This window comes from Amblyomma maculatum, chromosome 1 (assembly GCF_055883805.1).
Source record: "Amblyomma maculatum isolate TAMU_Amacu chromosome 1, ASM5588380v1, whole genome shotgun sequence".
In the NCBI taxonomy this organism is placed as follows: domain Eukaryota; kingdom Metazoa; phylum Arthropoda; class Arachnida; order Ixodida; family Ixodidae; genus Amblyomma; species Amblyomma maculatum.
Window position 1 is genome coordinate 98,001,764 of NC_139344.1, and position 144,179 is coordinate 98,145,942.

General features: G+C 46.6%; 4 protein-coding genes and 1 pseudogene across 4 annotated transcripts; 2 read left to right on the forward strand and 3 right to left on the reverse strand.

The window, feature by feature from the left end:
* Nucleotides 1-894: 894 nt before the first annotated feature.
* LOC146203280 (cathepsin D-like) lies at nt 895-29,590 on the reverse strand (annotated as a pseudogene).
* A 1-nt stretch (nt 29,591) lies between these two features.
* Nucleotides 29,592-62,304, forward strand: LOC146203281 (cathepsin D-like). Its single transcript, XM_084602990.1, has 7 exons — nt 29,592-29,659; nt 32,376-32,511; nt 39,613-39,736; nt 45,527-45,968; nt 51,667-51,811; nt 59,099-59,197; nt 62,152-62,304. Exons 1-7 carry the CDS (start codon nt 29,592-29,594, stop codon nt 62,302-62,304), a joined length of 1,167 nt encoding a protein of 388 aa, XP_084459116.1.
* Nucleotides 62,305-79,002: 16,698 nt separating this feature from the next.
* On the reverse strand, nt 79,003-83,691 carry LOC146203282 (neprilysin-1-like). Its single transcript, XM_084602991.1, has 2 exons — nt 83,555-83,691; nt 79,003-79,210 (listed from the first exon to the last, which is right to left on the reverse strand). Exons 1-2 carry the CDS (start codon nt 83,659-83,661, stop codon nt 79,003-79,005), a joined length of 315 nt encoding a protein of 104 aa, XP_084459117.1. The 5' UTR covers nt 83,662-83,691.
* Nucleotides 83,692-117,507: 33,816 nt separating this feature from the next.
* LOC146203283 (endochitinase-like) lies at nt 117,508-125,107 on the reverse strand. Its single transcript, XM_084585489.1, has 4 exons — nt 124,940-125,107; nt 122,568-123,188; nt 121,746-122,017; nt 117,508-117,973 (listed from the first exon to the last, which is right to left on the reverse strand). The coding sequence occupies exons 1-4, from the start codon at nt 125,105-125,107 to the stop codon at nt 117,730-117,732; spliced, it is 1,305 nt and encodes a 434-aa protein (XP_084441615.1). The 3' UTR covers nt 117,508-117,729.
* Nucleotides 125,108-125,620: 513 nt separating this feature from the next.
* On the forward strand, nt 125,621-126,892 carry LOC146203284 (chitotriosidase-1-like). Its single transcript, XM_084602992.1, has one exon. It carries the CDS (start codon nt 125,621-125,623, stop codon nt 126,890-126,892), a length of 1,272 nt encoding a protein of 423 aa, XP_084459118.1.
* The last annotated feature ends 17,287 nt before the right edge of the window (nt 126,893-144,179 follow it).

Below are 144,179 nucleotides of genomic sequence, written 5' to 3' on the forward strand. Positions count from 1 at the left end.
CCCATTCGCATTCTTGGTCTAAAGTCGATATTTTATAAATTAGAAAAATTAGCATAATTAGCCAACTAAGTAATTGCAAAACAAGATATTGCCTGTAGTGCGCAAGGAGGCTGGCAGTTTTATGCAACTGGTTTCATTCACCTACCTCAAATATATTATATTGTAACCCTTGGTTCAAGTTAGCTGGCACACCCGGTATATCCGCAGAACCCGGTATATCCGCAAAGCAATTATTGCAGGTTGTTTTTTTATGGCAGCCTTAACGCGTCGGCAGGAGCTCAGGTCAAACGTTAGGTACAAGATTTGGTAAAACATCGGAAGGCTAGACCATCCCTATCATTATGGTCATAGCAATAGCTTACAATATCCCCCAGGGGCGTCACAATTAAAACTAATGTCTAAAAAAGCTCGACTTGAGCTTAAGGCGAAGAAGAACAGTGTCGTCCTTGTGTCCTCGCAAAGTTTAGGAGAACTTCTTGTCGGGCTAGTTGGTATCTCTTCATTTTAAATTTAAAGGCGCCAAAACCACACACACCGTGTGTCCTCGCAAAATGTAGGACACTGATTCCGCTGCACTGTGTCGGGAAGGTCCAGTCTGCGCGTTTCGCTGAGAACATGTACCCGGATTAGAGGGAAAAGTTGTGTTCAAGCTGCGACTTCAATGATTGAGAATAGAACGCTGAACCACTGTAGAGTTTAGCTGCAACTTGCATTCGCACATGCGCGGTGCACATAAAGTGTACGCGTGCGAGCTGCGACAATAGGAAAAAAGGGGAGCATCAGGGGCAGACGCTTTTATTTTTGCAGAATCGCCTCATTTACATTGAAGGGCCCAGCTCTAAATGCGCTGTATAGGGTACCGTGACCTTATTAGCAGGTAACTACGGCGTACGACTACGCTGCAGGGGCGAATCCTACGCAGTTCTGGCCCCTGTCGAACACGATGTAGTACTTCTGCGTGAACAATGCTCCCAAGACCCATAGGCGCTGGCTAGATCTGTCCTCCTCGAAGATGCGTGTGTAGCAGTGCACCTCTCCGGGATGGACAGGGATCTGGTGGAGGCGAGGCAAATCAGTATGATATTGGTATAGGAACGAGACAGGTTTCCATCTGTAGCTTACAAGGTTGAAAGAAAATGAAACTTTTTTACTACAAAATCAGTTTAAGTCAGAATAAGACGCAACTGTTATAAAGCGGCTCACCTTAATGGTGTATTCGTCGCCCTTACGAGGATAGGCCTTCCCGTTCAGGTTTGCTGGCAGCTCGTGGATTTTCTTGCAGTCGACCTCATACTGCAAGGGGAACAGCAGTGTTAAATGCCAGAGGCTTTAATCTTGAAAAATGAACCTATGACGGCATGTAACCGAATCAGACCGTTCTGAGAAGCTATGAATTTCTAGGTTTCACCTCGTAAGTGCTAAAGACGCGATAACGTTTTACTGTACTTTGTACGAACGACTTTGTAATGCACTTACATATCCAGAACCAGTCCTCTTAGCGCCGATCGCTTTGTGCAGAGTTTCCACTTCTTCTTTAGGGCCAATTAGGAAAGATGATCCAGAATCAACCGCGGCTTCACAGCCGCCGGCGCACACCTTCGTGCCGTTCACATCTATGCTGCAAAAAAAAAAAAAGAAAAGAAAAAAGGATAAGAAAGCAGTGGAATTGCAGCGAATAACATGACTGAAAAAATGAAATGAACTGCAAAAACGGGATCTGCTGAGGGATTGCTGGGTAAGGTTGAATTTCTCGTGACTGTCACGGGTAGAGGCATATTATTTTATATTATTTTTGGGTAGCCTCACCATAATATATGTCCTTAAACTGGCTTTTTTGGGCAGTTCTGGGAAGGCACGGATAACTTTTGGAAAACAAATGTTTTTAGTCGTGCAAAGTTGAAAAAACAATATGGGCAGAGGCTAGTGGCCCTTAACAAATATAATAATTATTTATTTATTGGTACCTCAAATGCTCACTTGGGGCTTTAGATGAGGGGGAATAATAAATAATTATTCTGGTGCGCATTAAAAACTACATATCTGGATATGTAAAAGGTAAAGTCAAAAATTGCGCCTAAATATAATTATCTGAATGGCATTATGTTTTAAGGAAGAGGGAAACGAACGTTTCTTTTTTACCGAAATTCTAAAGGCATGCAAGTTCGGAGACAGTAATCCTGCACTTTATATTCTCGGTCAGATTTCTTAGGGTCGGCTCCTTTAAAGTAACCTTCTTATTCTGCTCATAACCTAGTCAGTCAGAAATTCCTTACCTGACAGCGTTCCTCTGACGTTCTGTTTTCGACGGCCACTTATATAAGAAGACATGATTGCACTCGAGTACAGTGAATGCAGTGACTTTTTCTAGCTCGCTTCTTTAGCCCCTTCATGTTTTGGCTTTCTCACCATGCGGTTTAGGCACCCACCCTGAGTAGGACAGCGACATTTTTACTTGAAACTAGTTGTAGGAATTACTGTGAATGCAGACAGAACGACTTCACAGCTCGCAGGCTTCCTATAAATTATTCTATGCTTGTTTGACGACTCCCGTCAACATTTCTCCACCATTTTATTTCGTAGACATGGCAGGCGAGAAGCTTTAATTTCAAGGTTATTATTGTTATTTGCATGTGCAATAAAGTGGATGTCTGCATTATACAGGGCGTTGTTTTGACCGTGCATGGTCCGCGCTTGCGCGCTTTATTGTGCGCCTGTGGGCATGGTATTGATATGTGCTGTTTGTGCAAGGGCTCTAAGTGAGCGTGTTCACATGAATCTTTTTGTGTGAGCACGCTTTGCTTTGTCGTGACCCTACAACTGCCAAGTTGGCCCTGTCAAGGGAACGTCAAGAAAAATACAAAGAAACGTCGCCTTGTGAGAAATAGCCGGAAGTGCTTTTGTTCAACTGTTCACCCTTCCCGTCGAGAGGCGCTATTGTCAAGTGAGGAATGCCTATTGTCCAAAGGAGATGATTGGAGTGACACGTCCACTGACGTACAGGAGAAGGAAGGAGCATGAGGATTACGGCCATTAGAGGATTTCCCGCGAATGCAGGAAAGAGTTGCAATTGCCGGAAAGGGACAATGCTGGGAGCAGTATTCGTGGCGCGCATGTACACTTAGGTTTCTGAGAAGGAAATCCACTTGCCGGAACCAACACAGCGGATCTTTGCAGAAGAATCGAAATTTACCTCCTCGCCGTTCCCAAGCTCTACCCGACAACCAGTGACCACGCCCGACGAAACAATACTGGACCAGTCAGTGCATCAGACCATCAGTGCAGTGATGTGTTCGATTGGTTGTCGATATCTGAGGGGTGTGCCCTGGAACTGATTGGTCAGCATCTTCAGAGAGGGGCTGGGCATAGGGGATTTAAGGACGTTGCAGAGCACGAAATGATGCTCTGAGCCCTGGGTAAACGGCTCATCCAGACGCTTCTCGCTATGAACTCTTAACGCTTGCCATTTTGCTGATATGCCCTTCTTTCATGTACATAAGTTTTCTCAAAGTGCCATTAAACCTGCTTGTATATATTTTACCAACTTCGAAGATTCAATCCTTCATTAACCCGAAATCTCTGCACGCTACTAAGTGAAGGCTGGGTCGACTTAGTCCCAGCGTCACGACAACTGGTGACCAGCGGTGGGGTCTGAATCTACAAGCCACAACATCTGGTGATTGGAGCTGGATCAGAATCTACAAGCCACAACATCTGGTGATCGGAGGTGGCATCTGAAGCTACAAGCCACATCTTGCGATCGGAGGTGGCATCTCAAGCAACAAGCAGGAGCAACAATCGGCCAACATGAGAGCAGCTCGGAACGTCGATCGCATGTGTGGGTGAGTGCTTGGCTTTTCTTCTGATGTGGACCAGGTTCTAGAACAGGGTTAGATTTTATAACTGGTAAAGAGTGTTGAAACGCCTTTAGGTCTGGTAGTTTGCACAGTTGTTTTGGAAGTTACCGACACTCGGAGCGATCATGGACCTACAAAAGCTGCAGAAACCGGAACTGTTGCTATTATGTGAGGAATTGGGAATTGATACAAGTGGTTTGGCACGAAAACCCTTGATTTTAAAGGCAATCACTGATTTGGGAACCGATAATGAGGAGCTCAGTGAAGCATGGAACCTCATCGGACAAAAAAAGGAGGAGCAGCTCAGACAGCAGAAAGAGCGGGAAAAAGAGGAAAAAAGGCGCGAGCGTGAAATTGAGAGAGAAGCAAAAAGTCTGGAGCAAGAAATTGAGCTCCGGAAATTAGAAGTAGAGTTGAGCAAGAAATCGGACAATTGTCCCAAGCTAGCGGTACCTCTTCTCAACAAGGAGGCAGATTTCAAGATGTCAAAGTACATGCAGCCATATGTGATACCAGGGGATATCGGTCTGTATCTGGCTAATTTTGAGCGAACCTGCGAAAAACTGTCCTTCCAGCGAGACACTTGGTCTCAGAGAGTATTGACGGTTCTGCCCTGCGAGGCAGCGGAGGTTGTCGCGCGGCTAAGCAAGGAGGACGCGGACAAATACGAGAAGGTCAAGGCTTGCCTTCTGAGAAAGTATAGGCTTAGCGCTGTTACGTTTCTCCACCGAGAAGTGGGACAGCTGACGCGGCCACGGCATAGCAACAGACAGAACCGCGAGCGGATCGGCCATTTCGACGCCGTTCATCGGCCGCGCAACGCTTCCTCCCGCCGACAAGTCTCAACGTGATCCTGCCACGCGCCAAAAGTGTGTGCGTGCGTGTGTGTGCAAACGCCGGCCAAGCCTGGAGCTCGAGGGAGAGAGCGTCGCCCTCGCCCGTCTGCAGGAGGTGGAGGAGATGCGTTCGGACCAGCTGCGATTGAGTCATCCCATCTTGCCCAGACACGTTGGGCGCTCCATTTCCTGAGAGGGTTTACCCTTTCCCTGTGAACTGGCATGCCTATATAAAGCAGCGGCAGACTCCGCTGAGAGTGAGACTACTTTGACGCGCCGTTGGCACGACGCTAGGCACCAGCTGTGTGAGAGTGTCTGTAATCTCTCCGGGTTAGCTTCACTGCCCGTTTCTTCATGATGTTGCAGTAAAGGTTGTTTTGTTAAAAGACGCCTCGTCTTTGCTGGCACCTTTGATGCCGTCCGCCGTCCACGGAGCCGCCAGGCCAACGCTACCGAGGGGCCGCGCGCCGCACGTAATAACAGCTGGCAGCGGTACGAAACCCAGGCACTCGCGACCCAAATGTAACAATTGGTGAACAGCGGTGGGACGACGACGACCAGGCCGTAACCGTGGTTGGAGGGACGAGCCAGGCGATACCGTCGTCCAACAACTGGTGAACAGCGGAGAGACGAGGACGACCAAGCAGTGACCGTGGTCGGTGAAACGAGCCAGGCCTGACCGAGGTGCAACATCTGGTGGGAAGAGCGGAGATGTCCCAGGCGTGACCCGTGAATCAAAGCAGCTCAGCGGAAAGGCGGGAGCAGTGCATCGAGCCCTGTGTGATGACTGGTTGCCTGCAGCGGAACGACTGCGTTGGATTCTTGGCTGCGAGGTTTGGTAAGTGCGGGACTTTCTTCTACTGAGTTTTGCCAGGCTTTTTGTTTAGTAGAGAACAGAGCTGGTAATTGTGTTGTCGTTGTTGCTGGGTTAATTGCAGCAAGGCAATAGTGGGCAGTAGAGAAGGCAGCACTCTGAACAGCCATGAATTTGGATTTGAAGTCGTTGCGCAAACCGAAATTGCTGGAGCTTGCGGAGGAGTTGGGTCTGAATTTGTCAGACAAACTCAGAAAACCAGAAGTGCTAAAGGCTATTCTTGCGTTGGAAGCTGAAGATGACAAGCTTTTGGAATGCCTTGAGATCATTGACGAACGTCACGAGAAAGAGGAACGTGAACGTAGAGAACGTCACGAGAAAGAGAAACGTGAACGTAGAGAACGTCACGAGAAAGAGGACGCCCGCGTAAGGAAACTGATGCAGCTGGAGATATCAGCACATAGAATGAGCGCGGAAAGGATTAAAGCTCGCAATGCCATTCAGTGTAACGGTTCAATACCGCGAGATGGTCCGCCACCGTTCCTCATTGCCGAGGATATGGCCGAGTACTTGGCAGACTTTGAGAATGTCTGTAGAAGTAAACGCTTCGAGCGAGATAGTTGGGCGCAGAAGTTGGTAGCTCTTCTCTCCGCTGAAGCGTCGGAAGAAATCAAGCGATTGGTTGGCGACCGCTTGAAAAATTACGATGCACTAAAAGAGTCATTACTGATACGATATCGGATAACGCCTCAAGATCTTCGGAAAAGATATGAGAGCGAGAAACATTGTATCACGGCGTACTTTGATTTGGCGTATCAGTTGAAAACCGCTGTAAGCGAATGGCTAGACAGTGCAGAAGTTCCGGAGCAAATCGAACTTGCACCGGAGTGTGAGAAACAGCTTGGGGAAGCGGCCGAGCAACGTGACCGCAGTAGCGAGCCGACCGAGCCTCTAACAGAAGAGCGTCGTGTTACCTTGGTCGAGCCGCCAGCTGAGACGGTTAGCACAGGCTTAATCGGCGAGAAGTCCGAAGGGACGCCGTTAAACGAGGTGAACTGCATGCCGACCCAAGTGGCTGTAGGAGATACAGTTCCATCAAATGAGTGTGGGGAACTGGTAGTAACTGAACCGTCTCTCGAGTCGAAAGCAGAAGCTTGTGTAGAGCGCGACGGAGATGGAAATGAGCTAGAAAAGGAGAAACTTTCAGTTTCCAAAATCAGCTGTGTCGTAGAGCAGGGCACGCAGAAAAACGAAGTGCCGATCAAGGAAGCTGCGCAGCCCGCGAGTTGTGATCAGGCAGGGCAGACCGACGAGGAGTGCGCGTCCGCTGTAGAGAGCGAGACTTGCGAAGGCGACAGCGAACGACCAGAGCAGAGTCAGAATCGTTCGAGCCCCGATACCACGCTAGGTTGTATTCGCGAAAGCAACCCCAGTGCGAACGCGGACGTAGCACCTATGGCCCTAACACAATCCGAAGCGCCCCAGCTGTCGCAGGAGCTTGATCCTGCTGCGGTTAGCGCTGAACAATGCGGCTCATCGGAGGACCCGTGTAACGTGAGTGGCGAGCCGCCAGAGGAAATGCCTAGCTTGAGGGCTGGCATGAGCGGTTGTTCGGATTTGAATGAAAGTGAGTCAAGCGATGCAGCCGCGGCGCTGCCAGAGGAAATGCCTAGCTTGAGGGCTGGCGTGAGCAGTTGTTGTTCGGACATGTCTGGAGGTGAGTCATGCGCTGCTGGCCGCGATGCAGACGCGGCACCACACTTTGACCTCTCAGACGACACCGGTGTCCTACTAGCTCCGGTTACCGCTAGAACGTTAACCGCTAGCTTGTCAGAGATTGCTCAGAAAGAAAGCAGAAGGCTAGTATTCCAGTGCTGCCGACGAAAAACGCGGAAGGGCAGGCGCGAGAAAGAATGCTGCCATCTTAAGGAGACCAAACGCATACGGTTGCGAAAAGAAAGCAGAAAGCTAGTATTCCAGTGCTGCCGACGAAAAACGCGGAAAGGCAGGTGCGAGAAAGAATGCTGCCATCGTAAGGAGAGCAAACTCAAACGATTGCAAAAAGAAAGCAGAAAGCATGTGTTCCAGTACTGCCGCAGAAGAAAACGGAAAGGCAGGCGCGAGAAAGAATGGAACAAGTTGAAGCTATCGCGAAAGAGAAAGCGACTATCCCAGCGGCACAAATGCGCCCGTGAAAAGCAAATGCATGACTGGTGCGCAACCCGTAAGGAGAGGGATAGGTTATTTAGAAAAGCGAGTGACTCGTGCTCGTCTGTTTCTTGGTACAGAAACAGGAAGGTACGGTTGTTCCGGGAAACGGACAGCCGAAGCTTTAGTGAAAAGGGTGATCTCAACAGTAATGCCGAGGGCTTAAGTCGAAGCCCATAACGTGAGAAGAAGCCTGTTTTCGCTTGTTGGTGTTTTTCTTCCTGGCCTAGGATTTTAAACATATTGTTTTGCATTATTTTTGTTTGAAGTGACGCGTTCCAAGTGCTGCTAAGCTGCCCTTTAATATAGAAGGGGGCATAAGAGGGAAATAGTCTGGCAAAACTTTGTGAAGTTTGTGCCGTGCTTGCTGGCTGACCGGTTGAGTTTTTAGCGTGGTTGTGACGTTGTGGGTTGTCAGAAATCTCTCCTGAAGACAAGTTGCAGAGTGCCTTGGAAACCTGGACTTACCAAGGAATTCTTCAGGCTCACTGGCTCAAGAGAAACAGAGTCGGATGAACCCGGCTAGCAGCAACATCCCGATCCCTCCGGACAGCGGATGCAGTCCCCTGCCCTTCGGGATCTCCCTTCCCCGGCGGGGCAGTCTGTTACGTTTCTCCACCGAGAAGTGGGACGGCTGACGCGGCCACCGCATAGCAACAGGCAGAACCGCGAGCGGATCGGCCATTTCGACGCCGTTCATCGGCCGCGCAACGCTTCCTCCCGCCGACAAGCCTCAACGTGATCCTGCCACGCGCCAAATGTGTGTGCGTGCGTGTGTGTGCAAACGCCGGCCAAGCCTGGAGCTCGAGGGAGAGAGCGTTGCCCTCGCCCGTCTGCAGGAGGTGGAGGAGATGCGTTCGGACCAGATGCGATTGAGTCATCCCATCTTGCCCAGACACGTTGGGCGCTCCATTTCCTGAGAGGGTTTACCCTTTCCCTGTGAACTGGCATGCCTATATAAAGCAGCGGCAGACTCCGCTGAGAGTGAGACTACTTTGACGCGCCGTTGGCACGACGCTAGACACCAGCTGTGTGAGAGTGTCTGTAATCTCTCCGGGTTAGCTTCACTGCCCGTTTCTTCATGATGTTGCAGTAAAGGTTGTTTTGTTAAAAGACGCCTCGTCTTTGCTGGCACCTTTGATGCCGTCCGCCGTCCACGGAGCCGCCAGGCCAACGCTACCGAGGGGCCGCGCGCCGCACGTAATAACAGCTGGCAGCGGTACGAAACCCAGGCACTCGCCACCCAAATGTAACAGCGCCGAGGCATTCAGACAACGTTTTCGGAACGCTACTAAGTCCAGGGACGAGAGTTACCCCGAATTCCTGTACAATTTAAGAGTCAATTTGGGCGAGTGGCTAAAGAGCACTGATTCCTACAGCGATAGGGACGCTGTAGTCGAGCAAATTCTTTTGGAGCAGTTGTATAACTGCCTCCCAGAAAAAGAAGGAAATTGGTTACAGGACCGAGGCGACATTAGGTCGGCAACTGAAGCTGCCGAACTCACTGAGGAGTACACTTCGCGCCGACAATTCAGCAACCCAGCAGTGGATAGGCACCGCAATCCCAAGTTGAGTGTGAATAACCGTCAGGAAAGGCACTTTGCTAGTGTTGCAAACGAAGAAAGGAATGCTTCTTCAGGCAAACTCTCTAGAAAGGACGGCAGTGAGAAAAGTGGGGAATAAGTGACCAACGCGCAGAACACAAAGAACAAGCATGAGGCTAGGAAGCCGCTCACATGCTTTATGTGTAATGAGCAGGGTCACATTGCCGTCAACTGCCGGAAAGAAAAGATTGCTTTCTCGTATGTCAGTGACTGCGATGAAAACATGAAGCTTTTGGAACTCTACATGCATGACCTAGTAGTCAACGGGAAGCCTTGCAAGGTACTGCGCGATTCGGTCGCAACGATGGATGTTGTCCATCCGGCGTGTGTGTCGCCTTCCGACTATACAGGGCAGTGTGCATGGGTCCCCCAGGTAGTGGAGGAACAGAGTGTGTGCTTGCGAATCGCGAACGTGGTCATCGAGGGCCCTTTCGGCGAGTTAACAACCGAGGCTGCCGTTTCAGGAAAGCTTCCTAAGTGCTATCCGTATTTGTTTTCCAACAAATCGAACATGCTGCTGCGAAAGAGGGGCATCCTTTTCGGAGACAGAGTTGTGCAAGCCTTAACACGTTCAAAGGCTCGAGAACTAGCTACACTGCTAATTCCAGAAAATTCCACAGCGGAGGAAACCGCAGTTAAAACAGTGGTCGATGCGGAAGATAGCGGGTCAGAAAACTTTGAGAGCGAGGCATCTCAGATAAGTCAACCTGAAAGTGAGCTTGATGAGACGCGGTATGAGGACGTTCTTGAGAGTAACCTCTTGCCGCCAGTGTCTAGTAATCTCACGAGACTTTTAAGTGGAACTCGAGAGGACTTAGCTATGGAGCAAGCCAATGATTCCAAGATACAGGAGATAAGGGAGCGCCACCGCGCCACTAAGGCAGCAAAGCATATTTCTTTCGAGATGAGAAAGGGAGTGCTGTATCGCTTATTCAATGATAAGTGCGGAGTAGAGCGGGACAAATTAGTCGTTCCCCAAAAGTGCTGCGAAGACTTACTACGACTTTCCCATGGCAGCACGTGGTCATATCACCTTGGAATAAGGAAAACGAAGCAGAGGCTGTTGCAAGAATACTATTGACCTGGATGTTTTAAGGACACGGAAAATTTTGTACGGTAATGCGACACGTGCCAGCGGGTTGGAAAGGCGCAAGATAAGTGGAAAGCTCCGATGGTGTTAGTACCAATCATTACCGAGCCGTTTCACCGGTTAGTAATAGATGTAGTTGGGCCACTTCCTGTGACAGAGTCAGGGTACCGTTATATCCTCACTATGTTATGCCCAGCCACAAAGTTTCCAGAGGCTGTTCCGCTGCGCGAGGTGACGTCCGAGAGTGTAGTGGATTCGCTGCTGTCAGTGTTTGCACGAGTTGGATTCCCTTCCGAGGTCCAAAGTGATCAGGGTAGCGTTTTCACAAGTGGCCTCACCACCTCATTTCAGCGATGCGGCATTAAGGTAGTGCACAGCTCGATCCACCATCCACAGAGCAACAGCGTAGAAAAATGGCATTCTGTTCTCAAACGCGTCCTGAGGGGACTGTGCTATGAAAACAAGCGCGAATGGGATACCTGCCTGCCTGCAGCACTTTTCGCTTTGCGGTCAGTGCCGCACGAATCCACTGGATTTAGCCCAGCCGAGTTGGTGTACGGAAGGTCACTGCGCTCACCTTTGCGAATGGTGCGCGAAGCCTGGAAGGGGCGCGGAGAAGACCCAACAGTAGTAGAATTCATTCTGAACCTCCTGAATCGCTTACATAACACTAAGAAACTCGTTGAGGCCAGCATGAAGTCAGCGCAGGCTTGTTCCAAAGTGTACTATGATAAGTCAGCCCGTCAAAGGACGTTTCGTATCGGGGACTAGGTGATGTCGCTGAGAGGTTCAAGGCAGAGTAAGCTCGAAATACAGTGGGAAGGACCTGCTGAAGTCGTTGCAAAGCTTTCTAACACTAACTACGCAGTGAAAATCTCCGGTTGGCGTAAAGAGTGCGCTTGCATTGTATGGGCCATTCAAAAATTGCAGTGCTATCTTGGAGGGGCCAAATTCACCGTAGAGACGCACCATTGTCCCCTGACTTGGCTGCAAACTGCGACATCGAAGAACAGTCACCTTCTGAGGTGGAGCTTGATTTTACAGCAGTACAATTTTGAAATAAGATACAAAAAGGGGAAATTAAATGGGAATGCGGACGCGCTTAGCCACTGTTTCTTAGCGGCCCGAGGTGTTCCTCGCCATGTATTCAAATTGATACTCAGGTTCTTTTTTTTTTTCGTGCGCTTGTATATATGTGACTATGTAAAGCAGCAGGTTTGGTTTTCTAGGCATACGTGGGTCCTGAGCGTCTTGAGTGTGGGCTTTTCTCGGACAACGATGGCAGTTTTCTTTGACCTGGTCTCTTCAGACGGGAGCCGAGTGCTTGCTTAGACATGTGGTTGAGTTTCAGACAGCTCGAGCAATTTGGCCTACGACAATCAAGACAACGCGACAAGCAACAGCGAGCTTCAAGCGTTCATGTGCAGGCGATTAAGTCGTCTCTTCATGCAGCAGCTGCGACTGCTGCCCTCCGAGACTCTTCTGGCGGGGGAGGAGGCTGTTACGACCGTGCATGGTCCGCGCTTGCGCGCTTTATTGTGCGCCTGTGGGCATGGTATTGATATGTGCTGTTTGTGCAAGGGCTCTAAGTGAGCGTGTTCACATGAATCTTTTTGTGTGAGCATGCTTTGCTTTGTCGTGATCCTACAACTGCCAAGTTGGCCCTGTCAAGGGAACGTCAAGAAAAATATAAAGAAACGTCGGCCTGTGAGAAATAGCCGGAAGTGCTTTTGTTCAACTGTTCACCCTTTCCGTCGAGAGGCGCTATTGTCAAGTGAGGAATGCCTATTGTCCAAAGGAGATGATCGGAGTGACACGTCCGCTGACGTACAGGAGAAGGAAGGAGCATGAGGATTACGGCCGTTAGAGGATTTCCTGTGAATGCAGGAAAGAGTTGCAATTGCCGGAAAGGGACAATGCTGGGAGCAGTATTCGTGGCGCGCACGTACACTTGGGTTTCTGAGAAGGAAATCCACTTGCCGGAACCAACACAGCGGATATTTGCAGAAGAATCGAAATTTACCTCCTCGCCGTTCCCAAGCTCTACCTGACAACAAATGACCACTCCCGACGAAACAATACTGGACCAGTCAGTGCATCAGACCATCAGTGCAGTGATGTGTTCGATTGGTTGCCGATATTTGAGGGGTTTGCCCTGGAACTTATTGGTCGGCATCTTCAGAGAGGGGCTGGACATAGGGGATTTAAGGACGTTGCAGAGCACGAAATGACGCTCTGAGCCCTGGGTAAACGGCTCATCCAGACGCTTCTCGCTATGAACTCTTAACGCTTGCCATTTTGCTGATATGCCCTTTTTTCATGTACATAAGTTTTCTCAAAGTGCCATTAAACCTGCTTGTATATATTTTACCAACTTCGAAGATACAATCTTTCATCAACCCGGAGTCTTTGCACGCTACCAAGTGAAGGCCGGGTCGACTTAGTCCCAGCGTCACGACAGCGTCAGTTACCCGGCTCAGTCATTATGCTTCCACTGCGGGACTTGCTAGAGTCAGTCAAGAATGGTTCAAGTGAAAATATTCGTCAAACCATACTTGTCTATCCCGATCTGCCAGTGACCGATCTTGGTGATAGGGACGTAGCTGGCGTCGCCCGTGTGGCGACGTGCGTTGACACCGCCGAAATAAATCTCTCCCCCGTTGTGCTCGCTGGGTTGCCTGGACAGGTAGAGCGAGAATACGGCCTGGGGAAGGAGGCCCTGCTTCACCATGGCGTCGAAGAGCGGCAGCTGGGCATTCTGCGAAATGCTAGGGTAGGCCGGACCGAAAATGCCGTCATATTTGGCGCTCCTGAGCAACTTGCCGTCGGCGTGCGTCATCTGGGCAAACTTGTACTACTTCACTGTTCCGGATCCAATCGCCACGTTGTCGATGCTCATGATGCCTCGCACCACACCACCTCTGTAGCGGATCCTGATGGATCGCCCGTTGGCGGTGTAAGTGCTCGACTAGCTGCTGTCGTACTTTGAGTGATGATCTGCGACCAGTAGAGTTGTTGACGAAGAGGACAAATCTAAGAATTAGGAATAAGGAAAAAATCGTTTTCGTGCGGCTCTGTTGCGAAGCCGAATTTGAAACTGTTGCGGATATGAATTTCCAGTGAATGTCCAAAAGCGACCTTCTTTTTATAAACGTTTTTGTAGCAGGAGCTACACTGGGCTACCACTAGAGCATTTCGCGGTGGCCGAGAGAGGTCAGTTGTACGCATGCGCCGTTACCATGGCAACCGAGGAAGAGCAGTAGGTGCGGCTTGCGATTCGCCGTCGCCGCGGCAGTGCGGTCGCTCCAACATCGGAACCGGGCGTGACATCGCGAGGATAAGCGATGCACGCTTTCTCGCTAGTGTTAGCACGGCCTTACGCCGACACAGGTGAACAAAAAAGTCACCAGAGAATGTGTTCGTAGGTTCATTTGCGAGAATTAGTACCATAAATGGGCTGTCAGTCACGAGGACTACACGCACTGGGTCACGTGACCTTGTCGGATGACGTCTTTATGAGGACGACAGAAACATGTCCTCAACGGTTCTGTGGCTCGCATAGTTAATGTTGTAACATAATAAATCACCAATAAAAGAGACACTCACCGCATTCCATGCTAGAATCGCATTTTGCCGACGGCACCCAGAAGTTACTCGAGCCCGTGTCGATGAATAGCTTGAAAGACTGTGGTGGGGTGCCAATAGACACTGTTGCGTAGTATTGCATCTGTATAGGACAGTCAATGAAAAGTAAATGCACAAGGATTCCTAAATGTGATGCGTAAGATGAAAATCACTAATAATTACTCACAAGAGCTATCGCACAGTTGCATGCTCATCTCTCCTTATCATCGCAACGAGGGTGAAAATCAAGAATAAAATAAAATATTTGGAGCTCGATAAGCGCACTAAATATACCTACATGGCTGCTCAATGGGTGAAACAGCTAGAGTTTCCTACGGTCGACAACTTCCAGCGGGTTAGTAATATGCTGCTCTGAGCGGCAAAGATGTGCTGACCTAGCTTAAAGCATTGCGGTACCACCTTTTTAATAGGGCGAGAGGGCAGGTCTAGGGAATAGAGTGCACCGATGGCCTCTTCTCGGTCAGGTACCACGGTACCACGCTAATCGCAGGTGTATGGATACGCGCAAAGTGAGAACAGAGGTCTTTGCTTTTTTTCTTTCTTATAACTGCCTGCTTTGCCACCAAAATGAAGCTTGCAGGAGCTGAATTAGGGCACCACTGAGAGCCGCCACTAATATAGCAGCGAAGCCTTAGAACTATGAACCCATAGCAAGAAAGCGATATGTGAACACCCCCATTTACTCCCTTCATATTATTGACAAATATGGTAATAGCCGTTATGACAACGCCTCTCGGCAGCCAGCCATTACTCTACGGGCAAAATGTAGAACGCACTTTTTTGTTTTCTTTTCTTTTATGACGCAATTCCTGCTGACCCCATGCTGCCCAATATCACAAGCATACAACAGACAGACTGCATTTTTGCAACGTCTTAACGTTGGTACGCATTATAGTAATATTTGAGCCGGATTGAACATTTACTAAAACGTTAACATTATCGTGTATATTTTCGCCCAAACGCTTCTGGCAGTACACATACGGCTCAGCAGCGGGTCAGCACAACGTCCTTTCGGTTTTTATCTCCCTCGTTTTTTCTGCATAGCAGCGCCGCTGCAAAGGCTGCCGCTTGTAGCTAAGTGCAGGCTGCCAGGTCGCGGTCGACAGGCGCACTGTCGACAGAACGTGGCATGGCGGTTGGGGCTAACTTCTGGTATACAGGCAGAGTAAGATCAATTTCTACTGGTTGAGAAGGACTAAAACTAGCCCTTACACGGTTACTTCTTGTTCTCAGGCTGCCATTCGAAAAACCAGACGGTATGATACCACTGGTAATGGGCCCGAAGTTCTTCAAGGTGTTTCTCGTCATCGACCAGAACAGGTGATTCAGGACACCTTCAAGACTTGTGACTGGGAAGCAGCTAGTACTAATCGTATCGCTACTGTCGGACAGTGAACTTGTAGCCTACAGAATAAGGGTGGTATAGTGTCGCATTTTCCTTACATTCTCGAAGTTGTTGAGGTCCACGGGAATGGGTCCACTATTATAGGCCGGTGTGAAAGCCAACGTCTCGTTTGGAGCAGTCCATCCAAGTTGCAAACTGAAAGGGTGTGAGATGGAATGACCAATATTTTATTGCATGTGTGCTAAAATCGCTAACTTTATTTAGCACGTTTTCTCGAAAACGAATGAATACGTTTGTAGACCGAAAGCGTCGGTGATAGTTTGTTGCTTTACATGAAGTGTTTCATTAAAGAAAGCAGTGTTAACTTGCCTGCCAGCGAGCCAAAAACTGCGATGATGCGACATGTTTGGAGAGCCCATTTAAAGGTCGAGCGAGTCATTTTGCACTCCCAATCTGCTCTTAAATGTACGGTGCCTCCAAACACTGCATTTACGTTCCAAAATGTTTTGCTAATGGTCCGGCGAGATGTTTAACGTCTCGTTCAAGAAGTAGTTGGAAAGTGTAGTACTCAATTTACAGCCTTGTAATATCATTCACCCTTTCAACCACCTTTTGTTCTGCAATTTCGTAATCCTCGTTAAATGGCGTAGTGAAATGTAAATAAAAAGAAGCCATCTTGCCACGGCTGTCATATAGTAAAATGGGAAAAGAAAGCTCTTTCAATCCCGAACAATGCATATAAAGGCCTTTGATATACAGGAGCTTAGGAATAAAGGTCATGGCACATATGGACCGTTAAGATAAAGGAAATCGGAGATACATCGAGGATCTAATCAAGGTGAATTAATTAATTAATTAACATACTGTGTTAGAAAACGAATACGGCTGTCTAATGAAAGTGCGCTGCCGTCTGGGCTAATGGAACCAGAGTCATGCAATGCTTTCGCGTCCATATGTACCCGTGAAATGCCTGCACATACGCAGTTTCTCTGCAAAAATGCTTAAGCTCTTCGTTATTCCACTCTGACATCCAATTTGTTTTCTGCTTGATTTGGCTCCACTCCTGCTAAGTTTATGCTAGGAACGTTGGACTCTTGAATATAAATCGGTCTCGCTATAGCTGCTTGCATCTGCGTTCATGCTGTGAATAAGTGAAAGCCTGGCTGGGAATAACAGCGGGAAATTCAAGCATGGAATGCTTCCCATACTTACAACTGACCAACTGCCTTTTAGTATATTAACTATGAAGATATGCCTTTATATAATTTCCCATCCTTGAAATATAATAGCCTATTTGACCGAGATCAAAGCGACAACCATAGCCCTCTGCGTTGTCCTCAGCTTAAGTAGAACCCTCTTGGTTAGCCTCCATGTTTCAGCCCCATAGGTGAGTACAGGCAAGATGCAACTGCTGGACTATGGAGCGAAAAATGGTAGGGTTAACATTAAGAGATAGGAAACGTGCAGAGTGGGTCAGACAAATAATTCAAGTTACTGACAGTCTAGTGGAGATCAAGAAGAAGAAATGGGTATGGGCAGGACATGTAGTGCGAAGAGAGGATAACCGATGGTCGCTTAGGGTAACAAACTGGATTCCAAGAGAAGGAAAGCGTAGCAGGGTGCGGCAGAAAGTTAAGTGGGCAGACGAGGTTATGTGCGCAGGGGTCAAGTGGATGCAGCTAGCACATGACCGGGTTAATTGGAGGAATATTGGAGAGGCCTTCGAACTGAAATGGGCATAGTCAGGCTGATGATGATGCTGATGATGGTGGTGGTGATGATGATGATGATGATAACATTTTGTTATCTGTTTAGAGGGAAAGAGAACGTATTATAGAATACCACCTGAGGCGCCCAGCAGATCTTTCCAAGGCCACCCTGCCATGGTGGCTCAGTGGTTAGGGAGCTCGACTGAAGAACCAATGGCGCAGGATCAAATGCCGGTCGCGTCGGTTATTTTGGATGGAGACGAAAAGCAAGAGGCCCCTGTGCTGTGCGATGTCAGTGCCCGTTAAAGAACCCCTGGTGGGCGAATTTCTGGAGCCCTGCACAACGGCGTCTCTCATAGCCTGAGTCGCTTTGGGGTGTTAAACCCCAACACCTATAAAACCTTTCAAAGGCCACTTCATCCGCAAGCTGATCAGAGGTATAAGGCAAGTGACAACGTCTTGAAAAGAAAGCATGGAGATAATTTAAAAAGTTACCTCACGTGCCATAGGTCTTTTAATTTAGAAGCACACTGCAAACAACCTCAGTTGGTGATGGTTAGTTCTCCATATTGGAAGTTATTTGCTACCACTAGGAAATATCCACTGTGATTCTAGAATCTTAGGTTACAGAAAAATCTGAGAGATAATCTGCTTTTTATTTTTCCTGGATTTAAAATTGGATATTAGTATATGCCTACATAATATTTATTAGATTATGGCACGTTAAGCTCATGGTTGGGAAAGCAAACTCGGACTTCGTTCATCCGCACAAAGTGTGTACACCGGTGCACCGGTAGTGCAGACCTTCACGAGAGAAGGAGGGGTTTAAGAACTGTGTCTTCACACTACGCCTAGTCTGTCGCTGTAGCACACGCTCAGACCATCTTGCGTGGTCATAACAATATCATAAAATGTAGCCTTCAATAAAGCATACATCCAAAGACCAATCAATATTCAGAGAGACCATTGGTTACTGGCAGTGCGGTAATGACAGCTGACATCACACGCACTGCAATGCTGATATGGTTTTAGTTACATCCTGTGCTGTATGGCAGTGACGATATCAACCATAAAACCAATGATGTTCTCGTCGAAGAAGCCTGTACGCCGTGATTTGTGGCGGAGAGCACAGTTTCAGATCTTGTAAACGAGGTTAAGGATTTTCAGTGACGCGGAGATCTCTTTCCTTACACCGTGGCGTCCCGGGCGTGGTCCCTTGCCTCCTTTAGCTAGGTGTTCTGTAGTAGGGTGCCTTCTATAGGCCGAGGCGTCCCCTTGGGTCCTTGATCGGCATCCTCTTTCATCGACCAGTTCCAGCAATGCATCATCGGAGCTTGGTTGGTTTGCGGAGAACTGAGCTGCAGAGGAGGCTCGCCGTGCCACTCAGCAGCCTTTGCCCTCAGGACAAGCTGGGGGCATCCTTGCTGTTGCACTAAGGAGGCAAGTACTTCTTACCTCCAGGGATCTACGGGGAGGTTCCATCGGCAATTCCGCCGTTCCCAGTCGACCTCCCTACCTCTTGGCCCCTGGTAGCACCCGCAAGGAATGCGCCTGATTTTAACCACATTTTCTAAACCTCTAAACCTCAGATGGCGACTCAAGTCATCTCGCAATTGTTTCGAGAGTCATCGTCGAGAGGAGCCTCGCGACGTGGGAGTGCTTTGAGATGCTGGGGGCCTTTCCTCGGTCGGACGCTGCCGCTGCAGCTGTGCTATCTGCAGATCTTCAAGTCTTTAATAAACGAGGCTCGCAACACGCGCTGGCGTCGCCTGCTGAAGCTGCGCTTCGAAGAGAATAAAGAACAGTTGACACGAGAACGTCGGCCTATTCACCGTGTCTGCTTTGCGCGCTGTTAATGCCCATGTAGCACGCTTACTTATTGTTGACAAGGTCGCTACTTTTCCGCCTTTGGGGTAGAATGATATAACGATTCTATCGCATCAAAATGATTCCATGACATCGCCCTCTCTGCGATTGGTCGGCCAAAATTAGAATATGTGCATAATGAGGTTGCGTTGACCGAAGTCACGTGACGTCTCAAGAAAGTAAAACAAAAGACGTAGAATTGACGTTTACGCACTAATGATGATCATGTGAAGGGCAATCGTTTCAAGTAGCCCCGTCTCTGTGAAAAAAAAAATGGCGGCACTGTTCTTCGAAGTGGCTCTTGTAAGACGGCAACGACTGTAATCGCCGAGACGTGATCGATATGTTCACGAACAGTTCAGACGCCGCATTTGATTGAGGAAGGAAACTGTTCAGCGACTGCGTGGCGAACTAGCTGAACAACTCAGTGACGCTCGCGAAACTACTCTTCTATGGAGCGGTAGGTGTGCGCGTAGCACTTTTTTACGTCGAAGCTTATCGCTTTGCAGCGAGGGAGCAATAGGGGCAGACGCAACCTTCCGTGAGTGCCTGCATTTGACGCATCGCATAAGCAATCGTCCATGCCGCTGCGCAGAAGGGGACCCACCTCCCAAGGAAGCCAGATGAAGAAAAATATTATCTTTGAAGGAAGGTTATCTCCGACACTGTAGCATTATTGGCGTCATGGGCCTCAAAGAACAATTTCTATCTCGCGAAAGGCTACTATGCCATTAAAGCCATGGTTGAAACGATACCTTTTCGTGTCGCCTGTAGACATGTGTACAACTTTGGTTATCGTTTCTAGGCAATACATGACGCAGTTATTCGATGCTGACATGCGAACTTGTGCTGTCGATATTCCGCGGTCGAGCATTGCGCACGACGCCTTCGCCAGGCGATATTTAACTCGAACACAGACCGATAGCAGTTTGAAATGTTAATTGCCGACGAGGGAACCTCGAATAACGTCGATCGCAACAAATCGCAGTCAACAACGGCCACAGAAGAGCGAAATAAAAAGCATTGGAGCTCCAGCTGATTCTACACCAGCAGTCCTATTCTCGACACACGTGGCCGCCGTTCGGCGCCATTTTGTTTCTATGACTGGTTCTCAGAACAGTCACGTGTTTCAAATTTGTGGCGCGAAATTTCGGTGTGTCGAAATGGCTTTTTGCGGGGAGGTAAAAATGACGTGAGCGTGGAAACGAATTTTTAGCAGCGGTATTCATGATGTCTGAATGGTATGTGTAAGTAATTGTGCAGGGAAAACAGAGGTATATATGATAGAAAGGGAAGTACTTACGCTTGCATTGCTAATGGGGTGAAATGAACTGCCCACTGTCAATAGCCGACTCCTGAAATCTGATTGACTGACGTTGTGGGGCGGGAAATACGTCATCCATAAACATTTAACGATGACGTCAAAATGACGTTTCATTACGTAAAGGATGTTCTGCCATTGCTGTAAATGACCAAAGTTCGGCGCCGCATTTCTAACCACGAGGCGGCTGCGAAAAAAACATGGCAAATTCGACGTGCAGTGCCGGCGGCTGTTAGCTCACCGCAGTTTGGTAGACAGTTTGGTGGGTGGTAAAATAAGCTGACACATCTTGTTGTAATTGCATAAAGCACTGAAACGACGTTATAAGGAAACTTTTCAGCTGCGTCATCTTTTAGAGGATTGATAATGAAGACGCGGATTTACAGCCGCACGAGGGTCGTACCTACCCCCCCGTTGCAAATGCTTTGCTGTCATAGAGAAACCATCGATCCGCGCCGTCGTTGCCAAGCGCAGCATTGCGGCCCGCTAACTCAAGCGATTGATCTGCGCGAGACGAGGCATTTCAGAGAGCAACAGAAGGGGAAGTTGAGCGAGTTGTAGGTTGTTCATGATGGTTTCGTGGGTGCTCTTTAACACAGAGACAAAGAAAAGAAGAGAAATAAAAGCGCCAGTACAGTGTTTTCTTCTCTTTGTCTTTTTGTTAAACAGCGCCCACCAAACCACCATGAATTTCAGAGAGCACCGCGATGGTTTCTAATTATCTGTCTGGTCGGTTCGTGAGCACAACTTGAGGGGTCATATGGTTCGATTGCTGAACCGGGATTTCTCAAGACAGGCAGCGAGGGATCGCCCAAGACTGTCTTAAACGTCGGCCCTAAACACTGCCTTTTTTGCCTTGCACTATGCACTCACAGCAATGTTAATGAATTGAGCAGCCTTTGCACGGTGAAAAAAGAAAGCGAAAATACTCAAAGTTAATATTTTAATAAAGGTATGTATGTTCCATGTACATGACACATGTTTGCTTGCCACATGTGATGGGTTTTATATATTAAGTTTTGTTTTATTATGCATGCGGGCTCACCATTTGCTTATTCTTATAGAAAAAACGAACTGCGGAGCAGGTTATGACGGTACGCTGTAATCATATGATGTAGTTGAGTGACATTTTCGGTTGATTGTCTTGTGTTAATACAGCCGGAAAATAGTCTCCCTTTATTGATTTGAATTTTACCATTTCGACAGTAAGGAATACGCGCTCGCGGCACCGTTCTAGCTTCATACCATGATTTCCACAGTCATCTTTCGCTTTCTTTTCTTATTCTCAGTTTATCCCGGTCTGCACGTGTACGGTAGCCTGGGCGTCGCCTAAGTAACCTTCCTGCTATTCCGATCTTCTGTTTCGTTCTCTTTCTCGGACGTCTTTTGCGTTTTCTAAGTGCCTTTCGCACGCCAGCGCATGAAAATTTAACCAACTAGATGTAAGGTCCAGCGTATGCCTTCCACTTCGTGTGTGTGTAAAAGACTTTCTTTCTCTCTCTATGTCTCCCTCCATCTCTCCCTCTGCGTTACATTCCACGCTCTAAACGACTCATGGCGACACAATATGTTAGGACCTTAAGCAGACTTGGTGACCTGACGGTAGGTGGTCATAACGCGGCTTTTCAAAAAAGGTGGGTAGCACAGCCAGTACCTAACAGTAATTGATACTTTGAGACTGCGACACGGACAATGCCGGCTGCGCCGGCGCCTCTTCGTCAGCGCTGGAGCTACTCTGGAAATCTCTCGATTCCTTCTGTTTACGACCAAGTCCTTAAACGTTTTAGTTCCTCCATCCAAATGCCACTGATAAGTGAACGTGAGAGAGGTCATCGGCGTTTATGAACAGCAATGCTGCTTTCTGCTCCCATTTTGCACCACTGCGAATATTCAGTTGCCGTTCTTGCTCTTCAGCAGAAAGTCGCGCAGCGTTTCCGTGCGTAGCTGATGCCGAATGTTCGACCGCAAGTATGTCATGACACACTAATAGTGCAACCCCACAACATACTTCACTCGCCTCACTGCAACCCGAGGCTTCCGAATCACGGAATGCACCGCAGCGTATCGGTTTCTGCAGGAGCACCGTCGTTTTTTAGGCTTGGCGCCAATATATAGTAGCAGACGACAACGCGCTTTTTTCTGCCACTTTATTTATCTTTTTGTTCAGAATGCGTAACCCGATTGTGTGCTTACGTAACCTGGCACCGTCCTACTGCACACGTCGAGAATAGTGCCCCAGCATTGGGTGTTATGCCTTGAAACGGAGGCCCTATGCTCGACAATTCGCCATTTTGTTCAAATTGTGACGTACGTGTGACGTGTGCAGTAGGACTGGTTCGCTTGGCAACGACGGCGTGGATCGATGGTTTTTCTATGAGAGCAAAGCATTTGCAACGGGAGGGTAGCTACGACCCCTCGTGCGGCTGTAAGTCTGCGTCTTCATTATTATTCCTCTAAAAGATGACGCAGCTGAAAAGTTCCCTTATGACGTAGTTTCAGTGCTTTCTGCAATTACAACAAGATGTGCCAGCTTACTTCACCACCCACCAAACTCTCTACCAAACTGCGGTGAGCCAATAGTCGCCTGCACTGCACGTCGAATTCGCATGACTGTTCGCGGCCGCCTCAAGTGGTTCAAAATGCGGCGCCCAACTTCTGGTCATTTAAAGCAATGGCAGAACATCCTTTGCGTAATGAAACGTCATTTTGACGTCATCAATAAATGTATATGGGTGAAGTATTTCCCGCCAGTCAACGTCAGCCAATCAGGTTTCAGGAGTCGGCTCCTGACGCAGTGGGCGGTTCATTTCAGCTCATTTGTAATACAAGCGTAAGTGCTTTCCTTTCTATCATATATACCTCTGTTTTCCCTCCAAAATTACTTACAAATACCCTACATGCATCCTGAATACCACTGCTAAAAATCCGTTTTCAACCTCACGTCATTTTTACGTCACCGCAAAAAGCCATTTCGACACATTAAAATTTCGCGCCACAAATTTGAAACACGTGACTGTTCTGAGAACCAAACAGAGAAAAAAAAAAACATGGCACCGAACGGCGGCCATGTGTGTCGAGAATAGGGCCCCCAGGATTTGATCCGCTACGCACTTCTGTCGGCTGTGAATGAGGCTACGTCTATTTAAAAAAGTTTTTTTTTTTTTTTTTTTGCGTACATTGTGAGTTCTTTACACTTTTCTGTAATTAAATAAAAATCAACATATATTAGAATGCATCTTAGTGCTAATAACTCCATACAAAATTATTTTTCTTAAAAAATAAACCTGCGTTGCGAGCCTTTGTTAAGAAAACTTTTGTTATCTCATTGTCTACTCTGTAAAACGTTACACCTTAGCGTCGTGGTGACGCTCAGGTTGTCGCCCCTTCATACGCAATTTTGACGTTACGCCGGTGGAATGGAATCAATTTTGGCATCGTTATAATTCCACCCCTGGTGTCGGTTCAAGAAAGAATGGCTCAAAATATGAATTTATATAAAGGTTCACGATGTATCTGTGACCATGCACCAAACACAAGACTTCGTGGTCTGTTGTTTTAAGTGTGTATTATCTATAGCTGGTTTAAACATTACTTTATTCAGAAACATAACACCATGTAAAAGATCAACGATTGCTTGTTCCCCTTAAGTTCAACATTGCATGAAATATAATGGTTGATTGTAAAATAACGTAAAATAACAATTGTAAATATTGCCACGTATTAATATGTTTACCTCAGTTATTCGAGTTTTTCGCATGAGATTAAAATGTGATTTCATGTGATCTCATCTCCACGCATTCCAAATAAAGGTTCTGTTCCTGAGTAAAACGCTGCGTGTAACATGCATCTGTCCTTGTGAGGGGGTTCTTTGAAACCCACCAGTCGAAGGGCTGATTTGATGGGATCAAACACACGACTAGACCGGTCAAACTAGGAACATATCTTTTAACACAGAAACCTAGGACAAGACAAATAACAACAAATAAGAAATAGCGAGCTTAACAAACAAGACAAAGACGAACACAAACTAGTAAAAGTCACCGGACGCTTGAAGAAGGAAGTCCATGCGGACGTTGCCGGATGCATGGGATCGGAGTGCAAGGAACGCCCGATGTCCACATGCGCTTGGGCCATGCCAGCAGGTGGCTTGGCGGCGGGAGACGCTCGGCCGAGGCAAGAAGCCTTAGGTTACCGTCACGCCGCAGAGACGCCCGATTTTCAGGTGCGTCTATCCAGCGCACCCAGTACGACGCCGAACGTGCGTGCTGTCTACGTGCTCCAGGAGCACAACAGGAGTCGGCCACTCCGAGGTCTGGTCACCCGGGCCATATGACAGGTGGGACGCGATCAGCAGGAGCTCTTTGGCTACTTCCAGGTCTGGTATCTCAGATCTGGTCAAAAGTGTAAGAGCCGTAGCTTATTTACCACCCGTCCTCCAGCAACGCTGCTCCGTCGATCTACTTCTCACTTCCCCGCACGCGCCACATACTTGCGTCGTCGTCTTCCTCGGTTCTTCCCCGTGCCGAGAGTTGCTGACACCGTGTTAAGCTAGGTCCTTACAGTCATATGACTAGGGACCCAACCTACACAACCCCCTTCCTTATCTCTACTCAATAAAGTTTTCACTCACTCACTCGTGGACGACGTAAAATTACTTCGATGAAACGCTCGCGACGTCGACATGATTTTCCTCCTCCTATAAGAGGCTGTCCCCTTTATGGATCACTGCCTTGTCGTGGCGGAGGGGCTTGCGAAACTCGATGAAGTCGTCAGCTCTGCTGTGTAGGGCCACTCAAGATAGACAGGTCACGGCAGAGAGTTCTGACAAAATGTGATTCACTGGAGAAGGTAATGGCAACCCACTCCAGTATTTCCTGCCAAGAAAACCCTATGGCCAGTCACACTACCATTAATGATATGGCGCCGGAAGATGAGCCCCCCAGGTTGGAAGGCGTCCCACATGTTACTGGGGATGAACAAAGGGCGATTCCTAGTAGCTCCAGGACGAATGAAGCGGCTGGGCTAAAGCCAAAAGGACGCTCAGTTGTGGATGTGTCGGGAAGCGACCGGAAAGTCCGATGTTGCAAGGAGATATATCACGTAGCAACATGGAATGTACGATCTATGACGCAAGGTAAACTGGATGTCGTCAAGCGAGAAATGGACAGATTGAACATTGATATCTTGGGTATCAGCGAGCTCAAGTGGACCGGAATCGGAGAATTTAACTCTGGCGACCATTATGTCTTTTATTGTGGGCCCGAATCCAAGAGAAGGAATGGGGTCGCTCTCATAGTAAACAGAAGAATGGGCAAAGCAGTGCTAGGGTACAACCCCAAAAACGACCGAATGATTTCACTTCGGATCCAAGGTCACCCTTTCAACATAACAGTTATCCAAGTCTATGCACCGACCACTACTGCTGAAGAAGCTGAGGTTGAGAGATTTAATGCGGACCTACAATGCCTTTTAGACCGCACCCCATCATCAGACGTCGTTTTTCTCATAGGAGACTGGAATGCAAAGGTCGGGAATGAAGAAATATCCGGAATTATAGGCAAGTTCGGTCTTGACGAGCCAAATGAAGCTGGGCAGAGGCTAGTAGAGTTTTGTCAAGAAAACAACCTGACCATAGCGAATACTCATTTTCAACAGCACAAGAGGTGCCTGTGCACATGGACTTCACCGGACGGTCTGTACAGGAATCAGATCGATTATATTATTTGCCGGCAGAGATGGAGAAGCGCTATACAAGCAGTAAAAACAAGGCCTGGGGCCGATTGTGGCACCGATCATCAGCATCTTGTTGCCAAAATTAAGCTTCGATTGAGGAAAACGCAGAAAACTAGAAGGCCTTTCAGGTATGATCTGGATCAAATTCCATTAGAATATGCTGTGGAAGTGAGGAATCGATTTCAAGAATTAGATCTAGAAGACAGAGAGCCCGAAGAGATGTGGACTGATGTTCGTGATATAATACAAGAAGTTGCTACTAAGGTAGTTCTAAAGCAAAAGAAATGCAAGAAAGCAACCTGGTTATCTGAAGAGGCTTTGCAAATAGCTGAGGAAAGGAGGATGGCAAAAGTTATGGGGGAAACAGAAAGATACAAGGTTCTCAATGCGGATTTTCAGAAAATAGCAAGGAGAGATAAGAATGCCTTCTTGAACATTCAGTGCCAAGCAGTTGAGGACAACAGCCAATTAAGAAACACAAGAACTCTCTATAAGACAATCAAAGATATCAAAGGAAGCTTCTGTGCTAAGCTGGGCGTGATAAAGGACAAACGAGGCAAGGACCTCACTGAAGCCTCAGAGATAAAGAAGACGTGGCAGGAATACACAGAAGAACTGTACAAGAAGGACCCGAATGTGCAAACCCAACATAAGACGGTTGTGATTACTGATCTCGAGCCGGGCATCCTGAAGAGTGAAGTTGAATGTGCCTTATCCAGCCTTGCTAAGAACAAAGCTAGCGGAATTGATGGCATTCCAGCTGAGTTGCTTCAAAATCTCAACCATGACGCTGTTGACATTCTGCATACATTATGTCAGAAGATTTGGACAACCCTGCAGTGGCCACAGGATTGGAGGAGGGCAGTTTAGATCCCCATTCCAAAGAAAGGCAGTGCCAAAGATTGTTCCAACTACCGCACGATCGCGCTTATTTCTCATGCTAGCAAGGTGATGTTGAAAATCCTCCAAGGTAGGCTGCAGCAGTATGCGGATCGGGAGCTTCCGGACGTGCAAGCTGGGTTTCGCAAGGGCAGAGGAACTAGAGACCAAATTTCTAACCTTCGCTGGATCATGGAAAAAGCAAGAGAGTTCCAGAAACCCATCTACTTCTGCTTTATTGATTATGCGAAAGCGTTTGACTGCGTAGATCACAGCAGATTGTGGCAAGCTCTCCAAGAGATGGGAGTTCCAATTCACCTCATCTGTCTCCTCAGGAACCTGTATGAAGGGCAAGAGGCCACAGTCAGAACTGGGCATGGTCTTACTGCTTGGTTTCCGATCGAGAAAGGAGTGAGGCAAGGCTGCATACTGTCGCCCTGCCTATTTAACCTATATGCATAGTGCATCATGAGGAAGGCCGGTCTGGACGAGTCTTCAGCTGGAGTGAAGATTGCTGGAAAACGTATCAACAACCTTAGATATGCGGATGATACCACTTTAATGGCAGAAAGTGAAGTGGAACTCAAGAGACTTCTGACGCGCGTACAAGAAGAGAGTGAGAAGTTTGGGTTTAAACTGAACATTAAAAAGACAAAGATCACGGCGTCTTGCCCTATCAAGTCCTGGAGCATCAATGGACAAGATGTGGAAGCCGTGACAGATTTTCTGTTCTTGGGCTCCAAGATTACCTCGGAAGGAGACTGCAGCCATGAAATTAGGAGACGCCTGCTTCTGGGAAAGAGAGCAATGGTTAGCCTTGACCGCCTAGTAAAGAGCAGAGACATTAGTCTGCCAACCAAGATCCGTATAACTCGTGCTATGGTCTTTCCAGTTGTGATGTATGGATGCGAGAGTTGGACTGTGAAAAAGGCCGACCGCCGAAGAATTGACGCTTTTGAACTGTGGTGCTGGCGAAGACTCTTGAGAGTTCCTTGGACTGCCAGAAGATCAAATCAGTCGATATTGTCGACCATAAACCCTGACTGCTCATTGGAGGGTCAAATTCTAAAGTTAAAGCTCAGCTACTTTGGTCATCTGATGAGAAGAGAGGAGTCGCTGGAGAAAGATTTGATGTTGGGAAAGGTTGAGGGTCGCCGGAGAAGGGGTAGGCAGCGAACGCGATGGTTAGATGGCATCCTCGAGGCACTGCAGATGAAGTTATGTGATGTTAGGAAGTTAGTGAGAGACCGGAAAGCGTGGCGTGACATGGTCCATAGGGTCACGAAGAGTCGGACACGACTGAACGAGTGAACTGAACTGAACTGATAAGAGGCTGTACAGAATGGAGCTTGTTGATGGCGCCATTTCTTTAGCAGCCTGCCATGTAGCTTAAGGTTTGCTGTGACAAAACTTCACACAGCCCCTGCGCGGCACATTCAGTTGTTTTATTTCGTGTTTATTGGTTCGTGCCGCGCATCCTTCTGCTCTCTCGTTTCTATTGATTCTACGTGAAATGAGACCTAGCAGTATTTTATAGTTTGGTTTTGCGATTTTACTATGTTTACTAAGTTGTGTATGATACTTCCTGTCAAGGGTCTGTCAGCATCTCCCCACGGAGCCTGAACAGATGGTGTACTTCGTGAACAGGCTCCGCGAGGACACTCACGGAGCCGGTACAGATGATACTTTGTCTAATGTTTACATTGGTTATTTTCTCTACCGCAATACAGATACCATAACATATTGCTGTAAAAACTGATACCTACTGAGGCAGTTTTATTGTTTTGCCTGTTTTATTTTTTGCTATTGTACTTCCAATAAGGCATTCAGTTTTTGAGCCATCCGTATTAAATTCTGGGTAATTCGCATATTTTTCTTTCAATAGAAGGCATTCTTGTAGTATGTGTTCATGCGGTGTATATATTTTCTGAAAGTGTGTTAACCTAAGGTCATCAACAGCGGAGAGAGCGTATCACTGGGGTAGTGGGTGATATGTCCGAGCAATATTTCGCATTTCATTCATTATGCCTAAGTCTTGGCATCTGCCTTAAAAAACTCAAGAGCAGTGGCTTAATCGCCTAGGGCGTGATGCTGAAGAGCATTTTGGATGGACATTTTTCATCGCAGGATAGCAGAGATGCTTTAACTGATAACGCATCTCAAGGGCCTACACAAATGTCAGTGCAGTTCTTCAATCTTCTAAGACAGGTTCATTGGTTTAAAAGCGCAATTATCACAGTTATGACTAATATTGTGGATTGAGCCTAGTCTTTTTAAATAGGGTGCTCTTTCTGAGCCATATATAATGCTTCCATAATCTAAGCTGCTGGGAAGTACTAGATGACAATATATGTATAGTCATCATGACACTCGCTCAAAATACTTGCCAAGAACACATCAGCAACTCTAGCGCCCATATCATAGTAATCTTTTTTTAACGCACACTCAGCCGTGCAAGTTCTTAGTTCAAGGTGTTTTTGACTACCTGCAGTCCTCAACGTTAGTTTCGATTACGATTAGCGCCAAGCTCAGCCAAGAGGAAGCAAGAGGAGACGACGTATCTCTTTTTCCATCGCTGACTCCTGTCTCTGATACGGCCGAAGAGTGGAGGATGCTGCTATGCAGCGGTGTACCGTCCTGCCCGGTTACAGTACGTTGGCCGGAACTGTTTCTCAAGTACGGCCATTATGGAGATTGTGAAGCTTCCCCCTGTCTTGCTGGTTTTCTTGCTTGGAACGGCGCTAGGACAAGTAAAGTGAGTGAGAATCAGGATCATAATATGCGTTGTGTATTCTCAGTGTATAAATTTACGATGGCGTTGATGATAGTCTGCCTTTACTGCGGGGTAACTACCAAATGCTAGCTCGTATCATGTACAACGTTAAAAACAAACTCCCTGGAGGAGTGCTTCATAAGGACGTCTTCAACAAGCTATTGAACACTCTTCGCCATGAAGATCGACGCCTTCGCTGAGCTTAACAAAAAACTTGTGCTAAACGAGGAAGAATGAAAAAAAAAAAAACAAGTAACAAGAACAAAGCACGATTTTGTTCCTCATCGTTAGAAGCAGCAATTCTGCTAAATTGTTTTTTTTTTTTTTTGTAAAGTTGAAGTCTCGTTTACTGTACGTATCAGCAAATATGGTACAAAACACAGCACAGCAGGAGGTCTCAAACTCGAGGACTGTTGACAGAACTTTCTGTAAACACTATTGAAAATAATATACAGTGAGCAGTTGCAAAAGCTGTGCAGTATTTAGCTGTGGAGAGTGAAACATGTGAAATTAAAGCAATGACTTTTGTTTCAATGAAAACGATATCACACTAAATCACACACAGAAAACACAAAAATAAGTAATAAATTGACAAATAACAGAGTGATAACGTACTTTGCAAAATGAGTTCAGGGTGATAGTAAAACTGACGAAGAGCGGATTTGAAGTTATAAATATTTTATTAGTGTTTAATAGCAAGTGGCGATAAATCCCAACGAGTGGTACCAGATAATCTAGCAATTTGTTTTTCGCAATTAGTGGTTGGCTTAGGCAGTAAGAAACTATTGCTGCAGGCAAAACGTGTGTCGCTGCGATGTGGTATTTGGTCATTAGTTATTACTGAAAATGGAAGTAACCCTTCAACAGATTTATACATTACTATACTGACATTGTAGTTGAATATTTTGGGTACAGAAAGGGTACTGTGGGATTGGGGGAGACAGAGGGCATTTTCAATGCGGTGACTATAAGTAATAATGCGTATAGCTTTATTTTGGATAATTTGAAGGGAATGCGAAATGTATGTGTTTCTTCAAGATGAAGTGAAATACTGAATGTGGGTGTGGAAGAACAAGTAACAAAGAAATGAGTGTGGGAATATCAAAATACGAGTGAAATTTAATTAGTATACTCTAATGCATAAGCCATTTTGCACGAAATGAATGTGATGTGATTCCGAAATTTAAGGTGTTTATCAAGTTCCGCCAAAGAAAAGGGACATGGCTGATTGATGATTGAGTTTGAGCCAATGCTAAAAGACGGAGTTTCGCAAATAATTTTATGATACTACCTGAAAACTATTAAACTTGGTGTAGATGCAATAATACTCATCAAATTATTTCGGCACCAGTTCAATACATTCTCTGCATCCGCATTCAGTGTTTCTACCAGCTTGTTTGCATATGAACTCGATGTTAAGACGGTCGTGTCGTCGGCATAAAGGAAACAGTTGTAATTATTAAGGCACATAGAGGGTCGTTATATATAATGAAAACAAGAGACGACCAAGAAGTGAATCTTACGAAGCTCTGATGTTTGCAGTCTTGAATTTCAAATACGTCCCTGATATGAATACAGCTTGTTTTCTATCCAATAAATAGCTTTAGTTTAGTGCAAGTGCAGGTACAGATATTCCGATGGCGTCAAGCTTGTCGAATAAAATAACATGACTGAGGGTATCAAATGCTTTGGAGAGGTCGATGATTAGTGCACCAGCATAGTTACTGAAATCAATGAAGGATTTAATTTGATCAGCGAGAAAGTTCGCAGGGAATTCAGTCGAGAATCTCATTCTAAAGCCCAACTGGTTAGGTGAGAGAATGTTAAATTGTGATAAATAGCTGTTTAGTCCAACAACAATAGCCTTTTTTCAATAATTTTGTTGAAAAATCACAGAATGGCAATGTGGTGGTAATTAGAAATGTTATGCTTAATTCCCCTTTTGAAGATCGGAATAAGCTTAGCCTTCTTCAACGCAGTGCGAAAAATGCCAGATCTGAACACCAGGTTGACAAAATGAGCGAAGACATAGCAAAAAAAGATGGGAAATCAACTTTATTTGCGACGATTGCATGTTATCCAGACCTAGACTGACGTCATTTAAATTGCGTGTTATCTTGCAGATCTCATCTGGAGACACAGGAAAAAGAAAAATGCTATAGGGAGATCATCGTAATGTTTGACTAGTGGCGATATTCATATTACCTGGAAGTAAATCAAATGATGGTTTGGTTTGGTTTGTGGGGTTTAACGTCCCAAAGCGACTCAGGCTATGAGAGACGCGTAAATCAAATGATTCCCTAAATACGTCAGCAATGTCTTCAGGGCTGCTGTATGTTTTCGTGCCTGGAATAAATGTAGCAATGGTAGCTTTTGAGTAACTTTGGTTTAGGAAGACACTTTGGACTGGTGGCAGGTTTACCAAAAGTTTTAATTACTTAACAGTTCGACCACAAAAATGATGGGGTCAAACTTTATCGTGAAATAGGAATATGCAATGCAGAAAAACGTAATCGAAACCTTGGTACTGTGCGCAGTTTTTCCGTTTAGAAGAGGTGTAGGCTCCACACTAAGGAAAAAAGAAAAAAAAAGAGAAAAAGCTTTAGTTAAGAGTTCCATGATGCCGTTTGTGCATGGATTTAACGATATTTCGGCCTGCAGTATTGCAGTGCACGCCGCTTTTTATTTATGGTTGCAGGATACGACTCGGTCGAATGCAGTCGGCTAGAGAGCGTATTGGCAACAGCTCTCCACTTGGGCGCGTTTGGCCCTCGCGGCTTGGAACGCCTCATGGGGAAGGCATCATAAGTGAACACTTGAAGAACTTCCTAGACGTAAGTGAATTCTAACTTGACTTTAGTACACGTGCCCGCGTACGAAAGCCAATAATGATCATTAGGGAGGAAAGAAAAATTAGTTGTGGTTTAGCTCTGGTTAACCCTAGTTGAACTGCGAAAGCAACGGCGGAAGCTTCTTTTGCCTGTGTTACGACCATGCATCCGCAATTGCGCGCTCTATTGTTCGCCTGTGGGCATGGATAAGTTTTGTGAATATGTGGTGATGGTCCAATGGCTCTAAGTGAGCCTGTTTCCAGGAATCCTGTTTTGTAAGCATGTTTTGCTTTGTGGACAACCTGCAAATGCCAAATTGACCCTGTCAAGAGAACGTCTGGAAAAACACAAAGAAACGTCCCCCTGCGGGAAATAGCAGGAAGTGCTTTCTTTCTTTTGTTCACCCTTCCAGTCGAGAAGTGCTATCCTCCAGTGATGAATGCCTCCTATCCAAAGGAGACGACAGAGTGACATGTCCGCTGACGTGCAGGACAAGAAAGGAGCATGACTCATACGGCCATTAAGTGATTTCCCGGGAATGCAGGAAAGATTTGCAATTGTCGAAAAGGGACCATGTTGGGAGCCCTATGCGGCGCCACGTGCACTCGGGTTTCTGAGAAGTAAAACCCCTTTTCAGAACCAGCCTGTGGTTTCTTTGCTGAAGAATAGAAATGTACCTCCTCTCCTCGCCGTTCCCAAGCTTTTCCCGCCAACAAGTGATCACGCCCAACGAATGAAGGCCGGACCAGTCAGTGCTTCAGACCATCAGTGCAGTGATGTGTTCGATTGGATGCCGATACCTGAGGGGCGTGCCCTGGATTTGGTTGGTCAACATCTTCAGAGAGGGGCTGGACATAGGGGGTTTTTAAGGACGCTGCAGAGCACGAAATGTCGCTCTGAGCCCTGGGTAAACGGCTCATCCAGACGCTTCTCGCTATGAACTTTTAACGCTTGCCATTTTGCTGATGTACCCTTCTTTTTCGTGTAAATAATCTTGTAAATAAGTTTCTCAAAGTGTCATTAAACCTGCTTGTACATATTTCACCAACTTCGAAGATTCAATCCTACTTCAACCCCGAGTCTCTGCACGCTACCAAGTGAAGGCCGGGTCGACGTAGTCCCAGCGTCACGACAACTGGTGACCAGCGTTGGGATCTGAATCTACAAGCCACAACATCTGATGACTGGAGGTGGGATCTGGATCTACAAGCTACAACATCTGGTGATTCGAGGTGGGATCTGAATCTACAAGCACAACATCTGGTGATTGGAGGTGGATCTGAAGCTACAAGCCACAACACCTTGTGATCGGAGGTGGCATCTCAAGCAACAAGCAGGAGCAACAATCGGCCAAGAGGGCAGCTCGGAACATCGATCGCATGTGTGGGTGAGTGCTTGGCTTTTCTTCTGATGTGGACCAGGTTCTAGAACAGGGTTAGATTTTAAGAACTGGTAAAAAGTGTTGAAACGCCTTTAGGTTTGGTAGTTTGCACTGTTGTTTTGGAAGTAGCCGACACTCGGAGCGATCATGGACCTACAAAAGCTGCAGAAACCGGAACTGTTGCTATTGTGTGAGGAATTGGGAATTAATACAAGTGGTTTGGCACGAAAACCCTTGATTATAAAGGCAATCACTGATCTGGGAACCGATGATGAGGAGCTCAGTGAAGCATGGAACCTCATCGGGCAAAAAAAGGAACAGCTCAGACAGCAGAAAGAGGAAAGGGAGCGCGAACGTCAGAGGGAAAAAGAGGAAAGGGAGCGCGAACGTCAGAGGGAAAAAGAGGAAAGAGAGCGTGAACTTGAGAGGGAAAAAGAGGAAAGGGAGCACGAACGTGAGAAGCTTGAAAGAGAAGCAAAAAAGCTGGACCAAGAAATTGAGCTCCGGAAATTAGAAGTAGAGTTGAGCAAGAGGTCGGGCAATTGTCCCCAGCTAGCGGTACCTCTTCTCAACAAGGAGGCAGATTTCAAGATGTCAAAGTACATGCAGCCATATGTGATATCAGGGGATATCGGTCTGTATCTGGGTAACTTTGAGCGAACTTGCGAAGAACTGTCCTTCCAGCGAGACACGTGGTCTCAGAGATTATTGACGGTTCTGCCCTGCGAGGCAGCGGAGGTTGTCGCGCGGCTAAACAAGGAGGACGCGGACAACTACGAGAAGGTCAAAGCTTGCCTTCTGATTTTCGGAGACAGAGTTGTGCAAGCCTTAACACGTTCAAAGGCGCGAGAACTAGCTACACTGCTCATTTCAGAAAAATCAACAGCGGAGGAAACGGCAGTTACAACAGTGGTAAATGCGGAAAATAGCGGGCCAGAAAACTTTGAGAGCGAGGCATCTCAGATAAGTCAACATGAAAGTGAGCTTGATAAGACACGGAATGAGGACGTTCTTGAAAGTAACCTCTTGCCGCCAGTGTCTAGTAATCTCACGAGACTTTTAAGTGGAACCCGAGAGGACTTAGCTATGGAGCAAGCCAATGATCCCAAGAATAAGCTCGAAGTACAGTGGGAAGGACCTGCTAAAGTCGTTGCAGAGCTTTCTGACACTAACTACGCAGTGAAAATCCCCGATAGGCGTAAAGCAGTGCGCATTTATCATTGCAATCTTATGAAGCCTTATGTGCAGAAGGAAGCCGTGGTAAATCTAACGTTAAACCTTCCCGAGGAGATGGAGGACAACTTGATTTGCATCAGCGGAAAAGGAAGCAACGCTCAGGAGCTTCTCAAAAAGACGGAGCAGAGAGGAGAACTAAAGAAATCCCAGCTGTCCGATATGGGCGAAATAATAACTGAGTTTGAGGCCTGCTTCGTGGACAGGCCAGGCAGGACTGATTTGACTGAGCACGATATTGAGCTGACTTCAGACGTGCCAGTGCGATCAAGGTGCTACCGATTTTCTCCAAGGCAAAGAGAAATTCTGGATAGGGAAGTAACTCGCGTGCTGGAATTGGGAGTAATAAAACCCTCGGAAAGCGATTATGCTTCGCCTATGATCTTAGTAGAAGCTCCAGGTAAAGACCCTAGGCCTGTGGTAGACTACCGAAAGCTAAATTCTCTCACCAGGGATCAAGTGTATCCTATTCCGAATATTGAGGAGAGAGTAGAACAGGTCAGTAGAGCGGCATATGTGACTACGCTGGACCTTACTCGAGGATACTGGCAAGTACCGCTCACTGAACGCGCCAGCAGATACGCGGCTTTCGTCACTCCGACGGGCAGCTACCAGCCAACAATGATGAGTTTCGGGCTCAAAAATGCTCCATTTTGTTTTTCCCGACTCATGGATAGGGTTTTAAAGGGGTGTGAAACATTCGCGGTGCCTTATTTAGACGACATTGCGGTTTTTTCCGACTCATGGGCGGACCATATGGTACATCTAAGAGCTGTACTGAGCCTTTTGCGTCAAGCTGGACTAACCGTAAAGGCCGAGAAATGTTGCCTGGCAAGGGCGACCGTGGACTACTTGGGTCACAATGTAGGTCAAGGTTTCAGGAAACCCAGCGAGATTAAGATTTCTGCGGTAGCAGACTATCCGCGGCCGAGCACGAAGACGGAAATTCGAGCATTCTTAGGTCTGACTGGGTACTACAATCACTACATCCCTAACTATTCAGCTTTGGCTAGCCCTCTGACCGACGCTCTCCGCAAGACAGAACCGACAAATGTAGTCTGGGACGAACAAAAGGAAGCCTCCTTCGTAAACCTGAAGGCTGTGCTGATTAGCCGTCCGGTATTGCGAGCTCCAGACTATGGCCGAGAATTCACGGTCCAGTGTGATGCCAGTGATCGAGGGTTAGGTGCTGTTCTCTGCCAGAGAGATGACGACGGTAATGAGCACCCCGTGCTCTACTTGAGCAGAAAACTGAGTACTAGAGAGAGGGCTTATTGCGCGTCAGAGAAAGAATGCGCTTGCATTGTATGGGCCATTCAAAAATTGCAGTGCTATCTTGGAGGGGCCAAATTCACCGTAGAGACGGACCATTGTCCCCTGGCTTGGCTGCAAACTGCGACATCGAAGAACAGTCGCCTTCTTAGGTGGAGCTTGATTTTACAGCAGTACAATTTTGAAATAAGATACAAAAAGGGGAAGTTAAATGGGAATGCGGACGCGCTTAGCCGCTCTTTCTAAGCGGTCCGAGATGTTCCTCACCATGTATCGAAATTGATAATCAAGTTTTTTTTTTTCCGTGCGCTTGTATATGTGTGACTATGTAAAGCAGCACGTTTGGTTTTCTAGGCATACGTGGGTCCTGAACGTCTTGAGAGTGGGCTTTTCTCGAACAACAATGGCAGTTTTCTTTTGACCTGGTCTCTTCAGACGGGAGCCGAGTGCTTGTTTAGACATGTGGTTGAGTTTCAGACAGCTCGAGCAATTTGGCCTACAACAATCAAGACAACGCGACAAGCAACAGCGAGCTTCAAGCGTTCACGTGCAGGCCATTAAGTCGTCTCTTCATGCAGCAGCGGCGACTGCTGCCCTCCGAGACTCTTCTGGCGGGGGAGGAGGCTGTTACGACCATGCATCCGCAATTGCGCGCTCTATTGTTCGCCTGTGGGCATGGATAAGTTTTGTGAATATGTGGTGATGGTCCAATGGCTCTAAGTGAGCCTGTTTCCAGGAATCCTGTTTTGTAAGCATGTTTTGCTTTGTGGACAACCTGCAAATGCCAAATTGACCCTGTCAAGAGAACGTCTGGAAAAACACAAAGAAACGTCCCCCTGCGGGAAATAGCAGGAAGTGCTTTCTTTCTTTTGTTCACCCTTCCAGTCGAGAAGTGCTATCCTCCAGTGATGAATGCCTCCTATCCAAAGGAGACGACAGAGTGACATGTCCGCTGACGTGCAGGACAAGAAAGGAGCATGACTCATACGGCCATTAAGTGATTTCCCGGGAATGCAGGAAAGATTTGCAATTGTCGAAAAGGGACCATGTTGGGAGCCCTATGCGGCGCCACGTGCACTCGGGTTTCTGAGAAGTAAAACCCCTTTTCAGAACCAGCCTGTGGTTTCTTTGCTGAAGAATAGAAATGTACCTCCTCTCCTCGCCGTTCCCAAGCTTTTCCCGCCAACAAGTGATCACGCCCAACGAATGAATGCCGGACCAGTCAGTGCTTCAGACCATCAGTGCAGTGATGTGTTCGATTGGATGCCGATACCTGAGGGGCGTGCCCTGGATTTGGTTGGTCAACATCTTCAGAGAGGGGCTGGACATAGGGGGTTTTTAAGGACGCTGCAGAGCACGAAATGTCGCTCTGAGCCCTGGGTAAACGGCTCATCCAGACGCTTCTCGCTATGAACTCTTAACGCTTGCCATTTTGCTGATGTACCCTTCTTTTTCGTGTAAATAATCTTGTAAATAAGTTTCTCAAAGTGTCATTAAACCTGCTTGTACATATTTCACCAACTTCGAAGATTCAATCCTACTTCAACCCCGAGTCTCTGCACGCTACCAAGTGAAGGCCGGGTCGACGTAGTCCCAGCGTCACGACACCTGCTACATTATTCTCCTATCATGCCTATTAGTGTAAGGTGCTACATAATTGGAGACACTTAAGCTCATTTTTTAAGGGTATGGCACAAGAGCGAAGCTACTAGCCCACATATAAAGTCACGCCTCAACCTAGCCGTATGTAGGTGCCTGCGTGTCGTAGGGGTAACGAAGATGCAAACGGTTCTAGCAGGCTGATTCTGATGTCACCCTCTCGTATGAAAGGAGCGACCCGAGTTGGCAGCTCCCGCCCGTGGCATAGGGGTGACGTGAATTCAAATGTCATGGCAGGCTGATTTCTTTATGAGGAGACCGTAGCTGCGTCTCTTCACGGCGTAGCTGCGGCCACCCGAGGCCTCGCTCTGAATGTCGTAGTATTGCTTTCGCAGTAAAAACGGGTAGTTCACATATGAAACTATATCGCACTTGACAATGGGATAAAACTGCTCACCACGAGCAAAATTCTAGCGCACAAAAAAAGAGGGAAATATTGCGAAGTAATTAAGTTTTGCTTATGTGCACAGAGCAGGCGCAGCGGCCTCTTGGCTCAATGATTAAAACACCGCTGCAGATAGCAGTACTGGCAGGTAGCAGCAAGATAGTAGCCCTGGCAAAAACGGTCGATAAATCTGCTGGTCTTGAAGAATACGCTTGCATAAAGAAATGCGATATACTGCGAGCCGCTCAATTCAAGGAGGCGTTTAAAATGCTTTTACTGAGAGATTGAAACATAAGAAGATTTCAGGGCACAAAGAAATGGTCTGAGAAATAGGTTCCCGTTTTCATCACAAATAATCAAACAACGGCGCTCCGAGAAATATTATAGTCTGAACAAGTTTCACTGACAATGCTGTGAAGTATACCATGGCACAAGGAAATGAAACGCGTGTTATGATTTTTTTTTTTTTTTGGAGTGACAGTATTTTAGTGCCATGCCGATTTCCCAAAGCGTAAGCAGAGAAATACGTTTTTTGCAGACTCGTACGCTTCGCTGATTCTGTATGAGTGATGTGGATTGTGGAAGGTTGCTGCGTGCATTTCGAAGCGATGAAACCTAGAAATAGTAACGTTTAAGAAATATATTAGTTTAGGAAAGCAGGTTCGTTCTGGCCGACTGAAATGCTCCCCAGTGCTTTGTACGTAAGCGCTGCTGCATAAGCATTACGTTCTAACGCAAGACGTTGATAAGAAAAGTGCGGCATGCGAGCCGTTTTCCGCGCGTTTGCAGAGGTTATCACTTGAAACGATATGCGCATATGCGAGCCTCATCAACTCTCGTTCAAAAGGCGTCTGGTTTCTGCAAGATAGAGGCGTGCAAGTGAATGTGCTGGAAAGAGGTGTGCTTCGATGACTGAGAAGCAAGCTGGAGTTTTCGTAACAGTCTTAAGAGTTGCGCAAGCTAAAGTTGATTGAAAAACAAGGATAGAAATAAAGCTTTCCTTCAGGAAAAGCAAGCTCTGTTTCTTTTCTGTTTCTTTTATTGCACGTGCGCGCGCGTGCGTGAAACTTTGGGTACGTTAGCTTTGGCTGATCGACTAGGACCAGCCCCAGTACATAAATTGTCTTCAATAGAAATCCAATTATAATTTCAGCACATGATTCTCTCTCTGCAGGCTCAATATTATGGAAACATCAGCATAGGGACGCCTCCTCAGACATTTCGAGTGGTATTCGACACTGGCTCTTCGGATCTATGGGTTCCATCTGCGAGGTGTTCACCGCATAGTGCGGCTTGCAGTGAGCTTTCATGTTTTACCTCTTTCACAGGTTAGCTGTCTTCGCTAACATGACACTGACGAAAAATTTGTTTTCGGTGCTTGGTTGCTGTATCTAAAAAATTGTTTCGTTGATTAGTGACTTAGGCTCCAGTACAGATGATTTTTATTCTATATAAACTTCACAGGCGTTTCCATGAAAGTACTTTGGGCCACAGCCGTGCATAACTTGGCTATAAAAATTCTATCACTGCATTTAGCCACGTTAAGATATTGACCACATATTATTTAGCTGTTTTTATAACCAGCGTCACCCCCATTTTCTTCCCCATTAAATATATTATTTGTGGTCTGATATAAAAAATCACAAACATACACCTGCTCCAATGAGCTATGCATGACCCTTAGTTTTTGATAGTAGACAGATGTCATAAAAGGTACCTATGGTTCGAAGGCTTTTGTTTTCTACTTAGAGCTACGTTAACGTTCGCCACAGTGACTAATGAATTAGGGCGCTCTACTACTGAGCCAGGGGACCGGGACGTCATCTTGGCCGTAGCAGCCGTGTTTCGATGGAGGCAAAACCAAGGGACCCCAATATTGTGCGGTATCAGCGCACATTGAAGAACACTAAGTGGCCGAAGTTATTCGGAGCCCTCAGTCCCGGCGTCACTTAAAGCCTGAGCTACTTTACTACATTAAATCCCACAAGCCAAACCGAAGCTAATCTGACAAGGTAATAATTAGAATTACCGTGCAAGCAAATGCAACTATATGGCCACGAAGAAGGATACACTGCTTCCATACTATATATGCCATACAACGCGATACAGGGGTTTTATAGAAGATGATCCGCTTTGCATGAAAGTTAAGCACTAATGATGGCAGTTACTGCAGATTAATTTAAGACTCTTTTTATTTCATACAAGTTGAGTTAGTTATTAAAACCAACTAATCCGCTGTAGAATTCACCTGTTTCTTTCGCCCCTGCGACAGAAATTTTGATAGTGCTGGGGGCTCGTAATTAAGTTCTGACCACAAAATTTCCTAAGTTAGGGGGTAGTCTCATGTAACTAACGCAGGGGCGTCTGCGTTAGCGCCAATATCTCTAAAGTGACCACAGAAGCAGGTCTGTCGCAAGGCAGGGAGAGCGTGCAACACTAAGAAAACGTTGTTATTGCATATATATGCGAAAACGTAAGAACATCAGTTTTTCTCATGTCTCATGAAAGACTGCCATGATTGTCAATTCGATCATTTTAAAATTCACCGAGCAGAAAGAAATATTAAAAAAAAATTACTTCAGTAACCTAAATGCGCTGCAGGGGTCCAGCACCTTAGCTTTTTGCATTTTCGGTAATCTTGGTGATTGTTCTGCTGGACCTCAATCGGGATTTTACGGTCATTAATTCTATTGGGGATCGAGGAGATGTGAAATCATGCGTTCTTTCGACTCCAATTAAGTAGTAATGAGGAGCACATTATGGCTTTCCTTAATAAATGTATTTCATTAAACCATTTTGTTTTCTCGTTACATCCAAATCTTTCCCATCTCTCCCGTAAAGCAGAAAATGGGAGGCTTACCCCTCTTTATTTTGCCACCCAGCAACTTTGGGAGGTGACAGGTGGCTGTTCCGTTATTTAACCACCTCAGAACACAACCTGATGATGCGAGGCTTCTCTCCATATAAAACGGTTTTTTCGCTAGCCATGCACTTAGTGGTAATGCTCTGAAAATAGAACAGCCCGGAAAGTGACCGCAATGTGGCGCTAATTGTGTAAAGTTAGTTTTGGTCCGCAGATCTGCGTGCGTCCACGGAGCGTAAGATCACGCAGCCGCTCGCGCTCTGAGAGCGATTAGCGCAACTCCAAGTTGGGCACGCCATGTAAGTTGCTGGTGTTGGAGCGCTGCCACAGGGGCGGAATGCTCAAGCTCTCGTGCGGCTAATTTTTTGAGTTTCGAGTGGGTCGTACCTAAGGCGGAAAACGCGCAACGAAGTGATCATTAGCAGGAAGCGCGTCAACAAACCGTTATACATATATGGTACAGGAGGAGCCCGTCTATGGACTCCAACTTACTAACTGTGTTTCTTTGCAGCTCAGATGCGGAAATGAAGGCAGGAGGTTGGAAGGCACGCCTAGGTGATGCCCGTGGGTAGAAAGTGGCTCGAGGATCGGTCTGCGCCTGAGAAGGAAGCATCATCACAGATAAAACTCGTAGCTGGAAGCAGTGGAAGCACTCGCTGGGGGAGTAGCCGCCGGGAGCAAAAAGTCCTCTTGAATTGGCAGAAGGGACAACCCGGGCCCGCGGTTGGTACAGGCTATTGAACCGGGTGTGGTCCGGAGGGGCCCAGATCTCCACCCCCACGTTAGGTTTTCCTACGTGTCTCTGACGTCGGTACTCGTGTGCGCCCGGTGGGTGATTGGCATCCTGCGAGGCAGGGCCGCATATATTTGAAGGATATTGGGGCTCTTCCTTTCCTGGCCATACTGGCCCAAACTGGAGCCAAGCATATCAGGACAATAAGACAAAAACTCGTCCCCAGATCTCTTCCAAATACCCAGAACCCATTCGTTATTCCTATTATCATTTCCCTTTATTCCATTGCACTCCACTACTTCCCAGGGGAGATCACGGGAGTCTTCGCGGGCCCGCTCTCCTGGCTACGGGTCGCTATAGTGGTATTCCCCCCTTTTTTTTTTTTCTAATAATTTCTATCTGAAAACGTTTTGTCCGGATGGACTTATTTGTTAAAATTTACAATCAGCATATCTTTCTCTACCCACGATACAATATAGTGTTGCCGGAGAAGTCCGTCTATGAAGTTCACACTGCTCTAATGTGTCCCTTTGCGCCCTAAAATCTCCTAATTCTATAATTGTATCTTGCGAGGAAGGCTATTCGAGGAAGAATATTTCTAGCTCAATTTAAATGATTAAATATATAAAAAATGTACATAGAGAGGGCAAACTATCGACAGTATATTGCTCTAGTTTAATTTACGTGGCATGCGTCACATTGCTTTTTTTTTTTTTTGCTTATCGGCTATATCATAGCTTATCGGCCGTATCAGGAGGGATGCCCAATATGGGTGGTGCAGCGCATAACGCTGGCCTGTAATTGATAGAAGCTAGTTGAATTCTGCAGGACTCCTAACATCACGTGGACATGTAGAAGCAGATGATGGGCACTATGTCTTAAGCACAGCAAGCCAAAATATCGCTCCCCGTGAAAACGAGATTGGGCTGTGAAACGCCGCGCTCATATTTCGCAATCAGTCTGCCGCTGACAGAGGATTGTCAAATATCCCGACGTTCATAGCAATGAGGAGCCATCACTCGCTCTTCTGTGATAGCTTCATCCCTCTCAAGGTAACAGGCTGCCGTTGTATCTTAAAGGAACGCTGAGGAAAAACTGAGTTGTTCTGTATCGATAGATCGCCGCGTTCCAATGAAAATGGGACTAAAATCACTAAGTGCTGTATGGTTATCTCCCGCAAGCTAACAATAAAATTTAAACGATGGTTGTGTGTATTTAATGCAATTGTTCGAGCGTTAGCAGGAGTGCGACAGCAACTGTTCTGGCTTGAAGGACTGATAGTAAGAGCTTAAAGAAAAGGAGAGCCCTTCTGGCCACTTCATGTATCACGGAGCGGACTACAGACACCTCATTTTAGTCGCGTGTTTTCGTCTCTGTAGTGATCAGTAAAAAATAAGAATGCGTGGATCGCCCTGTAGAATTCTCCTCCGACCGCTAAAAGTTTACAGCTGAATTTCATCTCTCATTCCCCTTCGGTTTCATCAACCGAACGATGGTGATCACGTGTAAGAACTGTATAAATCACATAAGTCGTGAAACAAACTACAATACAAACGCATATGCTTCGTTTCCTGTCATCCAAGCTCTTCAAACCGTAATCTAGTGAAATAAAACTGCGCATCAGAGGTTGTAAGGAAGTTTTTGTCTTGTTGTTTTTCATTCCTCACATGACCTAAACACTTCGTACACATCGGAGCGATCGTTCAGTTTATGAAACCGTAACGAAAATAGCGTCAAGAGGAAATTGTGATATAAAGCTATCGTCGAGGAATACCGCGGGGTGATCCATGCCGAACGCATTATTCGAAAGAAGAAAATACGGAAGCAAAACTTTGCTCTCTACATTCCTTTGAACTATTCGGCTCCTTTCCGATGCTGAGTGCACCTAGTATTCCAACACACGTCGCCTTGTGCACGACGTCCCATCCGCCGCTCTCACCAGCCTGCTAATGACGCAATGGCGCCTTCAGCCGCAGGCAGCGTCCTGGCGTGCTTCCAAGGTCGCCGAGCTAGGCCCTCGCGGCTCCCCCTCGTGTCAAACATAAACACTTCGTGCGGTAACTGGAGTGCAGCATCGTGGCGTCCTGCCTATGCTTGCACTGCGAACGGTGTGAAACTGGGTGCTTACGTGAGTAGACCTAAGGCTCTAAAAATTTTTCTACAATTTAATGAGGGGATTCACTAATCGGGAGGAGATGGCACGCAGACGGAGCAGCTAAGGTACACGTCCGGCAGGAGCCACCTATGGCTGCTGTTAGGCACGCAGGCCGTTGCATTCTCTTGGCAGCATCTCTTGAGGGAAATATATACCCTCCTGAACATTTTTGCGTTCAGTATACAAAATTAGTTTCGAGCCCTCTCAAAGAAATTCTCTATTGACAGTTAAGACTTCGTACGTGCGAGAATGCGAGTGCGCATTATACTCTTGGTGTGGTCGTAGTTTAGCTGCAAATGCTTCCAAATTCAGTGATACGCTTCCCTATAACTTGTTTTCGTGTTTCTTGCACAAAAGACGGCGGCGTTTGGACCTTTTTGCTACAATGTGACGAGAGTTTCCTAGTTTTTACTGCCTGGTAGCGGAGATGGAGTCAAATTGCATTGGAGGTTTCACCTGCGCTATGTCTCAAGGCATGGACACCTGTCATCATCAGTCTCTGCGTAGACGCAGTCACCGCGCTTATCGGTTGCATTCGACGACTATTATTACTGCAACATCAGTATGCATCCCGAACATACGTAAGTTATACGCACCGAAATGAATTCACTAGGTGCTCTTCTACACTCTTGAACTAGCTACTCTTCGTGGCCTATGCGCGGCGTGCCGGCCTGGCGCGTCGAATGCCTATGTTCGAACACCAATGCTGACCAATCTAGTTCATTTAACTTTATTTTTTGGCCATTATACTGGCCGCCATTTTATGGGTACCATCGAGCGTTCAGAACGCCAAAAACTACGACACCAGACGGATTTTCGCATAATGGAGCTAGTGCGTAATGATGCTTTCGCGGAGTGCTTGCGGGATCAGCGATGTTGAAGAAGCACGGCTGGCACTTTGCTACTTTGTCTTTCTCGTCTTTATGATGTGTGCAGCGGAAGGCGTTGGCGGCGCCGATAACGCCGACTCCGTGTCATTGCGGATAGAGCTAAGTAGAGCAAGACATACAACACCGCAACCGGCAAGACCGCTAAAACACCATCCACCTCCAGATAGGGATCGTGAACTACTTCTCGCTCTTGATTTTGTGAATTAGAATTGAGAGCGGGGAATAACGCGCAAGTTTTAAATCCCATTTTTCTAAGCAATAAACTCATCTTTTGCTGCCTTATCGTTACCTTGTTTCTCATGAGCATAGTGCTAGGCTTGGGCCATGGTCGGTTCAGTTTTCCTCAGTGGCCCTCTAAAGTTACGCTAGCTTCTTTCCGGAGTTGTAATGACGGGAAAGTGAGGTGCGAGCGATGAGCGTTAGTGCTGGCCTTGATGCGTCGCGCAGGGGCTCACGACCGCTACAACTGCTTCAACTCGGAGACGTACATGGAGCACGGCAAGCCGTTTCTGATTAGCTACGGCAGCGGCAGCGTTGTGGGCAGAGTGAGCAGTGACGTGGTGTCCGTGGGCGAGCACCGGGTGTTCGGCCAGTACTTCGGGGAGGCTTGGGCCATGGCCGGTCCCGTGTTCCTTTCGTCCAAGTTCGACGGCGTGCTCGGCCTGGCCTACCCGAATATCGCGGTGATGCCCGGACTTCCCTTTTTCGACAACATGGTCGCACAAAGCCTCTTGGCCCAGCCACTCTTCTCCGTCTACCTGGAAAGAAACGTCAGCAGCAGCGATGGTGGCGAGATCCTCTTCGGTGCCATCGATGAAGACCACTACTCGGGAAACCTCAGCTACGTAGCCGTCAGCGAGAAGAAATATTGGCAGTTCGCCATGGAAGGGTTGGTCGTTACTCATTACTGTTCTCGCCTCCTAATTCTGTCGACTGTGACTGCGAGAAGTGGCTTTGTTTCTTAACGACGGATGAGGAGGAAAACTTTATTCAGGGCCTGCACTAAGGCCCCTTTAAAAATAGTGGATGCTCCGCGAAGGCTCGTCTTTCATCTGCCGAGCCCGAGTGAAGCCCAACGCTTCTGGAGGGAGCGGGAGGGTAAGGTAAATAAATAAAGTGAAGGAATCGAAGTCCTATACATGGGTAAATAATGGGCTTTGTATCTGCCCTGATCTCCGGCCAGCAGGAACAGAGCTGTGTCACGGCATCTGAAGTTATACATCATTAGTGGCGTAACGAGAGCGTTAATTAGTTTGAAATTTGCGAAGGGCGTACGCTTTTTCCGCGTTAAGGGACGGATGCATGATTGTTCTGTTTTGTCTGATGCCCTGGCGTTCAGCTATTTGCTCTTTGTATGTTGCAGCTTCATCCGCTGATGTTGGATTTGGCCGAGTGCCTGTGGGCACAAGGCTTAGAAGCAGATGGAAAAGAATGTCTGACCCGTAGTGACGCTGTACAGCCGAACTGCCATTATGCAGTAGCGTTACATGCGTATGGTCCAGGTCCGGCTCGTTAATTATATTTTCTCATTCGGCTACGCTTCTAAGCGCACCCTAACAGGACGCTACATTCGATATAATTTTAGTTGTAAAGCTGAGCGCGAGAGAATGCGCGAGATAGAGCCACTTTTTTTTTTCGTTCTATTAATGTTTCCTAAATAAGGTACGGGCCCTCCGCTATGCCGTACAAGGAAAATATTATCAAAAAACGACAGCTTGTGCAAAGACGTTATTGACTCGGGTTAGGTCGATGGGCCTCAGGGCTGGCCCTTGTCTCGAAACCTTTTATATTTTTTTGCACCTGTTCTGATATAATGAGGGGACGCAGGCCCCATTGCGGAGAGGCATGTAACAGCAACTGTCGTATATTTAGAAAACCTCAAGGGGAGCTGCAAGGAAATGACTTTCGCACTGCTATCGATTGGATGGTACTGTCCCTTTGTTGTCTTAATATGTAGCCAGGTCTGCGCCTTGCTTGGGGCCTCAGACATTTTTGTTTAGCCGAAATAGTAATTGGCTCAGAAAATTTCCCGGATTTCTCTGGTAATGCTACAAATTCAGTGAAAATGCGTCTAGATCCTCGTTGTTGTTTTTTTAGTCTAATTATTGTCCGGAAATTTCCCCCGACGGAGCACTGCTGGGTAGGAAACTTAGTGCGTTCGATTGCGGCTACCGGTGCAATTGTGCGATCGAGGGAACTAAACCGAAGCGGAATTCGGCTTACGTACCAGCGTACGAAATCGGAAAGTACCAACCAAAGAGCACCAACACTCTGCGCGAACCACAGGCGATTAACGTAGCCGCAATGCGAATGTAGTTAAACTATAGTAATTAATTTATCAGGAAGTTATAGCATATTGTTACCGTGTTTACGTGACCGTTTACCATGTTACCGGATACCGGCTTTCCCAGTCGATGGTGCAAATCGCCAGGCGACGTTTTAGCATAGCGTTATTGCATTAGGTCGCCGCATGGCGGAAGTGGGATGATGGGAAAAGCCTCAGCGCGTATTGCAGACATAGCACACATTGCAAGCATTACTATGCAGTGAGATGCTTTCTGCCCGTCAATAATCTTCATCTCCGCTCAGCGGCTTTTAAAACGCGCCCTTGAAGCAAACCACCTTGCCCACCCTGGCTACAGGCCGCCTGCAAAACGGCCTCTGCGCAGTTGATGGCGGGTTTACAATGCACACATAATAGCTGCTGCTGCAAGAATATAAATTAGTAAACCCCGAATTCGAAGCAGTGTACTCAGCTGTATCCTTGACAATTAAAAAAATAAATTTCAAAGTAAATGTTAAAATGATGTCATTAATTTTGTGCGCCGTCACTGGACATGCAGACTAATTACGTTTTTTGCAATTCTAGGAAATCAATTAGTAATCTAAAAAAATTATACCTAAATAGCCGTTCTGTCATGTATGCTTGACAAGGCCGGACCCATGGTCACGATGGGCAGTGGACCAGATCTCATTGTAACGTGTGCCCTGCTGCATTCTGTTCAGAGCAATCCAGCGGGCCGCAGAATTAAGAGCACTGATTTTCATCGATCAGTAATTATAAAGTGGGTAGCATTGGCACATGAAAAAAGAAGGCGAGTGCGTTGGTGAAGCAACAACGAAGAAAGTTGAGCCAGAGACAAAAGTTTTGGGAATAAGAGATAAATAAAAAAATGCAGCCGATTTGCATAGTTATCAAATGCGAATTAAATGCGCAGCACAGGTCACCCCTTCTATGCTTCCCTATGCGAATTATAGTTCATTATGTTTCGTTTTACTTTGATTCAAAGTGCATTGTTTATTTTCTTTTTTTTTTTTTTTTCAGTGCAGATGCACAAACACAGTGTTATGATGTGGGCCGCGGTGTAGATTGCAAATTAATTTGTTTGGTTTATCGGACCTTTAACGTCTCAATGCGACTCGGGCTATGAAAAACTGCCGTAGTTTAGGGCTGCGGATATTTCTACCGACTGGCATTCTTTAAGGTTCAATCTTGCTTCTCGCCTACAGCGAAAAGCGGCCGCCGCGGCCAGGATTCGATCACGGATCCTTGTGCACCGTAGTCGAGCGCTCTAACCACTGCGCCATCGCGGCGGGAGTATATTGTAAATTGGTTTGTAGAAAAGGAAAGCCGTAATATCTTTCACATTTCTCTATGGACGCCATACTGCGCCATAAGAGAAGGCATGCAGGATGGAGTGAAAGAGGAGATAAATAGGTGCCGTAGTGGAGGGTTACAGAGTAATTTCGACCACCTGAGTACCTACCCAGACTGGCATAGCACAGCACACGGACGGCTCTCTGTGTCGCCTCGATCGAGTCGCAGCCGCCGGCGATCGGGTTCGACTTTGCAGCCCTTCACTACCAGCACCTTTTTTTCTCTTTCAACTTTTGCTTCCATATTCCATCTTTCCCTTAGGTGCGGTTCAGTGGTTTACGGAGAAGTGTGAAAGATATTGCACCTTTCCTTTCCTATCAACCAATTTACAATTTAAAATTTTAGGCTCGCCTTTTAGCTAAAGAGAGGCCACAGTTGCAGCCAGCGAATGAGCGAGGAGCCTTCGCTGGTGGTTCCTCGGCACTGTGCTCTGCAACCGTGTCGTCGTCGGTCTTGGTCTCGGCACGCGGACGCTTCGCAGTGGGTGATGACAGTCGCGCGGGCGTCTCTTTTCTCGTTGGTCGTCGCCGGAAACCGTGTCACAGTTGTGGACGCCGCGGCCGTCACTGGGCAGGGTTGTACAAGCGCGTGTTTCCTCACCGCGAAGCTGCAGAACGCGCGTCGCCATCTTCTCTTTCTCCACTTCAAGTTCACGCACGGAGAGAAAGAGTGAGTGGCTTAGGACAGATATCGGCGAAGTCCATGATTGCGGCTAGTAGTGCTACGCACTAAAAAAGTAAGGCAAAATCTTACAAAAACTTGTATGCGGTCTAATTCTTGGTACGAGTTAGCTGGTGGGAGGCTAGAGTGAAGTGCGCTAGTCAAAGCTGAGCTACGAAGGCGAAAATTATACCGCAGTCATAATTTTCATCCTCAGCAACACCGCAACCATCTTAATGTCTACCGCTTGTCTCTTTTCTGTTACCTGGAAAGAAAACATATTGACCCTATCGGTATTGGCAATCTTTAGTGAGTATTGTAACAAACGAAGCGAAATAGCGCAATTTGTTTGGTTGCCCGCTTGTCCTCGCCGGCACACCCAGATATTGTTGTCAGATTTCTTGTGAGGAAACAACAGCGCTTACAAGAACATAGTAGAGTGGAGACATGGCGCAAAACAGCGACACATGGGTCAGCATATCTCCAATCGCGCTTCGTGATGCATAAACTGAATGTCTTTGTTACGCTGAAGGACTCTTAACACTTGCTACTTTTTGGTGCATTTTCGTGTTTTTTCGCATATATATTCTTTCTTGTGCGACCGATAGGTATAACCGTAAAGTGCCGAGCAATCGCCCATGTTGGAATAAGCGCCAAGACCCCTTTTCTTGAGATTTCGAATTTCCCTGAAAGGCCGAGCAAGTGGCCATGTGAGGAGAACTTCATGTCCTATGTTCAGGGGAAGTTCAAAACATTAACGATTGGCTTGAGTTCCATCTTGTTATAATTCCTTCTGCGCTTCGTTCTCGCCACATGCCTTCACTGTGACTGGAATCATGCACTCAGACGGCTGTACGACGAGCATGATATGGCATAGGACGGAAAAGTTGTATACATTCCTTGCAACCACTGTCTATTAGGAAGCAGAAAGTGCTAGGCGCGATTTTGTTCTAAGAAAATAGTGCGCGTGGAAGGCGATCTCATATTCTGCACTCTTTCGCGGCGGTATAGACGATTAAAAATGTATATTGCTGTGTAAAGTAGCACGTGGTCATTGAAATTTATGAGTCCGAGAAAACGCATAAAACGCCAGCTTAAACAGTCAAATCTCGAGTGACAGTGAGTGCGTTTCTAGCTTTCCTGCACCAGCCGCATGACATTTTCCGAGTCTTGATTCACAGCAGTGCAGTGGTAAATCCGGAGAATTTATCCTCTGAGTCTGTTGTCTACCCGTTGTACATGTCTCCATGGTCAGTATTATTGATTTTAAATTAGTATCTCCAAAGCGTACGTGTGTCCACTGTCCACACGTAAACTGTTGCCACACGACATACAGCAATTTCGTCGTCTCTTGTCTAGCTTGTTTATACCGCCGAGCAACGAAAGGCTGATTTCACGAACGCCCAAAAAACACGAGTTTACTGTGCGGTTTTGAGACAAGCGTGATTTAGCTTAGCTGTCCCCAGAAGCAGTAATCAGTAGCGCCGCCACATTGAACGATAAGAGGCGCCCCGAAGTCGTGAAAACTGCTAATAGCAGGGCACCGCGAAGTAACACTTTCATTTCACATTTTGCGTTTGTTAACCTAATTATTGGTTTTATTAATGCGAAAGCATTACTTCGCTATGTTAACAGATTTCTTTCCGCAGACCGCGTCCGTAGGCCGCGTCTGTAGACCGCGTCAGCAAAATCGTGTCCTAAGCAGTTGTGAGTAATTGAGAAGTGGTAGAGGTTAATGAGTGGTGCCAATTGCTAGAGGGTGACGTAATGTTGTGTTCGAAAAATAATTATGCCAATAAGTTAATTAGGTAATTAATTACAGGCAAAAAATGTAAAAATTGTCCGCAGCAGTTGTGATTAAGGAGTAGTAAAGGTTAATAAGTGGTGTCAATCGATAGAGGGTAATGTAATGTTGTGCCTGAAAAATAATTAGGCCAATAAGTTAGTTGGGTAGTTATTTAGAGGCAAAAATGGTCTCAATAAACAATGGCTTGGCGCCACATTTGAATGTTTCAAATACTAAAATAGTTAAATAAATCAGTCAATTAAGGTGACGTCAAGGATGTGACGTCACGCCACCTGAAGTCGAGACAAAAAAATAGGGCATAGGAAGGGATTGGCGCACAATTTAAGAGCACCAAAGATTAAAGGGGTAAACAAGAATTGAATTAAGCAACTAGAAGCAACCAGAAGCAACTAACAGCAGCGTCCGTGCTTTCGAGTTACCCCAATACAGACTCTGCAGTGATCGTTAATTTTTTGTTTCCAGTGTGGAAGTTGGAAATGACGACAGCTTCTGCCGTGGAGGCTGCCAGGCTATTGCGGATACAGGAACCAGCGCTTTAGCTGGACCAACGAAGGAAATCAACAGGCTGCACAAGATAATTGGTGCCACTGAGTCTTTGTACGATCTGGTATGCAAAGAATTCTCAATTGTCTCGAAAAGAGAATGGAAAGTGCCCTGGTGTATGAGAGATGTGAAAGACCTCCATGCATATTTTTCTTATAATTTTTATAGCGCTAGCTCTACTGCGTTCATTTGCGAGTTTAGTGTTATCCCTGGACCTAGTACTTCATATGTTCCACAGATGGCGCAACTTACTCATGCGCGGCGTGTGTTTTCATACCGCGCAGCGTTCTGTCCAGCAAACATCGTCGTCTTCATCGTCATGTCCAAGCACGAGAGCACTATATGCTATCGCAGCAGTCGATCACGCTTCATGTAAATTTGCAGCATACTCTCGCACTGTGCATTGAACATCATCGTTTTTATCAAGTTCCATCTGCGTCGCTTCTTAATTTATCCTAGTTAATTACGCCATGCACATACACCATATCGTTAAAGACAGACTACAGCCGTGCCAGATAGGCTGCCGAGACCATCGAACAATAAAATGTCAGACCAGCCTGTTGTCGAGAAGCTTACCAAGCGCGGAAACGAGCCAAAATCGAAGCGACAGCAGCGACTGCGGGTGTGGCCGATAACTGACATTCGTGAAATTTGGCTCAATGATAGTTGAACCTCTACAATTTTTTTACTCATCGTCGAACACTCATAGACGTCCTTGGCAATCTGCAATGCTTTCGATTTTTTTTCAGCGCAAATCTGCCTTAACTATCTAATAAGAGGTGCATATGGAGTAAAATGTACGACACAGTCCCTTTTGAGCTACAGAAAATGACGCCTGGTTTCGTGAAATTAACATGTAACGTTCTCACCAGCACAGAGCAGGTCTCTTCGGGTAAATTCTATTCTGCGGTTGAACATTTCTTCAATTAAACAACTCCATACGTGGAGTTCGCAACCAATGATGCACCAACCAAATGGGGCTACGTAGTTACCCAAATTTTGTTACATTTTGCAGCTCAGATAGGCTCTTCGTTTCTCCAAAGCACCAAATTTACCTGACATTTTGCTTATTATATTTTCTTGCGTTCAAGGCCGAGTGAGAGGTATTACATTTCGGGTGGTAACGCCACCGTGTTTACTGAAAGATGCAACGAAGGCAACGAAAGATGACTTGTAATGTCATCGGCGGAAGTGGATGAGCGCATGACGCAGTGATTTTGTGGGATAGGTCATTTCAGTATGCAGCAGCACGGGAAAAAATGAATTGGCGAAGGTGGCAGTGTGGTCCTATTGTCGGGAAACTTTAAATGCATGACACATGTGGTGAGGCAATGCCGGCTGCGGACAGCGTAGAGTGTAATAGGCTGTCAGCAATATTATGAATAAGCAAAGACTGGAAATAGGGCGTAGGAGTTATATGTAATAGACCAAAATCTGCTGCCAAAAAAAGGCGCAGTGATGTCGTACAAATATAAAGAGTTAATGAATTTGACAGTTCTGTTTTGAACTGATTAAAGTGCCTTTTTTAAGTACACGTGATTCCGGTATCAAATGAGGGATGTATGCTTTGAGAGCTGTACAATCTCAATTTTACGTGTTGAGTGGCATGGCGGATATTATGTCATAAAAGTTCGAGTCTTTACAAGTGATACATAAGTACTTACATGATAAGACAGACTGCTCAGGTACACTAGCGATTACACGCGAGAAATAAAGCGGGTTGCGGCGGCGGTGGAAGAACAAGCTTTTATATTTATGAGGGCTGAGTTCTCTTAATTGTCACATCATTCCCGAGTGCGGTTGAGTGTGTCTTGAAGCAATTTTCGGCCGGATATGGGTACAACTGTGCGAACAGCAGAAGATGCATTGGTCAGTAAGTTATAAATGAAAATTAAGAGTTGAAGCGAACCTGCGAACCATTGGGGGATGCCTGGTATTTCGTGTAGGGTATTGGAACTGTAATTGTTAAATGCAATACATTGCGAGCGATTGGTCAAGATTTTTTGGTCAGTTTAGGGTATGGGAGGGAAAAATACAAATGGAAAAATTTTATTAGTAAACATTTATATGGTTCCTCATAAAGTGTTTCCACAAAGCCTGAGAAAACAGTACTTTTCTGTTGGTTAGTTTCGGGACTGGTATGTAGATCACGAGCAGAAATGATCAGCTGCATTTCACATAAGAAACCTCTTCGAAAATAGTGTTGTGAAGAATGGTCGACTCGAAAAAGCTCATGATGTATAAATGACGTGTTCCAATAGTTTATTTATTTACGGATTCTGCTGTCTTAGGTTTTGAGACAAGAGTGGTTGCATAAAACAAAACATGAAAATTACTATACATAAGCAAGCACTTGTTGAAAAAACTGCTCAGGTGGTAGCTGTCGCGGCGAACCATCAAGTTCCTTTCTCACCTCAACTGTGTGCGGAAGAAAGAAAATTTATGGCAATCAAAGAAAGCCCTGATTGGTACAACGTTCATAGGATTGGTTCGGCGGGTCACACGTTCAGAACAACTAGTGAATGAAACGGGACAGTTAAACAAACGGACTTGTGCATAATTTTGTGTATCATGATAAGCCGTTCACGGTTTCGTCAGTGCTCGAGGAATTTCTTTGATAACAGCTTGCAGTGCTTTGAGGGAGAAAAGTGGGGATAATACTTGTTAAAAATTAATCCGGTGGCTTTTTTTTCCGCCCCGAATCAAGTTTATTTTTGTCATGAGCAAAATGAGGTGACCATACGGCTGACGTGTATTCAGGCAGGGCCCTTACGAGGGATCTATAAGCTGTTAGTTTACACTATTTAGCAGCGCCTTTTAAGGTTTCTCTTAAGGAGCTTACCTTCTGCAGTAATTGTGTGCATATAGTGTCAACATGCTTATGCCATATTAGGTTAGGGGAGAATACTACTCCAAGGTAGTTGCGGAAGCTTTCTAAAGCATGGTTTGCCTTTACATAATTTTATTGTAAGGATTCCTTTTTATTAGTAAATGTCACTGTCTATGTTTTCTAGAAGCTTAATGCAATTGCCAAGTTCTGCACCAGTTATAAAACGAGGAAAACACATCGTTTAGTAAAACCTGCTCATTAACCCTATATATGGCTGAATACAAAACACAATCGTCAGCATACAGCCGAAGCTTAACAGGAGCGTTAGAAACAACTTGGATGACGTCATTAATATGTATTATGAATAAAAAGGGTTCAAAAATAGAACCCTGAGGAACGCACCAGGAAATATGAAGCAGTGATGACTGTTTTTGATTGAAGCTAACGAACTGGGTCCTCATGTGCAAGTCATCTGTAATACATCGGAGTAATTTATCACCTTAGGTGCCTGTGAGAAAAGTGTGGAGTTCTTCGAGAAGTTTAATGCGACATACTTTCGAAAGCTTTGGAATATTCAATGAAAATGGAGTCGACCTGTTCACAATTATTGAGTGACGGGGCAAATATCGTGCGTGAATTCAATCAACTGAGTAACACTAGAAAAACCGATTCGGAAACCATGCTGATGCTTTCAAACAATATCGTGGTTAGTTAATTATTGAATAATGTGCTTATGAATAATATGTTCCAGACGTTTGCAGCAGGTAGATATAATGAAATCGGCCTGTAGTTGAAAATTATTTGTTTATAGCCTGATTTGCGAATAGGAACATATATTAGCTACCTTCCAAATTCGCGGGACTGTTCCGGAGTCGACTGATTTCCGAAATATTATTGTCAAAAAACTTGCACACCATTCGGAATGCCGTTTCAAAAACATGGTATGGCCATTTTCCGGACCAGACTATTTAATTGTGTCTATACCAAGTAACAGGTTATGAATTCCAGAACAGGATATTTCAGCATTTGGGAAAATTGCTGCTTAAATATTTGGAGCAAAGGAGGGAGTACTGCCATTATCAATGAAAAAAAAATGGATGTAAAGCGCCCAATGAATGCTTCCGAGATAGTTTGAGCGTCAGAGCAGGACTCATTTGCGATGATGAATGAACCATCGTTGTGAGAAGGCGGATTGATTGTCTTCCAAATTTTTGACGGGTTTTCTATAGTGAATATGGATAATGTATTGCTGTAATAGAAGCCCCTAGCCTCACGCATTTTAGTTCTGAGTTTTGCCTTTAATGCGCTGAGCAGGGCGCGCTAGTGACAGATGTGGGACTTTAAGCTCCGAATCTTTGTCACCCGATTTCTAAACTGGCATGACCTTTCCATCTTTCCAGTCAGGTGTACGTTGTCCTAAGGAAAGCGACTGTCAAAACATTGGACGCAAATATTCGACGCACAGGTCGCTAGCATATTTTAGAAGTTATTATTGTCAGCACCGGGCAAAGGCGTAAGAGTGAAGCTATCAATTATAGATGAAATACTCGATGCAGAGAATAAAAGTGGCATCACTGCAGGCTTGATCCTTGAGGACAGCGTAGGAAATTCCTTCAGAGGATAGAAAATAAGGGCTCTTTGCGGTTCGTGTTGGCAGAAAAGGGTGTAACAGCGCTATTAAGACGAGGCAAGGGAGAGCTTGAAAGTGCAAGTGTCAGCCTCGTTTTCTCTTGTCCCATCTTCATAGCACTGTGCATTCTTCCTAGCAGTACAAAACGATCTTTTGGTTTGTCTGCTAAAGACAGCTGAAAAGGCCGTGTTATCCATGGTATCGCACTTGGCTTCAGTCTTTATTGTTCCTGATGTGAGAATCCTCTCGGGTGTATGATGCAAGTTTGTGAAAAAAGTGAGGGTTTTTTAAAACCTTGTTTTACTCAGCGGGAATACTAAGCCATAGCATTCCAAGTGGTAAGAACCGGCATGATAAGTACGACATAATCTCAACAAGTATGCCAACTCTTTAGGCGTATTTGCTGTCTTTCCAAAAAAACTTGATGAATAATTCCCCCTGGATTCTTGGGGCTTTAAAGGTAATACAGTGAAGTAAAAATAAAAAAAAAATGTCTATGAATAATATGGACTGGTAGCTGGGCTTAGATGGTGAAGAATCACCTCACTTCGCGTCTAGACGCTTCGTCTATTATTATTATTCCTGTTCCCATTGGGATTGGGTAGCTGTTCTGAGCTATAGTTGATAGCCAAAATGTATTTAGGAAGTAGTAATAAGAATCAGAAAGCCCCGAAATGTCGCTGTTGTGGTTTTTGCAAGTGAGGGCATTCAACTTCCAATGATTCCGAAACAATTCACTAATAGTGCTGATGCTTGAAAAACAAAAGGACAATAGAATCAATTTCGGCATTCACGAGATAAAACAAATATGAGGTAGGAATATTGCTCAGCCTCGACTGAGGAAAGCTGCCATTATAAGTAACACGCGGTAATTTCTTTCGCAGCCTTGTATTGGCTGCATGTGGCTGAAGCAATTTGCCAATTCGAAAAAAAAAATATGCAGAACCGTGTCAAAAATACGAAAAAAAAAATATTCTTTACTACTGTCGTAACGTCTTTTCTGTTAGTCAGTAGTACAGCCCGGTGATTATGTAGTTTGTTTTCTGCAGTGCTTATCTGTAGGCTGTAGTTCTTTACTATACTTTTCTCTATTTAACTACACAAAATTCGGATATTACTGCAAATTCTGTCGTTACAACAGGTTCCCGGTTAGGAACCGCACAGAAATAACTGTTGTGACAAAAGAAAATCTCTATATTTTTTTCCGACTGATAAGAAACTCGCCGTATGGCCTTTTTGAGGCCTCAATATGTATGACAGTATGAGTCTCCCCGCGCCTCATTTTTCTTTCGTACACTCCACCGTTGTCATAGGCGAGTATAACAGAGAAGTAGAAATGGGTTTTAAAAGATATACGTGTACACTGGTGGGTTCTTAATGGTATCAATAATAGCTCTGTTTTGTTTCCCTGTTTTCAAACCTTTCCAACATACAGGCGTGGATCAAGATGGAAATAAAATGGAGAAGTATTTCTTCGCCATGGCGCCACAAAGCACGATAAAATCCCCGTTGACCCAGAGCCCATAACGACATTGAACTATTCTAAAGACACGAGGCAAACACCTCTCAAAATGTTCCAGCGTAACAAATGGCCACTTATTTCAATGTCTTTATCGGTGTTTATAACGAGATAGGGCAACATCCTGTCTATGGCAACAAGGAAAACTCGGTACAGTAAGACTGCGGATTTCAACACTAGGTGCGCTTGCCGACAGCGGCTACACGTATGCCGAATTTTGTAGGTTTTATTTGAGGAGAGACTCTTAAAAGACATGACGCAGGTTGAATAAATTAGCTTTAACTTGAGCGAAGGTCACGCGTAACTAGAACGAGCTTTTAAATAGTTAAGAACGGCCTACTAGCGCTTTCTAAAAACTGGAGGACAGCGGAACACTGGACAAACTTACGCGCACTTTTCACGTTTTCTTTGTTAATCTGTCCCGCAGAGTTAGGGAACCTGTATGGTCTGCTTACTAGGCTGGTGTCGCTACTGTTTTAGTTGGCTGCGGAAAAGCAGCCACAACGACAAGGTTTTCTGTTATTTCAAACATTTAGATGTGCGACTGAAACTGCCCTTACTTTTTTTTTTTTTTTTGCTTCGTTCGCTCCACCATCTCGGTCCGGACCGCTGCATTAAATTAAGATTAAGCGCTGCTCGGTCAGGTGACCGGAACATGCCAGGAATCTGACTGTCACCGCTGTCCCCTCCTGCTCGCATAGTTGCGCGAACGCATGCCTTGTAGACGGCATCGCAAATGACATTTCTTCTAGCTTCGTTCCTTACTTTCCCTCAGCGCGCAGAAAAGCGCATATCTTTTGAAGATTGCGTCACAGAGTTCTAATTTAAGCGACATGTCTTGCGCCAGCCTCTGCGCATAAAGCGATAATTAGGCTGCTTAATGACGAAATATTAGCTGTATGGCATAAAAGAGTATAAATGGGTTTGGCGCGACAGTTAGGGACAGTTGAGATCTTTTTGCTGAGCGCAGTGCATTCTGTCTTCATCAGAAGACTTTGCCAGCAAACCTGGCTGGAAAACTCGGCCTCACTGGTCCGAGAGTGTTAGTTCATTTCGAAGGCTTTTCTTCGCCTTGGATTGTGTAAAGCACCCCGAAAAATTATAAAGATCAATTTTAGATATTTAACCCCCCTCCCCCCTTTTTTGTGTTTAGTTCCTAGGGAAGCCCTTGTTTGCATTTAAGAGATTCAAAGGTGAGAAGTATCTGTAAAGACACATTTTTAGCCAATGGTTCTGTAACGTGCGCACCATGGATAAAGATGACTGCTTTACGTAAGCATGGTCAAAACACGTATACTTTTTGTTGCGGCAACACGAGTTAATCACGCCGGTGATGTCTACATATTTGAAGGAAATTTTCTTTTTGTTCAAGTTTGAGGTTGACTGCCGAAGCGTCCGCAGCATGCCGAAGATTACGTTCATCATTGGCGGAAAACGATACGTGCTGAGGCCGAAGGACTACATCGTCCAGGTAAGTTACCATTGAGGCTGTTTTTGACATTCCTAGTTTTATGAAAAAATCAACAACAAAAAAACGTTATGTGTAATCGTTAAACCTCGTCAAAGTTCGGAGCGTGGCGGCTCGTTCGTCGCGCTCTTATCGGCGTTGAAAAGGCAGAACTTCTTCAGCACAGACGCTAGCGGGGTGCAGGTCCACGTGGTAATCGGCAGGTGATACAGCTTGGCGCTGGTTGGTTGGCTAGATAAGACGAACCGTGTTGACAGGAGCTGTCAACTCGTCTGGCTCCTTTCATATTGGAGGTAACTGGGATGGGAAATCAGAGTATCCTAGGATCTCGAGTTAGGCGCGCCCCTAGGCCACGTGGAGGGTATATTTGCAAATAGTGTACGAGAAAACACATGCCTCATCGGTGACATAGCGTACACGTCATGTTTACGTGTATTACCGATTACTTTCGCTTTTTAGTATAGAACGTTCAGTTGTGCGGTTTGATATAGGTTCAGCAAGTAAGGCCCTAGCTGTGAGTTCAGCGCTGTGCTGTGTGTTCTGGTCCTTAGTATTTTGCATGTTTCTTTTTTTCAAAACGTTTTGTTTTTGTTTTAACTTGGGGATGCGCAGTCAAAGATCTCTGACGAAAGTCCGACGTGCGGGAAAGATGACAGGCAGGGCTGGTAAGTTGGTCTGGCGCCTCAGGGCACGACACAAGACATGGGCTGAAGCGCATAGTTTTCCAGCACCACGGAACAGTTTCGAGCGATTCTAGTTGCCCACCGCGCTCACATGTGGGGAGTCTATAGCCGCAGCGAACAAACCCCAATGCAGAGATGCCAGCGGGCAAAATGGACACACGAGCAAAATGGCGTGCCACTGGAGTGTAGATTCGCTTCTAAAATGAAGCGCCGCTATCAGAAACACACTTGCGGGCCTGGCACGAAATCAGAGCGGTAGCTCCTTCGATATTTAAGAAAAAATTAGCGCTAACACTTAGACGGGGACAGAAAAAAACACACACGACGGGTGACAAGTGCTTGTCAATCGTTGTGTGTTTTCTTCTGTCGTCGTCTACGTATTAGCGCTAATTTCTTCTAAATATGCAGAACTAAATAGCCCGACAACACACGTACACTGTCTTTGTATACACCTTTATTTTATCTGTATGCAATCTCAGGAACCGCTCGATCTCAGTGTCCCCACGTAATAGAACATAGAATATATAAATGGAAAAATGTTACAAGACGCGCACGTAATGGTGCTGCATCGACGGTTTTTCTTGTTCCGCATAACCAGCAAACACACAAAAGCGGCCGAAATAAACTGTGTTCTAACGCAGCCAGTGACAGCACGGGATGCTGGATCACAAAACGTCTGCCGAGCGCTTCCTAACGAAGGTATACCGTAGCCCGCATCCAGCCCCCTCACTAGGGAAGCTCTCAGCATTGCACTTTATTCGCTTATTGTTATGAAGAGCAATGTCACGGGATCCAACATATTTTAACTTCTCATCCTGCTTTTCACCTCCACCACTAACATCCCGCACGTTACGATGAGGCAGACATCACGGCTTCGTCCGCTGCCTCCCACCTAACTGCACCTCATCCTGCCCACAATCCAAGCGTCGAAACGAAGAAGTAAGAAAACAAAAGCACATGAGGTCTTCTAAACAATAGGCGATGAGGTGCTTACGTGGGTGCTATATTATCAATACGTCTCGCGCTTGCTCATTCACGACCTCCAGAAATACTCTCCCAGTCCACGAATGCACTTTCATATAGCTGGGTCAACGCCGGCCTTTATACGTCGGGTATCGGCCGTAGGTGGCGAGAGGTGTCATGGGAACTGCTGGCTTATACCTCGTCGCGCTTTGGCTGGCTTTCTTAAACAACTCGATATGCGCTGATGTGCTGCGCAACAAAATAATTGCCAAACCAAACCAAGATAAACAAAGCTAAATAGGGGCAAACCGTGCTCAAGCCTCCAGAGCGCATTTTGCTTAGTCATGTGTATAAATCGAACGTCATTTCCTTGGAATGCGTTGATAACGCACAGATAATTACCGGCATCGAAAATATATAGAGGATACACCCATCACGGTGGATTAGTGGCCGTGGAGCTCAGTTTCTAATCCTAAGGTCGCAGGTTCGATCCCGGCAACGGCAGAACACAAAAGCACCACTGCACTGTGGTATGTAGGCGCGCGCTAACGACCTTAAGCCTTTCATTATTACAGCGCAAAGACGGCACAGAACAAAAGGAGGACGCAACAGCGCTGACTGTCAACTAAATTTTATGATAATGTCGCACGTGTTGCCACCTCAGGTCACGTAGCCAAACATTGCAGAAGATGATAGTGAAGATCAATGTGAACCTACGTACAGGCAATGCAGTGTCATAGGGAAACACCGAGACGCATTAACAAGAGACATTATAGAAGCTTGTATGATTATAAGACTGCAGGACGATTGCATAAGCGCACCATCAGTGGCATTGTCCCAGAAAGAGGCCAAATATCTAGAATGTGAAATCTGATACGTGTCGGCCAACCTCCGTTCTTGTACCCTTGCACATTGCTGTTGCTATTCTTGCATGTTTTCCGGTTGATTTTTTTTTTCGTTTCTGATCGCCAGGCGATATAAAGAACCCTACTGGTCTCGAATAAAATTTAGTTGACAGTCAGTGCTGTTGCGTCCTCCTCTTGTTCTGTGCCGTCTTTGCGCTGTAATATGAATGTATGCAACCAACTCGTTGTATTAAGGGACCTTAAGCCTCCGAAATTCTTTCAAAGCTCATCACTCTAACTTCTTACATACCCAGTATGTCCTATGAAACATTAAATTCCATAATTTATAATTTTTAAAAAGTCGAACGCTAATTTCCTTGGTAGTAGTCTTTCATATGTAGAAATCTAAGCAGATGGGGCCTGCCTAGTAGCAGTCTAATCACGGGCATCTTCTGGCGTTTGGCAGTGGGAGCTGGACGGCAAGAAGATCTGCCTGAGTGGTTTCATGGCCCACGACACAGCATCGTCACTCTGGATCTTGGGCGACGTGTTCCTGGGGCGCTACTACACTGTGTTCGACCGAGGGAATGATCGCGTGGGATTCGCCGTGGCACGCTAGATGCCTCACGCTGAGCCGGCAGTGGCGGCAGACAAAAGCATTAATAAATCATGGCTTTTCTGGAACCAGAGCTTCTGCAGCCACCTCTGTGTACTTTCAGATATTTTCTAAGCTGATTCTGCGCTGGCCTAATCTTTCATTTAAGTGAAGTACTGGCATCTGTAGACGACACCAGTCACCTCTTTTCGTATTGCTGCATCGACGAGAAAAACAGTAACATGATACGGAGTGTGAAAAAAGGATGTGGACACTGGGTGAAAATTTTACGAGTATGCGCTTCGCGCACAGTGCTTGTTCTTACATACTTACTTATGAAAAAACAGCATGCACAGTATTCGCAGGAATGCTTTATATATAGGTCGCGGGGGAAACTCGTGCACGCTTTTTACCGCAAATGAACGCGCATCATGTGGTAGTTAGTACAGAGCGTACTGAAAATATATAATATACACCAGCACTCATCTTGCAGTCCGCACACGTTTATGAGGATAAACCTCCCCATATATATATATATATATATATATATATATATATATATATATATATATATATAAACAGGATGTCACACAACTTTCCCGATTATCTATTTTATGCCCACAGTTTCGGACGGTGGACAGTCCTTCTTCAAGGTAGAATTGAGAATGGAGAATAAGTCCGCACATTACGCCACTGTTAGGAGAGGGAGAAGGAATTCTCGCTCTCCGTCTTTGGAGAAACAAACATTACTGAATAGATAGAAAGGGCGAAAAGCTCCAGCCTCGAAGGAAGCCGGAAATTGAGCAAAGCTTCAGAATAACAAAAAAAAAAAAGTGAAAAACAAACAACGCGAGCATGCATACCAGGACGGCCCGCTTCCCAGCGGTGCAGGTGTTAAAAAAACCGTTGGGATAAGAGTTATGTGTTCTAGACGGAGTTGTTCCTCCCAGCAACGCGCCAGCGATCGGAGCCAGGGCAGCGCGCCGCCGCGGCGACGAAAGAGCCATCGGCCAGACGCGCTCTCCCGAAACTCGAAACCAGATGCCGCATCCGGGCATTCGCGTCAAGTCGTTCCCGCGAGCGTGTCCTAAGTGAAGACGTTTGTTTCGGGATAGAAAACCGACCAGAGGGGGGGGCCAAGGAGCTAAATAACGAACAGTATAGTTTGCGTGAGAAGGAGGAAGTTCTTAGGAGCGGGCAAATGGGGGGAGATAAAGGCCTTGTCTATTAGTTATGTAGGCTTTTCAGAACGGCAAAGTTGCCCAATGTTTCATTAATTCCATGGGTTAGAGTCTGAAATTTGTGCATGACGTACGATTCTCTTTGTTCTCTTTGTCGACTTGTTTGGAAATCTGATGGAAGGAGAATGACCGAATGTTTTCGAAAGTGTGGTTTGTAAGGCACAGGTGCTTAGAAAAAGGGAGATTTGGCAGTGTGTGGACGTGGGCCTTATGGTTATTGAAACGAAACCTGAATGGTGTTTCGGTCTGGCCGACGTATTCCATGCCGCACACACTGCAGCTTAGCATGTATACCACATTGGCGTTGTCGCAGTTCAAGGATTCTTTGATCTTAAAGGTGAAATCAGAGAAGTTGCCTTTTACAATATTTGTCGCCTGCACATGATTACAAACTTTACAGCGTGGTTTTCCGCACGGTTTGCATCCGGGGTTAGGGTTAGTATTGGCGGTCGTTTTAGATTTAACTAACATGTCCTTTAGGTTTCTAGAGCGCCGATACACTGCTCTCGGTGGCTGTTTGAAAATGGAAGACAAGTGACTGCTTTGCTGGATTATATTGAAATGTTTCGAGAGGATGTTATTAACCCGTGGCATGTTTGAGGAATGTGTAAGAACGAGGTTTGTTGGCCTGTCGTTCTGCTGTGATTTTTCAAAGTTGATTATTTCATTTCTGTCTAAGCCTCGAGCTTTCCCAATAGCATCATCAACAATGAAGGGGGGGTATTCCTTTTGCAGAAGATTTGTTTTTAGTTGCTCCGCATGCCGGTCAAAGTCCTCTAGCTCAGAGAAAAGCCGTCGGAATCTATGGGCCTGTGAATAGGGTATGCTGGTTTTACAGTGGTGTGGGTGGCTGCTTTTGAAATGTAGGTACTGCTGGCGGTCGGTAGGTTTCCGGTATAGGGTAGCCTTAAGAACGTTGCCTTTTCTCTGTATTGTAACGTCCAAGAAGTTAATTAAGGATTTAGAAAAGCTGTGAGTGAACGATATGGATGGGTGAAATGAATTGTAATTTTGTATAAATGTTAACAGGCTGGCTTCGTCGTGGGGCCAAATGAGGAAAATATCGTCAAGAAAACGTTTATAGAGGAGGGGTTTCAGAGACTGAGTGTCCTGACATTGCTTCTCGAGGGCCGCCATGAATATATTGGCATAGGCCGGTGCCACCTTAGTTCCCATCGCCGTACCGTTAACCTGAAGCCCTCAAATTCGAAGTTATGTGATTAAGCACCAGGCTAAGAATAGTGAAGAGGGTTTCCTCATCCACGTTCACCGAGGGGTCCGTCTTAAGGTATGCAGCCACTGCCGCGCGTATGCCGTCTGAATGGGGGAAATTAGTGTACAGGGATGTTACGTCCATTGTGACTAAAAAGCTTTCCGTCGGAATTTCGAGGTTGGACACGACCCTGAGGAAATGATTTGTGTCCTTAATGTAGGCAGGGATAGTTGGTATAATGTCCTTAAAGAGGAAGTCAAGGACTGCGGAAATATTTTCGGTGTGTGTACTGTTACTTGACACAATTGGGCGGCCGGGACGGTTGGGTTTGTGAATTTTGGGGAGAAGGTAGAATCGCCCGGGAAACGGTTTGATGGGCTTCATTGCTTTAAACATATCCTGGATATCTGTCTGTTACGTATAAGGTATTTACTAAGGTAATCGCTAATAGAATCAGGACAACCTTAGACTGCAATCAAGCAAAGGATCAAGCAGGGTTTCGGAAACGGTACTCTACTATCGATCATATCCATACCATCAATCAGGTGATAGAAAAATGCTCGGAATATAACCAGCCCTTATACATAGCATTCATTGATTACGAAAAAGCATTTGACTCAGTTGAAACCTTGGCGGTGATGCAGGCATTGCGAAATCAGGGGGTAGACGAGCCGTACGTGAAAGTGCTGGAAGATATATATAGTGGCTGCACAGCAACCATAGTTCTGCATAAAGAAAGTAACAAAATTCCCATAAAGAAAGGTGTTAGGCAAGGAGACACAATCTCCCCAGTACTATTCACAGCTTGTTTAGAGGAAGTATTCAGAGACTTGGAATGGGAGCAGTTAGGGATAAGGGTAGATGGAGAATACCTCAGTAATCTGCGATTTGCTGATGACATTCCCTTGCTAAGCAACTCGGGGGATGAACTACAAATAATGATTGATGATCTAGAGAGGAAAAGTAGAAAGGTAGGCTTGAAAATCAATATGCAGAATACTAAGGTAATGTTTAACAGCCTCGGGAAGGAACAGCAGTTTACATTAGATAGCGAAATACTGGAAGTAGTAGGCGAATATGTCTGCTTATGACATGTAGCAACCGCAGATCCGGACCATGAAAAGGAAATAACAAAAAGAATACGATTGGGATGGAGCGCATTTGGCAAGCACTCGCATATTATGACTAGCAGCTTACCGGTATCGCTCAAAAGGAAAGTATACAACAGTTGCATCTTGCCTGTACTCACCTATGGGGCTGAAACGTGGAGGCTAACCAAGAGAGTTCTACTTAAGTTGAGGACAGCCCAGAGGGCTATGGAACGAAAAATGGTAGGGGTAACATTAAGAGATAGAAAGCGTGCAGAATGGGTCAGAGAAATAACTCAAGTTACCGACATTCTAGTAGAAATTAAGACGAAGAAATGGACATGGGCAGGACATGTAGTGCGAAGAGAGGATAACCGATGGTCGCTGAGGGTAACAAACTGGATTTCAAGGGAAGGAAAGCGTAGCAGGGGGCGGCAGAAAGTTAGGTGGGCGGATGAGATTAAGAAGTTCGCAGGGGTCAAGTGGATGCAGCTAGCACAGAACCGGGTTAAGTGGAGAAATATGGGAGAGGCCTTCGCCCTGCAGTGGGTATAATCAGGCTGATGATGATGATGGGATATCTTTTGCTTTTGAAACAGAGATTCTAATTGATTGTTGATTTTAGTTTCAAAATCTCTATCCCGGTTTTCTATCCCGCAACAAACGTCTTCCCTTAGAACACGCTCGCGGGAACGACTTGACGCGAATGCCCGGATGCGGCATCGGGTTTCGGGAGAGCGCGTCTGGCCGACGGCTCTTTCGTCGCCGCGGTGGCGCGCTGCCCTAGCTCCGATCGCTGGCGCGTAGCTGGGTGGAACAACTCTGTCTAGAACACATAACTCTTATCCCAACGGTTTTTTGAACACCTGCACCGCTGGTGAGCGGGCCGTCCTGGTATGCATGCTCGCGTTGTCTGTTTTTCACTTTTTTTTTTTGTTATTCTGAACCTTTGCTCAATTTCTGGCTTCCTTCGAGGGAGACTTGCCTTGCTTTTAGTGCCGTCTTCGTGGAAGCACGGCGTGTATGTAACATTCGTCGGCTCTCCACTTTCTCTTTTTGACCCTCTCCCCCCCTTTCTTTTTTGTTTGTTTGTTTCCTTCTCTCTCCGTCTTTGTTGCATTACCAGCCAATAATCAACTGGAGCTTTTCGCCCTTTCTATCTATTCAGTAATGTTTGCTTCTCCAAAGACGGAGAGCGAGAATTCCTTCTCCCTCTCCTAACAGTGGCGTAATGTGCGGACTTATTCTCCATTCTCAATTCTACCTTGAAGAAGGACGGTCCACCGTCCGAAACTGTTGGAATAAAATAGATAATCGGGGAAGTTGTGTGACATCCTGTTTGAATTTAACTCTGGCCCATTAGTAACAAGCAAACCATGTCTGTATATATATATTGCCACCTAGCGTTGCCAGGTGGCGCATGACTGAGGTGTGAAAGGAGGACGAAGTTGGAGAGGACGACAAAGTGTCGCTTGCACGTTGGCGTCTGTGCTGCTGTGCTGTTGTGTCTGGGCTACCCCCTGCTATCATTGGTATCCTTAGTCACTGTGTACGTGACATTATGGTGGAGCTGCTGGATAAAACGATCGCGTATGCAAGAATCTCCGTCTACAAGACGTCGAGCCAGCCCTGTACCATTGGACACCCCCGTGCATCGCTCGAGTCGACGGCTCCAGGGACTGTCTCCGGAGTTTCAGCCATCACCCGCAGCCATGACATCTAGTGCTCCTGCTCAGCAGGTAACGGGCGTCGCACCGGCCTGTAACTACACCTTGCAGGCCCCTCGGGTACCGAAGTCTTTCCATGGGGACCTCTTTGAGGACGTGGAGGACTGGTTCCTTCAGTTTGAACGTGTCGCTGCTTTCAACCAGTGGGACGATGCTGCCAAACTAAGGAACGTCTACTTCAGCCTTGAGGACGGCGCCCGTATCTGGTTCGAGAACCGAGAGCAAATGTTAACATCGTGGCGGGAATTCCGTCGTCAACTGCTTGAGGCTTACACTAGCGCGAATCGTCGCGAGCACGCAGAACGTGCCATTCACTCTCGCATCCAAAGGCCGAATGAGAGTGTCCAAGCGTACGTCGAGGACATGACGCGCCTCTTCAGGCGAGCCGATCCCGCCATGTCCGAGGACAAAAAGGTCAGGCACTTGATGCAGGGTTTGAAAGAGCAGCTGTTCGCAGGCCTTGTGCGAAACCCTCCGTCGACTGTAAACGGATTCTCGCGGAATCATTTGCATCTTCAGAGCAGCATCCCGATGCATTGCGCGAACTGATTCGCAGCGTCGTGCGCGAAGAACTAAGCAAGTTCTGGAGCCCTCTGCAGCAATCGCCAACTTCCGTTTCTGCTATAGTGCGGGAGGAGGTGCGGCAGGCACTCAAGAGCCCTCTTTCGCCTGTAGTTCCGAGCCCGCCATTGCTGTCGGGGACCGACAATCGTCCCACATATGCGGAAGTTCTGCAGAGTCAGGCTCCCCCTTCACCACCACCCATTCTCGCGTCACGTACAGTTCCGCTGCCTTCGGTGCAGCCAGTGCAGAACTTCGACAATCGTCCGCTGCCCCGACGCAAAGCCGACATTTGGCGCACGCCTGACCGCCGTCCGCTTTGCTTCCACTGCGGTGAACCAGGACATCTCTACCGGGATTTTCCGTATCGACGCCTCAGTCTCCACGGCTTCCGCATCGACTCGCCTCCTCCCCGGTTTGGTCAACGACCCCGAGTTATTGAGGAGTACCTGGCGGAGCAGCTTTCTTCATCGCGTTCGCAGCGTCAGCCCCGCTCCCCTTCGCCAAGGCGCTCCTCCTCGTTCACCCACGGTTCCTCGCGAGAGGACCAAGGCCGCTCGTCTAGCCCTCATCGGGAAAACTGAAAACAGCGACCTTCGGGGGTGGTGGTGGTGGAAACGTTTATTGGTTAATTGGAGTTTGGGAGCCACAGAGTGGCCCCGCTACATGGTCGGCGTCCCTAGTCCGGGACACCGCATGACGAGGCCCCGTCTCGCGCCCGTTTCACCAGAGCCCGTTGAGACTCCAGTGTGGAGCAGTTGAGGAGGGCGAGGCCGCTGGTAGTCGCTGTGTTGAAGACCTTCCGTCGCCGCTTCGATCTGACCGCGAGCTGCTGGTACCGCCACCTAAGGAAGCAAAAAGCGTTTCTCTGGACATTCCGGTTATTTTAGACGGTCGCACTACGGTCAATGCATTCATTAGTGGACACCGGTGCCGATTATTCAATCTTGAGTGGTCGCATGGCGACTGTTTTGAGGAAGGTGCTCACTGCTTGGCCAGGTGTGTACCTTCGAACCGCCGGCGGTCATATAGTTACTCCAAAGGGGATGTGCACGGCTCGCATTCAGATTAACGGACGTACGTTCGTCGTTAGTTGCGTTGTTTTAAGTGACTGCTCCCGTGACCTTATCCTAGGCATTGACTTTCTGCGGGAGTACGGAGCAGTTATCAACCTGCGAAATAGACTCGTCACGTTTTCGATGGGACAATCTACCGAACAAGATAGTAGCAGTCCTTGCAATACCGCACTTCGTGTTTCCGCTGAGAGCGTCTCGCTGCCGCCGCGAAGCAGTGCTCTTGTAGAAGTTACCTGTGACGATTTCCGTGCCGGTGATGCTGTAGCGGAGGCGAACCATTCACTCCTGCTTGCTCAAGGCATTTGCGCTCCCCGGGCTGCACTCCTTGTCACAAATTTTTCTAATGAGCACAGACACTTGTTCCCGGGGACTGCTATCGCTTTTGCTGACCATGTTGCGCACGATCCGGTCTGTATTGCATCCACGGCAGTAGAAATAACGAGCCATCTCTTGACAACATCGACATTAACTGTCACTTGTCAAAGGAGAAACGGCGGGCCTTAGAGCAACTGCTGCTAGACTTCAAGCACTGCTTTGCTTCTTCCTCGAAGGTTCGTCAAACGCCCATCACACAACATCGCATCATTACTTATGACGACGCTCGCCCAATACGACAGCAGCCTTATCGTGTGTCTGTCAAAGAACGAGAAGTGATCCAGGCGCAGGTTCAGGAGATGCTGGATGATGGTGTTGTGCAGCCTTCACAAAGTCCGTGGTCTTCAGCAGTAGTCCTGGTCAAAAAGAAAGACGGCACTCTTCGATTTTGCGTCGACTATCGGAAATTGAATAATGTGACAAAGAAAGATGTATACCCGTTGCCGCGCATCGATGACTCACTGGACAGATTGCGACGTACGAAGTATTTTTCATCTATAGATTTAAAAAGCGGCTATTGGCAAATTGAAGTAGACGAAAGAGACCGAGAAAAAACCGCATTTGTCACTCCCGATGGCCTATATGAATTCAAAGTACTCCCATTTGGATTGTGCTCTGCCCCAGTTACATTCCAAACGATGATGGACACCGTCCTCACTGGCCTCAAGTGGCAGATCTGTCTTGTGTACTTGGACGACGTAGTTGTTTTTTCCGAAACATTTGACCAACACCTCGAACGCCTTCGAGCTGTACTGGAAGCCCTCCGTTCTGCTGATCTCACGCTGAAGTCCCAGAAATGCCACTTCGGGTATACAGAACTCAAGTTCCTCGGCCATGTTGTAAGCGCTGATGGGGTGCGCCCGGATCCCGATAAGACTGCTGCCGTCGCACGATTTCCCGTTCCAGCTAATAAGAAGGCTGTTCAGCGCTTCCTCGTCCTGTGCGAATGTTATCGGCGTTTCATTGCGGACTTTTCTCAGATCGCAGAACCTCTGACGCGCCTTACAAGGAAGGACACCTCCTTTGTGTGGAACTCTGAACAGCAGATGGCCTTCTCTTTGCTTCGTGAGCGCCTTCAAACATCCCCTGTTCTGGCGCACTTCGATGAAGCGGCTGACACTGAGGTGCACACTGACGCCAGTAGTATCGGTCTTGGCGCGGTCCTTGTGCAGCATCAAGATGGGTTTGAGCAAGTAATAGCCTATGCTAGCCGCACTCTCTCTCGTGCCGAAATGAACTACTCCACCTCAGAAAAGGAATGCCTGGCGGTCGTATGGGCTACCATGAAGTTTCGCCCCTATCTTTACGGCCGGCCATTTAAATTCGTCACCGACCATCATTGTTTGTGCTGGCTGGCAAATCTGCGAGACCCATCTGGACGACTTGCACGCTGGAGTTTACGGCTTCAGGAGTTTGACATAACCATTGTTTACAAGTCCGGCCGCAAACACGAAGACGCCGACACGCTGTCACGAGCACCCGTTGACACTGGCGATACTACAGCCGATGACGATAGCGGTTTTCTAGGAGCCCTCAGCGCATCTGAGCTCAGGGATCGACAAAGAGCTGATCCAGACATCCTTCCACTCATCGATTATCTGGAAGGGCTTGATACGACCCTGCCTCGACACCTATCTCGGCACCTTGGTTCCTTCTACATACGGCAAGGCGTCTTGTATAAAAGAAACTCCCAGGGCCAAGACAGAACTTACCTTCTGGTAGTGCCATGCGAGCTCCGTGAGGATATTCTCCTTGCCATGATGAACCGACGTCTGGTCATTTGGGTTGCTCACGGACTCTTGCTCGAGTGCGCAACATGTATTACTGGCCAGGACTCTCCGCAGCTGTGAAACGCTATGTACGAAGCTGTCGCGAATGCCAGCGCCGTAAAACACCGCCCCAGAAGCCTGCCGGATTTCTCAAGCCCGTTAAAGTACCCCGCATTGCGTTCGACCAAATTGGAATGGATCTCCTTGGCCCTTTCCCTTTGTCGCAGGCCGGTAACAAATGGATAGTAGTCGCTACTGACTGCCTGACTCGATACGGTGAGACAAAGGCAATCCCTCATGCCACAGCTTCCGAAGTAGCAGAGTTTTTCATGCACAGCATAGTCTTGCGGCATGGCGCCCCTTCCTACGTCATTACCGACAGAGGGACAGCTTTCACTTCACAGCTGATCGACCGCATATTTGAGCTGAGTTGCACGACCCATCGCAAGACCACAGCGTACCATCCACAAAGCAATGGCCTTACAGAAAGATTGAATAAGACGATAGCGGATATGTTGGCAATGTACGTCGATGTGCAGCACAAGACCTGGGACGAGGTGCTGCCGTACGTCACATTTGAGTATATAACAGCCTTACAAGAGACAGCGCTCTTCACACCATTTCGACTTGTTTACGGACGCGAAGTTCAGAGCATGCTCGATTCCATGTTCCCGTGCCCAGATGATGACCAGCTATCCTCAGATGCCCAGCAATATGCCATCCGCGCTGAGGAAGCCCGCCAGCTCGCCCGTGTGCACATTGGGCAGCAGCAGACCACTGACGCGCACCGTTACAACCTCCGGCACCGCCAGGTTGACTACAAGCCTGGAGACCAAGTCTGGGTATGGACACCAGTTCGCCGTCCAGGCTTGTCAGAGAAACTCCTTTCCCGCTACTTCGGGCCGTACAAAGTGTTGCGCCGTGTGAGTGACCTCAGTTATGAAGTTATCCCAGACGGTGCCACACAACCAAAACGTCGAAAGCACAGCTCGGACATTGTGCACATTGTGCGACTGAAGCCGTACTACCACCGATAGCGTATGGCCACCCGCTGTGACCACTCTCTTGCTTTTCACACCATTTTTACCGGCCCTTCTCATTTTTTTTCCGGAAGGAGAGGGTAATGCCACCTAGCGTTGCCAGGTGGCGCATGACTGAGGTGTGAAAGGAGGACGAAGTTGGAGAGGATGACAAAGTGTCGCTTGCACGTTTGCGTCTGTGCTGCTGTGTTGTTGTGTCTGGGCTACCCCCTGCTATCACTGGTATCCTTAGTCACCGTGTACGTGACAATATATATATATATATATATATATATATATATATATATATATATATATATATATATATATATATATATATATATATATATATATATATATACACACACTCTACATTTCGTAGTGATTGCGAAAATATTCATGCGGATAATATTTGAAACCAGCCCTTTAAGCTGCTTATCGAACTACGTTTGCTTGTGTATAAGCCTTAAAACATTTTTTACATGTCCTTTAGCGTGTCTCCACTGCTGTGTATATGTATGTATCATCATAATCATCAGCCTGATTATACCCACTGCAGGGCGAAGGCCTCTCCTATATTTCTCCACTTAACCCGGTGTATGTATGTATGTACGGGCCTAAACTAGCTTCGGCTATTGGCCCAACATTTTTTGCAATTTGTATATTTATTGAAATAACTGATTGATCGATTGATTGATTGAAAGCTGCACCACGTGCGGGAGCATATTTTCAGCAAAGAGCGCAGCCCGAGGTGTATGCGCACTTTTTCATGCTCAAATGAAGCACACAACAATAATGTTGTTGTAAGAGTTCTGCAGAATTTTTCCTTCACCTGCCTGGGGCACGGCGCGGTAAAAGAAACATGCTGTATGGCATTATATTTTTGAAACGTTTTGCCTATTACTCAGGAGCGAACGGGAAAATTCCCGTCTGAAAACTAAAATCGTTTACTACTGCTGCTACCGTTAATTTCCTGAAAGCGAGCTTTGCTCTGGGTGTACGTGAGCCGATCTGTTAGCCAGCGATGGTACTACTAGAATTTTGACTATTCTGGTTGTCAACTGCCGAAACTATTAAAAACAAAGTTGATGAATTTGCTGCTTTGGTCTCTGACGTCAAGCTACATATTGTAATCGGCACAGAATCTTTTCTTCATGGTTTCATACTGAATACTCAAGTTTTCGCTACCGGCTTCGAAATATATCGTCGTGACAGGAACAGCCAAGGCGGGGGCGTGTTTCTCCTATAGGGAACCTGCACTGGCTAGGCGGTACTGCATTTGTTCTACAGCCCGCCTAAAAAATGTTGCTGTTGGCCGCTTGGTTCACGATAAACGACCGAGCATATTCAACACTGTTACAGATACGCATGTGACAGATAACGTCTTCGCTTAGGCGCTCTCGATGTAGCCCAGTTATCTGACGCGCCATGCATAGCTTCGACAGAGCATGCAATTTGATCCCTGTAAGCTCATGCAGGTGGCGTGTAAACGCCCTACAAAAGCGCCTTAAAAGTATATGCTCTTCTCACTAGGCTACATGTGTTACGGTGCGGTGATCGCCACCGCAAACTACATGACAGGGTGCCTATAGCTGATGCTCACCTACGATTTTTTGCGATGTCTTCGCCTCTGGAGTGCGGCTAGTTAGTTTGGTGTAATTTGCATCTTGATAATGGTCGTCTTTTTGCTGCTGACTCGTTTTACCATTGCCCAGCATGTGATAATCTCGTATCATCACTGAAAGAAGATATCATCATAAGTGGTGTTTTTTAAAATGTCGAATGTCCAGTGGGACATGAATAAATTCATTGTGACCCATTCGAGTGACTGATCGGCAGGTTTTTACGAGTTCATATTCGCCAATGGACTGTGCAATTTGTTACGGAACGAACGACACAAAAAAGCAGCGGTGCGGATGCTCCCGTCCATGACTTTCTAAAGCGCCTTAGTAAAGAACAGGATAGCAAAGCATAACCACTTTAATGATTTGGGAGCGAAGCTGCAAACCCACACTAAGGAAATGTGGAAATTTTGGAATTCCATGATAAATTACCAATAGGTATCTAGAACTTAGTAGACAGTCATGGTGAAATGCTAAATGACGTTTACGAGAAGGCCTGTTCTTTCAGCAGCTATAATTCCAGTCGATTTTCGCTCTGCTCTACTCAGCTGATGTTCCTTCAGTGTCCGTGGCACTAAGCACTCGTATGCAAGACCATGTTATTACGTAGAATGGTGTCCCAAAATTGCTTCAAGATAATAAAGCCGGTTCAGTAGCAGGGCCTGATGGCGTTTCTTCGTTTGTCCTACGTTCATGCTCCGATGTGGTCTCCCACTATTTGGTTATTTTGCTTAATATATCAATAAGGGCCAGCATTCTGCCTGATTAGTGGAAACTAGCGAACATAGTCCCGACTGACAAAGGTGATCTAAGAAACAATGTCGCGAATTACAGCCCTGTCTCGCTTACTTGTATCTGTTGTAAAATAATGGAGCACGTAATCTGTAGTTCATTAATTAAATACCTCGAATGCAATAAATTATTGATAGACTCCAAACATGGTTTTAGGGCTAGCCGTTTGTGCATAACGCTTCTACATTTTCCGAAGCAATGAATTTAGTCATGACCTTTTCTTTGCCTTCGACTGTTTCCTTGGATTTCGAAGAGGCATTCGACACAGTTCCCCACTTCTTGATGCTTTATAAACTAATTTCTTGATTTCACAAGCGATGCATTTAAATTGATTAAAAATGATATTGAAGGGCGCAGTTGCGACGCGTATTGGTCAATGTTCGTTTTTCGGACATCAGGACAGCCACTTCTGGCAATTCACAGGGATCGGTGCTGCGGCCATTACTGTTCGTAATTTATATCAATGACACAGTGGAAAATGTTAATTGTCGGGTGTGGCTGCACGTCGATGACTGTGTTTTGCATCATTAAGCTAAAGCCTTATGTGGCGCAGATTATATCTAACAAAACTTGGACCCCATTCAAGGATGGTGTGGTAAATGGAGCATGTCATTGAACGAGGCAAAATGCTAATGTGCTTCCTTTACGCTCAGTCGCACTCCTATTGAATCTGAATATATTTTGGATGACCAGCTTTTATCTGAAATGAAGGAGCACAAATATATCGGTGTTTAATTTTCGGCTGACCTTGCCTAGAGGAAACAGATTGAATACATAGGTCGACAGATGCATCGAGAATGTTAAACTGTTTCTAAAGGAATTTCAAGGATGCTTCTTAAAAGGTTAAGAAGCTTCTATATTTTACCAACATTAGATCGATTATGCAGTATGGGACTCTTAAGTACGACCCCATTGTGCTACGCAGTGCCAGAGCGGGTTCATAATCGTGCAGCGAGGGTTTTTAATAACAACTATAGTTTTAGTGTTCGTAGCTGTTGCATCAAGCAGGGCCTGGAGTAGGACTCTCTTGAGGAGCACCGATTACAAATGAAATCAACATTTTTTATCGCATTTATTTCAATAAAGCTGTCGTACGTTTTATACCATATTGCTTTCATCTTAGTCTATATTGAAAATGTGCGACCATGAAAGGAATATACGCGAGACGCAATGTAGTACAGATATTTTTAAGCGCTCTTTCTTTCCCCATGCCATCAATACATACTACAAGCTGCCTGATCGTTTTGCTGGATGCCAATTCGAGGCTTATTCTCGAGCAATGTTCACTGGTCTGGGGCATGTGTGAATGCTTACTAGCTGTTTCCCGTCTAATATTCGTCATTGCAGAACATTAAACGCATGTGAATACACAGTTGATGCCTCCTGTATTGCTTCTTTTTTTTTTATTCTTTCCTTGCTCCATTTTTTTTTTTTTTTTGATGTCGTGTGTTTTTTAGAGTGGGATAGGTCATGTTGTTTGTTCGACTTGTGCATTTATTTACCTCCCCCTGCAGTTATGCTGTCACGGCGCTGCAGCAAAGAAATGAAAATAAATAAATAAATAAAATTTTAAGGTCTTCGTTGTTCGACTCCCACCATCGGTGCGTTTTTTCTTCCACTTGTCATTTATTATTCTTTATCCCTATAATCACCATAAGACAAATTCTTGTCAAATACCAACAACCAAACATAAAAAAAAATCCCCAACGTTTGCCCTATATAGACTCGTCTCTTTTAAATTCTGTAATATCGAGCCCCTCATTTCCCTTTAAATTATCTGTATAATAGCTTGCGAGGGTCTCGGTTCTGGCAGTCTGAAGGTCGAAAAGGTAGCGTAAGTGGGTTCTCGCAAAGCGGCCCCCCCCCCCCCCCCCCCCCCATTAATCACGTGCTACGTGACGCTTGCAGTATAACATGTACCACATCCGCCGCTAGGGACAAGGGTGGCGCTGGTGAATGCTCACAGGTTTCTGTTAGTCACCATAAATACCCAAGCGAGCGGCAGGTTGGACAGCCGTCGACATAGCTAAGTTGAAAGAGCACTGGACGCGATATTCGGAGGTCCTGGGTTCGACTCCCACCATCTGCGCCAGTCGACGTAGCTCAGTTGAAAGAGCACTGGACGCGATATTCGGAGGTCCTGGGTTCGACTCCCACCATCTGCGCCAGTCGACGTAGCTCAGTTGAAAGAGCACTGGACGCGATATTCGGAGGTCGTGGGTTTGACTCCTACCATCGGCGCATTGCTTTTCCTTCCACTTGTCATTTAATACTCTTTATCCCTATAATCACCGTAAGACAAATTCTTGTCAAATAACAACAACAATAACAAAAAATCCCCAACCTTTGCCTCGGACTCGTAGACTTTCAGGTCCTTTAAACTCTGTAATAACGAGCCCCTCATTTTCCTTTCAATTATCTGCAATATATATTTGTGTGTGTGTGTGTGTAGAAAGGGGGGGTGGGAATCTACGCTTTATTTAAAAGTATTTTAAATGAAATGCGCATCTAGCGAGCCCCGAGTTTTCGTTACCTATGTCGCATTTTTTTCCAGCATGATTTTACTGCTGTCACTCGCAATACCAGTAAACGCTGCGTAGACACAACAATTGGTAATCGATGATTTCCCCACACAGTAAGATGGGAATGGCTTGGTGTGGTTAGTTTTAAAATAAAAACTGCCATAAATATGCGAGGCTGTCAAAATTCTTGACAACAAAGCTGTGGACTTTGTGCTCGCGTCAGCGAAAGCTGAAGCGGTCAAGTGCTTGAGGCAGAATCTGTGTGGTGGGTATGCTGGTTTTTAACAGGCGACGTGCATGCTCTCGCCTCTAGAAATGCGGCCTTGACCGATGCGTTTCATGTAGAAGTTTCCAGAAAGCTAAAACGAAAGAAGAGCGACCGACTGTGTGCCCTAAATTTGCGTGGCTTATTTTATAGGTCTGCAAACCACGTTACGGAGGCAAAGGAGGGAACGCGTAAAGGGGCGATGCGTAGTGGACCTTCCGCCACTGTTTTTCGTACGTTGATTGCCTCTGAACAACAAACCGCGGATTGTGCGCCCCATTCTGTACGAGCGAGTTTCACGCGCCCAATATACGCTTCCCTGCACTCTACTCACGCCTATACGGCGGAAAAAAATGGCCGCTAATTGCGAGCGTCCTCCCCGGTGTCGACCGTATAGCTGGAGAGCGTCCAGCGCATAACTTGAACCGCACCAGTGAAGCCGGCGCACGTGGTAATTGCCACCACTTTCACGGCGCCGCTTGCACTGAACGCGGAGAATAATTCTCCGCAGATGAGCCGACGAAACGCGTCACTGCCTGCCCCTATCACCTGCGCAGCTGACCCAAACCGCGAGGGGACCCTCTTCTAATTTCATGAAACTGCCAGTTTTCGGGTTGGCCAAAAGCATAGGCCTTCCATTAGCTGGGCATATGAACGAAGCGATGAGCCCGGAAGCTGCTTGGAAATGCTTTCGCACGTCGTTCATAACTTGCCCGCTCCAAAAGGGACAGCCTGTCTGCAGCCGGCGCCAGCTAAATGACGCTCACGTACCTTACGGCAATACTGGCTGTACTGATGAACCACGTTTATTATTATTTTGTTTTGCGTATAAAGCTGGTGGCTTTAGCAGCAATCTCTTTTGTCACGACCTTTCTTTTGTCCTCAGGCATCCACTTGCTTATTGCAAGGTTACATGAGCGAAATATCCTTCAGCTGAAACACAACTGAATCGTTGAGAAATGAGCAATCTACTCAAGACCTGACATGAAGAAAAACAGAGATTCGGTAGTAGTTATTAGGTCTCCCCGAGACAAGAATGAGTATACTGAGTTTAAGCAGAACGCAGGCTTTCGGAGTCTATCTGTACAAATACTAATAGCGTGTCCCCGGGGAGAAGTGGTCACTCGCGTACTCCTAGTGCAGCAGTGCCCGAAGCAATAAAAATTCCGTTCAGGAGAAGTCAAGTACGCAGGCACGGCTAGCGCTTGCTACTACTAGCTTTCCTGTTCGCAGAACGTAAACAGGCATAAGGAACACACATAGAGTTAGGAGATATTGTCTTTGGTTAGTGTGCATAAACGATAATTCGGTCCTCAGTAGCTAGAGAAAGCACGTTGAGCAACCGGCCACTTGGCCGAGAGCCCCCGTCAGTCACGAAGGTATACGTGCAAGAAGATATTGGGGCCGATGAACGCCCTGCAAGCACACCGTCCTCGCAGAGGCTGGATACGTTCAGAGGCACTTGTCGCTAGGATTCATGGGCGTGCCCGGGACGCAGCCGAAGGTCTCGGAGAACTCTGGAAGGTTTCGGAGCAGCGCGTTGACGCGGTGACGGCCGCCGAATCGCAACTCTCCGCATGCGTTCGCTGCGTACAGCACGAAGAAAAGCTGCACGGCGCTCAGCTTCTCGGCACCTTCGAGCCGGTGGTCACTGACGAGCCTGCGAGGGTATACGCGACCAATGAGCTCCTGTCGCTCGCCTCAGTGCGGTAGATGACGAGCTCGCTTACAGTTTAGCGCTCTCACAGCTGCTCAAAATAAGATTTTGTTTTGCAACCTCACTAACTATATATTGCTGCCGGCAGAGTAATTGCCCCTTCCCACTTGTTAGCAGGAAAACAGCAATTGTATACAGTGACATTGGTCTAACGGTGGCTGTCGGAGGGTCGTCGCACGCTGCGCCATTTTTTCAGTCGCGCAGTCATGAGGGATGGGGCTGAGACAGGTAGGTCACCGCCGCTTGCGGCGGGGGCTAGCCTGGCACCGAATTTTTATCTGTTGTAGGCCGTCATTGCACCCGCCACCGCTTAGGTGGTGGACGACGGCTGTTGTTGCGGCGCGCGTCTTTCTCTCCCTCTTCCTTTTCTTTCTTCTCTATTTTCTCTTCTGTCTGCACGAGGCAGCGGAGGTGGCTCAGCTACAGAGCCAGTAGCAGGCCCGTGCATTTTATTTTCATACTTCCTACAGCCACAACAACAACCACAACAACCGCTTGGCAAACAATTGGCGCTTAAGAATTGAGTGGCATATTATTCCACACTCGGATTTTCGTTTCCAGTAGCAGTCAAGACTGCGAACTCTCGTTCCGATCAAGGCCATTAGGGAAAGCGACCTGCACTGCGCGTTTGGCAATACTAACATCGACACTGTCAGCTGATCCCTGGTCGAAAGTTGTCGCTGGTCGCGCACCCTTCTCGACTCGCAAGTGTGAATACGAGGGCTCGGGCAGATTAATAAGTATTATCATAGCAGAAGTCCTGTAAATGTGTGGAACGGCATTAGGAGGCCACGTTAAGTAAAATTTTCGAAAAACCTTTTGTTTGTTTTGTTGCAGATCTGAAAATAGATTATCATCGGCATATTTTCTGCTTCGCGCTCCCTACTGAAGTCCGCGAGATAATTCCACCGACACAAGTTCTTTTTTTTTTTTTTGCAAGAAAGCATTGAGCAACCATGCCCCTTTTTTGCGGTTGCAGTGTTTTCGTGCTTTTTAAAACACAGCTCCATGACCGATGTTTTAAGCCGTTAAAGTGGAGCAATAGTTCGAACAATAGTTTGGTGCAAAACGCTTTGCATCTTCATTGTCGGCCAAAAAGCTACGCAGCAAGTGCCGCATTCCGCATGGAATGCCTTCACACCTCCGCCAGATTTCGCCGGCCGCTTACGCAAGAGCTGGGGAGCGGTGCTGCTACTTCCCAATTCGGCAGTTCTGCAACAGGATACTATAATTAAGGGCACTTGTATAACTTTAAACCTAGGCTTCAGGTAGAACGAAAGGAAAAAGATGGTTTGCACGGTATAAAAAAGAAGAACCGAACAAGGGTAAATAGGGTACGCCTCAGGTCGCAGATGAGCCAACGTTTCGACAAGTGGGCTTGTCTTCGTCTGGGCATAGCGATCATCACTGGCAGGGGTTTAAATACGCTTTTGCTTCCGAAGAAGAAAAGCTGGGGAGGGGGGAAAGTGGGTGCGAAAGAGTGGGGAGGAGAGGATGGGTGAGAAGAAAGTGGGTCATGAAGTAGAAAAAAAAAACAAAAAAAAAGAAAAAAAAATCTTGAGTATGTAGTACTTATCAGCCATGGAACCAGGGATTCTGTAGCCTGCAAAAGAAGTAACAGCGGCAGTACCAGGAAAAAAAAAAAAAGTCTACTATGCTGGTTAGGTGATTAGTCTCCACTAAAGACTGTTTGGTGAAGATACACCTTACAAAGGGAGGCTATGCAAAGGGCCCTGATAAGGCAAATATCTAGGGGGACAATTCTTAAAAGGAGGGGGTAGGGCGGGGAGTACATGGTCCCAGGAATAATCGCATAGTAAAAAATAATAATAACCTTAAGTGTTTAGCTCAACCTGGAACCAGAGATCCCGTGGCCTACAAAAGAAGTAAAAGCGGCAGTACCAGGAAAAAAAAATCATAGTACAGGGTAGATGATTAGTCACCACTTAGGCGGGTTTGGTGCAGATACACCTTACAAAGGGAGGGTTTGCGAAGGGCCCTGATAAGGCATATATCTAAGGAGGACAATTCTTAAAACTTTCTGCAAAGGGGGGGGGGGGGGGGGGGGGGATACAGTCACAGGATTAAGCACACAGGGAACCAACACTGACATGAGAAAAAAAAACAGAGAAAAATAATAATGATAATAATAAAAAAAAAGGAAAAAAAGAAAAAAATATGTGAGGACAAATTCAAGCAACAAGTGATAAGGAGGAAATGTGTTTAGAGGAACGTGTAGGGTTATGCTATTGCGGAACAGAATAGGGTGTACGTGCGTTGTGAATGAGAGGCTATGTGAGATTGTTTTTCCGAATAGTTATAATGGAGAAGGAATATACCTAAGGGATTCTAACATTCCCTTAGATATATTTATTCCTGCTGGTTCCAATGTTCTAAATTTATGAATTAGATACGCCTCTCTATATTTTCTGTCCCTTGCAGATTTAAAGCCTGACTGGAGAATATATAATTTAATTTCTTCGAACTTATGGTCTTTCTGATTGAAATGCTGAGAAACTGCAGGAATAAATATATCTAAGGGAACGTTAGAATCCCTTAGGTATATTCCCTCTCCGTTATAACTATTCGGAAAAACAATCTCACATAGCCTTAATTGTACAGTTTATTCACAACGCACGTACACCCTATTCCGTTCCGCAATAGCATAACCCTACACGTTCCTCTAAACACATTTCCTCCTTATCACTTGTTGCTTGAATTTGTTCTCACTTATTTTTTTTTCCTTTTTTTTTATTATTATCATTATTATTTTTCTCTGTTTTTTTTTTCTCATGTCAGTGTTGGTTCCCTGTGCGCTTATTATCCTGTGACTGTATCCCCCCCCCCCCCCCCCTTTGCTGAAAGTTTTAAGAATTGTCCTCCTTAGATATATGCCTTATCAGGGCCCTTCGCAAACCCTCCCTTTGTAAGGTGTATCTGCACCAAACCCGCCTAAGGGGTGACTAATCATCTACCCTGTACTATGATTTTTTTTTTCCTGGTACTGCCGCTTTTACTTCTTTTGTAGGCCACGGGATCTCTGGTTCCAGGTTGAGCTAAACACTTAAGGTTATTATTATTTTTTACTATGCGATTATTCCTGGGACCATGTACTCCCCGCCCTACCCCCTCCTTTTAAGAATTGTCCCCCTAGATATTTGCCTTATCAGGGCCCTTTGCATAGCCTCCCTTTGTAAGGTGTATCTTCACCAAACCGTCTTTATTGGAGACTAATCACCTAACCAGCATAGTAGACCATTTTTTTTTCTTCTTTTTTTTTTCTGGTACTGCTGCTGTTACTTCTTTTGCAGGCTACAGAATCCCCGGTTCCATGGCTGATAAGTACTACATACTCAAGATTTTTTCTCTTTTTTTTTTCTACTTCATGACCCACTTTCTTCTCACCTATCCTCTCCTCCCCACTCTTTCGCACCCACTTTCCCCCCTCCCCAGCTTTTCTTCTTCGGAAGCAAAAGCGTATTTAAACCCCTGCCAGTGATGATCGCTATGCGCAGACGAAGACAAGTCCACTTGTCGAAACGTTGGCTCATCTGTGACCTGAGGCGTACCCTATTTACCCTTGTTCGGTTCTTCTTTTTTATACCGTTTAAACCTAGGCGTTGTTTCAACATATGCAGTTTTATCTATGTCCAAAATATCTAGATAGAGAAAACGAGACAACGGCCTATGTTGTATGCCCTTATTCGAAGCCCACCTATACGCTTAGCTTTCTCTAATAAATTATACCAACTGAGGCTCACGTGCCGTCGATGTCTAAATAGCATGGATATAACTCGCCGAAGAAAAGCATATATAAAGGAGAGGTCCCCAGGTATGCAATGTCATTAGCGATGGCGTGCTTTCGTATTGCGTAACAAGAACGTGGGGTATCATTGCGCTTTAATTTATTAATGGTATGCAAATAGAATCGAACGAGCTTATTGGTGCTATTTGTGCCTACGAAAGAATTCACTTGATTTGTATCAAACTGCTACCAAATTCGAGAATATATATAGTTTTTATTTTTTCACCGCCTTGTCTTTTTTTTTTTTCAATTGTGGCTAGCCTTCTCGCCTTGCGCACAGCTGGTGAACGTTCTGTCGTTGATCACGTAAAAGCGCTGCAAAATTTTGAAAAATGACTGCATGCGGTGTCTGGGAGTGGGCTTGTTATGGCCGGTACATTAGAAGGAATTATTTGTAGACCAAGGGCATCGCATGTGAAATCCCACGACATAACGTGGTTTTAGCGGCTGAATGCAAGATGGGAAATGGAACGTCTACTCACCTGAGTGCTTCCTCGCGAAATGATTTGAACGCTCCACGCAGGCCATAGAGATCAGCAGCCAATATGCCGGATGCTGCATCCCTCCGTCTCAGGCAAGACGACAGCATGTCGAACCTTGTGACAAGCGAGTCGGCGGAGCCGGGCGCCGCTCGAGCTATGTCGACAGCCTGCGAACCCGTCGACCATTCAGTACACCTTTGAGTTACCGGTCACGAAAGCACATACTAGTAAACGCTATTACGCGCGTCAGATTCCGCGCAAAGGGCCGCGCCATGATCACATGCTTCTAATTGAACGCTTGTCAGAGAGAAAGGAAAACGGTGGTGTATTTCTGACCTGTGTCACACATACACAGCGTTCTCTCAGCTTACTCGGGGTTGTGTCTCGAGGTTTGAAGGACAACACAACACGTTCAACTGCGTATACGTTCGACAGAATGCTTAGCAGTTACAAACACTCCCCCGAGAAAGCGTCGCTTATAAACAGTGAATCCTTGGCGAGAGTCATGCATTCGTTGCATTTGGTATAGTCACAGCTTTATATGATACTTTCGGAATGGCCTTTTAATAGATCAGCCGGAAGTCCGGTGTGATGAGCACAGCCAATCGCGACCATGGCTAACCACGACGCCATGTGATTGTGCATCACATCTACCTTATAGCATACATCGCTACGCCCACAATCCCCCTAGTCGCGTTGTCCCCTTTTTTTTTTTATCGCTGCATTTCACCCCTAGCACATCGAAATGAGTCTGTATGAAGCTGAGAAAAAACGAGAGACCTTTTCAATTTCGAAGCCATCTTTTTGAGTACATTTGATGCTATACTATCGGCTAAAAACGATTACCGAGAAACACATAACACCAGTCGTTCTTTTTGTCATTTCTAAAAAGCTAATTTCATTTGGTAAATATTAGCTGAGGCGATAAAAATGAGGATCGAGGTAACCTGTGGAATGGAGCGCTAAAAAAGGTTCATTTATTGAGACAGATGCGTACGATGGCATGCAGTATTCCTGTTATGTGGTGAAAGATGCAAGGGCCAAATCGACAGATGTTTCGACACACGACTGAGGAAGCAACGACAAAACTGCCGGCGCATAAGTCACCTCGGGATCTTGGCCTCATGTGGCGCTCGATGCAACAAATGTCATCTGCGATTTGACATAACTTCGATTATATCGTGTTTTAAGGATGGAAAATAAAGGAAAAATCATCTACGATGTGCATGCGAGTTTATTTAGTCAACTCAATCCTCCCTCGATGCTGCTGACTCCAACTGAAGTGGATGTCTTGAAGGGCACAGCAACCAGAACGAAATGGTAACCAATGTCTGGTCCATGAAAGACCTATCTTGTGCTTGTAGTTCATCTTTGATCGATGTTGTGTGTTCGTATTGATAAGTGCATACAAAAACCAAACAGTACTAGTTCTAAGAAGCTGAAGTTAATGTGTTTTGCCTTCCTGTTCGTACTGCTGAGTAGGTATAATGCATCTAATTCATGACTTTTCCAGCTTCTTAACAGCTGACCAGCTCTAGCTGCTAGGGCTCACTGCACATCCTTTAATAAAAATCGGTGCGCTACGAGAACACCACTGCGTTTCTGTAGCATGATTTAATTGCATGGTAACAGCGTTTTTTTTTTTCAGTTGAGTGATAACTGAAGTGATACCAAGGTTCCAATGCTGGGTACCACGTTGGTCCAGATGCACACCTTGCTGCAGCACCTCGGTGCTTCACACTAGACAGACGCGGGCAGGTTTAAGGACAGGTAAGTCGAATTGTGGCGGCTGCTCACTTGGGTGTGCAGCGTGCTAAGCAGCCGTGGACCGAGACGTGGCAGGAGGAAAGCCCGAAGCGAGTCGTCCTCTGGATGCAGCAACGGATTAAGGAAGGTCGAGACAGGTACCCAGAGCCGCTCGCCGCCACGCTCCAGCTGTGGCCGCGTCGCCAGCAAGTTCACGCCCTGGGCAAAGAACCGTCGACGCAGTCGCGCCAGTGATTGTTGATTGCTAAACATGACCCCTCACTGAACGCGCTTGCTGTTCGGCAGGGTAGGCGTCGGCAGGCGCACACAGAATGCTGCTGTCGTTAGTGGAGGTGACGCTTTCCGAATGCAAACAGGTAAGATGTCATAAAGCGTTCACATCAATGTGGTCTTGCATAGAGGCATTAATTTAGATTGCATGCTGCATTAAGAAAAAAGACTGAGGTTCACGAGGAAAGCTGCATTAAAGAGTAGCTGATGCTAGGAAACCTGATTTGCGTCCAGGAAGAACTTTGTCCAAACTATGGTGTCTCTCGCTTCAGGTAGAAAGGGGGGAAGGGGCGGGGGGGGGGGGGGGGGGGTACATTACAAGTTTATAGCTTTTTGTTATCGCTAGGACGAAATTCTGTTTTGTCACATACAGTATGAAGCAAAAGAATAAATACCACGACATAGTGAATTAAGCCTCTTCTTTCTCGATCACGATTGAAGAGGGTAACATTTCTGTTACTTTTATTAAATATATCTGTAGATGGAAAGAACACTAAAACTTTTGGAGAGTCGCAAGTGGCCAGACGGTTTCAGGGCAGCATATTACCAGGAAACGCGGGGAACAGTATTATCACGTAGATAAAGGTGTGAGCGATACATCGGTGCGACTCAGGAAGGCATAGATCAGTTTTCTTGAGCGAGTTTTGTAATATTTTGTTTCCTTGTTTTTTGTCTCTGTCTTTCTGTTATTGATATGCACTGCGCATGTCTCCCTTTCAGCATATATATTTGCTGCTGTTGCCGCAAATAAAACGGATGAAAGTTAGCGAGTGTCCTGTGTCGTCTTCTCTCGAGCGTGTGTCTTCCTGTGCGCTATAACCTTTCGTCACGTCGCAATGCACCATCTATAGCCCATCTTCAAGTTTTGTTAAACGCCTGTTATTGATACCGTGTTCCATCAGGATATGAACTAAAAACAGCGAATGGAAAAAAAAGTGGCAACTGAAGAAAAGCACAGCTTGATCGAAAATGCAGACACGCTCTGATATCCGACTTACTATAGCGTTGCTATGGAGATATAGATCATGCCATATATCCCATTTTTGTGGGGTAGCGTTGATTGGAATGTGGTAAATTACGTTTGAACTACGCCCAAGCACGAATTAATCAGAGAATTATCTTTTGAAGTTGTTATCCACCTTAACGTTTGCAAGCTTTGAAATACGTGTTTATGGAGCGCAGAAAAATCACTGAAAACAGCTATTGAGGAAAGCAGCAGGACGCGTTGAGGCGTGATTATGAGATTAGTAATCATGAGCGGCACGCTAATTGTTTACTCGGTCCTCTTAAAGTGCTTCCTCGCAGAAGCGTAGACGCCAAGCAGATGCGGAAAATTGAAGACCTGCGCGTCCGCGCGGTGCTGCGCTTCGTGGAGCCAGGCGTAGACGAGGGACACCTTGTCAGAGATTTTGCTCGGCGCAATGGGGGGCCCAGACGCGGGGCTCAGGTCGAGGGACAGGTTCTGCAGGTGCGTCATGAACTGCGATGACGAAACGTCCATTTTTACTGCGTCCAGAAACACGGCCTTGAGGCTGAGCAGCAGCTCCCGGAGCTTGCGCGACTGGTGACCTAGATAGGACTTGTTGAAAAGCGACCTGCACCGTCCCACGCAAAGCGGCGGCTCAGAGAATCACCAACATGGGAAATTAAAAGGGTACCGGCTATGATGTTCTCCGCAATTTTGTGCAACGGCAAGCAGGGATGCTACAGATTAATTGATAGTTTTCGGTTCCGAGGTATAGCCGCGAAGCCATTGTTTTACCAGTAATTAGAGACAGTGGTTCTGTTTATACTGTTCTCATCGCCATGTTGCATATAACTAAGAATTAACCGCTGTATTTAAACATCTGAGAGCACTGTGGAATCTCCACCGCAGAAATGCGAAAGCCTAAGTGTTGCTGGTGCACAGGGTGCATCACGTTTGCTCTCATTATCATTATCAACTAAATGCACCGTCATTATCATCACTACTATTGTCATTATCACTAATTGCAGCGTCACTGTCATCGCTACTATCATTCTAAAGGTGGACAAGGAAAATTATGATCTGCGTTTCACGATCACGAGCTCGGCTGCAGGTATCCAAGGGATGGAGGTTCGATACCCGCTGGAGACAGGTTTTGTTCATTATTTTTAACGACCTTCCTGATGGTAGACTGGTAGATAACATCACCAGGTGACGATGTCATATTCTCGCGGTATCGTGTGTAATCTCACGAACAAGTGCGACACTTCTTGTGGCCGGACGGACAGGGTAATGGGCGTGAGTGTGAGCCCTTAAAGGCTTTCGCCTTAATATCGGAAAAAGAAAGCCCACGTATGATAGTGGTGACGGTTCGATCTGGGAACCTGCCAATTTATGAAGTGTGGCGTTAAGTCAGTAAGCTACGGCAGGAAAAATTACGGTACATGCGGACGTATTTGTTAGTAACGCTGCGACGCAAAGCACGAATGGGCAGAGTAAATGCGTGCTCTAAAGGTATCCATTTTGGTTGATGTTTAGGTTGTTCGAAGAACGCGGTCTTGACCAATGGAAAGCTCACTGCCGGTTTTATTTTCAGACGCTGGTAGAAATAAATGATAGTGTCTACAGATTCCTATAATCTTATTTTAGTCGCATAAAATGGCTATTAATATTGGTTCCTTCTATAGCCTCCCATTGTGTAAACTTAACGTTTTTGGAACACGTGTTCGGCAAGAAACGAGACGTGTTGCCTTTGGTGTGCACGGGGGATAACCTACTAGAACTTAAATCATGCGAAATAAGTTTTGTCTGTTATTGCAAAAAAGCAAAAACAAAACAACTACAAATCGACGTTTTCCACTGAAGCGTAAAAAACGAAGACGCTTTTTGGCGTTGGCTAAAATCATAATCTGTTAATAAGTGACCCGAATTCGTGAAAATGCGTCCGGTAACAAATATGTTGTACAGCTGCTGCTATAAAATGAATCACAGTCGTTTAGTTATGTGCAACCGAAGCGAAGAATTTCGAAGCTGTTTTCAGAATAATCAACATATGCGCAGCAAAAACAATCGCCATGAAAGTCATCTAGCTGCGTACTCGATGTAAGCAAAAAATACACTTGTTCTTCAAAGCCTTTCTTTGGTGCAAATCGTCTCCTCGTTTCAGGTGCATAAAACTAAGCTGGGGTACACTTACGCCTAGCACATGCACGTAACATCACAGAATAGTGCTTGGCGGTAACGAAACGGCACACAATCCATTGTTCAAGTGCACAGACTAGCATCTGTAAGAGAACGCGACAGTTGGAGGGTCATTAGCACTGTTTAAGAGTTTGCGAACAAGTAATCGGCAAGGGCGGGGTAAATGTAAATATAGCTACAATAAAGAGCGCTGCACATGGGGTGATAAAGCAACCAAACGAAAAAAAAAAAAAAAAACGTGCCTGGTCAGAAGCCGAGGCTCGAAGCGGTCAATCATGCGCACGCAAGCGACCTCGGGAGCCAACTTCTCTGAACGGCCGGCAGTTCGAGCGTAGGCGATGCTGCTCCAGTAGTAGCTTCTGCGCGAGGCGTCTACGAATGGAGTGAGGGCCATGAGCATTCGAAAGACCACGTAGTTCATCACGGCCGCAGCTGAAGGGACGTTGCTCCGAGCCGCTGGGTAGCACACTGACATCTTGGAGATGTCTCTGTTCAGGAATGCGGTCTGCAGGAGCTCCTTCCATCGAATGAACCCTGTCTGAGGGGAGCACAAGTGGGGAAGCAGGTGTGAATCAGGCTGCTTCATTTTGCCGCCGTTGAGTGTTACAAGTGCGAGTTTATGCAAAAAAGCACCAAAAGTTATCTTCAAACCTGCGCATCTTATCTCTCCTCTCTCTTTCTCGCTCTCTCTCTTTGATGATTGCTATTGTGGCCTTTTTGACATACCGTTGAACCAACTCACCTAAAAGCGCCTGCTAAGGACCTGGTGTAAACACACTGGTTAGGAGGTGAGATTTAGTGAAGGAAGCAACAGAGAAATTGGGACTTGATAGCCAGATTGACGAAAGCTCTCAAAATGCTTAACATGGTCACTGTGAAACAACGCAGCTACAGTCGCATGTTTGTCGTATTTGCTCAATGATCATATGCAAGAAATACACTCGAATTACAGGGAAGGTTTCTTGAATAGAAGAGCAACTCACCGTTCCCAAAAGTAAGCAACGAGGAAACAATGCAACGTTTGTATGAGGAAGAACAGAGCACATTGAAGCCGCACAGAATTATTTCAATGCGTTTGCCCGCCCGCATGCTATCCCACTTAGGTCACAGCAGATAGCTGCAGAAAATATAACAGACTACAACCCTGTTGAAGTAACTCTGCTTTTTTCTGATACTGCTCTATTGCATTTCGGCCTAAGTCGGTTAGAACCCATAGCAATATTTGTTTGACTTGGTAACTACGCTTACAATTTTGTTACGCTGAGAAGTTAACAGCTGTGGCATCCTAAATTTTATCATTTTTCTAACATGTCTGCTGATAGGTTAACTGCATGGTTCAATGATTGTCGGTGAGCGAGGAATCATTTAAAGCCGGCTCTACTCGTTGCCTCAGTGGCGCAATGGATTAACATTACTTATCTGAGCACTTAACGAATAAAATATGTATTCGAATCCTGTGTTTGCATCATTCATTTTTCTGAAATTGTTTTTTAAATTGCTACATTAAAATAAGCTGCAAATATCTTTCCTGGGGGGTGTTCCCCTTTAGGCTGCATCATGTGATGTTTTTAATTCTTAATGGCCACAAAACCAGCCGTGAACACAGCCACGAGACAACAGCATGACAACGCTAACACTATTTAATTTTTTTCAACGTAATAATTTCCTGCCTTTAGTGAGTGTGTGTTACCTATACGTTGCGTTAAGACACACCTCTCGGTAACAATCGCCGTGCTGAGAGGCAACCAGTGACGAGAAACACTTCCCAAAGTCGCCGCAATAAGCCAGCTCTGTGCGCAGTTTCACTGCAAAACAGGTGATCAATTGAAGCGCGAAAATTTTTGAAAATTTTCACAATGAAAACGCTAAATACTATATATATATATATATATATATATATATATATATATATATATATATATATATATATATATATATATATAGAGAGAGAGAGAGAGAGAGAGAGAGAGAGAGAGAGAGTTCTCGCATTGCTGCCGCCATAACTGTTCGATCGCTTTCCACGTGGCAGTCGTGGTGGTATAAAATGTTTTATAAACTCCACTATTGACGAGGGCGCCGCCAGCGAACATTTTCAGTCAGATTACATGCACGCAACGTAAATAGTCCCGGAAGCAAAAGATAAACACTAAGAAAACCAACAGTCGCCGAGACCAAGGAAAGCTTAGGGAAATGTCGTCTTTTTTTTTTTTTAGTATTAGCGTTCATGTAGAGGAAATTGTGTAATAATTTATTAGTACAAAAATATTAGTATAAAATTAGTATAATAAGTTAGCTGCTTAAATACAATGGATTAAAATGAGTAAAAAACAATAATATAAGCCAAAAGCGGGATCCGAACCCCCGTCATCCGTATGGCGCGTACGATGCTCTACCAACTGTTCAATGGAGGCGGTTGTCCAGTCCTTCACTTTCGGGGTATTCGTTTCGTACAATCTAAGCGTCTGAATGTTCACTAGCGTCACCCTGCGGTGGGTGTAGAAAAATAACCGCATAGCTCACTAACAAGAGCACCGTGCGCGACATAAGGAGGTCATGGCTTCGGATAGCACTGTCAGCATACGCTGTTTTTCTTCAACATTCTAATGAGGTGCCTGGTTGAGCCAGAAAATGATAACGTTACCGATCTTCCACCCATCTGCACACACAAAAGGAATCCTTCTATAATCGTAAAAAGGGATCCTATCGCTCCCCCTCTGTACTTCCCCTCGAGGGGAAGTACAGAGGGGGAGCGGCGGCTAGCGGGAAAGAAAATGCGATAGGGAGAGGATAGCGATCGCTATATTCTCCCTATCGCATTTTCTTTCCCGCTAGCCGCCGCTCAGGTGCTTCATACTTTTAGATAGTAGTTGCCGCGGCCGGCAACACTCTTTTCCTTCTTTTTGATTATTTAATAATAAGCCACTACCACCACCACAAACCGAGCTAGTTGCTTCACACTGCAATGCGGTTGCAGTAGGAATGTCGGCACGAGGACACAGAAAAGAATACAGAAACGGAGACAGACGAAGCAGCTTCGTGAATGTCCGTTTCTTTGTTCCTTTCTGAGTCCTGGTAACTTCATTTCTGCTACGATCACACTGAATTGCATTACCATTTTCTTAGTTTCTTTTTTTTTTTTACTTTCTGCTTCCTTAAACGGCACCTACGGAAGTTTTTCATGACTTGAATCCTATCACGCTCCTTACATTTTTCTCCCCTCTTTAAAAAACACTGTTTTTCAAGCACTAAATAGAAGTGCTTGAAAAGAAGAAAACAAACTGGGAGCCGAAATCAAAAACAAGTTTCGACAGACCACTTTGTTACGTCATAGATATATTGTCAAGCAACTTGCCGTATTTGCGTTGACAGCCCAGATTCATGTCAAATGACAAAAAAAAAAATCTGAAAATTTTGTCCTTCAGTAAATACAGGGCGAATATCGACGGCCGTGATTCCGATGGCGGAACACGCGTGCGTTGGACATGGCTTCATTGAGACTACGCAATGGGGTCTTTCAGAACTAATTTGCGGTGTAATAAAATCCCGTCGCGCAGCAAAATTTAGAAAAAGATACCAGAAAGCTGCAGAGAACGTCCGTGAAAATCTCTCTGAAATATGAGACGGTCAAAAACACCCCGGTGTTGCCCTTTATGTGTGAATCATAACGAGCCCATTATTTTCCGGCCCCTCTCTGCTCCATAAAAATGGAAGCCCACGCGATATGTTTGAAGCGTCCAAGGTGGACAGCGAAGCTACCTGCATTAGTGCGCGCAGTCAACTTTTGTGTGGCTGGTAATGAATATGCTGGCCGCCCCGCATCGTGTGTTGCGGCATCAGGGCAGCGATGCACGGGCACCTACCGTCAGTACTCCAGAACTGCCGTCAAGGGTCTCCTGCCGCACCTCGTCAGTGTAAAAATATGCAGAATGATTGGTATGAAGCGGCAGCGTTACTTCCTGCTTTCTACGGATCTTGTTTCGGATCCTTGTTCTTTCTGCTTGCCTAATTACCATTCTCTTAATTAGTGCCCCTTGTTATCGTACACAAACTCTACTAGCGTACAGTCGAAAGCTATCACTTTATATAAAACACCAACCGACAGAGACATTGTGGGATTCGGGCTTGCTGCGGCTGCCCTTTGCGCGGCCGCCACCCGCTTCCCAGTTGTTCTCCCCGTTCCCTTTCTCCCGCCTGAGGCGGCGGAGAGGGGCTCGAGCGACTTGTCACTGTCGTTCGGGCCACAGCTCCGCCCTGCCGTCCCAGTGGCTGTTCTCATTGGCGCCTTTTGGCGGGAACACGGCACCGCTTCGACAGCCGCGCTCGCGCGACTGTCCGAGCGGAGCTCAGAGGGAGACCCCTCCGAGACATCGTAAGGTGCGTACGCAACTGTTCTTGTCTGCCGGCCTTCGCCGCGCAGACCAGTGTGTACTCGAGTTCGTCTGCTCCGGGTCTTACCTGAGAGCGAAGCTCGAGCCTGTCGATCGTGATCCAACGATCCGCTACAGGCGTACCTTGCGGTGGTTGCCCACTCTCTCTCAAAGGAACCCTTTGGTCACTGCGAGAGAGAGAGATCACAGCACGCCCTTGCGTGCTTGCGGCGCGCACTCCGTGTCACTTCGTGCGCGCAGGGGAGCCTTGCTCCTCGCGCGCTCCAGGGACACGGTGACTGAGTATGTGTGTGTATATGTGCGTTTGTATATATGTGTGCGTGCGTGCGCGCGTGTGTGTGTGCGTGTGTGTGTGTGTGTGTGTGTATGTGTGTGTGTGTGTGTGTGCGTGTGTGCCGCTGGAGGATGGCGTTTCAATAAACGTCTCCTTTGTGAACTTGGAGGTTTGTGTCCTTGCAGCGCAGTGCTCTCCTCCCGGTGGCGAATGAGTGCGCGCTGCAGTGTTTCAGTGTGCGCGCGGTGACGGCTGATCGGGGCTTCGGCTCGCGCGACGCTCGAACCCGCGGTGGTTGGTGGCCTATGCCCAAGTAGAAACCACAACTGGCGCCCACCGTGAATTGTCCCTGGCTCCATGAGTCGTTGGATAGCACATAGGCCGAGCCGGTCGCCTTGACGTTCAAGCTCATGCGCCATGCCTGCCGCCCCCTGCGCGGCACTCTGCAAAGGCACTGAAACACGCTACATGGTTATTCGGACCACCCTACGGTGCGACCGTTGACCATATGCCTCCGCTGTTTCAGCTTTACGCCGTTGCGGAAGCAATGTGCGCGACGCCGCCGCTGCTGGCATCTTCGCAAAACAGCACCCGTACCCCGCTTGCAGTCATTTCTGTTCGGGGAACGGCGAGGCGTCGGCCGGGCTCCCTCTAGAAACCGCACCGACAGCGCGCTCAGTTGGCTGATGCGGCTCCGTGATCTTGCGAGCCGGCTGGCGCGCCATTCTCTCTTGGTACAGCATTTCGACTTTTCGGTGCAGTTTCTACAGGTTGGTTGGTTGGTTGGTTGGGAACTTTGGGATATTCACGGGGGGTGGGGGGGAATCGGACACGGGTTATGCCGGCCTAATATCGCGGCGGCACTCTTGGTGTCCGGGGGGTGGGGAAGTGGGATGTTGGGAGGGGTGGGGGGGGGGGGGGAGATCGCCTTATCGTCGTGGCCCGCACCAAGCAAATAGCCCGGTGAGCATCGGCAGGTCGGTGGTCCGGTGCGCATCCTGCGGTGCAGCAGCGCTTCTGGTTGTTCCAGACGAAGCCTGGTACTGCGCCTCTGCGAGGCACAGGAAGGACTGCTGTTGACAGCAGGACGCCACGGCGATTGGGGCAACCGCCGCAGCAGGAGGGGACCGCGATAGACTGCTGCCAAGGCAGCAGCGCGGCGGGTGGCGCTGAGGTGACCGTCAGTAGACAGCGCGCCGAGGCCCGCGAGCAGGGAGCCCACGGGGAGCTGTCCCGGAGTATCCAGGTAGCAGCAGGAGGGGGTGCCAGGATTCACGAGAACACGTGGTCCATGGCGGCGAGGTGGAGCCGCCTCGGTGCACACAAGTGGTGCTGCGAGTACGGCGGGTGGCTTGCACGTGGCAAGCATGCTGGCTTGGCTGGAAGCGCGAGCGCAACGAGGACTGCGGCATCACAAAGATGTCAGCAGGGAGTCACCGCGACGACGAAGTCGGGCGGCAACTGGGAGGGCCGCCGGGAACTGCTGCAGCAGCAGCAGCGCGGTGGGTAGGTCGCCGGATCCACAGCAACACGTGGTCCGTGGCGATGGGGGGAGGCAGGGTTCCCGCGCCACGAGGGTGCAGCGAGAGTTAGCCAGGGTGCGTCCCAGATCCAAGGAGCTGCAGGAAGCCGCGGGCGGTTCTGCAGGCTGCTGTCCATGAAGTAGGGAGGGGGCCGCCGCCGCCGCAGCAAACGGCGGCGGCCCCGAGGAAATCCTTTTTCGAGGAGTAGGGCGCCGCGGCCGCCGAAGCGGCCCGCCGAGCTAGGCCTCTAGGAGAGGTAGCGGGTGGCCGCTGACGCGGCCGACTGCTGGGAAGACCTCCTAGTAGAAGGAACTCGCCGGCGCTGGGGAGCGCGCGACGAGCGAGGACGTACGCCTGCCGCTACGGACGGTAGCGGGCGCAGGCGAAGGTGCTCGGCGGCAGCGAAGCTGGCGCGACGGAGCGAGGCGCGACGATATCGCGGGAGGCGAGCAGGGACACATCCGCACACCTCGAAAGTCTGAACGAGATGAGTTTCTACAGGGGAGAACGAACGTGGTAGCTGACGCGCTATCCTGTTCCCCACTCGCCCGCGGCGGCGTCTTTACACCGGCTGGCGAAGGGGGCGAAACAGCGGACGAGCCGCAGATCGGCACGGAAAGGACGCCCGCAGACGGGTTCCCCATTCCGCTATCCGGGTAAGCAGCGCTTCGCAAAGCAGGCGAGGGTGAAAGCTCTTTGTGAGCACATCTGAAACGCCGATGCCAGCGGAAGTTTTGCTGCGAACCTGCGGGGGGACGAAACTAGGCTCTCCTTTGGGATGTCTGGGATCGTTTTCAGCCACGAAGAGCTACGACGGTCCAGCAAAATGACCCGTTTTGTCGCGATGTCAGCGACGGTCTCTGGGAGACGAAGCGCCGTTACGCTGTGCAGCGGGCGCAGCGCCGGTACGCTACTTGTATTGAGCGGGCGCAGGGGGGCACGAGCCAGCGTGTGTCGCGGCGTGCCCCGGTGATTCATATTTGCTGGGCCATGACGGGCTCGCGCTGAAATACATAGCCACGGATGATGAGTCCATGAACCATTTGAAGTGGCTATTCCCCAATGTCTGAGCGGCGCTCTGTTGCGTTTCTGTCACGACAAACCATTGGCTGGTAATCTGAGTGGCTCCAGGGTTTCAAGAAACTGAGTCAATCGGTGACTGCAGCCCGGCATGAAGCGCGACATTTTCCGCTGTTGCCGTTCCTGCCATGTCTGTCAAATGGAGAAGTGGAGGGGTGGGAGGGGTGGCAAGCCACCGGGCATGACGAAACCAACTGACAGTGTGCGTCCGTGGCAGATGGCCACCTGCGATTTCATGGGGCATTTCCCCAGTAACAAGCAGGGGCTCATTGCTGGAGAATCCCCCTATGGGGAAAGCCAGCCGTGCCTACATCGCAGACCTGAAGGCCCATGCGTAACGGTCTGACGAGCTTGCGCTGGTGCCCATTGTCACCACAGGCAAGTGCCAAGGCACAACCGATGCGGTGGAACGCAGCCGTGCCCCGCACCGGTACAAGGTGAGGCGACGTTCACCTGTGTGATTGATGCCGGACGACGGGCTTTTTCCGCAACCGAAGGCATACCGCCTCACCGAGCGAGCTTGCTCGTTCAACCCTACCCGGAAGCAAGGTTGGTCTCCCCCTTTTCTGGCTCGCTCAGTTCCAGCCTGTGTGCTTTATTATTATTTTTTTTTGTGTGTGCCTCTGTTCCCATTTTTTCGCTCTCTTCTGTTTCCATTCCTGCTTCTTAACTTGTAAATATTGTACAGTGAGTGCCTTCTTTTGTACAGCGCGTCTTCTCTCATCTTTCTTCTTGAAATTGCGAGGGTTGCTCATTAGGCAGCCCCGATGCGCGGCTTTTCCGGTGTGTGTGGAGATGAAGTTGGGGCCGTTTGGGGATGGGGAACATGGACGATGCCCCTTTCACCCAAGGCCGCCGCGATTGCGAAGGTGCTCGGGACAGGTTCGCCGCTGAAGGTCGGCATCACCCTTTGTTTGGTGTGTGAGTGGCTGTGCGTGTGCGTGCCTGGGCGTGGAGGCGACGACGTCGCGCCATTTGTGTTTATCGGCGTGTGCGGAGCGCGGTGGAATGGAAGCCTCGCGCGGTCTTCCAATGTGCGTCTTGGATCGCCACGGAGTCACGGACTTTCCACACCCGGGGCCCCTTCGGCGTGTTGGCTGTCCCTGCACCTAACCTGTACCACCACCGACCGAGATCGTTTGCAGCCAAGGATGAACGTTGGCCACCCAGAAGTCAACGAGCGGTGAGTCACCGCAGGCTCCCTGAGCTGCACCGACGAACTTTGGAACTTTTGTACATAGTTATTCTGTACATAGTTGTGTTCTAAACATGATTGCGTTCTGTACATAGTCGTTGTTACTTAGCCTCCGGAACTTTGTACATTATTCTTCATGTCATCTTGTTCATTTTTTTTTTGTGCGCCTTGTTGTCTTTCTTGAGTGTCTGTCTTTTCAAGATCTTTCTTGCTGGAACTGAAGTGTAGTTGACTGGTTGCGTGAGGATAGCCTTCTTTTCTTCATGCTGGGGACCTGCCGCGTGCTTTCACTGATGGGTAGGAGGGCAATTAAGGAGAGGAAGATGTGGGATTCGGGCTTGCTGCGGCTGCCCTTTGCGCGGCCGCCGCCCGCTTCCCAGTTGTTCTCCCCGTTCCCTTTCTCCCGCCTGAGGCGGCGGAGAGGGGCTCGAGCGACTTGTCACTGTCGTTCGGGCCACAGCTCCGCCCTGCCGTCCCAGTGGCTGTTCTCATTGGCGCCTTTTGGCGGGAACACGGCACCGCTTCGACAGCCGCGCTCGCGCGACTGTCCGAGCGGAGCTCAGAGGGAGACCCCTCCGAGACATCGTAAGGTGCGTACGCAACTGTTCTTGTCTGCCGGCCTTTGCCGCGCAGACCAGTGTGTACTCGAGTTCGTCTGCTCCGGGTCTTACCTGAGAGCGAAGCTCGAGCCTGTCGATCGTGATCCAACGATCCGCGACAGGCGTACCTTGCGGTGGTTGCCCACTCTCTCTCAAAGGAACCCTTTGGTCACTGCGAGAGAGAGAGATCACAGCACGCCCTTGCGTGCTTGCGGCGCGCACTCCGTGTCACTTCGTGCGCGCAGGGGAGCCTTGCTCCTCGCGCGCTCCAGGGACACGGTGACTGAGTATGTGTGTGTATATGTGCGTTTGTATATATGTGTGTGTGCGTGTATGCGTGCGTGTGTGTGTGTGTGTGTGTGTGCGTGTGTGTGTGTGCCACTGGAGGATGGCGTTTCAATAAACGTCTCCTCTGTGAACTTGGAGGTTTGTGTCCTTGCAGCGCAGTGCTCTCCTCCCGGTGGAGGTTGAGTGCGCGCTGCAGTATTTCAGTGTGCGCGTGGTGACGGCTGATCGGGGCTTCGGCTCGCGCGACGCTCGAACCCGCGGTGGTTGGTGGCCTATGCCCACGTAGAAACCACAACATAAAGCACCACTTTAACCAGGTCGTATACTTACGTACCAGTGTAGCCTAGAACCATAGTGTCTAACATAAAATGCAAGTAAGTGTCCCTGTGGCCTCGATCCGCATTGCAAATGATCTGCCCTAATTAACCGCTGCTGCCATGTCGGCCAAATCAGTGGTTACGTGAAGTGAAGAAAGTCATCGATGCCCGTCAATTTCGCTCACTATGCCGGCGACGGATTTTCTGGAGAAGAGGCATTTAACGATATCGCGTAATATATATATTATTAGGGGTAATTCATACCAATAGAGAACGCGTACTTACTTTTTCAGGCAAAATAGAAGTGCGCTGGGGCATCTGCTATGTAGGCGCAGCCATATATGAGTGCAGTGAAAATTTTACTTTTGTTTACTTGTCAGTTTACTTCCGCGCCCTCCTGTGTGATCTGATCTGCTCAGGATGTTTCGCAACAAGTGCTGTCAACCATGGTCGGTATAGCACAAATATATCCAGACGTAGAGCGCTTGCAATATCTCAGAATCCTTGATTTCACCAAGGATGCAGCAGAATGTTAACTATCGAATTTGAACATTGACCAAAAAGATTATCGGGCCTTCTTTTCTTTCCTGACAATTAGACGATATTCAAGGAAACGAGTGCACAAAGCCTGTAGGTAAAGCATCCAACGTTGTTTCGCGCCGGCATTTCAGATGCTGAGACAACGGTCAGCTGCAAGACCACGATCGTATACGCAGGGCTCTCCTTGCAGCTTTGTATTGGGCGGAGATGTACAGTAATGACGGCATGTTAAAGAATATTTCAATCCTCCGGGTCTTCACGAACGCATTTTTGCGAATCGCGGCCTTTAGAGTGGACGGGGTTTTGTCTATTATTATAAGCGAAATTTCCTGGCTTGCAAATGTGGCGCTGCTTTAATATGCGTCATCATGCGTTTCCTATCTAGCGAAGCGAGTGCAGGGTAATCGAAACACCGTCGCGGCTTCAAGAGCCAATTGCGGCATCGGTTCAAAGAACAGCGAAAAAAAAAAGAAAAAAAAAACGACTTGTCGCTCTTCTTCTTGAGCTAGTCGAATTCTAAAGCCTTTCAGAGAACTGGGAGACGTGCATTTTTAGGAAGGCATTGTTTGGGTGCACGCGACATAATGATGTGCCTAAATGACGTGCTGTCTTACAGGTTTTGTGTGATAGTGTACTATTTTCTTTGCGTTCTATTCTGACATTCTGTTTGTTCCTTCAGTCGGCAAATAATGACGCAAGAGAGAGGGAATTGCGCGTCTGACAAGAGGTTAAGAAGAGCACAGGGTAAGCGTTCAAACGTTGAGTAAAACATATACCATGTATACCACTTGCTTTGTCTCACTATTCTTCACTCGAGAGCTTAACAGAATCAATTGGCAGCTTAAAAAAATTTAATTCTGCTTTCAGCGTCATTTTGTAGCAGAAACAAGTCTAACCAGGTTGCTCTGACTCCTTAATGAAGACATAGAAACGCACCTAAGTCACTACATAATGTTGAAGAAAATTTTCAGCCCATGAGAGTGGTACAAAACAAAACAAGATACTTCAGCTTTGAATATACGCGACCCTGTGACCTTTAGCTTTCGTCCTTTTAGCATGCTGCTTTTTTATTAATTCTGACTTCACAAATATTCATGAAACAGCTCAAGCAAGTGTCTCATTGAAGTTACAGAAAAGTACTTATGCGGTGCAGCGTATCCTGTCCGAAGTGCAGCGTTTCCTGTCCGAAGTGCAGCGTTTCCGAAGTACCTGTCTTATGTACTTCGGACAGGAAAGCTGGTTATCGGTTGTCTTTATAAAGTGTTGCACTCACAGGAAATTTATGGTCAAGGTAATTCACACAGAGAACCACGAAAAAAAGCACCCTTACCCGTTGAGCTTCGGCAAGGCTGCTGCACTTTGGCGAATACTGAGATGCCAGCCATAGGCCTACGCGCGATACCGAGCCTCGTCCCTGGACGCGACCCCTGAGGTAAAGGGCCAGTTCAGAGAAGGACCTCTCCAGGTCGCGGTAGTAGTAGCTGGGGAGGTTGGAAGGCAGACGCTCCCAGTCCACGAACAGTGCCTCGGAGCCGGAGGCCCGTACACGGAATACGCTTTCCGTCCCCAGCTCGCGGTAGATTATACCCAAGGAGGACGAGAGCTGGTGCACGCTCTCCCACGGCGGATCCACGTAAGGCCAGCCCGAAGTGTCTGTGAGTCTATAAGAAAAGAAACATTGTTTCTTTTTTCCTTCTTACTTAGATGGAACCTCAGAAATGGCTTCAAATGGCTTTCAATGTGACCAATAAAAATATTTTTTCGTCCTATAGTTTGCAGGCTCTGAATGCGCAGCGTTAATGTATTTTTACTCTTAAATCCAGCTGCGCGCACAAAACTTGAGCATATCATGAGAGCCTGTATCCCAGCCACATGCTCACTACGAATTCAGAGCGCGTATTTTCTTCTTTTTTTTTATTTACAAAATGTGGCAATAACGCCCAGACGTCATTCTGTTCAGGCGTCGATTAGGTTCCCAATAAATGCAACAATATGATTTCACGCGCATCGTAGTCAATAGCCATTTAACTTTCTTCAAGCAGTCGCGAAAAGTGATTGGAATACAGCCAAACACGGAGAAATTAGCCAAAGCAGCAACCAAGCAGAGCAGATTAAGATTGCATTGTTATTCTGGATTTCCCACTACTGCTCTTGCCGAGCATTTCGTATCAGGGATGTATAGCATTTGCTATTAGAAATGATAGATGAAGGCAATCATGGGATTTCGGGCACTTGGCTAGACGAAATGTTCAGCGGCATATCGGGCAAATCGCAATCTAACCTCGCTTACTGTCTGCAATGCCAAGGCAAAAACGAAATAACATAGTCAAAGGGGTCTTACAAAGAGGCGAAATTACACACAAAAATATAAGGGGCATGCAAGCTCCGATTTATGAAGTGGCGGCGTGCTACCGACTGAGACGGCTTTTGTTAATCCTCACTCGCCTACATGCCCATTGTTACTAGACAGATCACTAGTTCCTTAATTCGTGCCTCCATTATCTAACTCATACTTTTTTTTTTTTAATACAGTCGTAACCTACAACGCTATTCGAAGACCACACGACAAAGATACAAAGTTCTGCTTCAATCAAACCGTACGAAATCGCCTGATGATTATGATGATGATTAGTAATGTTTTTGGCGCAAGGGAATCTGAGGCCAAAGAGCGCAAAAGGCTGCCATTGGATGGCTACGATGTGAAATGGCAAAACGTCACGAAAGGCTGTGAATGTAAAAATAAAATAGATCGCTGTAAATCGCTGGAAATAAATCGGAAATCTAAATAAGAAAGACAAAACGATGTGATCGACCGGTAAAGAAAGAGGTAACTTGCTTGAATAGAGGGTTTACAAAAGTAAGTCTGGCAACCATGAGCGGCACACTGATCCGGCGCTGGCAGCCATATTTTGTTCGCTCCATCCGTTCGCTTTGGTTCGCTTCGTGTCCGTCCGTCAGCGCCCGCCGTTCTGTCCGCGCTTTTCATGTTGTAACCTAGTGTGCTGTGCTTGGACCTCTCTTCTGTTCCTGGCGGTGTCTGTTAACGAAGCCAAGAAGCGTATTTTGACAGCCGAGGCGTAGCGGTTACAAACTGCTCTACGAGTCGTGCATGGGCCCATCGTCGATCCGCGCAGCGTCATCCGTATCCAGGTACAGTATCTAGAGTTTTGTAATGTGCAGATTTTTTTTGTCTGTGTGCCTTTGCTATTTACTTTAACGACTATGAGAGACGATCGCGAGTCTGCTTGGTTTGCGCATCACCGTCGCTCATCCCACTGCTACCAGTGGGATACTTGTTGGTGAAATGAGCGAGGATGCAATTTGTTTTGAGATGAAAGGATCGTGCGTAATTTGACGTAAGTCGGAATGGCGCTTAGCACTTTCCTGCCTATGCTGTCGACGCAGGGTTTGGCACGGGTCTCGGAAATAATCGGGGGCTGCGTAAAAAAAAAAAGAAAAATGTGCCATGGTAATTTCTGCTTCCAGTGAGTGAAGATTGATTGCTGTGCAATAGGCGATGATGAGATAATAAAATATTTGTAATTAATTGCCAATTGATGAAATAAAGCAACAAAAAAAGAAAAAATGGAAATTGAGGGTTTAAAGGTGACAAAATGCTTAGAAGGAAAAACCAGTACTTGGTGATGCTAGTGAAGAAAATTTAGAATGTGTAATTGATTAAGTGGAATAATTGAATGGGTTCAAAGGTGTAAAATTGCTCAGAATGGAAAGGTGATTGTTGCTGACCTTGAGTGTTGGTGTATAAAAATATAAAACATTAAATAAAGTAAAGGAACAAATAATCGAAATATAAAATAAATAAAAGCGAAAAATTCAAAAAGGGAAGAAAGAAAACGTGTGTGCGTGATAGAGAGAGACGCTATCGCGTCATACCCTTAACGGCGGAGCTTAAGTGTCCCCCTAATGTTTTATAACAGTATTATATAATATAAATCTGACTTTATGAACACAGCCAGTTGCACCAAGCACTAACACTTCGCAGTAATGTGAGTTGACTTTTCAAATTTCTTTTCGTTTCAGCTGAGTTCCTCTTCCTCCGAGTTCCTCGAAGCTTCCCATGACAGAACTTTCACATGAGGTTAAGGCTTCAAATTTCTGCTATCTGACAGAGGGAATAAACAAGAAATCGGCATATTTACAAGATCAACTAAATTTCAGGTGGCTGTCAGCGAACCATCGGGTGACGAACCATCGGGTTTAAAATGGCATTCATATTTCTCCGTACGCCTGGCGAGACTGCTGAGATAACACTGAGCGAGTCAGTGTGTATCACAGATTTTGTTTTCTATTTTTTTTTAAATCTTGTCTACAGCCATGAGGATTTCAACCGTTTCAGCTGTGAAGGTAGTTGCATTCTTGTTGATGGTTTTTGGTGGCCGAAATTGCCTTCCCAACAATCGCACAAGCAACAGAATCATATTTTTCGATTCATTTGTAGAACTATTCACGATTGTATTTTTCTTGTAGCGACAGAAAATTTTGTTTAATAGCTTCCGCATGGCTATTTCTTTTGGGAATAGCTAGAAGCTATTTATCACATTTGATTAGTTGAGTTGACCATGAAACTAGTACTTCATTCAAGCGCTTTATTGGTCAGTCATCGGGAGGAAATTAATTTTTTTCCGCCAGCATTCTCACATGTGCGAGGAAAAATTAGTGGTAAAGTTGTTTATTAACGTACAGCATTGGTGCTGCAGTTTCAGTTAATGAATTTCGACACGGGTGATTCCTAAGCAATTTGACTTTCAAGACGTACATCATCGATAGGTATGTCCACTGCTTGGATAGACTCCACACATTGGTTGTAACATATAAACACTGAAATGGACTGGTTTTGCATGGACCAGCACAGAGGCAAAAGCCCATGTGATGTACTGGGCCGATAAGTCTTAAGACTGATTCTCTTGCGAACTGGTCCACTATGCATTCTTGAAACAATCAGACTACGGTGCAGTTTTAGCAGGCATTTCGTAACGGTGCCCCAGGTGCCACAGGATCTTAAGGATGTTCATGTCTTTTATGTACTTTCTTATGTACTTAACGTGGGAAAGAAATGAGAGTATGTCGTCTAGAATAACACCTAAGAAGCTTTGCTCTCTCCTTAGCGAAGAAAGAGGGAAGGCCTCGGTATACCTTTCCTCGTTTCCGTTTGAAAAGTGCGCAGGCGAGTTTCTCAGCGTTGAATCTAAAACCATTTTCCTCGGCCCATTTTACTAGACGGTCGATAGTCACCTGCACCTGCCTCTCGCATACAGCCAAAGTACAAGACCGAAAACTGATTTGCAGGCCATCAATGTAAATTGTACCGAAAAAAAGAAAAAAGCGGTCGGAATTATGTCCCGCAAGGAATTCGTTTTCAGGATGAATAGTGTACAGCAGGGGGCGCATTTTCCTTGAAGAAAAACTCTCGGTAGAGAATTTCCCATTCTGACTCTAAGGTCCGGTGGGTCAGGTAGTTTTGCAAAATATAGAACATATTCCTACCTATTCCGTAAGTTGCCAGATCTCTCAGGATGCCATAACGCCAACTCGTGTCATATGTTTTTACGAGATAAAAAATAGAGACAAAACTGCTTAGGTATACAAGCTTCTCTAATATACGTCTCAAGCAGCACTAAGTTGTCTACTGTAAACCGCCCAGCTCTAAAGCCTGACTGAAAGGGGTCTATTATGTCATTTCTTTCTAATAAATATGCCACACGTGCATTTACTTTTTTTTTTTTTCGAGCAGCTTCCACAGGCAACTGGTCAAAGCTATCGGCCTATAATTTGTAACAGTAGAGTGGTATTTTTCTTCTTTTAGAATAGGAATGACCGCAGCCTGCTTCCAAGCTGAAGGTAGTTGTCTAGTGGTGAAGAGTTCGTTTTAAAGAGCCAGTATGTATTCAAGACTTCGGACAAGTTCTTGATCCTTTAGTATGTAATTTCATCTGCCCCTGGCTCCACATCCTTGCTATTGCATAGGGCTGCTTTAAGTTCGTACATACTTATTGGTCTATTGTGGGCTGCCTCACAACATCGCCGACTTTGTATTGTCATTGCTTGCACTAATTCTTGTGACCTAGAAACTTAGTCGAATAATGTTTTGAGCTGGATACAAAGGCACACTAGCTGCTCTCCAAGTGCGTCTGCTTGTGCTGCTAATGTGTCCTCGAGGCCATACACTAGAGGTAAGGGGTTTATATTTCCCTTTTAGATTTTTTATCCTGTTGTAGACCTTCTTGTATCCGCACACGGATTTATCGAGGAGACGTAGGCTGATTAACTATCTCGCTTAGCTAGGCGTCGTATGCGTCTTTCGTTAGATTTGCAGTGCTTGAATTCAATCCAATTTTCTTCAGCTGGGTAACGGGAGAGCTTGCTCCAGGCTTTATTTTGTTTTTTCTTAGGTTGTTCGTACTCCAGATTTCACCATGGCTTAGCCACAGTGACAGTAAACGTGGACTGTGGTAGGGATTGTCGGGCAGCACTAAGTATGTGTTGTGGAATGTACGCGCACAGTTCTGCTACTTCGAGGTGATTAACAGAAACATAAAATAAGGACAGCTCTTTAAATGTTTCCCAATCGGCACGTGATGATTGCCACCGTTTGTGATATGGTGGTCTATCAAATTTCTTTTCTGTCTGAAGTACTATTGGGAAATTATCACTGCCATATGGATTTCTTATGAATTTCCAAGCAGGCATGACATAAGGATGGGTAAGTTCATTGTTAAGGAAATTGAGGAATATGTGTTATGCGCGGAACTATAGTTGTGGGTTTATGTTTGCTCTACAAACAAGCACCAGAAGATAAGAAGAACCGTTCTATTTGTCTGCCTCGTTTATCACAAAAGGAATCCCCCTGAAGTGTGCTGTGGGCTTTAAAATCACCTAGCAGTAAGCATGGTTCCGGCAGTTTATCTATTAACCTTTCAAACTTTTAAATTCTGAAACGCTGATATGGTAGTCAGGAGGATTATATATAGAACATATTGTTACTAGTCTACCGAAAAAAAAAAACGGTACGTATAGATACAGCTTCAAGAGATGTTTTGAGCTGTAAGCGTTGTCATGCAACTGAACTATGTGCTATTATCGCCACATCGCCTGACGACACACATTCGTTGCAGCGGTCATTGCGGAATACAGCATATTGCTTCAAAAAAAAAAAAATCTTTTTTAGAGGCCTTCAGGTGGCGTCTCCTGTACGCAGTGAAGCTTCACTTAGAATTTAGAGACTATATCTCTTATATCATGGAGATTATGAAGCAGGCCTCTGAAGTTCCGTTGCACAATTCGCGCAGCCATCATTTCCAAGACATAAGCTCTACATATAAGAGCGCCTAGGGTGTTGGATCGCCGAAGTGCCAGCAGTCGTATTCATCGCCTCTATGAAACCGCTGAATGCATGTGCAGGTGGCGCCAGAGTATGCTTCAGTGACCTTCCTCCTTGAGGAGAGGCTTCGGTTCACTCTGACCCATGGGTCCTTCTTTGCTGATAGCGGAGTTGCGCTGGCTACTTCCGTCCAGGAGGTTGAAGGCTCAGCCGCGGACCATTGTTCATAGTCCTGGCAAGAGCCGTAGACTGAAGTGGCATCGCCTCCTTTTTTGTCAATAGAGCAGCTTGGCTTTTATACATACAGCAATTGTTTTTTGTTCTTTTTTTTTGTCTTATGGAATGAAATTGTTTTAACCATTGTAGTTATGATCTTCTTTTCATTCGTTCAGACCGGGCATGTACGCGAGTATGCTGCATGTTCTCCCTCACAGTTTGCAAAGCATCGAGTCGCGTTGCAGTTATCAGCCGGATGGTCTTTCCTGGAACGCCGAGCACATGTCTTTTTGCCCCGACAACTCTGAGAGCCGTGTCCAAATCATTTGCAATTAAAGCAACGGCGAGAATTTGTGATGTAGTGTTGGACACCAATCTTTACATACCCAGCTTCCCAGAATCGAGCAAGGTGCAAGAGGCAAATAGGAGGATCACACGTTTTGCCGAGATCTCTTGGTCATTTGGTCCGATTGTGATTCTCTGTACAGAAGTGCGATTATGTGCTTTGAGCCCTTCAAGAATTTATGCCTCTGTCAGATGTTGTAGGTTTACTTCGGAATGACTCCACGTACGATGTTCATAATAAGATGTGCAGTTATAGCTATTTTGAGCTCATTAAAGAAATTAAGGCTTGATAGCTTGTTCAGCTGATGTCTGTCCTTCAATCCCAGCAGCAAGTCACCACTAGACATTTCGGTTGTTTTCTAGCCAGGTCAAGGGACTTCAGTGAGACATTTAAATATCAAGGAAGGAGAAGCAGTACGTGCTGCGACATGTTCATTTTCAAAATGTATCACATGATACTTTGGAAAGGAGTTTAGTTTGCTGGAGCCATAAAACTGAAATATTTCTTCGGTATGCACCATTTAAGGGTGACGATCAGACTTTCGGGAGGAAGAATGAGCCATAAGCATGCTAGTTATTCTTCAGCGTTGATACCAGCCAGCCACCCACTATCGAGCCCAACTAGGCGACGTAGCATGACATAATTTAGTCTTCATGCCAGCTGCACATCATTAATACAACCCAACATAGAGTAACAAAAGTAGATTACTTCACGCAAGGTCCTCGCCGCCCGCGAAAAAAAGGAAATGTTATGAGGAAAGGAGAAGACAGGAGAGCGATGAGAAAGAGGATAGGAAAGCAAAAGATGGAGAGGTGTCACCGGTTAATAATCATATCATATCATACCATATCATTTACTCTAACATCTACATTACAGATGCGGAGGACAGTGAACGAAAAGTCTCCATTGGTGCCACTATTGGTTCGCTCATTCCCAGGCATAGTTAGAGTGTGTGGGGGTAGCTGTTCCGATCTCAAAGGAGATGCCCTCGACTTGCATGGCAAGCTCGGCCGGCAGTCTGCTACCTGTAGTGACAGAAGGAGGTGACCGTTTGGTGCCCAACTTTCGCCGGTTCAAGCCAGAGGAAGGGTCGCAGTCTGAGCTAACAGGCAAAACAAACGTTATACAGCAAGAGACGATACAGAGGGATCGATAATACACAGAAAAGAGGTTCACAGAAAGCCAATTCAAAGCATGCAACTAAAGAGGCTCTAATAGCAAACACAGGTGCTTCAAAACAATAAACAATGCATGAGAGAGTCAGAACAAATAAACACAAGATTTATCCCCGGACACTGTCGCAGATCGACGTCTGGACAGTTTCGATGTGGCCGCACTGTAGACGTGCGCCGTTCCCTCGCAGATCCATGGGCTTGCCGAGCAGAGGGTTGACCCTGGGAGCCGAGCAGTAGCTCTGCAAGCTCCGTTGCAACACTGGCTCTAATACTGGCTGTCTTGCCGAAGCGAAGCGACCTCAAATAGGACGCACCTCCTCTGTCTGTTACAGAGCGCCAAGACAGCCACGCACATACCCGTAACTTCAACGGCTCAAGCGTCCTCTCCCTCCCCGTCGAACCTTCTTCGGTCGAGACATCCAGTTGCTTCTCCGGCCGGATGAGTCATCGTTTCCGCCGAGCGATGAGGAGGGGTGACGATGATGCGCGCAAGGCTACGAGCTCGCATCGCGCGAAAAAGGCCACATTTCTCCAATCTTCTGGAACCCTCTACGCGACGCCACGCATGCGATTGCTTCTCGCTGAGCTCACTCAACGAAAATGTGCGCGTATTTCGTGACAAGGGGAGGATAGGAAAAGGCGACTGCCCATTTCCGCCGGTCAGGTGCAGGGTACCTCTTAGTCGGGTCACGCCGGAGGTGCCGTTTATGGGAAGCGTGGGCCAAGGTGCTGTGTTGCCTCAGCTAGGGGACCTTGAAGGTCCAAACACTCGGCGTCGGTTCAACCACCAGGATTCTCTTTTCCCCAGACCCGGCGATGCCACGCATGGCTAAGCATGGGTGGTCAGGGTCCGTGGTCTCGCAGGCCTGTGATTTTCAGCTCATAACGCTGAGAGCGCTAACGTCGGGTTCTATAGAGATCAGTGACTTTTAACACTTTTGGGCTATGACGCGTCCGCATCTATTCGAGAAGTCATACAGTTCTGGTACAAATGTCCCATCACAATCACCATCAACGCAATCGTTCTAAACAGCCATATTATCATAATCAACTACCGTTGTTAAGGTGCAGCGCTGGAGTGAGGCGTTTCTTGATGATCAGCAGTTAACCGCAACTCGGGTATTTGCAGCACGTCTATAGACGTAATTTTTTTTTTTTTGGCGTTACCACTCAACCTGAGGGATAGCTTTCGGAGCAGCACATCTGGACAGTATGCATGCAGTGCAGTTTTAAGGGGCTAACACGTTGTCATGTCCAGTCTCCGACGGAAATCTGTCTGGATAGAGAAATATTCCGCAACCTTGCGGCACTTGAACCATATGAACGCCAACTTTTGGTGAGGCGCGCCATAGCCGGTAAAGGCCATCTGTAATGGGCAAAAATTTAGACCTATGTGATAAATAATGAGAAGTACTAAATGAGGTTGCCTAATGTTCTGGTGGTAAGAGAGCGCTTATAATGACTGCGTTATCATTTATTAGCATCTTTCAAAATTGGCTGTTTATATTTTGATTGCCATTCTTTGATCTGCACCTTTAAGCTCCGCCTCTGGTCAGGCTGCGATTAGTCAGTGTTCGCCAAAAGTATGAAACCTCTTTGTAACCAGTGAAGAAGAATCGGTTGTGGTTTGCAGGTCAACGTCCCAATGTGACTCAGGCTATGATAGACGTCGTAGTGGAGGGCTTCGGAAATTTCGACTACCTGGCGTTCTTTAACGTGCACTGACACTGCACAGCACACGGGCGCCTTGCTGTTCGCCTCCATAGAAAAGAGGCCGTCGAGGACGGGGTTAGATCCCTCATCCTTGGACACAGTAGCCAAGCGCCGTAACCACTGCGCCAGCCCAGTGAGACAGTCAAGAAGAATCACGCTGCTTAATTGCACTCAGTAACAGCTGACACCTAAAGTGTAAGATATTAAGTCGGCCATTAGATGATTATACCACAACAGAAAAAAGTAGCCATCGTGAGTAGACGTGTGCAGATGCAATAGAACAAGCGTCGCATGAAAGGCATATCCCCGGGTCGTGCGATTTATATACTATAACACAGTTCGACCTACTTGAGGTAGACGAAAGCCAAAGAGCGGAACAGATCCGGTCCAGGATTGAGACAAGATGTCAGAATGTGGGCCGCCACGGAGTTTTGCTCGTGCAGCACAGCCGAGGCGGCTCGGCTCTCAAGAGCCTGCAGGACGTGCTCATCGGTGTAGTTCCAGCGGCTGCAGGCGAATGTCGCGAAGTCGGCGCATGGCTTGGCAGCCCTGCGGCCGCCGACTAGAGCGGCCACCGATTGGCCAAGGTGCCTGCACGCCCGGCGTCGACACAGGAACGGAGAGGGCGTCCTGCCAGGGAAAGCGCCGGCTGCTAGAGATTCAGACACTTATGACTCTTGCATGCATTCTACGCAGCCAGGAGAAAAACAGAGCAGCACTGCATATGGGTTCTAGTCAGAAATTTGGACGAGAAATCTCGCGACCCAATTCCTGTACACCGGCAACTAGAGGATAATGGGTCACCCACATACTTTGCATGCCAATATCTGGGTTAGTACTTGCATCTAAATTAGTGAAAACTCTTGTTACTTGTTAAAATATGTGGTAGCGCGTTTTTTATACGCTTCTAGTAGATGGAGATACACGACTGTCATGCGTAAATTTTCGCGTCACTTGCTCGCGCCACAGTAAGACCTCCAAGTGTAAATTTGAAATTGATACTGCATGTACACTGCTACAAATGCACGAATGTATACAGTTACAGATTTATGGGCACGAGGCTATTGTCTCAAAATAAATCTCAAAGGTAAAACGTTGGCCCTAAAATCTGCACTCGCCTTTCATTTGTAAGGGGCTTCGTAGCGTTGGCTATGGCGGCTGCGTCAAGGATGATACTGGGCTGAGCCAACGTCGGGGGCAGCAGCGGCTGCTGCACCGTGGTAGTGTCAGCTTGCTCACTGGGCTCAGCGTCCATCTCGTCCACTATGTGCAGCTCTTCAGCGAGGAGGGTGATGCCTATCGTGACCCCGATCAGCACAGTACTCGCCAGGATGGCCACCTTGGGAAGCTCCGCAGTGTTCAAACCAGAGGAGAACTCCGCTGCGACAGGCCGAGGAGCTGAAGGTCGGAAGTCAACTTTCCTGGCTCGTCGTTCAGCCATGGGGTTGGTACTGTTGGCCTTCGCAAAAAATGCACGTACCCAAGGCGGGTTCTTCTTCTTCTCCCTCGATACACGCCACATACACACAGTGGGGGATTGGCCAGAGTTCATTGCAGGTGTAAGAATAGAATTCATGATGTCGATTTAGACTGTATGATTGATAATTTATTAATTAGGGATTAGTGTTGCTAAAATTATTTGGAAAAATTTTGAGGTGATAGGAATAGTAATCAATGAAAGATTTTTTTTTAGAAAAGAAAATGCATTTATATTTGTAAGTATAATCCAGACAGATCAGCACTAACAAACAAACCTTCCGGTAGAAATATTATAGCTATGGAGTAAATCGCACACCGGTCTTAGGGCATACCCTTTGGCGGTTGAGCCAAAGGAGAGGGGGACAACAACTAGGTACACGGCAGTCCTAGACGAGCAAGAAGGATTTCTAAATAATTTCTTCTGTGAGTAGCATACCTGCAGCAGGAGAGGACATAATATAATTCGCAATGGTTTCCACGTCCCCCCCCCCCCCCATTACATGACGCACAAAAATTCCATGGCGTGATTCCCCAGCGGCACAAATAAAGATTGGGGCAAGGAATTCACAACGCATGAGCGTCCTGAAGACCTCACATTGCCTGCAGTTAAAATACCGGGCATTTCAATGGAAATTTAAATGTTTTCCCATTGAGAAGAGCAAATTGACCTCTTCCTCTTCTCCTTATTGACGTCGTGATACATGACACATACCCCCGAGGGGAGAATAGGGAGAATTGACCAAGGTGTAGTGGTATGGTTTGGTTTGGTTTGTGGGGTTTAACGTCCCAAAGCGACTCAGGCTATGAGAGACGCCGTAGTGGAGGACTCCGGAAATTTCGACCACCTGAGGTTCTTTATACAAGAAAATTTCCACAGGTAATTACGACAAAAATATTTGAGACAAGCGGGAATCTTGTGAAGTGTAGCGATGAAAAACGACAAAAGAGAATTTAAAATAAAATAGCAAACATTTTTTGGTAAAAAAAGATCTCGAAGAAATTTAAAAGAGTTAGCAATTCATACCTTGTCTACTTCTGCCTATTTCAACAAAGCCTAAACGTAGGCGCTCGTGGGATCGTGTGCGCATGGGGAGAATATGTCACATAACTAATTTAGGATGTAAGTTAAGCTTCCATCGAACATCGAGCCCAAACAACAGCCATTACAGGAGGGTGCTAGGACAGGTCTGCTCAGAGCACTGTGGTCTCATTCTGAACTGCAGACACGGACTACACACATTGCCGTGTCCAGGATTCTAGGAGACCTTGTAATAGAGGGTTTACAAAAGTAAGTCTGGCAACCATGAGCGGCCTGCTGATCCCGCACTGGCGGTGATATTTTTATCGCTTCATCCGTCAGCTTCGTAGCTCCGTGTCCGTCTGTATGTGCCCGCCGTTCTCTCCGCGCTTGTCACGTTGTAACCTAGCGTGCTGCGATTGGACCGATCTTTCGATGTCAAGAGAAGACACTACCTGGTCGAGAGACCTCTCCTCTGTCCTTGGCGGTTTCTGTCAGCGACGCCTAGATGCGTATTTTGAGAGCCAAGGCGTTGCGGGGCCCACCGGACGGGCTGGTGAGCGCAGTTACAAACTTCTCTGCGGGTCGTACTGTCTCTCGCTGATCCGCGTAGCGTCATCCCTATCCAGATAGAGTATCAAAAGTTTTATAATGTAACAAATCTTTTTTTTTTGTCTGTGTGCCTTTGGGTATTTACATGGAAGCCATGAGAGACGATCGCGAGTTTGTTTGCATGGTTCGCGCATCAGCGTCGCTTCGGAGAAGAAAGCGAAACTTATCAGTGGATGCCTGTTGGCTTTCCGGGTCGATTTTACGCTCTTTGACGGTCCGTGCTAAACTCTGATGACCGAAGTTGTCTTCTGAGTAATTGATTAATTGAAATATTTGAAGCAGGTGTTCAAAGGAGTCAAATGACTCAGAATGGAAAGGCAATATTTGCTGATGCTGAGTATTGGTGTATAAAAATGTAAAATAATAAATAAAATAAAAATAAAGAAAATGAATGATAGAAGGAACAAAATAAATACATAAATGAAAACTAAAAACTTAAAATTTAAAGCATGAAGAAAGAAAGCATCGTCCATGTGTGTGTGTGTGTGTGTGTGTGTGTGTGTGTGTGTGTGTGTGTGTGTGTGTGTGTGTGTGTGTGTGTGTGTGTGTGTGTGTGTGTGTGTGTGTGTGTGTGTGTGTGTGTGTGTGTGTGTGTGTGTGTGTGTGTGTGTGTGTGTGTGTGTGTGTGTGTGTGTGTGTGTGTGTGTGTGTGTGTGTGTGTGTGTGTGTGTGTGTGTGCGTGTGCGTGCGTGCGTGCGTGCGTGCGTGCGGAGAGACACTATCGCGTCAAATCCTTCACGGCTTAACGGCGGAACTTAAGTGCCGCCCTAATTTTTTTATAACTATACGATATAAATCTGATTTTAGGAACACAGCCAGTTGCATCAACCACAAATACTGCGCAGTAATGTGAGATGGCTTTTCAAATTTTTTTTCGTTTCAGCAGAGTTCCTCTTTACCGAACCTTCCCACGTCAGCGTTTGCATATGAGTTTAAGTCTTCAGAATCTGACAGAGGGAATAAACAAGAAATCGGCTTAATTACAAAATCAACTGAATTTCAGGTGGCTGTTAATTAGCGAACCACCGGGCGACTCGATAAAACACAGAAAAGTGAAACGCGAGCATTGTTATTTTATCGGCTGCGCTGGCAGGTATTTATAGGCAAATACAAACCTGATCTGCGCGCTCTGGACACATACCGGATTTCGCACGCATAATCAGGCGATAACACTTTTCGAAACGGGCTGGAAATGAGCATATTACCGCACACTAGTGAGATGTCATCTTTTCCTGCTTTACAAGACGCCGCGGGTTTGGCAACCGCTTTTGCAGCGTGAAACACGCTGCTCGGGCGCCCTAGACAACCGTTTTGTTCTCTGCAGCAAGCACTACTATTTCGCACGACTGTGAAAAGTAGCTTCGGTAATCATGCCCTTGACATAAGTCTAATACAGAATGGCGAACGCAATCTACGTACAAAAGGTTTCAAAGGAACCTATTTGCACTATACGTTCGTTATAGATGCATTGCTCCTTCTCCCGTGTTCTCCATCGCAGCATAAGCTTATCCTCCAAGTTCACAAGGCACCATAGCACACAAAACAACCTTGCTGGTTTAGGTGATATTACATTCTGTGAGCTAGCTCCCAGTCAGAGGGACGTGCAGTAATGCTTCACATGATGCAAGTGAGACCTGTAAAGCCTATTAGGATTGCAAACGAGCGGTCGCATACACGCGTATACCTTGATTCCGTGCAGGTCTACTATAGATGGACAAGACAGCACCGGGTCGAGTCAGCGTCCAGTAAGCTAGGTCACCATTACTCGACCCGATTGGTGTCTACATGAACTCGCTTTTTAACGAGTAAGTATCGCAGCGGCGAGTAGCGTCGATATTCGAAGTTATTGTACAAGCTCTTACTCGTATTTGATTTTGTTGCTATTTACTACCGAGAGCTTCGATTATTATTTTTTATCGTTGATGAGGGCTAAAAAGCAAAAGCATTCAAATTCGCGGGAGCTCCTCGCCGCTCCGGAGGCTTTTTGATCCCAGAGTTCGCCATAACTCGACTCCCTGACTCGACAGCGTCTACATGCTTTTAGACAAGCGGGTCAAGCGAGTTAACCTGCCTTCTGTAAGCGAGTTAACGCGACCCGCTCCACGCCTATTTTACTCGACCCGACCGCGTGTGCATGAACCCGACAACTGTTTTTCTCCTCGACAGGCTTACTCGACCCGACTGTCGAGTGCGTGTATACCGGGTACGACGGTGCGCTGGCTGCAGAAGAGCACGCAGCAACATGCTGGCATTCAGAATAGAGCTTGGTGCAAGCAGCTACTACAGTGATGCTAAAAAATGAAACAATGGCATTCCAACGAACCTTGCGGTGCATGCACAGCTTCAACGAAGGCGCACGTTGGCAGCACTCCGTGGGAGGCGCGGGCGGACGGATCAAAACATGGCCGCCGCGCACAGTTTCTGTTTCTTTCATTAGATGGCGCTAACTTTTGTAAAGCCTCTATTGTGAGGCAACAGTGGGATATTGCAAGAACGTATTATGCGCACGTTGATGTGAATGGTCTCAGCCTCTGATGCGAGCCAAAAGGTGCACCTGTAGCCCGTATTGTTTTTGTATTGTTCAGTCAATCATTACGTACGGTTACACAGAAATGTATAGCGTTACCATGCCTTCTTGTTTGTTTTTCGTTGTATAAAATATATGACCACGAGCTTTCTTTCTTGCTTCCCGCTCTCCCTTATTTAATGCCCTACCCAGGCCCCTTAATGGTCAACAAACGAAGGAGTCTGTCGTTCGCTAAATTAAATGGGACTACCATATAATACCAATGTGGCGTGTTTTTTAGGATTAACAGCAAAAAACGAAGCCCGCCAAGGTAAGATCTGCATTATGGTGGATGTTATCGTGATGTTTATCATGCATGAAAACTATGTTCAAAAATACTTTCTTAGAAAAGTTCGAAATTTATTAAACAAGACACGACCTCTGGTGTCTTGTACCACTATTTTTTGCCAGATCTTCCTGCTGTAGTCGCCTTGCGGGGGACGCTGTGTAGGAAGCAAGTGTCGAAAGCACTCATTGTGGGATGGTATACAATGGCCGACTTATGAGTTGCGGTACGCTGTTGTTTCGCTGCTGCCGCACCAGTGACTTCCGGAAGGTGTTCTCAGCTGAACATATCAATCTGTTTGCACGTTGACAAGCCTCAAGTCCAGCTTGTTCTAGATAAAAAAAAAAAGGATGAAAGGAACCATTTTCAGTGCGGCTCGTCCTCTTTCCTTCCATTTGGCACTAGTAAAGGAGCTAGGAAATTCCGTCGGCAGGGGACGAAAATTTTCTTCAATCTGCCCACCACGGGCTATGTTTGCATCTGCGCATTAAGTGCAGGAAGGGACCGAACAACAATCAGTATACAAGATAGCTGTTATTTATTAATGTCTATCTGTTGCAGAGACACATCACTTCGTAGCATGCGCCTGCGCATCGAAGGAAGTAGGTAAAAAAGTGAACGTTGGTTTCTCGGAGAAGGAAGATCCACCCGTGTAAACGTTTGGTAAATGAAGTTTATTCCTCCTCCTTCTAAATATATCCATCTCCCCATTTTATTTGTGGTGTTCCCGAAGCCCTAAATATCGGCACATTCAATTAAAATGTTGATCTTGTCCTATGTGCGTTCGCCTCGCAGACATTGACTATTTTTAGCGCGCAGCTTTTATGCATCCCCTCACCCGTCGAGCTCTTTGTCGTTGGTGCCGTTGCCAGTGTAACCGATCGAGCGAAAGAGATTCACGACCCAAAAAGAATTCCTCAGAAGAAGAGAAATAAGAGCCACGAGCTCCGCAATGCTCGCTCCATCGCTCAATTCTTTTTCTTCTTTCGAGAAATTCTATTTGGCTGGTGAGAAAACTCTTGGGGGCTGCACGTAGTACATACGAGCATCTTTCAAATTGTTTGCCCTCAATATATCGCAAAATGCTTAAAAAGCTGCGCCCAAATTTTGCATCACGTAATATCATAATCGCTCTTAGAATTTTTTTCCTAGCAACCTCTTCTTTTGGTTGTTTTTTTAGCCAAGAAAGCGCATTCACGTCCAGGCATTGCAGACAGACTAGCCCATACATCAGCATATTTCAGGTTAGTAGACGTATACAATCCTCTAGAGCCGAAATATTCGAATCAAGAGATACTGCCCTAGCGAAAGACCCAAGAGCCTCATTTTAAACTGATGCTCTCTCCAGTTGCTCAGATAGAAATGCCGGTTTTCAGCGTGTAAAAGAATATGCAGACATTAGATGTCATTAAAAATAGTTTTTCGCATAGTTTGATTCGAGGCTGGGATAAAATATCGTGACCTGTGATAAGAGTTCAAAAGCGGACTACGAATAAGTTGTCATGGCGGCATTCTCAGCGCGGCTCCAATAACCACTCCTGCGTTCCACTGCATTCAAGACAGACACGAATTGATGCAGCGATCATTTGCTGCATTTTAAGAAAGCCTTAAGAGCCTGTCCTGTGCTGGAAGTGGCCGGGCTTGCTATTTTTTTTTTTTTTTTCAGATATGAAAACTTAAATCTGGCAAAGGAGCACACACAAAATGACACTTTATTGTTGTAGAGCACACAACAGCCACTGTGGTGGCTTAATGACCATGCTACGTCCAGATGGAAGCTTCATGGTGATCAGTCTTAAAAAGAAAAAAAAAAAAACTTGTGGCCAGTCTTTAAAAAAAATGTTTAGGAAACGCAGTGGGAGTGAAGCCACCAAGGATCATCTGCGTCCCGTTCGAAGCTTCATGGAGGCCAGCTTCAAAAAAAAAAAGAAAAAAAAAAGAAAAAAAAAAGAAAAAAAAAAGGTGTTGTGGATATGCAGTAGGAGTGAAGCCACACGTGGTACGGGTAGCGGGATGGTCTAGAGCGGGATGTGGTCCAGAGTGCCATTCTCTGGTAGCTGAGTCACCAGCGGCACTGGTTTCGCGGCCGACATGAGGCTGGCGTACACGGCAGACACAAGGGGGTGCACAGGGCCGCAAGCACCTTTGAAGTCGTCGATGCTGATGTCCCAAAGCATAACTCCAGCGACTGACTCGTTGCGAATCACCCCCATCTTCTCAGTTATGGTCCGGGCGTCGTCGAAGTTCACCCACTCGTGGTTTCTGTCAAGAAAGGGCCCACTCGTTAAAGGAAAACCGATGCTCACAGCTAGTGCACAGGCACTGCGCACACCCGATATTGACGAACCATATGGTTATGCCTTCAATCGACAGTGTTAATGCAGTAGTATTTATTACCACAGACCTGAAGCGGTCTTCATAAGGGCTGTCGCTAATACTATGATTTACAGACACAGGTTAGACAAAGTTTTGGATGGGTCTAGGATGAAGCGAATTAATCTCGAGAGAGCTTAAATTTGACAAATTCTGACTTAAGCTAGCACAAACATGGCACACGTGCGGACCCAACGCTCTGCCCCATAGCATGAAGTGCCCGTTCCACTACTTCTCTCGCATGCCACGCAGGACACAAAAAGCATCGTCTATCTGATTTCGGGCACAAGCGTGACACGAGTGTATTTTTATAAGCATTTTCTCGGTCAAGTTTCTTGCGCAACCATCGACAACCTTATTCTAAACGCGCAAGATACAATAATGTAGCCTGGTGGAGACAATTCCGGCTATGAGTTTATGCAAGAAGCTGAACCTGTTCGGAACCTGCATGACACTGACGCTAGCCTAAAAAACCGAGCTTCATTCACAGTTAGTGGACATCATGTGCTTCGACAGCGATGGCCGAAATTATGAGACAAAATGATGTTTTGCTGGTGCAATGAACACCAGTAAATGGTTAAAGAAACCGCTCCCGTTAGTTCAAGAAAACTGAAAGGCTCGGCTAGAGAAAATGCGAAGCAGGCAATATAACCAGTTCCAAAACATCCCAAACTTTTCATGGATCATGAAACGGTATAGACAGAGGGAGCTGGGTTGTCTTCCTATTTTAAGTGCCTGGTTAGTAAACGCCGAGGCCGATAATTTGCCTTCACTCCACGTGCTTGCTACCTGTACTCGCGAAAAGGGGCTATAGCACAGAGGTTCTTCAAGTCTTTTTCTAAATTACCTACACACCATAATCCAGGGAAGTTTGGCGTTTGGCTAAACTTAAATGAGTATGTATAGTCTTTGTCAAAAGGGCAAAGCCTAGGGGGTCTGCTTCTGAGCCATTTCGTGCGGCTTGTAATGCATTTCCAGTGTTCCGAGTATCTCGATGGTAGGAATATTGTTTAGAGTGTAGCAGTACTAGCCGCAATCATGAATTTCGCCGATGTCAGAGAAGGTGGAGACGCGCCCATCGCAGACGTGGCGTCTGTCACTGGTCAGCGTTTCACAAGCGCGTGTTACTCCAGAGTGAGCAGTAGTATGTCGCTCGCGCGTCCTCAACTTCGGCATCTCTCTGCTCGCATCAGTCACTCCTCAGCCTTCACGAACAGCAGACGTGCACGCGCGGTGCTGCCTGGACCTCGACTCCGAGCCGCTCGCCGCGTCGTGAAGTTGCTTGTGCTTACCTCCGAGCCTTAACTGCGCTCGCCTTCAAGCGCGTTTCCCTCTCTTATCTTCTTCTCTCCCCTCTGATCCCCAGACCTTTCGGCCGATGAGCAGTGCATTGTAAAGAGGTACATTGTGCCTGTTTTCGTTCATTTCTGAAGATGGTGCAAAGAAAGCTGAGGACGCGGCTGTGCCGCGCGTTTGCTTCGCGTCGCAATGGATGAAGCCAGACCGTCAGGCACTGCGGTGAAGGTTCGCCGTGCTTAACGTGCTGAAGTTCAACGGTTAAGCAGCGCTACGCACCTACTTCGCATTTGATTAACTATGAAAACCGGCCGTCTTTTTTAGTCCTACCCTTTCTAATGGGAAGGACTTGCACTAATGCTAAATGAGCGCCACTACATGGCTCAGAAGCACGCCCACTGAGCTCTACACCTTTGACAAAGACTGTAAAAGTCCAGCCCGCAACAGATAGTACCGCTAGCAGTGATGAAGCTTGACGCCATACTTTGTTACGCTCAGTTTTCCTTTCTTGACATGCTGTGTTACGGGTCTTGGCTTCCCAGTAATGTAGACAGTGTCGGGAACGATCACTACTGCTTTGTAGAAGCACGTCGCAGCAAAGCATCAACACATTATACAATTGCAAGTGTATACTATATGACATTGTAGATGCGATATGCCATGGTATGGCATGGTAAGTTAAGATACGGTACAGTAAGGTATGGTACGGTAAGTTAAGCATTAATGCTTAAGCTTGACTGTCAGCGTTGTCAGGCTCCTAAAACGCAACCTCTGCAGCCTCTCTCTTCTCCCCTAACTACTATACCCTCGCCTTCCGCTGAAAACGGCCGCTTCTCTCATCCCCCTGCTTCCCTGCGTCCTTCTTTCTATTCTTCTCGTCTTCCAAAGCTAACACTGAATGGAACTAATCCGTCGTCCCTCTGCCGACGCCGTCGCCAATCTTCACGCTCCTCCTTCCTGTGCTCTGCGAACCTAACTTCGTACCACCAACATTCTTCTCGCTGCCCCACACTCTCGAGCCCGAACCACCGAGATCGTAAAAACAAAACAAGTCGGAGCAGCCGTCACCTGTAGCTATATGCGAAGCGCCCATTTCCTGTGTGCATCGGCCCGTGCTACTGCCGCGTAACGTTCATGTGCAAAACTAAATACTGAAATAATCGCGCTGCCTACCACTAAGGCGTCTTCCGTCGCCAGAAACAGCCAGGGTGCTGAAAATGGTACCCCATGAATTAGGGTACCACAGGCGAAATATTCCTGTGCATTGCCCCAGCTTGCATTTATTCTGTGATATTAGTATGAAGTTCATGAAATGAAAGCGTTATGCCTACATTTTCGCATTGCCCCACCTCGGTGGCTCAGGGGTTACGGCACTTGACTACTGTTCCCAATGAGGCGGGATCGAATCCCGGCCGCGGAGGCCGCTTTTCGATGTAGCCGAAAAGCAAGGCTCCCGTGTGCTGTGCGATGTCAGTGCACGTTAAAGAACCCCAGGTGGTCGAATTTTCGAAAGCCTTCGACTATGGTGTCTCTCATAGGCTGAGTAGCTTTGGGATGTTAAACCCCATAAACAAAGCAACCATTTTCGCTCGTCTTCGTCTGCTAGGCAGTATACTCGATTCGATTTATTTGCAAGCCAAAAACTTCATTAAAGGTACGTGGCTGCAACGCGCGTTCTACTACCCCGAACAAATTCCTTTGGTTCGCAAATTAAACTGAATGTAACCGTGCATATATACGAAAAATAGATGCGAAGATGTAAGCATAGCGCATTTCTTTCAAGAACTGCACGCTGATATTAAAGACACCACGCGAGCTGGGATGATGCACCGAAATATTTCGCTTGTAGTAGTCACATGCGTAATGTAAAGTTCACAGCACGATTCACAGGGCGTTTCCGGCAACGGCAGACACGTAATTGGGTAAGAAATGCGTTTGTTTTAGCAATAAAATGAGGGTAGGGCCTCTATCTGCGAAATATGCGGGGAGACGGCCTGGCATATTCGCCCGCATGAACTCCCTGGAGTGCCCGCGAAAGACGACGAATGCGTTCTCAACAGCAACCCACCAGTTGAAGAAACAGAGGTCTAGCAGACGACCAGACTCTTGCCTATACGCTGGCGTCTTTTTTGCTGCAATGTGCGCTTTTCGCCTGTTCTGGGCTCGTCGGAACCACTCATGCGCAAAGCGACAAGCTCCGTCGTTTCGTGTGTTCTTGGAAGGCTACGCTGGTGACCGCCTACACACGCTGATGCTCCCCTCACGGAAAGAAACTAACAAAAGGCCAAAAAACGCTCCAATAAATAAGGGACATCCCGCTTCTTGAAGCAGAATGAGTCCGTTAGAGACAACAGAAACCACTGACCTGTGAAGGAAGTTGGAATGAGTCGTGGCGTCGAACATGAGCTCCCATCCACCCTGCTGGATGCGTTCACAGACCGCGTAGTATGGCAGCGCTACGGGCACAGAGTTGTTCGTCAAGTCGAGTTCATCGATGAACTTGTACGCGGTCACCTCCAGGCTGAACGTGGGCACCATCTTGGAAGCCGGCACCCCGCTTTCGCGCACGAGGTCGATAGCCGTGCCGATGTTGAGTGCACTTTCCGCCGCACTCCGAATAGACGGTTCGTGATTCACCTGCGTCAAGGGTGAGATCACATTTGTTGCCAAACTACGACGATGCCAACGACAAAAGTACAAAAGCTTTACTTAACGTCAGTGAACGGGTTTGTTAAATGGCCTCAAAAGCAAGTTCCACATGGATCTGTTTCCGAGAGTGGCTCTGCGAGGCTAGTTTAATGTTAAGGTTTGTCTTCTCCGCTCTTGGCTTGTATGCCGTCTGCATAGCCTATTTGTAGAGCGTTTTAAGACTTATGCCTCTAGCCGCTAGAAATCAGTGAAGCTCAACGAGCAAAAATTAAAACTTTGCAGCACGTATGACGTCATTCTGCATTGTGAGAACAAATAAGGTTCGGGAGCACACGCCATTACGTTTCACAGAGAAGAGAACTTTCAGCATGCTAACAGTGATTATGCTTCAGGCCAAGAGTCAGCTGTCTGTATGACATTGCCACTCGCCTAGCGAGACCCCTTTGTGCTTATAGATCAACAAAGCTTATAGTGTCTCGAGATGCCGCATGCGGTTCGTAGTTAAAGCGACAGCAGAAATGACGTAATCTGATCTGACCGTGACGGCAACCAAGTCGATGAACTGCGCCAGCTTCACCCCGGCGCCTTCCGTGTGGAAGAGCTGGGCGTGCGGTGGAACCACCAGGCCCAGCTTGAGGTGGTGCACACGGAACAGCGTGCCAATCTTTTTCACCATTTTCACCATGGCGTTGCGCATGTTGGTAGGAGCTGGGAAGACGCCCGCCAGGAACGCCCCGTCCAGTTTGTTCCCGAGCACCCAACGCACCATGTTGCGCGAGAAGCGCGCCATGGTGTCACTGTTGGCAGCGACATCTGTTATGAGGGTGGTCACATCTCCGAACGCGCCCACGCTGACCAGAAGGTGTGCGTCCTTCTTCTTCTCCAGAAGCATGTCTACCGCGGGCCCAAAGAATGGCCGGGTCGCCTGATGATAGACATCGTAGTTTATCAGGTCATTGAACCAGTCTTTCAGCCCAGGCATAGAGAACACGATGTGCGTGCAGTGATCTGTGGGTATGTGCTCAGCTCGATACGTCCACGGCTCCGGTCGGGAAAAACTAGCAGCATTCAGTTGGCACAGCACTAGAGGCCCTTGCAATCCTTGCTGTCGGAGGTGGTTCTGGTCCTCCAGCTTCGGGAGATCAGAGAGGTAACGTACCTGCGGTCGCAAGTTAGAGCTTAAGTAAGCAGTGTCGCCGCATGACCGAATCCTCCAACGTTCTAGTCTTTACTCTACGCTGCAGCCGCCCTCAGTCATCAGCCGTCGTTTACTTTGCCGTAGCGGCTATTACGTACAAAAGGAACGCATAGGAGATATTAAAAGGCATTTTTTTTTGGAGGGGGGGGGGGGGGGGGTTACGCCGGCCTTTTAACCCTAACGTAAAGACAAGGCATTAATAGCTCTGAACACAAAATGGCAGCATTTGCGGACCTAATTCGTGCGTGATAAACACGCAAAGACGTTTTCTTCTTAATTTTGCTGTTCTGCTGAAAATGCTCGAGTCCTGTTTTTGGCAAGTATTTGAGTATGATTGGTAAATATATGCAAGTGCGAAACCTTCGAAGTGTGAGCAGAAACAGGCTGCCCTACAAAAGACTGCGGTAGCAGCCACACGTTCTTAAATATGAATTTTCGAGAAGGACTCACTCGCCGACACAATACTGATATCGATGTTTTAGTGCATAGTCGTCCCGGTGATATCTCTCCGACGCTTATTGAGAAATGCAACGGACAGACTAGACGGACCAACCGTGCAAAGCAAAGCTCAACAAGCACCAGCCTCAATCATCGTACACGTGTCTAGACCGTACTGAAGATCCAGACAGATGCCCACTGATGAAATATTTAATGTTAAATATATGTTCATCCGCTATAAAAGCGGTACAGCTAAAACGGGGATGTTGTTTTACCAAGCCGTGCCAACACCGGGCGGGTGTCCTCTAATGAGGGCAATAATGGCAAATTGGTGATGTTTCTCAAGTGAATTCGAGTAGCGAATAAAGCCCGCATCCCCGAAATTCGGCAACAACCAGACGAGGCGTGCTGTTGCTCGCGAGAAGTGGAAACAGCGTGACGTCCGGGGAGGCTTGTCATTGTCCACCGGCGCGCCTGTAACGCCCGCTTGCTGGCACCGCGCTTATGCGCAAAGGCGAACTGCGCGGGCGCAGTAGGTACAAGGCAAAAGCAGGGCGAAATACGTTTCTATTAACCCATTTTATGGCTGCATTTCATTATATAGGACTTACGAGATGTTTGCCTAATTGGTTGCGCTCACCAGAATAAAAGAATAGTTTCGGCAACTAGACTCAGTTCGTTGCCACAGGCTGGATGCTTGCGCACGCAAAAAGCGCAAAGCCTTTAAGTAACCTACAAAGCGAAATAAGAGCAAGACAGGAAATTAGTGCTAATATTTTCCTCGCACACACAGAGAAAAACCAAAACGTTGACTTGAATGTGAAACGTAGGAGCTAAATTAATTCCGTTCAACATCTGAAAGCGTTTGGTAATTGCGTTAGCGGCGGATAACGTATTGCTGAGACGAGCATAGCACTAATTATGGAGCCTAATGACCGCCGTTATGCTCTAAGTCGTTACACCATCAGCTCAGGGCAAACTCCGGGGGGCAAGGCAAAAGCGTGCGGAATTTGGAAGCGCCGCAACATCTTCATTATGAGGTAGCATATATCTAGCGTCCTTGTACTATGGTACAGATATGGAACTGAAGTGACCTCCGTAAGGCGGCGGCGCTTAGGCCGTATAGGCCTAGCCTTGCCGCTCTCAAAGAGCGGGGAGCGCGCTGGCTTATAGCTACGTCGTAAACTATCGCGCTCAGCTCAAGGTGGCTGCTGTGAGATGCGGAGCGCACTCCCATGCCAAGTGCCAAGTGGCTGAAAACCAGGAGCGCTCACCTTTCGAAAGTATGGCACCAAGGCTCCAGGCAGGACCACAAAAAACACCACCACGAGCAACATACAGGAACTAACAGTATAAACATAGGAGGTCTTAATAAAGGGATCCTCTGCATCGCGGACGTTCAGGTCTCGTCGGCTCAGAAGATTCTGTTCAGAAAAGCGCATCATGAGCTGCCAGAACAGACTCGTCTGAGGCGACGCCTGAAACCATCGACTGCACGCGCTGCCGTCTTTCTCTTCGTGTGCCGCACGAAGGAGATGAGCGCGAGGTGAGCGCCTGTATTGCGATCGAGCAACGCGGAATTTCGCAATCTTGCAGATTCATCGGGAAACATGTGCATCGATTTAGAAATACGAAGAGGTGAATTCTTTTCTATTTCCCCAAGGAAAATATTTTCCTATTTGGGTACCGGCCCCACATAGAGAATTTTTTTGCCCGCAGACTTTTTGCCCTCAACGAACTTGCGGTCACAGTGGCGCCTGCTGGGTTGGCGTACAATCATTTCGTTTGGCATTCCGGCGAGGACTCTTGGTACTTCAGTATGATCAATGCTCATGAAAAAAATTAATATTTATGAAAAAAGTCACATTGGACAAGCTGCTCGCATCGGTCGGTGGTGGTGCGCAGGACAAGGGCTGAAGAGGAGGAGGAAGACGAGACACCAGCAGCCGCCAGCCATGGCCGGGAAGGAGGCTCCGGCCCCCAAGGGCGCCTCCGGGATCGAGGAGGACCCCTTCCTCAGAAGCACTTGCGTCTACTCGATCAGCTCGTGCATGATCCTGATTTTGGTGTTCTTCGTGGCGCTTCCTGGAGCCCTCATGCCCTACCTGACCCGGGTCAGGTTCATTAAAGAAGTTCCCAAAAAGGAAGACGTCCACCTGGATAGCAGAGGGTCTGAACCGCTCCTGATCTGCCAGCTGGACCCGCACAGCTTCTCAAGGCCTCCGCCTTGGACGTACGACCAGAGGTACATCCCGGTGCACGTGTGCTCGCACGTTGTGCTCCCGCTTGTAGGCCTACCAGACTTTTTCAGCGACATGCAGAACTTTGACAGTTTAACCTTGGCGTCCGCTCCATTCCACCTGGCTGACCTTACCCCTCTCGTGAAAAAGAATCCTCATCTAAGGCTCATCGCAGGGCTGGGGAGCTTTCAAGACGCAAGCTTGTTCCTGCGCCACATCGCCATCAGTCAAGACCGAAGCATAGCGTTTGCACGGAACCTCCTGCGCTGGACTATGGCGAACGGTCTTGACGGGCTCATGGTGAACGGGCTTTTTCCAGTGGCAGAATGGCAAATGCGAAACTTGGCCGTGCGCTTGCTCAAGAAGCTCGCCATCCTTTTCCGGCACCGGGAATTCTTGCTTGTGCTGCCACCCGACTCGGCCATGCTGCGCAAGCCCAACGCAGGCAGGCGGCTTGAGAAGCTGGTGGACATGATCGTGCTACCCCCGCAGTGGATCGGACGCAGCCGAGCGCTGGAGAACATGCTCTCCAGCGGATTCCCAGCCTCGAAGCTGATCGCGGCCGTCCGTTTCGAAGGCATCCCGTACACACTGAATCACAGGGAGAGCTACACCGGTACCTTGCCTGGCAACGAGCATACGTTCGCGTACCACGAACTGTGCTCCAGGAGAGGCTGGAAGCGTCTCAGCGATGGGGAAATGACACTCCTTCATCGCGGTCGCTCCTGGTTTCTGTACGAAGACGCGCAGTCTTTGAAGGCACAAACAGCCAAATTTATGAAGAAAGGTCTTGCGGGAATCCTCGTGTGGGATGTCAGCGCTGATGACTTCTTGGGTTTTTGTGGCCGAAAAGACATCCTGGTCGAGACAGTTCGCAACGCATCCTTCCCAAGGAATGATTTGTCACTGAATTCGACTTCAGAAGAGTGGAACTATGACCCGAAGAACGCGTCATCGGTTGCCGAATTAAACTTGTCACTATTATGATACTGGCTGGAGGAGTGTATCCTTATCCCAACCTTTCATGAAGCGAAAATATAACACAACGCCAAGCTGCGCACTCTAATCTTTCTGCTGGTGATGCGAGTAATGCTAAGCATGGTATAAATGGCCCGGTTGATTACCGATAAAAAGACTAATTTCATTCACGAAAGCATAAAAACCTTAGCCGAGTTTCTGTACACCCTTCTGATTCCACGTTGCCCTATGTGTGGAATTTATATACAATATTTGCTGCGAAGACAGTCCCGTTTAATAATAAAACAAATTACTGTGAAATGCATATACGCATTTCTGTCACTTCTTATTGCAGGTGCCATGTCTATTGTACATATCGGGTTGTCCATAAGAATTTTAAAAGGAGATGAACCAGGCTTGAGGGGGAGCCTAAGTCCACTAGTTAATGTTTTGCCAAAGAATTCTTGTCATCGTGGCAGATGCACAACATTGTTATGTCAAGGCGACAGTGGCGAGATGTTTACGATTTAAAAAAAAAAAGACCGTTGCGTCTTTGCTAAGCTAGCAGGCTGCCAGAAAATGTTTTCTTTATTCGACCTTTTCCCGCCAGCATAGAAATATTTCGCATCCCTAATTATGGCACTCATTATAAGGAATTAGATGGAAGCAACCATTAACAGTGCCCCTTGGAGCTGATAACGTTGCAGCTGGAAAGGAAGCGTACTGGATACACAGTAAACAAGAATCAACTCAAAATGAAGTTTAAATGATTGACGCTACTCCTTCATCTCCATGTGCGGAAACATTTACTCCATCAATAAGGAGTTAAAACAAGGAAAGTCCGCTATTTTAGCCCCTTCAGAGAATAATGGAGTAAAACATGTAGGAATTATATGCCTTTGCTTCTGTTATAACCTGTAGTTAATTGGGTCAAATACTCCAACAGTAGCGCAATTGAGTTTATGTAGAGTCAGTGCAGTAGGATACCACCTAAAAAAAAAAAAAAAACAGCACTTAGTATCTAAGAGCTTTATTACGCGGGATATTACTCCACTGACCGGAAAAATAAACAGATATATTAAACAGGTAGACAGTTCTCACACAATACGACAAAGACGGAGCCGTCTGTGCTCGAATCAAGCTTATCGTCTGCGCCCCCATCTGCAGTGATAAGTGCACCGCTCTCTTTCATTTCTTTTGCTATGGCGTTTGAGAAGTATAAGGTGTGTAGTTTGAATGGAAGTGTTTGTAAGAAAATCAACGCATGCGGCAGCATGTAAGACAACTTGAGAAGCTTGCGGCTTTCTGCGAAACGCCCAACGGATACAAGGGTATGTCTGGTTTTTCAATGCACATTTTCCAGAGCGTGTAAATATAGATAGCTTTCGAAATGACGCATGCATACTCTGTTACTCTGCACTCGCTAACTTGTAGCCACCAACCGCCTCCATCGGTGCTCTGTGAAACGAGAAATATATATCGGTAAATTTTGCTTAAATGTGTTTCTACGAGCCGCGGTCTCGACTCATACCCCTGTGCGTTTCACAGTAACTTAAATATATTGCTCCTTTTAAATAATGTTTCATGCTTCCACAATCTGTGCTTGTTGTTCATGGTTTCCCTGCACCAAACGTCGACATAATAGGCGAACTGTGAAATCAGAAACCTGAATTGAAAATATTGGCTCCCATGTATTCCTATAGATGATAAGCTTATCCCCCCCACCCCTCTTTCCCATGTCTGTGGCAGCGTCAGCTTTGTAAACACGGTGTTGATCTACACCAAAAAACCGAAAGACATCGACGTTTTTGAGCTTGTAATTCGATTTGATGCTTAGCTTTTAGGAGATAGCATATACAGCTCGTTCGGTGGAAAAACCTCGGCGTAGAAGTACTAGTATAGTAGTAGTAGCAGAGTGTGCACCGCATGTCGGAAATAATCTGCGGCTGCGTGTGAAAATTCTACCCAGGTAATTTATGTTTCCGTGATTGATGATCGATAGGCATCTGATAGGTGATGACGAAAATAACTGTAAATAATTGAGTAATTACTGAATTGAAGAAATGAAAAAAAAAATGAAAAATTAGAAAAAGGAGGTTCGAAGGTGTGAAAATTCTCAGAATGAAAATGCGATGCTTGACGATGCTAATTAAGAAAACTTAGTGTATGTAATTGGTCGATTAGTAAATTGCGATAACTAAAAATGTGGATCGAATTAGAAGGCGCTCAAAATAGATGAAAAGCAAATGTTTGCTAATGGTAACGGGTTTGGTTTAGTTTTGGGGTTTAACGTCCCAAAGCGACTCAGGCTATGAGAGACATCGTAGCGGAGGGCTCCGGAAATTTCGACCACTTGGGTGCACTAGCATCGCACAGAACACAAGCGCCTAGCTTTTCGCTTCCACCGCAAAGTGCCCAACGAGGACGGGATTTCATCCCGCATCCTGGAGCGCAATTGTCGAGCGCCCTATCACCATTGCACCACCCCGGTGGAGTATTTGCTAAGGGTAAGTATCGGTGCATTTAAAATAAAATAAATTGACAACACAAATGAAAAGCGTAAAATTCTAGGGGGCACTAAACTACGATGAGGCGAAAGCCATTATAGCGCGGTGGATCGTAGACCGTTACTACGGCACCTCTGTCTCCCTCTCTTCTTTCATTCCCACCTTCCCCTCTTCCTCTACGGCGTGGTACAATAAGTGTCCGCGTACAATTGTGACAGATGCTGCGCCTTTTCTATCCTGTAAATAAATTTCAAATGCCGCTGATGCCTGCTGTACTTAGCGCCTCCTAGACATCTGGGTCTGCTTCTGTTTGCTGCGTGGTGCGAAGTTCGAGGAAGCGGCAAATGAAAAGTGCCGCACGGACGCCTGGATCGGAATAACTGCAGACGGCTTCTAGCCGACTATATTGCACGCATGACAAAGTTACTATTCAAAAGTTAATGAATGCTACAAAATACATTGCTATCAATCACAGATGTGTAATCAAATGGCAATTGCAACCCGAAAATAACAGAACTGGCGACACAGTCAAGAATTACTTTCCAAAAAGAATGCAAATGCTTCTAATTTCCCATAAATTTGATACAAATTAGGACGTACACTGAAGCGATGGCGTGGCACAAACATATCAGGGCACTAAAATTATTGCTACAGATGAAAATGGTATTCAAAGTGGCTGATAAGATTGTATTCGGCGTTACTAACACAGTGGAAATTTGAGAACTGCAGTGACAAAACGATTGCTTTCTTAAGAAAAGATATTTCGGCTGTAATTACAGGGTACACCATGCCACTTATATCGAACCCATAATAATAGATTTATTTTTGATATTGAACGATGAAAGGAAAATGCATTGCAATGTGTGATGATTTAAACTCACTAATGTTATAGCTGCATTCTAGAACATGCACACAACACAAGGAGTACTAATGTTTTTGTCCTTGAAAAGATAAACATGACGACTGTAAACTGCACCTTTCATTTATTGCGTACTGGTGTGTCAGGGTAAGTAAAGAAAGAAATAAGCGTATAGTAGGGAACCAGATTTCAGGCATTTTATATTCCTTGCTGTATCTTCTGCATTGCAGTTCCTATCTATTTTCCTTCCACTGCAATGTACATCCTTTTTTAACTTGCCTCATTATGTGCATGCTGCGTGGACACGTTCATCCATCTGCTGCGCCAAGTTTTGGCGCAATATTTTTGCTCGTCACTTCAGCGCCAAATCTGTTTAATGCTGCCATTTCGCATGTGCCGTAGGTAGGCTTCAATAAGGCTAGTGTTGATATATATATATATATATATATATATATATATATATATATATATATATATATATATATATATATATATATATATATATATATATATATATATATATATATATATATATATATTGTTAAGCGGGGATCCAGGCGCTGGTAGCGGGCACTGGTAGCGAGCAGCACCGGAGCGGGGGTGGCCTAGCTTGCAGTCAGCTGGTCCGCAAAATCTCTTCCTCTTCCTCTTTCTCGGCGATCTGCCCACCTAATCGAAACTTCTTCTTTACAATATATATATATATATATTGAAGGGGGGGTTTATTCGGGGTTATTCGAAGGACTGGAGATGGCGACAGATGACACAAGAAGATCGTAGAGCGAAGCACAATATCGTCCGAACAAGATGGTCCGAGCTCTCAGTGCGCGCGCCTGATCGGCGTCTTCATCGTCGTTAGTGTCGACGCTGTATCATCTTCTTCCTTACAATATATATATATATATATATATATATATATATATATATATATATATATATATATATATATATATATATATATATATATATATATATATAAGATGAGACAGAGAGAGAGAGAAGAAAAAACATTAATTCATTGATCATGGTCCTTGCCATCCCCTCAAGACGATGGGTTGGGGCAGGAAAAGCATTGAATCGTTCTGTTTTTCGGAGCTGGTTACAGGAACAGGATCGGAGCTGGTTGCAGGGACAATGCCGACGCCGACGACAACGGCGACAACGCCGCAAAACGCAGGAACAGGCGCCAAAGAGCTGCGCTCTAAAAGGCGCTTGGCATATTCAATCCGCTCCGCGACCGGGGGCCCTGGACGGCCACGCCGCTCTCTCGCCGTCGCTCAGAGCAGCGACGTGGGCGTCACGTGGGGCGCGGGTAGCGCTGACGCGTTCGGACCGTTCGCGCTCCGGTCCTCTCGTCTGTACCCAGCTTTAAGAAACCCCAGTGACAGGGAGTAGAAATCTTGCTCCCTTTTACTCTTAAATACCTCCCTTTATATAAGGAGTAAATAAAATACTCCTTTAATATGGAGTAAAAATTACCTCGTTTGGTTGTGCGCTACAGGACAAGCCATTTACTGAAATTTGGCAGTTTTCTTGGTAACAGTGTAGCATATGTGGTAGGGCTAGCATTACGTTTCCAAGAGCAGTTCCTTACACACGCCCACATTCCCTGTACCGACTACGTTGGGATTGAAAGATCAGAACTGTAGTTTCTTCCATGCAATCCTCAGCTCCGCGTTGATGTCGGGGTTATGGTGGGAATGTTCAAAATTTTAGCACAAGCGTTTACTCAGGACTTCCTGGATCTGGTCAATGAATCATTAGAAACTACATTGCTGCCGCACGGCTGAAAGGTGGCGAAAATTACATTACTCTTGAAAGACCCTGGGAAAGAATTTCATGTTGAAAGCATTCGGCCGATAGCATTGACTTGAACCTAGTTAAATTTCTAGAAATAGTTGTTCATGACCGCCTCTCAAAGCATATTTCCGAGATCAATGCTTTGAGCTCTGCCCAGACTGGCTTCCGCCACGGATCATGCACTTCAAGTTTGGTTGGACAAAATTAAGTTGGTTGTAAATGTGTGAAAAAGTAGTGTGCTAGTTAAAAAAAAAAAAAAAAAAAAAAACCTTATATATTTCATTAAACTACCGCTCAGACATCATACCTCAAGTGAAATCTGTGTGATATTTACGCATTACGTATGGTGCTAGTATGAATTCGAGGCCTCGCATCAAGACTATTGTTCGGAAAGGTGAGTGTGCACCTGGTACTCTCATACGCATAAGTAACAGAAAATTTGGAATGCACCGATACACTCTTCTACTCCTGTACAAAGCCTATGTGAGGCCGATTCTGAAACTTGGCTGCATTCTGTTTTCTGGTTCTCTAAATTATAAGCTGCCTCCTTTGCTGCTTTTAAAACGACGTATACTGCGCCTCTGCCTAGGTCTCTGACAATCAGTCTCCCCCTGTGTTCTGTACTTGGAGGCTCGTATTGGGGATCTTACCTCCCGTTTCCGCCTTCTGTCAGATCATTCACGCGGTCATTTTAGTCCCCCGGGGTGGCTATACCTATCTTTGTGTCCTACCCGGCCCTCTTTCCCACTCACCAGTGGCCAAGGTTCTCTATGCCTCAGGTTGTTTTCACGCAGAGAATTTATCAAACATTGTCGTGGAACTCAGTTATATAAGTCCTATTGTTTACACAACGTCCATTAGGGATATCAATTTCGATTCTATATTTGCATCTAATGTGAAACACTTACCTGTTCCGTCTAATATCCAATATCCTATCATATTACCTTGAAAAGTTCCCGGATCACACTGCAATCGCCACTGATACGTCTGTGACCGTAAGAGAAGGCAGCGATTGGAATTTTTCGGCAGCCTCTTTCCTGGAGTTTTTCGGTGTGCGTCCCGGATTACACACCGATCTTTTTAGCAGAGATTATGGCAATTGGGCTTGCACGTTTAAAGATTCCATGCAATCTGTAAAACATAATTTTTCTGTCAGCTGCTTCCTGTTTTGTTGTCATTGCAGTCAGAATTGGATGCTATTTTGAGCCGCTCAATAAAGTATTTCATACGGAATGGGTGAAGGAAATACGCTTCATCGGGATCCCAGGTCACTGAAGTATTTTCCAGAATGAAGCGGCAAACTTCTTCGCTAAAACAACTCTTGATGCACCTGTTCTGTGTACCATCCCTAATGTTATCATTTTTGAAATGTCTCGCTTTCAGCGCTATCGATACATATCCGCCTGATGCAATGATCCCCTGTTATCTACAGCAGACTATCAACATCTCATGTAGCACTCATGGAAAGTTCGTTCATGTAAATCACGGCAGTGTGAGGTAACGCTGACTTATGAGATGCAGAATCCCCCGCCTATATCTTTACTTATGTAGTGCGGACTCAGTCTCACAAACCTTTGTGAGGCTTGCGGTGAGATTGAAACTATTCAGCATTTCCTTCTCGATTTTCGAAGGTTTTCACCTCATGAAGGTACATGTAAAATTCTAATAGCACAACTGAGATTTACTTCGTCGGTCCCGCTTCTTCTCTCCTTCGGTGCGAGTGCAAGAGGATTTGCGTTGCTTCAATTTTTTCAATATTTATATAACTGCATCACAGCTACGTACACTTTCTCTTGCTAATTGTATTACAATTTACAAACTTCAAAAAAGTTTTCAAAATCAATATTCGGAGGTCGTGGGTTTGACTTCTACCATCGGCGCGTTGTTTTTCCTTCCACTTGTCATTTAATACTCTTTATCCCTATAATCACCGTAAGACAAATTCTTGTCAAATAACAACAATAACAAAAAATCCCAAACCTTTGCCTCAGACTCGTAGACTTTCAGCTCCTTTAAACTCTGTAATAACGAGCCCCTCATTTCCCTTTCAATTATCTGCAATATATATTTGTGTGTGTGTGTGTGTGTGTGTGTGTGTGTGTGTGTGTGTGTGTGTGTGTGTGTGTGTGTGTGTGTGTGTGTGTGTGTGTGTGTGTGTGTGTGCGTGTGTGTGTGTGTGTGTGTGTGTGCGTGTGTGTGTGTGTGTGTGTGTGTGTGTGTGTGTGTGTGTGTGTGTGTGTGTGTGTGTGTGTGTGTGTGTGTGTGTGTGTGTGTGTGTGTGTGTGTGTGTGTGTGTGTGTGTGTGTGTGTGTGTGTGTGTGTGTGTGTGTGTGTGTGTGTGTGTGTGTGTGTGTGTGTGTGTGTGTGTGTGTGTGTGTGTGTGTGTGTGTGTGTGTGTGTGTGTGTGTGTGTGTGTGTGTGTGTGTGTGTGTGTGTGTGTGTGTGTGTGTGTGTGTGTGTGTGTGTGTGTGTGTGTGTGTGTGTGTGTTGCTCAAATTTCTGCTATTTCACTTATGCAGTACGCAATCTACAAGTCTGTAAACCCCGCCTGGTCATGGCCCTTCGTAGGCATGTGCCAACCTCATGAGGGCAACAACAGCAACATCATATGTTAAATTGCAAATGGGGCCGCATTGAGGCACGCAGCCTGTGTTGAAGCAAATAAAACTTTAGACGCAGAATGAAGTCGTGAGCAGAAGCTAAGGAATCGGTTGGGTTATAGGGGTGATGAAGTTATCACTGAAATGGCAGCTGCAAGCAGCGCACATTCTCAAATAACCATGAAGATTCATACGCGCTTCTGCCCTGGATAAGCCGAATTCAGGTTGTCCGCGCTTCCAGCTCCTACTAAACCTATCCGCCAGTAACAGCGGCGGATGATCTGAGCTCAGATAGCCCCAATGACGACAAGGCATATTTGTACTGCAGCAGACGGTGGGATGATAACGATGACCTGTGGGACAAATATATCGCTTTTACTAACGTAGACTGTCAAAAAGTTTTGTTGAAAAATATAGACATTTTTTGTTCTGCTATATTTTCTGTTTTTAACTTTTCTGTGATTTTACAGGTTTTTCTGTTTACAGCTGATAGAAAATATTTTGCAAATTCACAAAAATGTTCGGTTATAGGGTATTTTCTGTTTTTCACTTTTCTGTTTTTTTTTTCTGTAGTGGTTAGAAGAATGATGCAAATATACCTTTTCTTACTCGTCTTTCATTTCATATGTTTTTTTTTTGTTTCTGCGTGCAACGATAAAATTGCGTTAAGCGCCAATTTATTTAAGGAATACCATTTGTAAGGCGAAAGCCTTGCTAACTCCTTCTCATGAATATCTTTCGGCGCTCGATGGCACCCGTAAAGCTGGCCGTGCAACAGCCGTTGTATAGCCACCGAAAAAGGCAAGTGGAAAAATGCATAACAGATACCACTTTAGCAAGGAGCCAACCAATCACCGACCTCAATGCGTCGCCACTAATCATCTTCTTTCGAATCGAAATAGTTACGCGGGCGATCGTCGCACAGCGCCTTCGGGGTTGTCATACCATTTCACTTTTTGTTAAGCACTTACCTACTATTCAAGTAGAAATCAGTTTGCGGTAGAAAATAGAACAGACGACAAATATATATCCAATTGTTTGCCTTCTAATCAAGGTTTCGGCTGGAAAACACAAAATTATTGTTTCTTTCTTGAACGTATTTCCATCAATGAAGTAGAGCAGGTGTTCTCTGTACAGGGACATAAATTTTCTTTAAAAGTATTTGTAATTTCACACCATTTTTTACAGTGTATGTGTGCGTGCCGCTCAGGTAGCCTTCACACAACGTTAAGCATGCAGACAAAAGTCATTGCCACAAATTAGAGCTTATGTGTCAGTTTATCTGTGGCTGTTGCCTCTTATTGTATGTATCTCAGAATGAAGCTCCTCACTGCCCCTTCATGCAACGCTTCTCCCAAAACACTACCATTCCTGTATGAAAAAGAACTGAACAAGGGTAAATGGCGTACGCCTCAGTTCTCAGATGAGCCAACGTTTCGACGAGTGGACTTGTCTTCGTCTGGGCGAAGACAAGTCTACTTGTCGAAACGTTGGCTCATCTGCGAACTGAGGCGTACCCCATTTACCCCTGTTCAGTTCTTTTTCATACCGTGCCAACCACCTTCTTCCTTTCGTTCTACCATTCCTGTAGTCATTCATGACGTGTACCCTATACGTACTCATATCCCCAGTGCGATACCGAGGGTACGGACAATACATACTTACCTACGCAAAAAAAAAAAAAAAAAAGCGGTGTTTAAACATGGACTAAGCCTAGTTAACGAGAGAAAGGTCTGTTAAGCATGGTGTTGCGTGGTTCAGCAAGGATCTACGTGGCTTGATGGTTTCTGTCAGGGTTATGCTCAAACTTTACCTGAAGAGCAGATGCGATAGCGTCTTTACGCCGCATTTTATTCTGTTTTTTTTTTTTTTTCTAACATTCCTTGTGTTTAGCTTGGTTGTTGGAGAGGGAAGGCGCAGTATCTGTCTCATTTCCTTGTGAACAACTACACATAGCTAGGTCAAGGTCACACCGCTTTCTCATTCCATGATTTTTTATATTTTCTGTTTAAGTTGGTTTTCTGGGAAATGAACATGCAGTATGTCTCCATTCAAGGTTGAAGTTGCGCTCGGAGTAGTAGAGCTTAAGCTGTTAAGAGCCTTCATGCGTGTGTAATTTTTTTTTTCGATCCCTATTGTCCGCACCGCGAGTAGGGCACAGGAATTGGAGGATGGAAAGCCAGTTAGGCCCATTTGCAGCCTTACTCACCTTGTACACCCACTGCAACGCACTGCACGCGGAGAAACAAGAAAAAGTTTGGGGGACATTTTAAGCTTCATTTTAAGCTTCAACGACACTGTTAGTGGGTCTACTCTGCGGCTCCCCTTATGGATCCTAGAGCGCGTAAATGCACTTTGCTACTCGCTTCATCACTAATCATTCCCCATACTCATCAGTATACCGTCGTAAGCTACCCCACTGCGTGACCGACCACTCGACATAGATATGAAGTCTGCTTTAACCAAGCCGTACGAACGTGCCCGCGTTGCCTACGAGTAGCTGGTCTGACTTGGGTCCCAAGGGTCCTAGGGATATCGAATCCCACCCAACCCTCCCGTCACAGGAGTTTCCGGAGTTGGCTCGTAACATGGCCTCGTGACGTCATACAACCCGTCGACCGGTAAGTGCCCAGTTATATCACCTGCTTAATAGCACCTGCCAAATGCCCGCTGGTGAATTTTCCCTCACCACGGTCGACAACGTCGACGCCGGATTTTCTAAAGAACTCGGCATTTCATCCTATCGTATTAAAACCTGGCACACATGGCAAGCGATGTTTGCTGTAACTCCACTTCAAATCCAGCACTTCCGCCGCGAAACAGAGAAAAGGCCGTCGAAAGAACTTTTGAGACTCGAATGATTCTCGGCGTTTCGCCCGCAGATGGCGCCACATGACTTGCCAGCCGGAGGAGCCAACTTCAACAGGCAGCCGAGCCGCGCCTCCGGTCCCGGGCTCAGACTGAGCGCAGTGGCCCGGGTCGCGCGGACATCGATCGCACGTGATCAGCTCCGCTTGTCGCTCAGAGCTCGGCCCGTAGCTAAAGTGTTTATACCAGGGACGCCAGTGCGTGGTGATGCCAGCAGAAGCGCGGCCACGGCCGGTGGGCCACGCTCCGGGCGCTCCGTCTCCCATGGCACGTCGTGTCCGCTGGACTGCCGCCGTCAGTGGCAGGACCACCTGTTTGCCTTCCCTCCTCATGGCCTTGGTGGTGCTCGGATTACCACCTTCGGCGCGACCACGCGACCAGCCGCTCAAAGGTCGGTGCACTCCCAGAGTTTTTGAGAGAACTCTTGTTGAACTTGCGGGATCGATGTCGCTCGGTTCTCAGCTTCATCCTGCAAGTCTTCTGCAAGAATACCGTACTGACTGCAGTATTCTTGCAGTGTATACTTTTCTGCGACATTCAACTTCTTAAATGCCTACTATACAAGCTGTGCCGTCTTTTCCTCGGACATGAAAGGCTCTATTTATACTGTACCGTCAGCTGACTGTGTTTGAACTTTATTGCGGAGAATTAAACTCCTGCATGCCTCGTACCTCATGGTATCGTGCCCATTCTTGCAGATCCTCTGTCATATTCAGTAAAGCCCTGAAAGCCATATTTGCATCAAATATATGTGCGCGACACTTATACTCACTATACGTGCCGTAGTTAATGGTAATTAACTGCGTGCCAATTTTCATCACTGTCGAACGAAAGCGGTAAGTACTTTGGAATCTAAGGATTGAATGACGTACACATGGGGTCTTCACTGCATATGCTCTTCGGTTAAGATAAAATAATGCTTGCTAGTTCTTCTCGACTGGCTGTATTGCTATATATCATAACATTTATGGTGCGGCAAGTCATTCAATAAACCATGCAATGTTCTTCATGTTAGAACGGGGCGAATAAATTCGCTAGAGTAATATTTATCCAAAACGTCACAGCAGCGCGCTCATGCCCAGTAGTGTGGTGTTTTTGTGGCGCGCAAAAGGCGACAAAGAGGTGAAAAAGAACACTTAAGCTCAGAATGAATGTTCTAGTGTTCTACTCCGGTCAATTCGTAGCCCTTACGAGTGATCGAATTCAGTGCAGCCAGACGAGGACCCTCCGGTGAACAAATATCCCGTGGCGAAATTGAATTCGAGCTGATAATTCTGTATATGGGATTAAAAAGAAGCGGAAGAAAAACATTTTTGTCACCACTACCATCGACGCACGCTTTCATTACTTGTACTTTTGTTAAAAAGCACCAGATCACACCGTTTCGCCTGTAGTTAGTGGTAAGTGAGAATGGTTCTGCCTGTGGCTATTGATTTTTAATTACGTGGTGCGTGGTATCCCCGCTCGCTACAACAGATCTATATCTGGGGGGGAATTTGCTCAAGAACGCTACATGGGGCAGCGGGACAGAAGGGATTGCGGTCGCTCCGTGCGCTGGGCACTACGCAAGCCACAATTCATGCGTTGCCACAGGTGACAGCTTTCAGAGGCGAAGCCTTCGTGCGCTGTGAACAAGGCGCTAGTCAGCTGCTCAGGTCATCACTTATCAGCAACAGGATGGAACATCCACTCGGTCTTATCGTTATTTTTGCTCATTTCCGCATTTATATTACGATATGTTGGAGGTCTCATGTGTGAAAAGTAACGCAACCATAATATTTAATCTAGTGCAGGAAGGAATAACGATGATACATATTTAAGCCCCAAGCACAGCCAAACAGTGCAGTGGCACAATGTTGTGTACCAAAGAACGCCGTGGAAAGGAAGTGGCCCCCAGGGGCCAACGGTTCATGTCCCAAGCACATCACCTCCTGGAGATATGAGCACCAGGCCAGGGCAAAGCGCTCCCATTGGCTACGAAGCTTTACCCGGGCCACGTACCCACAAATGGGTACACGGAGACACTCGGAATCGAACCCTGCACCTCTCAAATGCAAAGAAAATGCTCTCACTACTTCAACTGCCGCTGCTGTTAGGAGAAGATAACTATGGTTCAGCTAGAAGGGAGTCTTCGGAGATTATCAAAAGTATGACTATAGAATATTTTGCGTTTTCGCTTAATTGGAACTAACTTGGAGTCTCTAACTATTTATTCAGCTTTTAAGCCGCATCAAATTCTAACACAGTTCTGCTTCGAACATCGGTTACTGCCGAATTCTAACTTTCCGTTTTCGCGCACTACGGTGAAAAGCACATGGGCGGGCAAGAGCAGCCGAATGACGGCACACTCAGACAGAGCTGCATGGATGAATAATATACAGTCGGCTTAAGTACTCGCTTATAAACAGCCCCTAATTTTTTACGGACTCTTTGTTATACAAGATGGCGCTGCCAGCTGCGCACTGGAGTAATGAAAATATATGAACGGGAATGTTTTGACCACATACAAGCAGATGAGGAAAAGTCGTTTTCTTCTTGGTGACCGTCCCGTCTTCACCTTTTCTTCTGGTGTGCACCGAAAAAATTCAGTCTGGCATGTTTGCGTAAGATCGCAATCAAGATGCCCCACAACGAACGTTGTTGAGCTATAGAGAGAAGCTTATTGGGCTGAACGTGGTTATGACTTCGGCTATGGTGAAGGAAAGCCGTAATTACGCGCTGTGCGCGCGTTTGCGTTCACATGAGATTTTAGAGCATTGGGTTTTTTGAGCATTGGTAGAGCATTGGCAGGAACGCGCTGGTAAACTGAGCCTTTTGTCGGGTAAATTATGCCCATCAGTTAGAAGTAATTTAACTGCAAGTAATTGGAGATGGGAGGGTAAATCCATTGCTGTCAATTTTTGACTCTGGAAAAAGCATCACAGCACTGAAAGCGTTTCATCCTGTCTTCTTCTTTTTTTTTTTTTTTTTTTTTTTTACGTGACTTCGTTCTGAAAAAAGGACGCCGTAGCCAGCGAGCTTACCTGAGGTAGGCAACACTCGTCGCAGTGGTAAATATTCTAAAAAGAAAAGACTGCGTCGACGCTTACCTGTTTTCAGACAAAGGCTCTGTGCGTACGATGCTATGATACGATGCTTTGATAACAAAAGTAGGAATATGCTGTCTGCTTATGAATGCTCCAGCTTTCTTCAGAAGTATACGAGTAGGCGGACATTTCTAGCCCCGTGCCCGCATTGAGTCTTGCCAAGGCACTCAATTTCTGTGACGTTAATCGTTTCAGCCCAAAATATTTTGTGCCATTATTCCTTTTGTGCCTTGAGCTTATTTAGCTTCTTTAATGGCCACGCAACTCGAGAACTACTAAGATATCGTGCGCATGAGCAGGGCCTCTATACTGGGATTGTGCCATGGGTATAAGGGCGCCGTGGCAGAGTGGTTGCAATGAGGACGAGTAAGTCGGCACGTGCCTTTTTACCCCTGAACTTCAGTGCGGGAATATTCTCATGTGGCAGAAAGTGACACCTCACTCTCAGCATAACTAAAGCTTATGGCAGCAATTACCGTGCATAAGAAGGAAGTTTTTGTCTAGTTGCTCATGCGCTGCTTTGTGGAACCAATGTTTAAATTTATCCCAATGTCCTGGTACAACATTCTAACTTAACTGTTTCTGCTTCGTTGCCGCAAATACGCGGTAGCCGATTTGGTCGCTCGAAGCATCCTGGCTGTCGGCGCACAAGAAAACAGCTTGGTTTTCTCACGAGCGCAGTATAGGGAACACGGTTGCCTTGCATTACTTCTGTGTTCGCAAATAGCAAATTGTTGTCTGTGTGTCCACTACGCTCGGAATGAATGCGATCAAGTCCAGTTTTCTACCCTTCGTTCTGCTTCAACGCCTGATGGCAAACCTTCGTCTTTCTTTTTTTTTTTTTTTTTTTTTTTACATCTGCTTTTTCTACTACCCCTACATGTTATATTCATTCAGCGTGATGAGCAACTTGTACGTCCGTGCACTTGGGCCAGAACATATTCACATTTCAGATTTGGGCGGCAATTCAGATGCTTCGAATACAAATATAGGGTAATTTTACGAACATGTCTTCCCAAGCGTCCGTTGTTAGCCACGCTAGGCACCATCTTTCAGCAACTATCGCCGTTTATAGTGAGTGTATGCTACCTTTAGGTTGCGTTCAGCGAGACCTTTCAGCAACAATCGGCGATTAGCTCGCTGAGAGCGTCGTCTGCTCCAGTGCGCCTACGGGATATGGTTTGGCAATACGCGTCCTGGCGTCCTCGTAAGATGACTGCGTTACGCTAATTATGATTGCCAGGAAGAATTATTTATTTGAAGTGTCGCCGCTAGCAAAAGTTGAAAAAAATACGCTAAATTATCAGCACGAGGAAGGAATCAGCTTATCATAATAATCCTCAGAAGGTGCCCCTCCCATAGTAACCTTGATTTGTGTCATGCACTAACTTCCTCGTCGTTCCCACCCCAGTGAAGCGCACGGAATTGTGAAAAATGAAACCCATATCCACCAAGGAAACTTTTGTCACCGACTACCCTTTTGATCGCAATGGCTTCAGTGAATATAAGGCTTCAAAAATAATATTTGTTTGTCCTCATGCATAGCAAAATTGACACGTACTAACTTCCTTGCGCGGTCATTTTTTTTTTTCCACCACCCGATAAATTGAGTCCCTTGGTCGTACAGTAAACGTAGGCTTGTCTTTGTAAAGTCGTGTTCCCGCGCATTCCGTCATGAATGCGACCTTTTTAAAAAGCTTGTGTGAAGACACGTGATCTTGAGGGAGATTAAAGTCACAGCGTTTGGCTGCATGCCAACGTGCGGTCGAAGTCTTTACGGGCGGGTTCGTATGTCTGTGCGACGCTCGCCTGAGCATTCGAAGCAAAGTGCTCTTTCTTTTCATTTTCGTTTTAATCTGAGGCTTTGCGCAGCCTAATCCCAGAGAAAATTTGTCCCGCTGCATTCTTAGCGCCACACGTTCGCAAAACTAGTTTTGCCTGCTGCATGCTGCTGCTCCTGTTATCTTTTTGTGAGACGTCCGCGGAGAACGCGTCTGAAATTATTATTTACTTTTTTTTCCAACGTCATCGCAATCATGAATTCGAACGAAACAGTAGCAGTATATAACCCTTTAAAGCACTGGCTCATGTACGCAGAACGAGGTACTCGTATTTCAATGAAATTTCGCTACATCAAAGCGCCTGAAAAGCACACGCCTACGCGCGCGATCCATTTTCGACACAACCGGTCAGCACAAATGCACTCGTTGAAAGCCAGCGCCTAACCTGGAACGAAAAGCCAGCTGCGGTGCGGCCGTCATTTTGGTTCGTGCGACTGTGAGCGTCTCGTTTCTTTCTTTTCTCTAGTTTCCCCCTTTGGCTATGGAGAGACGGCTCACAAGTCCCACGATGCACATCACCTCTTGGCGCGCAGAGAATATGCAAGGCGCACGCCGCTGATAATGCGATTTGGGTTGCCAATAGCATGTGCCGCCTTTTCAGTTCTTCGCTTCAGCTGATACACGCTCCAAACATTCTGTATACAGATAACAAGAAAAAGACGCGAAAAGATGTTATTTCTTTTTTTTTTTTTTTTTTTTTTTGCACCACTCACATGTTTCTTTCAGTGTCAATCGAAGAGATTTCCAGCCGTGTACTTGAACAAGAACATCTTCATTGCTGGATATTTCTGCTTTTAACAATGACGAGTCCATCTCATAAAAATAAACGCACATAGCGGTAACATTATTGTGGAATCCGTTCTCATTTTAACACAAGCTACCCGTGAAAATACACGTATGCCTGTCGCAGTTGAAAAGCTGTAGTGCTTGTGTTGTGTCGTCACTCGATTGAAACACGGCGTGAAAGAGAGGTAAAACATCCGACGTGGCATGATCTCGAAATCGCCTTATAGAAATGCTGTGCCAAGCGTCTTCGTGTTAGCCACTAAGATTGAGAAATTCGTCCCATATTTTGTTGTAAAACAATCCGATCTAATATAACAGGATGTGAATAAATATCTACAAGCTTTTTCCAACCATTTCTAAGACGGGAAGGCTTCTTAGTCTACATAAAATTTCACTTCGCGTCAGTGTGCACGCCGCGGTGTGAACGTAAATATATGGTTTGGTGTGATCTGGTTTGGTTTGGTCCTTGGAGTTTAACGTCGCAAAGCAGCTCAGGCTACAAGAGACGCCGTAGTGGAGGGCTTCGGAAATTTGGGCCACCTGGGGTTCTTTAATGTGCACTGACATCGCACAGTAGACGAGCGCCTTGCTCTTCGCTGCCACCGAAAAACGGCAGCCGAGGCTCAAATTCGATCTCGCATCTTGGGAAATCCTAGTGACCTTCACTCTGTGCTTTAACCTTGAAACAATATGCACCAATTTCAAGGACATGGGGTTCTCATTACTAGAAAAATATAGTCATCCGAGGCCTTTCCAAATGAAAACAGAGAGCAAAAGTCCTTCTGGGTGCTTTCACGGAGGCGTGGTCAGCATGGTGGTATGTCCCACATGTGTCAAGAATGAATTGGGTTGATGAGCATTGCTTCGCGATTTCGAGCTCCGGGCTGATGCCTCTACCTACTCCTCGTGAAAAAACAAAAAGGCTTTAAGAGACACACACAAAAGAGAGACTAGTAGAATAAAACCATTA

Coding starts and splice junctions, on each gene's coding strand:
- LOC146203281 (XM_084602990.1), top strand. CDS start 29,592: ATGGAGATTGTGAAGCTTCCCCCTGTCTTGCTGGTTTTCTTGCTTGGA. Junction 39,737..45,526: donor ACCGCATAGTGCGGCTTGCA/GTGAGCTTTCAT, acceptor TGCGTCGCGCAG/GGGCTCACGACCGCTACAAC. Junction 59,198..62,151: donor CGAAGGACTACATCGTCCAG/GTAAGTTACCAT, acceptor GGCGTTTGGCAG/TGGGAGCTGGACGGCAAGAA.
- LOC146203284 (XM_084602992.1), top strand. CDS start 125,621: ATGGCCGGGAAGGAGGCTCCGGCCCCCAAGGGCGCCTCCGGGATCGAG.
- LOC146203283 (XM_084585489.1), bottom strand. CDS start 125,107: ATGCGCTTTTCTGAACAGAATCTTCTGAGCCGACGAGACCTGAACGTC. Junction 122,018..122,567: donor TCGACTTGGTTGCCGTCACG/GTCAGATCAGAT, acceptor CCCTTGACGCAG/GTGAATCACGAACCGTCTAT. Junction 117,974..121,745: donor CATTCCAACTTCCTTCACAG/GTCAGTGGTTTC, acceptor CTTTCTTGACAG/AAACCACGAGTGGGTGAACT.
- LOC146203282 (XM_084602991.1), bottom strand. CDS start 83,661: ATGCTGTCGTCTTGCCTGAGACGGAGGGATGCAGCATCCGGCATATTG. Junction 79,211..83,554: donor TTTCGCGAGGAAGCACTCAG/GTGAGTAGACGT, acceptor ATACCCTCGCAG/GCTCGTCAGTGACCACCGGC.